Here is a 128,608-nt window from a genome sequence, read left to right as displayed (position 1 = left end):
CACATCTGACTCTGGATCGGTGGACGAAAATACTGGAGAGAAGCCTGAAGTCGAAGCCATCATGGCCGCCAGCTCCGACTCCCTCCCGTTGGGGGAGATTGAACGAGCTGTAACGGCAGGTGTGCGGGCTGAGGCTCCGCTTCAAACTGCCGTTCTGTCGTAAACACCATTAATGAGGAGTCAAGTAGGTTTAAAAAGAATATTTCTGTGGCGCCGGTGGAGAATTAGTTAGCTAACTATACTAGCTAGCCGAAGTTACTTTATGTAATGAAGACTTTTGAGTTCTGACTTTATGTGTAAAGAAACATTGACTTCTGACTTTATGTAATTAATAACTTTGAGTTCTGACTTTATGTAGTACAAAACTTTGAGTTCTGACTTTATATGTAAAAAAAACTTTGAGTTCCGTCTTTATGGGTAAAAAACTGAGTTCCAACTTTATGAGGTTAAAAGTTTGAGTTCTGACTTTATGTAATGAAGAACTTTGAGTGCTGAGAACTGTTCACCCCTAAGACTGCTGACCTTTTTTCGCCTTTCCAGCTTACTCAAAATAAGTCGATATAAGTCAATTTTGTCCAACTTTATGAGGTAAAAAACTAGTAAGAAACTGTAATGAAGACTTTTGAGTTCTGACTTTATGTAGTAAAAAAACTTTGAGTTCTGACTTTATGGGTAAAAAACTGAGTTCCAACTTTGAGGTAAAAAACTAGTAAAAAACTGTAATAAAGACTTTTGAGTTCTGACTTTATGTGTAAAAAACTTTGAGTTCTGACTTTATGTAATGAAGAACTTTGAACTGTTCAACCCTAAGACTGCTGACCTTTTTCTGGCCTTTCCAGCTTACTCAAAATAAGTCAGCAGGCCCAAACCACTTCCTGTTTCTGTGTCTGTGTGCAGGGTGCAGCTCCAGCAAAGTATAACATGTTCCTGTTTCTGACAGGATTAAAACATTGAACACATATATCCTTCATAATGACAATAAGTGACAAACGATAAATCAACCCTTGTAAGTGACGTAACATAGCAAAATTATAAATAGGTCAGTAAATTATATTTAATCTAATATTGAGTTCTGACTTTATGTGTAAAAAAACTTTGAGTTCTGACTTTATGTAGTAAAAAACTTTGAGTCTTGACTTTATGTAATGAAGAACTTTGAGTTCTGACTTTATGTAGTAAAAAACATTTGTTAATGTTTTGTTTTTTGTTGCTGTGATGTTTTTTACATGCAGATACACACAGAAAGACAACAGCAAAGCTTGAAAGAACAGTATTAACGTTCGGAACTGGTTGTTGTGAGTAGTTGTATAAGTAGTAGTAGTAGTAGAGTATTAGTAGGAAGTTTAGATGCTTAGACTTAGACATAACCTTTGACTAGAATTAATCCTCAAATTCAACGAGAAGATATAATTTGGCCTGTTCCCACAGTATTTCCTTTTAGCCATAAATATGTGAAATCTGTTTAAACAACATAATCTATAAAATATATCTGGCCATGAGTTTCAATGGTGAAGATAAACAACTGTGATAAATTAATGCTTAAATAATTATTTACTTTATAAATATACTACATATGTTGTGAAATAAGACCTTGATCAAGCCTGGGGCCCATTTCAAGAAGGAGGTTTAACAAACTCTGAGTTTAAACTGAACTCTGAGTTGACTTACACTGAGTTTGCAAACTTGGAGTTTTCGGTTTCAGAACAGCTGAAAAGAGTTGGTTTAATCAACTCCGAGTTGATTGACTCAGAGTTACGCGCGCGCACCATGACTATAAAAAGCCTTTATCAATGAAGTGAAGAAATAATGAGTCACCATGGAAACAGAACCAAGACAAAGGAGGTCTGCGTGTTTTTCCCCCACAGAACTTGATATGCTACTTCAAGCATATAGTGAGTACGAGCACATATTCCGTAAGAAAAGCAACATGGCTGCAGCAGCGAAGGAGCAAGAATTAGCTTGGGAGGAAATAGCTGCCCGAGTCAATGCGTAAGTTTACATTTTAATCATACAGTGTTCAGTGTAACTAATTACATTACTAAATAATGTAAGTATTGTTGTTATATTTCACTTGTAAAGTAGGGAATCATTCCTAATTTTTCACTCATTTAAGGAGTTACTTCAGTACATGCATAAAAGTTTGATATTTATACAAATTAAAAGTGTGTCTATTCTTATTTAAACTTCCTATTGTGGTTGATGGCGGATTTGTAGAGTATTGATAATCAAGTTATGCAATACGTTTTATGGAGAACAATTATTACATTAACCTAATTACGTTTTTAAACTTTACCGAACACTGATGTAATTATCTAAGAATTTAATTTCAATTTTCATGTAGGTGCAATGTATTTTTCACTTTTTTACCTTTGATTTATCCATTTGTTTGACTCTGGGTTAGATTCTTTGTTGGTCTTCCAACAAAGCCTCTTTGATCCTCCTGTCACCACAGAAGCCCAGGCTGTAAGTATTCTAGTAAATAAAGCTTAGATTATGATGAGTAGTATCATAAGGTGTACTCTAACCAAATGCTCATCTTCATAGGACTATGATGAAAATTACACCATGTCTGCCACAGAGAGGTCTACAGAGGTAATATTAATATAGTTTATACACATGACATGATTTCCGATGTTTGTGTTGTGTAGCCTAAATGATGTAACTTGATCTCTAAGTATACTGACATTATCTCCTCTCGGTCCCAGACCGTGGAAGAACAGCAGGAGGAGGGTCCATCACATTTTGCTGCACAGATGCACACAGTTCAGTGATGTTTAGTAAATGCCAGAGTTCAATTCTGTAAAAGGAATGAGTAACTATGTTGTGTAACTCTAAATCTTCTGTATGTTCAGTTACCAGTTAAGGAGTTGTATAAACTTCATCTCCTCAAGAAAATAGAAAAAGATAACAAGGAAATGTTATACTTGGACCGCCAGATTGAGAAAACTAATCTTGAATTAGAAATTCTCAAGCACAAGCTGGAGGTGAGTGTATAGTTGCAGGTAAATTTCATGAATTATTGGAAGAATCATACAATCTAACTCTTGCCTTTGTATATGTAGGAAATGAAGAAAACTAAATAAATTATAATTTGCATTGATTCAGTTCCTTTTATTTGTGGTGATGGTTGATTAATCCGAGAAGACATTACAGCATATGACATCTCTGACTGTCCTTCCATCCCGGTAATCTGCAGGGTGGATGAAGTCATCCTCAGGGTCTTGTATTTGTAGGGCAGGGTGTTGCTCCCCTCTAATAATTGCAATATTGTGGAGAACAACACATGCCACAATAATGTCACAGGCCCTCTCAGGTGTTACCCTGAGGTGACGTAGGCACTGAAAACGTCATATGGTCATTTCCACCCGGGCTCTTGTTCTGCAGGACCACATTAAAGCGCTGCTGGGGGCCTGCTTCAGGTTCTGGGTAAGGGGTCAGTAGTGTGGGCTGGCATGGGTAACCCCTATCTCCCAGCAGAAAGCCGTCAATCTCTCCTAGAAGAAAGTTCACATTACTTTAGTGCTGCATAGAGGTGCTCCTGTGAGTGTGTGCAGTGCATGCATTGAAATAAGTGTATAGGACATACATGTACTTACCACATTGCAGCCTGTTGCTTAGGGTTGACTCACGATATATTCATGAGTCATGAACAGAGCCGGGCCACTTGGCCTCAACGTTCGTGATAATATGTGCAGCATCACATACTGTATGATGCTGCACATGGTGGTGCAAAAAAAAGATACTTGTCAGTTTCAGTATGCTTATGTAGTCTTTGACCATTACAAAGAGTAATCAGTGTACCTGCACATTTATACTGTGGATGGACCTCCTGTTCACATAGTCCCCTTCATTTTCAGAAGGTGCATTGATGGGAATATGTGTGCCATCAATGCATCCAACCACATTTGTAAATCCTGAAGGGGATTCTAATTATTAGTTTATTTCCAGAGGTCACAGCAAGATGTTATTAACTGATCATCATTTTTCAGAATAGCATTACTGAAACGAATTAAATACCACATACCTGCAATTGTGTGAAACTCTTTAATTGCTCTGAGGGGTTTGTGGCCAGAAAACACAACAAAGATCCGCAGAAAGTGCTTGAGGGTGAGGCACACTTTTCTAACTACTATGCATACAGTGGCTTTATTAATGTGCTCAGCATCCTTGATGTTTTAAAGAAAACTACCGTTTGCAAAAAAACCTAATGCAACACAAAAAAATCCGCTCGGATGTAAGAGCACGGCCACAATGGGTGATGGGTCTGATGTATGGGTGGATAAGATTCTTGATATACCTTATGGAGAGAAAAACTGTACCACTCAAATAAAAATGCATGCGGATATGAAAGAAAATTAACTCGAGGCCTCAAAATCCTTGATCCTCTAGAAACGGACATGCAATTTTGGTCTTGAAGGAAACAGCTGCAATCTATGAATGTGCTGAAAGATTAAACGAGGTAGGCCTATTTAAACACTGTTCACTTTAAAAAAGGGCAGGGACCAAAAGAAACCCTGGGTCTCTCGAACAAAACCTGCTTGCTTGCCTGTATTGCATAAGGAACTAAAAGTAATGCAAGAGATGGGGGCAATTGAGCCATCGGACAGTGAGTGGAGCAGTAACCAAGAAGTATGGTATGTTAAGGTTCTGTTTGAACTTTAGAAAAGTCAATGGGATTAGATGATTTACTTGAGAGGCTTGGCTGTGCCACATACATCAGTACCCTGGACTTGTGCAAAGAATGGCACAGTCTGGCCAAGCTGGAGTCTAAATATCTTGGATTCGTGCTGGGTAAAGGGCAAAGCGGATACCATCATGCGGGCCGAGAGACCGAAAACCAACACACAAGTCTTTCTTGGTCCTTGTGGGATGGTACAGAAGGTTCATTCCTGGATTCTCCTGGAGGCTGACAGGAACTGGAACGGCCTCCGCCTGGAGGCCGACAGGAACTGGAGCGACCCCCTCTTGGAGGCCGACAGGAACTGCGGCAGGAACTGCAGCGGGGACGACCTCCTCCTGGAGGCCGACGGGAGCTGGAACGGCATCCTCACTGGAGCCGACAGGAACAGGAACGACCTCCGCCTGGAGGCCGACACGAATAGCGGCTGGAACGACCTCCGCCTGGAGGCCGACGTGAACTGCGGCTGGAACGACCTCCGCCTGGAGGGCAGGGACGGTCACTGCTACCAGGTCGGCAGGGCTGCTTACGGTCTCCTCTCTGGAGCCGGCAGGGCTGCTTGCTGTCTTCTCTCTGGAGCCGGCAAGGCTGCTTGCGGCCTCCTCTCTGGAGCCGGCAGGGCTGCTTGCGGACTCCTCTCTGGAGCCGGCAGGGCTGCTTGCGGCCTCCTCTCTGGAGCCGGCAGGGCTGCCTATGGCCTTTGAGCTTGATGGGACGGGCACCGACAACTTCTGCTAAAATTTACCACTAAAGCGTCACTAAAACAGGCAGAAGTAAAAGAGAAGACACTATGTTCAGCTAGTAATAGGAATTCTCTACATTAACCACCAACTAATGCTGAAGACACCATGTACTTAGGTTGTACACAGGTTCTATGCGCAACAGGAATTAATTTTAAGCCCGTTAAATTATTTACTGACCAAGAAGCCAGCTTCAAATCTGATACAATGAATGGATCATCGTTAAACCAGGCACCTCGCTACAAGGTTGCTGACTGTAGCTGCATTTGTGCATCAATTATTATTTGTACATTGATGAAAATGTGTTTTCTGTTGACTTACAGTATGTTTCATCCTGTGACGGTGCTTTCACAGCGATGTGTCCAGTCAATGAGTCCAATCACATCCCATCTGAGGAGCTGGCTCTGTCCCTGAATTAAGGGCGACTAGTGGTCGAGGGAAATCCTGGGGGCACTTCATCACACACTACCTCCCATGACACAAGTAATTTAGTGAAATGCAAGTTTACCACAGTAGTACTAATTTATGTTTTTTTCTGCCTTCTATCTCTGTCACTAGGATTTTTGAATCTGCTTAACAGTAGTATGTAGGCTTGTTTTATTTAACTGCATATGCTGCATAGGCTTCTACAATGTTGTAGTACTTTGACTTTATTTTACATTCATCTTATGGGTTGCATTGTCTTGCAGTTACTGACGGACAGATTGTGTTACTGGACCCTCCAGAAAGCATGCAGTTTGTGACATGTGTAAGTGATTTGTTGCCAGGTACTGCACCCTTTTAGTTATTTGTTTTATCGCCAGATAAAGTATACTTGCATATTTCCACTGTAGGATAAAGATGAAGAGACCACTTCTGCTTTACCAGAATTTGTCAGTGCCCCTACTGTAGATCCGCAGAGGTCTGATACTTACTATAGCATAACACATGATCCCTTTTAAAATTAGAGAGTAACAAATTGTCATTGTCATTTTACAGAACATTCCTGGGGATTTAAATGCATCTACCTCTTTACAAAATCTAAGCAGTGTAAGAATGTGTCTGCAGTTATATTTGCATCGCATAATGTTTAATATATAATTTTATAACATAAGAAATATTCCCTTTTAAATGCCTTCCTAGTTACCAGCAAAGGAGAAGAGAGAATAAATAACAAAATAGAGAGAGACTGGCCATCAAAAACGCTAAACTTGAAATCGAAATCCTGGAGCATCGCCTTAAGGTTTGGACTTTATCTGAACATTAATGTTGCAATTTGAAGTGTGGGTGCAGGTTCAGGTTCAGGTTCAGGGTAGGGTGTCATTAAAGAGGGCAGCCAAGGGAACCTTCTGTCCCCCAGCTAGAAGCCATTGTACTGTCCTGCAATGATTGAAATGTGTAAAACAATAAAACAATACAGTAAAAACAAGAACTTGTGTAAATTACAACATACCCTGTTGAAATGTGTGGCATAGTGATGACTCCCTGAAAACTCTGGAATCATGTACAGACCCTGTCCACTTTTGCTTCCACATTTGTGATGAGATGGGTTGCATCACATATTATCTAGTTAGTAGAAACAGTTTTGAGTGTAATGGTCTGTGCACCAAAAGATTCTGGACAGGAAATAATAGTCACCTGCACCTGCGGCCTGGTAGCTCAGTTGGTAGCGTGTTGACCTCGGAAGGCAAAAGGTCTGCGGTTCGATCCCCTGCCTCGGCATCAGGTGTGTCCCTAAGCAAGACACTTCACGCTAGCTCCCTGAGCGCCGCTCATGTGGTAGCTCACTGTTCCCCCAAGGGGGATGGGTCAAATGCAGAGAATGAATTTCCCCACTGTGGGACTATTAAGGGTAAATTATTATTATTATTATTATTATTTGATACTATGAAATGACTTCCTATTAACATAGTCTCCCTCATTGAGTGAAGGAGCTTTAATAGGAATCTGGGTGCCATCGATACACCCAATCACATTTGGAAACCCTGAAACGGAAAGTAAAAAAGTAATACGAAAAGTGTGTGTGTGCAGTACGTCCGAGCTGTACGTATTAAAATATGTGTAATAGATTATCATAGAAAGGACAAACCTGCCACTCTGTGGAATTCATCTTTAATGACACGCAGAGGTTCGTGGCGAGGAAACTGTACAAAAGTCTGCAGGAACTGTTTCAGTGCCAGACACACGGTACGAACGGCTCTAAACACCATTGCCTTTCCCACATGCTCTGCATCGCCCAAATTATACCAAAAATGTTCTGATGTAAAAAAACGAAGAGCTACGCACAGAATACTTTCTGTGGTAAGTATAGACTTACTTAGGTTTGTTATGTTCGAAATGAAAGGTTTCAAAAGGTTTGTTAAATAAATTAACGATTCTTTAGAGAAACGATAACACTTCTTCAAATAATCATCAGGATATGAAAAAACATCGATACGTGGCCTTATGACTTGCTCCGGAGCAGGTTATGTTCAGAGACTAAGTTGCTATGGTTACATACATACGCTGAAAATTACCTCTGTTTTTGGAGCCGAAAGCTGACCTTAATCACTAACATACCCTCAGACTTACCTGGGTATGTCACATAACCCGCTTTCACCCCAGGAGTTTGATCTGTTTATTAACAAGGCCGGATGCTTTGGATGCTTTCAGGTCGGATGCTTTGCAGCATTAACAGTGATAAAGATTCAGTTCTATTAGCCATGTTCTATAAATCATGGGCATGAAGACATCAAGGTCCAATATCCTTTAGCCTTAAAGAGATAATAGGGGATCTTTAACAAGGTTGGTTTGAGTGACCAAGACAATGGTCATCTGGATGCATCCTTGAAAGAATCACACAAGTAATGCAAGGTTTTTAATTGACAGACCATGAGGGGCTCTGTTGTTCCCGGCGGCCTTGGAGGAAGCTTCTGAACGTGGACTGGGCTAAACAGACATTAAAGCCTCCGGAATATGATCGCGTGTGAATGGGCTTCCTGCGTCACAGGGGCTGACTTTACGTTCTGCCCCGTTTTCTGCGCCATGGAGCCAGGAGAAGGTGATGACGCATCTGTTCAAAAAAATTATACGGCTTCTAGTTCTACAAAACAGGGTAACAGCTTCAGAATTGTGTCTGTGTCTGTTTTCTCTGACAGAGGTGTAATTTCATAATAAAAGACAGCTTTCATCAGACATAGAGTTTGTTTTTTATGTTGTGAGGTAAGTGGTAGATGTGGCCATTTGTTGAACTTTTACTGACACGCTGCCCCAGCTGTCTCAGCTGCTCACACTGTCTGTCGCTGTGAAAAATGATCATCAGTGTGTTCAGTAGGGATGAGAGAAAAAATATGGAGGAGGGAGGCTGGATGGGAATAGTTTAAGGTCTCACACTCCTGACTCAGGTCATGTCAAAGGAATCTCCCAGGAGACGCTTTCATATCAGGCAGGTCATCCCAAGTTGTTAATGTTAGGTTTGCCTAGGCCCTAAATTAATACTATTTCATATTTAAAGCTATACAAACAAACACCAGTCACTTGTCAGTCCCACCGGACTACTTACAGGCCTCTACTGCTAACAAGATGAGGACATCCCCTTTGCGACGGGCGATTTCTGACGAGGCTGGCGAGTTCCAAACCTCATGCTTTGGGTCACACTGGCTTCGCTGTCACTTCTAACGGTCTAATAAAACACAAACTGCAGCTGTTTTAGATGAGTCAAGTTATTTGAACGCAGCCTTTCTCAACAGCTTCCCTCACAGGAGACATTTCAACTGACCATGCATAGACCCACAATATACGGTTCTGTGCAGGGAATAAATTATAGTTGAACACAAAGGTCACTCTACACTCCTTACTTAGCTTAACTATTGATATGTTGGTTTTCATGACTTGACACAACAGGAAATTAATTACTAGACCTACTAATATTAGACACAATGTGACATCTCTTGGGAAAGAATGACTTCAGGTTATCTGTCTATGTGCTTTTCCATCTCATTATTGTGTTCATTTAAAGCTTTATAAGAAATCTGGCTTTAAGAAAATTCAACATTCAAGATTCAAAGACTTTATTAATCCCAGAGGGAAATTATTTTGCACACATTGATTGCTGTCACGGTTTGAGATATGGTAGGATGGTAGGGAGATTAAAAATAAAGATGCTAACACATCTTTACACACATCTAATTACTACAGTAGCTTAAGTTTTATTATGCATCTTATTGCACGGATGAATGAATGTATACATGTATAAAAAGTGCACTTTATGGTGACATCTACTTTACAACTGTTAGATCAAACTTCATCCCATAGAAAGAATCTTCCCTAACAAACATTCCACACACTTTATTAGTGCTTTAATCACCTCAGCAGGCTTTTAATGGCATTCCTTCAAGTTGATGCATAGGGCAGCGGGGGTGGGGGGTGCGGGTGTATTTACGCCTCCAAACTGTGAACTGCCGCGGGAGAAAGTGCAGGGGGTCGTGTTGGTGCCTGGTAAAACACTATGGTGTCTTGTTTCAATGTAACCAGGTTCCAAACAGGTCGAAGTTGTTGTTGGTGCAGCTGAGCTGGGGGCCAGGGGGCGCCAGCGGCCTCGGTTTGATGTGGTCACTCTCTTCCTTCAGCAGCAGCCGGTCCCTGCCTGCAACCCCCCTCCTCACCTTCCAGCAGCACCAGTAAATCTGGAAGCCATTTGCTTGGTTTCCACAGGGAAAGCTTGATCACCACCAGCATCTGCTGAGTGTTTATTTACCCACAACACTTAACCCATTAGACAAACTGACACAGGACAACTGTGGAGCCACTGACCACCAGTGTGGGGGTCACTGTTGTGTGTCCAAAGAATGGAAAAACACACTGTGCACTGCACCCACGTACAGAAAGGTACACAGTCACAAAGCAGAGTGATGTGTCTGTGGACGGTTGAACCAGTGGAAGGTGGGAGAGCGTTTAGGTCATTCACTTATGAACAGTGGCAAGAAGAAAGTGGACTGGTCTTATCTTACTGTAATGTGAAGCAGTGTTTACTATGTGAGTGTATCAGTGTTGCAGTGAGAGTGGTATTTTTAAAGGCAACAATAAACATTTGATCTTTGTGTTCTAGTCAGAGCCACGTGCCTGAGTAATGATGGCTGTTGCTCTCAGGACCCAAGCATTTGAAGCCCTGCATGCGCCCCACTCCTCCCACTACAGCTGAGGCTCCTGTAGCTGGTATAAGAGCCTTCCCTGGCGCGATCACCAACACACCGGCCCATCCTATGGGGAGGTGTCACAGCGAGCAGCGGACAGCTGGACTTTTACGCGCGGCTTCCTTCTGCATGTAGCTGCTCGCTGCTTGGTCGTAAGGGACTGGTCCTCCTCAGGATCACATCTGGCTCTAACGATGGCGTTCACCATGCTCAGGCCGGTGTCGGCGCATCCCTTCTCCTACCCTGCTGACCTGACTTTAACGTCCGACGACGAGGAGGGGAACCGCAGCGAGAGCGACAGCAGCACCGACCAGGGCTACGGCTGCTGCGGGACCTCCGGCCAGAGTTACCGACAGAAGACCGGAGGCGTCGTGGTGCGGCAGCGGAACGCGGCGAACGCCCGGGAGAGACACCGGACGCAAAACGTCAACACCGCCTTCACGGCGCTGCGGACACTTATCCCCACGGAACCCGTGGATAGAAAACTCTCCAAGATCGAGACGTTGCGCCTGGCGTCCAGCTACATCTCACACCTGGCCAACGTGCTGGTGGTGGGGGATGGCAGGGAGGACGGCCAGCCGTGCCTAGGTTCCGTCTACAAGGAGGTAAACGGCGGTGGAGACGGCAAACAGCCCCGAACCATCTGCACCTTCTGCCTGAGCAATCAGCGGAAAGGGGTAAAGCTGTTAACACGCAGCCTGACATGTGACCAAAACCTATATACAATTTATTGTATATTAACTTTTCTTAAATGTTCTAGTGACTGATTGTATGTAACTTTGTGAACAGAGTAGTTAAACTAGTGCAGGGCTCTGTGTCAGTGTGGCCTAACTCACTGCTGTTTCCAATATTTATTGAACATTCACCTCATTTATGGAGAACACATTTAAAATATCATAAAGATATTGTTTTCATAAAAGACATTTGATTTTCACAACTCTACTGGCTTTTCTTAAATGTTCTAGGGACTGATTGTATGTAACTTTGTGAACAGAGTAGTTAAACTAGTGCAGGGCTCTGTGTCAGTGTGGCCTAACTCACTGCTGTTTCCAATATTTATTGAACATTCACCTCATTTATGGAGAACACATTTAAAATATCATAAAGATATTGTTTTCATAAAGTCATGTGTTTGGTATTTACATTGCTGAATGTGCTCCAGCTTAGAGGGAGGACAATCTGCGTGCATCCCGGGGAAACTGACATGTCCATCTTGGCCTTTAAACCTCTGTTGGGATTTAGTGGTTTATTTACGTCACATCATTCTGTACAAGGAGATATCCTTTAAAGGAAACTTTCATTCATTCTACACACGTGCGCTTTTAGAATAACATCTTGTGTTTAGGTCCCAATGGTACTGACGGCAGTGGTGATGCCTAATGTGACTTTCCCTCTTTATCTGCAGGTGAAGGACCGACAAGCCTGTGCAAAGATGCACAGGATCATACAAATAAACCGGCGATGAAACTGTTTGACATGGAGAAGGACTGATTCCTCTTTAAAAAGAAGGCATTGGCAGAAAGATCCTAGAGTCTGTGCCACAACAGTGCTGCTCTGACTCTTGTTGACTCTTGGGTCACAGTACTCCAGAAGAGATGGGAAACACCAACCCGTCTGATTATGAAACAGTTTTCAGTATAGTTTATATTAGAAATGAGTGAAGTCAAACAAATGTCTTCTATCTGTGTACTACTCACATTTACACAATATAAAAAGGACTATTATATAAAATAATATAATGGAGATGTGATTAAGACTCAAATGTTTGCTGTCAGTGTGTTTTTTAAATCCACTGTGACTTCTTTATGCTGTGTTGGATCCAATATTGTTGAGATAAATTTCCATGAAAGTCTATCTTTGTTTTGCAAAATGCAGCTGTTCTGGGGTAAGTGTGGCTTACAATACACTCGTACAGAAGAGTCGTAGGAAATAATATAAGAGAGGATAAACCGTTCTATCTACCGAGCTCATGTTATAGGATGTGTGAACCTTTTTCATTGTAAGTTTCATTGTACTTGGAATACATTTATTTTTGGATAGAGGCAGCTCTCTCATTTTTGTCTGTGTTTGTTCATGACTTGACCCTTTAATGCAGTAGGCCACAACAGTCCCCCTCCACACTTCTGTTTTCCTGGTTTTCTTGCTAAAGGTTAATAACCACATGCAGGGTTCAGGTAAATTAGGCGCTGAAGAACAAACCAGTCTCCTTACTGGCATCTTCTGCTTGTAAGCGCACAAAAAAGGAAACCTTTATGGGGAATTCCAGTTAAGGTTTCTCTTCTGTGTCTGAGTACTGCCAAGGAATCTCTGTGGAGGAAGCAATCAATCTTTTCCTCAGTGGGTTCTCTCTGAAATCATTGTGTCCCAGCAGTGTCTGACCACAGAACGCCCTGTCAGGGTGGTAGGTGCTGGATACCGGCAAGAAAAACATGAATCAGAGGCAAGTGTGGGAAAAGGTAAAGGAAAAACAGGAAAGACAAACATTTGTGTTGTTTGGTCTATTGTAGGAACTGATGATTACTCATGGGGACCATCATGGGGTGTAGGACATTACTGGACCCACGCCAAAAAGATCACACAAAGAGGAAAAAGGCAGAGTCTTTGGTAATTTGGAGTTCTTTTAACTGTTTAAATGTCTACATATGCATGTTTGTAACAAAACTTACTTTTGATTTGCGAGGTTGGTTTTCTGAAATGCAACTTGAGAAACCTGAGACGCAAATTTTAGCTATTATGACTTTTTTTAGGTTTTGTACATGTGGATTAGTGTCCAGAGGAGACAGAGGAGGCTGCTGTGTAGTATGGCTCTACCCTGGCGGTGCTTTTCAATGTGGTGTTGATCAGTCACAGCTAATATGACCTAGCACTCTGTGTCCAGCCGAATACAGCTGCTGATGAATTAATTTCATGGATCACAGCAGGAGAGCAGGGGGCTGTGTGGAACTCTGTGGAGACATGTAGATTTACAGTTCAGGTCCGTAAAGCATGATCGCACCTCTCAAAGAGAACTTGCACCACGATAACAGCCAAAATATTTACTATGATGGGTTCATTCACAGAAGCTCAAACTCAACGCATTTTGATTTTCATAGAGAAATCAGATAAAAATGAAAAACAATATTAGTGAAGTAGACACGTTTATGCATATGTTCTAAGTTGTTGTTCTAAGTTTTCTTTCTAAGTCATCAATCTATTATTGTTATATAAAACCATCAATACCATAAGCACAGTTCATGGGAAAATAATAACTAATTCTATACATAATTATAGACAACCTTAAATATCCATTTTTTGGACAGTTTGTAGTAATTTCATTTCTTCTCTTCACAAACAGAGCCCTTCATTAGTAAATCTAAAGCAACTGTTGAAAACAAACTTTAATATGGCAATTTGTGTGAAGAAATATATTTATTTTTAACTTGTAGCTTCATTCATAATATAAATACATTGATTATTCATGGCTGGTTAGGTTGTGTTTATTTGTATTTGTTGTCTTTGTTGTACCTTAAAATCTGTTACAGTTTGTCCCTCCGACCTGCAGGGGGCCCTGGGTTCAATGCAATCTGGTCAGTTGTTGACATTTCCTGTTTGTCTTGATTGTAATTTGTTGTCACCTGTGTTATGTAGTATTTAAGGTCCTAGTTTGTGCATAGTCTTTGTTGGTTCATTGTTTGTGTTATCCTGTCAATTCTAGTTCCTGTTATACCTAGTCAAGGTCTGTTTGTTTTGTGTGTGTTACATGTTTACTTTTCAAGTTCCTTACCTTTTGGCCTGTGTAAGCAGTAATTTTTAGTTCCTGTTTCACATTTAGGTTCATGTATGCTTTTTTCCTGCTCAACAGTGTTTTTAGTTCTTTATTGTTTCCTTGTTGCCTCTGTTTCCCCTCATGTTTATATTTTGTGGAATTAAATCTTAATTATTGAAATCGTACTTGTGTTGGTTGGGTTTTGCATTTGGGTCCTCCTTCTAGTTATGTTTGTGGGCCTTGGCAGCCCTGTTCCCTCACTCATAGTGAGGGCAGCTCTAGCTCTTGTTTGCCCTACACGTAACAAAATGAGCCAAACTAATTAGCAGATAACTATATAACAACATATTAGAAGACTGTAGACTTATAGTGGGTTTTATGATCCCTGTGTTAGCTTCATATTACCATAGACCACATGTGTCAAGCTCCAGTCCTCGAGGGCCGGTGTCCCTGCTGGTTTTCCAGCTCTCTCTGCTGATTACCTTGATTGGGTGTGTCAGTTGGCTTTTCCAGCTTGTCATTGACTGAACACACCTGGTCAAGGTGATCAGTAGGAGCTGCGGCAGGGAGAGGTGGAAAACCAGCGGGGCAGCGGCCCTCATCGGCATCACTTTGACACCCCTGCCATAGACACATGAAAATCGTTAATCATCATATACAAAATGACCTGATGTGATCTAAACTACTTCAGGTGGATCTTTGTAAGACATGCTGCTGTTTAATTTAAAACTAAATGTTTTTACATGTGTTTATGTTGCGAACAGTGCACACACACCGATTTGTTCTATGTACAGTAAAAGCACTTGAAATTTGTTAAATATCACATGATGGAGTGCAACATGCAGGTCACACCACAGCTGTGACAAATGTCGAGTCCCTTAAATAACCTCTGAAATGATGTGGTGTAGCCCAATGAAGGGAAGTTATGCGCTTGCTGGACCTCAGAGGCAGCACAAATAACTGCATCCCAACCCTCTTGTTTCTCTCCACCTGTCAGCTCTAAAGCCTAATTAGAAGCTGCTGTGTGAGCTTATCCTCCAGTTCAGAGGGCCCAGTGCAACCCTGTCCAATGGCTCCCAGCAGTCCTCAAAGGCAGGAAGATGTCATAGAGGAACAGGAAGGAAAAGGCCAGAGTGTTAAACCCTGCCGAGGCCCTCCCTATGGGACATGGGGCCTGGGCGAGTGCCAGCGCAGACATCAGTTGGGGGCCCAGATGGCCCAATCCTGGGTGGGAAAACACGGCAAAACACATTTCTGAATATAAGTCACAGTTGTTTTACCAAGGAAACACTGAATGGGTTCAATGTTATAATAAAGGATGTTAGGACTGTAGCCCAATTTAATTAGAAGTTGGACAGTAGAGGTCACTGAAGTGAGCTTAAGTGAAAGTTAGTGTGCTGCCCCATCTGTTAAGCGTTATGGGAAAACACTTAGGGTCAAATGATGACTAGGACTAAGGCTGTGACACAGGCTCGCCTGGTGCTGGAGCTCAGCGTTGACCCTGGCCCCACACTACAGATCGGCCGGCCTAGAAGGACTGGTCGTAGCCAGTGGGTAGGCCCAGCAGGTTTCCACTATGGGACTTTATTTGTTATTGTGTATTGTTCTAGTACATTCTAGAACATGGAGCGGCTTCATCCACTGCAGCAGCCAAAACAAACATTACCTGAGGTTCAGCATCTGCGTTATGTGACGTCAGCTTGACACACTGCACAGATTGACCCATTGGAGTGGAGGAAGACTTTTTACTTAGTAACATATCTGAAGCTGTTTGTAGTGAAGCAACTTTCAGGTTTTATCTGAGCTGTGAATTTCTGGACATCTGCCAGTAATGATTCTACTTTTTTTTCAGAATCAACAATAAGACTATCTGTAGCTGAAGGCTACAACCAATGAACAGGACTAAATGATGAGCTCAGGGGATTCTGGGCCTTGTGTTACACAGCATGAGGCAGAGCTTCACTCAGTCTGTAAACCAAACAACCTACAGTATCTCACACCAACATTTAGCTCATGTACATGTATCTACCTAAAATTGTTGTTGTCCGTTAAACCTATTAAGACTGTGGTTGATTGGAGTTTGTGTATGGCCTGTTCAACAGAATCTTTGTGAAGGATGGGGCAGCATGCACTATAGGCTTGCCCATCAGAATCCTTGTGGAGGATGGGGCAGCATTCACTACAGGCTGCCACAGTGTCTGACAAAGTTAATTTTTAAAATTTAAACTATTAAAAATGTTTGGAGCTGTGCAGAGACAGTCAACGTGACATGACTTTTTCCAACCTTAAACCTAAACTAAAATCAGTCAAAGTTGCATCACATTGATGATGGTCACAATATTTAAAAGTATAGAACCACATCAGTAAGTTTTTAATGATGATCTAAACCAACAACTTAAGACTGGAAGTTCAAAATTAGCCTTAGGATGAGCAGTGTGCCAAAATGTCTACACTTTGGCCAAGTGAGACCTGAGCCAGTTGCCTCTGTGTTTTTGTTTGTGTGTTGTTTATTACTTAAAATCACACAGCATAATGTCACTACCAGGGGTGGTTCTAGGGGTGACCGTGGTCATGATATGGTTCAAATTAAGCTAATTTTGTCAGTGAGGACCAGCTGAAGGATCGTTCAACCGATTCCTTTGACTCCTACCAGGTTGTATTAAAATGCATCCCTACAATCTTTATATATGACGCAAGTGATGATCTGTTGTCCAACACCCACCTGTTGCCAGGGAAGCTAAGATTACTTATTACCAATAGAATGCTCCTAGTTCAGAGTCACCCCTTTAAAAGTTCCCCTTCAGTCATCATGATGACAAAAAAGCTTCACAAAATTACATAGACCATTGGTGCATGAAAAAACCCTGTCATAAATTAAACCAAAAGGTGTTGATGATAGTACTGTATTTTCTGTGGGTAGCATAAAGTGCTTTGCATAAATATTGAACAAAACTAACACACCTTACTTACAGAGCACATTGCCAACCACGTACCCAAGGTAAAGTGTTTGCTGAAGTGTGGGTAGAAAATCTAAAATTACTCACGTCATATAGGTAGGTTTGAGTGGTTCTGTATATAAGCAGATAGCAGATGAACATTTTATGTTCAATGGTAAATAGTCCACATTTATATAACGCATTTGTACACCCTTTGGTGTACAGGGTCGGTACAAAACGGCAGCAGTTACAGTACAGGCAGGGATTAGAGAGTCGATGGTCAGGAGGCAGGCTTAGGTCAGACTTACGACAAAGGTGAGGCAGGAGGCAAGGTCAGGGAGAGCAGGGTCATACACGGAACAAGATATGAAATATAATGCTGGAATGCTGGCTAGTACACACAGACAATCTGGCAGGGAACTATGGCAAGAGGTGGTGCTTAAGTACTGGGTGATTGATTACTGATGACATACAGGTGAAGATAACCTATAGCAACCTGCTCTGCTCAATATTTGTGTAAATCTGTGAACAATCATGTATATTGTTACCGGTACAAATCTTATACCCATTACTGTGCAATAACCCTACAATGACCTCATACTCACTCTAACTGTACTGTACTGCTTTGTACTGTGCCAACACAAACTGTTCTGTACCTGTATTCTTGCTCATTTGTACTGCTGTTGTGAGAGGTAATTTCCCCACTGCGGGACTATTAAAGGTTTTCTTATTCTTATTCTTATAACTAGGACAGGAAGTAAAGTAGCACTAACTGGGTAAGGAGCTAAACAGGAAGTGGTGACAAAATAAAACCGGAAATGAGTGAGTGCAGTGGCTAAATGACATGAGCTGTGACACTTTCTCATTGAACAAAGCTGCTACTTTAAACATCAATCATCCGATACTGGCTTTGTGATTGTAAACACAAGTAAAATGAATTGGTCAAGGCTGATAAGTTAACCTCTTTATGATAATTAAATTCTGCTTTGTTTCTAAACAGCACATTAATATGACTGACTTGATTTTATGTTTGAACGTTTGTGGACTGGTTGTTTAGACATTAACTGCAAAAGCATTGCGTGCATGAATTTAAAATGATAGAGCACCCCCTTTTGGTCAACGATTTCCAGAAGAATGTCTTCTTAGGTATTATTTTAAAATAATTCATTAAGGAAGTAAGTATGTATACCAAGTAAGTATACCATGTTTGAACATAATCAGACACTGTATTAGGATTCCTCAGTTTCACTGGCACTGAATGGTAAATATTTATAAGCTAATTACTGTACGTATATTTCATTTTGATTTAGTTTTTGCAATTTTAAGATGAAGACATTACAGACATATACATAGACAGAGAAACCAATCCTTTTTGTAATGCTGGAATAAAAAAACCCTGGCAGTACAAAGCTCAGTGTCTGCGATCGTCTGAATTGACCCATTCATTAAGTATAAACCACGAAAAGGCAGATGTGATGTGATGTGATTAGCAAGATAAACATAAAAAGTAATGCAGTCATATTCAAAAGAATTACAGTGGCAATTCTTCTGAATATCACTGCATTACTAATCTTTTTGCTGATTACCTTTTCCAGCTGCTCATTGACAGAACACAAGGTAATCTTGATGGCATCAGTTTGACACCCCTGCCTTACAGTAACAACACTGGTAGCTCAACTTGACCAACAAACACAAAGTCTGCTACTAACTGAAAGGTTGAAAACACAGATAGGGTTTAAGCAAAAAAATAAATGAAAAGAATGAAGCACTAGTAACTAATTTACGTGTTATTAAACAACTTCGCATCAGAAGTACTGTATTATACTAATTGCTTTGAGTTACCCATATCAATAAAGTTGCGAATTCAAGCCGCTTGTCCCCCTGCGGCCGCCGTTCTACTCTTTTTGGGCTGGAGCTGGTCTGCCATGTTGTCTCTGATACAGCAGAAATCACACTGTCTGTGACACACGGCTGACAGAGGGACAACGGTTTCCTCAACGGAATTCAGCGTATTCTGAAGCACTTTGGGTCGTCGACTTGGCGAAGGGGTAAAAGTATCACGTTTTTCCTGTTGACACAGCGAAGGAGTCTGCCCTATTGAAATTAGCGAGCGCGTACGATAACAGTGCTATAGGTAGGCTAGCAAGCAGGCCCCTGGAAATGGTAACCAACGCTGTATACTGTGCTTGTAGTCTGATGTCCAGGATCGGCCGCATAACGCCGAGCAATTATGGGAATCTCCGGTGGCCCCGCTACTAAACTCATTAGCGAATGTGAACTTTATACAGTTAGTCAGCGTTTCATCTCCTGTTTTATTGTCGAAGGAAGGGTAGCGTGGCTGTTGCATAATTTTTAATTCAACCATAGCGCAATAACATAATGTACAACTTAAAATAGCGGTACCTCTATGTATACATACATACATACGAGAACAGAGCCAGTGTATCTAGTTAAATTAACGGCCATGTGTGGCAAAATAAAACCAGCATGCTACTGGTTCTACTGGTCTTGGTGTATCACATGTGTAAATATAACAAAGCAGACCTCAGTGTATTAAGGCAGAATTAAGCTTCTGACCAAAAGCTTTGGCTCTAATAATCACGTTTTGGCAACATGAAAGCATCTTACTGGTTTAACTGGTCCCACACAGGAAGTTAAAAGTGTTGAAACAACTTGGTGGTCACTCGTGCAGTTTTAATCAGACACAAAATGTGAAGAACAAACATGTTGCAGCAATATTGGGTCGTAGATCTGAGTCCTAGCGTCATGTCATACATAGAGTTAAACGATCGATGATAGCTGTAAAGAGAATTACGATGATTATTGCCGTCGTTTACATAAATTCTAAAAGACGTGGCGTCACTACGTCCACTAGAAAACTTTTAGCGGATAATATTCGCAAGTTATGGCCGTTTGAAACCGAAATAAGCAGCTGTAGTCCACACAAACCGAGCTAAACGCCTTAAGAAGGCGGTGCGCACTCCCGCATGCAGGAATCAACTTCTGGCAGACAGTCACTTTTTGGCACGACACCTGGAACGGTCTTATAGTTAAACACCCTCTTTATTGATTTATATACAATATAATATTATAATGGCAATATTTATATACTGCTTTGATTACATCCAAAAGCTGCTTCAAAGTGCCTTCATTTCAATTATGTCTCTTTTTTTTATCAATTTTTTTTTTTAGCTATCCCACCGCCCCCCTGGTGGACGCTCCCTATTCTCTGCAACCCCCCTCCCCCAACCCCTTGCCCCATCATCTTTCCTCCTTCCCTCCCATCCTCTCTACACTGGGAGTGCTCATTGTTGCAGTGACCTCTTCTCGCCTTCTCTGCTAAGCTGTCGGATATGTCAGGACCCATACCAAGCCGGGCCCGAGTGTACACCGAGGTCAACACTCACCGACCTAGGGAGTACTGGGACTATGAGTCTCACGTAGTTGAATGGGGGTAAATGTTGACCCTAGCTCAGTTTTAGCAAGCATATTGCTTCACCACAGCACACCATTGCTAATAACTTTTTTCCTTCTCACAGAAACCAGGATGACTTTCAATTGGTGCGGAAACTAGGACGTGGCAAGTACAGTGAAGTGTTTGAAGCAATCAACATCACCAGTAATGAGAAAGTGGTGGTAAAAATACTTAAGGCAAGTTTACAGTGACAGAGGCCTTGGTCATGTGATCAACTAATTGAATAATAAGCCTCTAATTCAGTCCCATCTGACTTCTTAGCCTGTAAAGAAAAAGAAGATCAAGCGTGAGATTAAGATTTTAGAAAACCTGCGTGGAGGCCCCAACATCATCTCCCTAATTGATATAGTTAAAGACCCTGTGGTAAGTATAGTATTGATTGGTTGTGTTCTGGGATTACAGGTGGAGCAGTTAATCATTTAAATTACATTGTTTTTTTAATTAGATTTTATTAAAACAAACTGCATATTGGCATTACCTGTCATTGCTGTACCAATAGCATGCTGAGCCCACTGCTTGTGCAAGCTTGTCGATTTCACTTCGGCTGGGAAACTGTTTGTCTGTAAGTACATAGTCAGCTGTGGCTTAGTTGGCTAGCTGTATCTGAGAAGTAAAATTAGAACTTTGTGTTTTGGGACCGTTGGGCAAGTTAAATCAGACATATGCATATGAATCAAAAAACATCAGCCACATGAAAATTCAGTTTTCACCCAGGACACAAACATTTACTGTTTTAATATATTGATTTGAATAAAATGAAAATAAGCTTGCATTAGTTTTTTCTGTGCTCTGTGAAAGCTGGTGGTGCAACGGACACAACGCTGCTGCTTGTAGTGAGTGTTTTTGCAGATCAGTCAACAAGAGCCTATCTTATGTCAGAATGTTTTTAGGTAGACCGCTATATGATTTGGCAGCTGACAGCTGCTATATGGACTATTGTTTGTTTATAGACTTGCAGATTAAAACACTTGGAAAGCATTTGTTAATTCATCATGAAGCCAGACAAACTAAACCTTTTGCGGGATAAATAAATAAACATTTTTAAGGTGGTCTCATATTCTGATAAATTATAAAGGTGGTTTCATGGCTCCATAATGTCTTGTATGGATGTTGGACCCTCCTTACTGGACAGTGTTGTTGTTGTTGTTGTTGCGATGATTATTGTCATGTCATAATGATTAAGATTAGAAGGGCTGTGCAGAATGTGATAAAGCTTAACAAGAAGCGCATAGAGGTAAAGCATAGTGCTTACAATAAGGTGCTTGTATATGCTTAAAGTGTGTACATTGTACAGTGAATTTTAGTTTTTTATTAAGATATTTAAAAGGCCAGATTGTTGTTAGAGATAAAGTGGACTGAAGCTTTATAAGCCGCATACTACCTGGCGTGCGTCAGCTAGCCTCTTTAGGTGATTTACACTGAAACATATTAAATGTAACTTTTGTCTTTTTTCAGTCCCGTACGCCTGCGTTGGTCTTTGAACATGTCAACAATACTGACTTCAAGGTAGGAACTAAACATTTTGTAAGCAATTTGCCTGTCACTTTATTTTTCTTTACCTGTGTATGAAGCAGGTAAATCAAATTTTGGTGATGCGGCTTTGATGATAAAAATTATAGTGTCACATTTCTGTACCAAACACTGTCACAGTCAGACCATTGACAATAGAAACAGTGTGACTCTTCATTTTACTTTTAAGCAACTGTACCAAACCCTGACTGATTATGACATCCGGCTCTACATGTATGAGATCCTTAAGGTGAGTCTTCCACAGATGTTGCTTAAACTGTCACTCATTCAGTTTTGTAATTTTCATGCCCTTTGAGTTAGGAGTCATCTTGGTGCCCCTTAAAAGCAATAGGCCCCCGCTTATAGACTTAGGTGCTGTATTCTAGTAGTGGGTAATATTACTGGGAAGAAAACCATGTTGTGTAAAGTACCTTTGGTCTTTGTAGGCCCTGGACTACTGCCACAGCATGGGAATCATGCATCGAGATGTAAAGCCTCACAACGTAATGATCGATCATGAACACCACAAGGTGATAAGGCTTTTCTTTTATCAAAACAAAATAACTTTCTTGCTGTTATTGTTTGCGTTTATGTGATTTCCCATTTTCTATTGTTGTACTGCTTCACTTTGTAGTTGCGCCTTATTGACTGGGGTCTGGCTGAGTTTTACCACCCAGGACAGGAGTACAACGTCAGAGTCGCCTCCCGCTACTTCAAAGGGCCAGAGCTACTGGTGGACTACCAGGTTAGTATGCATGTTTTCTGTAAACACTGGACTCATGAGTCACAGCAGATCAGATTTAGTCCTATAGTTGGCCAAAAACGTTTTAAACAGCCCTTTAACTTTCACACACACTTGTCATACAAGCTCAGCTTTGCATAATTTGCAGGTAAATAGATAACGCTCTTGTGTCTTGGAGGACTTGGTCCAAACACGTTCTCCTGCTGCTTGTCGATCTGAGATATTGCAGTGATGCTCCACCATAATGAGCAGCCCATCTAATCTATAATGGCAGTTGTTCAGAGATTATTGTGGATAATATTGATTAGTTGTTGCAGGCTTACTTACTAAATGCGATCAGTTGTGGAGTACTCTAGTCTACACTAGGATTGCACAATATACCCGTACTAATTTGGTGCTGCAGTACTGAGACATTTAAAACGGTACTATACTGCATTTGGATGGGACCTGTACTTGCAGTGCCGCCAGCAGCACCCGCAACAGCATGGCAGTGCTTAAAAACAGATGAGCATAAAACTACTGCGCGTCAGTCAGGGAGCCTACCAGTACTAAAATGATGGTATTGTGACAACACTAGTCTACACAGCAGTAGATACTGGTTGTACTTCAGGCTCGGCAGGTTTGTAATATGGTAAACAATTTTTAACCTAAAAATATCTATATATTCATATGGACTAAATTGAATTAACTGATGTTTAACATGATGAGATTGCATATATCAATACAGTTAAGTATCTCTATTGATTCTCCAAAACACAGTATTGAGTTTTTTGGCACTCTAGGCTGTTAAATTATACTGGGTTTAAACCTCCAATCAGTCGACCTTCATTCCTGAGTCAAGAAGTCGGCGATCTTGGACTACAATGAAATGTACAGACAGTGGCGAATAGATCCATCTCAGTTCACTTACAGACAGGTTTGCTCACCAAACTTACTTTAATTATTTGAGTTGAAGTGAAAAGTAAGTCTGTCAGTAAGAAATTTCCCTCTAAATGTTGTCAAAAATGAAGGGATGTGTAATAAGTTGATAAGTTGTTGCACTTTTATACGTTTTTCTCAAGCTTTATTTTTATAAAATTAGTATATGCATTTCAAAATATTGCAATTTCAAGTCCTAACCTCTGTATCGTATGGTGTTTTTATAGATATCTGTTGTAGTGTCTTGACTCTGTACAATTCATGACTTGGCCTTATGATCTACTGTAATATGATTTCATAATGAAACCACCACATTTTTATTTTTAAGGCTATGGGTGGATTTCATTTTTTGCTGTCGTCTTTGTGGTTTTTAGATGTATGACTACAGTCTGGACATGTGGAGCCTAGGCTGTATGCTGGCGAGCATGATCTTCAGGAAGGAGCCCTTCTTCCATGGTCATGACAACTATGACCAGGTAAATATAAAGTTGCTTGACATCATAAGTACAGGGCTTTCTGGTCAGTGTGGTCAGCAGTGTCAGCACTTTGATTTGGAGCTGACTGACTGACTGTTTTGTTATGTGTGTGTGTGTGTGTTGTTTTTTTTTTTTTTGTTTTTTTTTTTTTTTGTATATTTTTTTGTTTTGTTTTTTTTTAGTTAGTAAGAATAGCCAAGGTTCTAGGAACTGAAGATCTTTATGACTACATTGACAAGTACAACATTGAATTGGAACCGCGCTTCAATGATATTCTGGGAAGGTGAGAGTGACTACAGTCAGATGATGATTATGTTTTAAAAGAACAACTTTAAAAAGAAAAGAACAGTGAAAGTCTAAATTGGGTCAACATTATTTTGTCATCAGCAGTGCATCAGAGCATTTTAAAGGACCAAATTTTTTTAGTAAGGCATGAATTCAGTTTTTTGAAAAAATTACATCAATTACCTGCAGGCATTCTCGTAAGCGGTGGGAGCGCTTTGTCCACAGCGAAAACCAGCATCTGGTCAGTCCCGAGGCCCTGGACTTCCTAGACAAGCTGTTGCGCTATGACCATCAGGTCCGTCTTACTGCTCGTGAGGCTATGGATCATCCTTACTTCTGTAAGCCCTCAAACCGCCAGTGTGTCTTCTTCACAGGTTTTCATGGTTAAAACTAATTCCGTTTTAATGTGTTCATCTACAGTCCCTATTGTGAAAGATCAGTCTCGTGTGGCTGGATCAGCCAACCTACCCAGTGGGAACACAGCTGTTGGCACAGCCAACATGATCACTGGTGAGAACCACTACACTGCCTCACTGCCCTAGTTACTTTAGACAACCTTTTAGCAGCTAAAGATTCAAAACGCAGTGGTTACCAATGGAAAAACATAATGAAATTCCTTCTAAAAACAACTGTATAAACTAGATAAATATGAAAATAAGCTGTGTTTATTTATGGACTATGTATAGGTAGGTGTGCAAAAATTGCCATATGTAACCAGACAAAGGTGTCAATTCAGAGATTGTAGCAGCACAGTATTGAGCACTATTAATGTGCTTTGTCTGCAAAGTAGGATGACTTAAGCTTGACAGTTTGACATTGAAACAGAGCAGCCACATAGTCATTTTAGATGACATCCAGGTTTAGCTGTATCATATAAAACACACTCATGCAAGTAACCTGTTGAGCTGAATTACAGATTAAAGCATATAAACAAGTGAAATGTTTGCAGGAGTTCATTTTAACTTCCTATTTTTTTGGTAGCCAAAAAAATTGCTGAAAGTAATAAGCTATAGCAGTGCTTTATATGAATTAGGGTTAGTTGTATAGTCAGTTAACCTTTTTTATAGAATGTGAAGCATTTATGCCTGTTATTGGTTGTTTGAGTACTGTGGTTATGTAGTCCGATTAACCTCATGGTGAGAACCAGTAATGGTCAGCTTTTCTGAAACCAGACCAGGGAGTCAGGTTGTTGGTTTTGCAGCAAAAAGGACAAGCTGAAGGGTTGTGTAAACTAGATTACCAGGACAGGAAGAGAGTCAATAATACAGGTCAATGCTGTTCTTGAGGTCTGTCAGTGCTCTTTATTTGGAGCCAAGGAGTAAATTACCTGCTTTACACACCTCCCGCAAGTACTGATTGGCTAGAGCCTGCCACTGCTCATGGTCAGTCACACAGATTCAGCCTGATCACCAGTTTGTAAGTGTGTAATGTTTCTAATGTTCTTTTTACCTCAGGTATTTCTGCCTTACCAGCCTCCACTGCCCTAGGCCCTCTTACCGGCTCACCAGTCCTGTCGGCTGCCACCAATGCCCTGAGCCCACCGATGCCCACTGCTGCTGGTGCCCCCCAGTGACATCCCATCAAAGTCCACACAGGTCTCTCCCAACTCCACCACCCAGCCTGTGGGAAATCAGAATGGTGCCAGTCCTCCCCACATCCAACCTAAGTCAGTGTTACTGCGCCTCTCAACCTCCTGGGCTGAGGACATTGCTGTTAAATAAAAGAATACCCCCTTGTCCTCCTGTAATGAATGTGGTAACCTGACATTTGAGAAGAATTTTGTGTAACTGAAATATACAGGTATTCCTTTCCTTTGGGGTGTGTTTGTGTGTACACAGCAGATTTGGGGGCCCCTCACACAATGTGCATATGTTTGTGTGGTCTTGAAGTCCAGAAGGTAAAAGCAAAAGAATGTTGGACACCAGGACCAAATGAGCTTGTCTCGCTTTTCTTGCCATATCAGACCACCTAACTCTGCCACGTCCTCTGCTCTAAATTTGTTTTGCGTCAAAATGCTCTAGACTACTGGGTAAAGTTTTAGTGGGAGGAGGTTCAGATCTCTGAAGCCAGGTGAGGTTTATTCAGGTTCTCAAGAAATTGTTTCTCAAACGTGCTGCTTTCAAGTTCCTTGAATTACTTCAAGTGTCTTTTTTCTTGTATTTCAAGATATAACCAAAGTCAATTCAGTTGGACTAAGAGACTGACCAGAGTTTTGTTTACTAGGAGTTGCTCATAGAGGTTCTGATTCGGCTCATTTTTTGTCAGCTGGAGGTAAAGTTAGTTTTGTTAAGTTTAGTTTAACAGATTTTACAAACATGCCGAGGGAAATATTGCATTGCACTTACACAGTAGTGTCTCTCCAGGTTTCTAGTCCCAGAGTTTGAAAGTGTCTTTTTTTAGACCCTGCTTTACCTGCGCGTCTTTTCTTTTCAAACCCTTTAAAATGCTAATAATTAACATACATTTGGCTGAGAAGGAAGCAGCGCAGGACTTCACATCACTGTATATATTTTTATGTCCTTTATGTAGAAGACTAGTATTTGAAAATATTTGTGTAAATAAACATGTTTTATTTATGAAGTACATGTGGCCCATTCATACTCATTGATCCTTTCTTCATACAGAATCATATGTCATGAAGGTTATGTAATGCAGTTTACTTATTGTCATAGCGTATTTTATGTCAATGCTTGTTGTGGTCAAGGCATTAATTAACCACTAACTCACAGTTAGTGAGCTTTGGAACTCTCCGTTCCAAAGCTTATCCTGCCTCTTTCATGTCAGTTTGGAGCAGGTGAAGTGGTTTTGTTATATTGAGTTCCATGTAATGTTTAAGGGGAACATGTTTCGCAACAAGGCAAAGCACCTCCCATTATGTTAAACCCTCCATGTGTTACTCAATCCAAGTGTAAGTACAAAAAACACTGAAACATCTTTAAGTATTTGACATGTCCAGTAGCAGAAGTTCAGCCCCGTTACTGAGTAGAAATCATGTTAGAAACTAAGTGACCACAGCGAAGTACAGAAACAATACAGTCTTTAAACAAAGAAGTCCAAAATTCTCCAGTGTTGGCCTTCTGTTTTTTATGAAATGAATCAAGTTGAAAATCCTGAATAAATAACTTCAAATGCAAATTCACCCACTGGACTTGTCTGGACTGTCTCTGTTGGTTTTCTAGGAAGTGCTGAACAAGCAATGTGAGTACCTGCTGCTGGAGGCTTTATGTTTACATATTACACAAATATGATTAGAGACAAGGTCTGTTGACATCTGCACCTGTTATCCAGCCTACAAACCTGGGAATTATCTGTTTGCATAAACCTTTATTCAATGTTTTAACTGGGCATCACATATGTGCTATCAAACAATTATCTGTCCAAGCAAAGTGTTATTGTTCCAGGAATAAATCAGGGAATTTGAGTCTTGCGTAACCTACTGTGGTAAAGTTATGAGCAGCTCTAATAACTTCAGGAAGTCAGTCGGCCTCCTAACATTTTGTAAATCTGGCGTTTGGAACTGATAATTGATATTTCACAAGTGTACAATCTAAATGGTGTTTTCAGTAGTTTTAAATAACTAAGTCAGTGCAGAGTGAACCAATTTTATAAATGTGCTTCACTTGAAACCTGGGTAGAACAAAACTGACTCAATTATTAGTTTTGTGAGCAGCAGTCTCTCCTTTCTACAATCGTATACTATCATGTGTCCATTCAGGACACGTGCTTCTGTCTTTGTTTTTTCTCCAATGTGGATTCTCTTATGTTTATTCTTTTGCCACACAGTGAACAAACAATATGAACTGTGTCCGACCAGTGAGCAAGTGAAGGGCTTCTCTGTGGTGAACTGTCATGTGTATCAGGCAACATTCCACTGGGTGAATCCTTTAGCAGAGACTCAGCAGGTGAAAAAGCTATTCTCTTGTGAGTTTCTTCTACTTCAAATGGTCTTTCACCTGTTCGGTGCCCAACCAGGACTCAAGCTCCACGTTTAAGATCAACTCAAACGTTTTTTGTTGCATAACCATTGTTTCTAAGTTGCTGTCCATGACAGTTTCCCTTTGGTAAAGATTTAGTTATGTTCACTGCTGAGAGGTGGAGTAAAGACAATTTAATATGAAGCAGTAAATCCTTTAATAATGATGATTCCACCAGTAAAACATGTCTCTAATGGAGAAAGATGACAATGCAGCAAAGTACTGAAAAAAGTGATAAATATGAAAACAGGGTTTCTTTAGTCAGTGTTTCAGTTTGGTAGTAGCTATGATGGTTATGATGTTAGACTCAGATACCACAGGAACAGGATAGAGTGATAAGATCACTCGGCGCTGACATGCCACTGCACTCTGTGGTACTGTGCTGAAGGCTTACTCAAGCTAAAGCAGCCACAGCACTGCCTCCTGTGAGAGAGACGAGGGTTAGAGTGGAGTCACATGTCTGGCAGTTAACAATGTGCCAGCCTTTACCTGTTCAGACGGAGCTCATCATCGATCTCCTGCAGGCTCTTTCCTTTGGTCTCGGGCAGCATGAAGTAGAAAAACAGAACAGCCACCACTGCAGTCATCCCATACAAGATAAACACCCCCGACAGCCCGATCCACTCTGGTGACACAAACATGGTTCATCGGTTACCATGCATTTATGAATTGATATAAGAGAGGGGTTGTAAAGGTGCTGTCAGTAACTGGGACCTAGAAGTCAGGTCCGTGTAGGTTTGATTTTTTCATGAAAGATGTTTCATGTTTTTATTGTCCACTAAATAAAAAGGCTGAATGCATCATCAGCCACACCCAATGTTTACTTTCTAACTGGGAGCTGGGAGATGTACTGATCATCTTGGGAAAACTGTTGTTCAATGTCAACAGGAGTCGCCTGGACTCTGCTCATCTGTCTCATCCTCCTCCGTTGTTTTTTTTCTTGCCTGGTGTTTTACCTTCATAAACATGATTAAAGCTCGATGACTATAGAATGCACACTGTAAGAAGCCACATTTACTGGAACTCACCTATCATGTTCAGAAAAGTGAACGTGACCAACAGGTTCGCAGTCCAGTTGAAGCAGCTGGTGAATGCGAAGGCTCTTCCTCTGACTGCTGCTGGAAATATCTCACTGAGGAGAAGCCAGGTCACTGGACGAAGACCAAAGAGAAGCTGCTTATTATTATAAATGCAGTTAAGCTTCAACATCTTTTCATTATTATGACAAAATTTATATTGAAGCTCTGAAAAGACTCATGTACGAACTTGGTCCGAGTCCAATGGCGTAGGCACTGACGACAGCCATCATACAGCCGAGAATGAGCCAGTTCACAGCTGATCCAGAAACAGTGGCAGAAGGGTCCATTGTTCTCTGTGTAACTAGGTCAAACATTATAATTCTATCATGTGTGTAAATTTTTTCAGTTGTTGTGTTGTCAAACGCCGACTGATTAGCAGCAGTCGAATGAGGCAGAGCTGTGGAAGAGATGTGAAAGTCCTCAGAACAGGGCTTCTTTTCATTCATCATTGAGTGTCCGCTGAGGAGTCCAGCTGTAATCAGGCACACGGCCATCACAGAGCAGCCAGTGATCAGCAGAGGCCTCCTGCCCAGCCTGTCTGAAAACACCATGGCGGTCAGAGTGGCAACCACTTTGACCAACCCCAAACCCACCGATGCCAGCACTGCCGACGTGCTGCTCTGAAACCCCACAGAGTGAAAGATAGTGGAGGCGTAAAAGAGAACGTTGGGCTGACCTGTGAACTGCTGAAAGAGCACCAGCCCAAGGCCGATGGTAGTTCGAGTCTTCATGTTGTGTTTACTCTGGAAAAGGTACGTGCTGTGGTACTTAACCTTCCATTCGTCCTTGAAGTCATCTGATTCCCGGATGTCAATGGAGCTCATAAGGTTTCGTTCCGCCTGACAGCAACCATTGTTTGAAGTCTTCTCAGTGTCAGATGGAAGAGACCAGATAGAGACCAGCTGAACCAAAGCTGGTACCACATTTAATCCAAACATCCATTTCCAGCCTCTGCTGTAGTTGAACAGGATGTAGTTAATGGCATAAGCTGCCAGGATACCCACAGTGATGCCGGCTTCATACAGTGTTACCAAGAAGCCCCTTCGATCAGGAGTAACCACCTCTGACACAAAGATGCAGCAGGACATGGAGGATATGCACATAGCAAAGCCGACGGTTGTCCTGCCAACCACCAGCGCAGGGTAGGAGCTGATGAGAAGAACCAGGCTGCCACTCAGGATCAGCATGTTGCTGAGGAGGATAGAGTTCCTGCGGCCGTGGCGGTCGATCAACCAGCCACCCACGATGGAGGCCAGCAAAGCACCAATCAACAAGGAGCTGACCAGAGCCTCCTGCTGGACACATGTAAGCCTGAATTCTGCCTTCAGCTGCAACAAGGCTCCAGAGATGATCCCCAGCTCATAGCCAAACACAACACCACCCAGGCCGGACACGACACTAGCCAACTGGAGGATTGAGCAGCCTACGGAACAAGAAAACATGCACATAGTTTGTGTCAGGGACAAGAGTGTGAGGTTGCTAGTCCATCTCAGAGTCAGATACATGCACAGGCCACCGTGTGTCTCAGTACGTCATACATATCTGGAAAGGAGATAATTCTTAGCTTTGGCCTCAAATATCAGAGCTGGCGACACAGCCTTAAGGAACCTTAACATAAATATACATCTGTGTGGCTTCTTCAGCAAGCTCTCACCTCACGATAACTGTTACGCACTGTGACATTTTGTCGTTCAAAGAAAGCAGCTAGAAGCAAAATGGGCGACATCAATCAGTCCTGGACACTTATTTTTGCTTCAGACTTCAGCCAAGAATATACTGGTGATGACAAGTAAACTTAACTCACTCCTGTACTGACATTTACACACAAGAAGATGAAAAAAGTGTCAACAAAGTGCAACATTGTCTTCTGTGAGATGTGGATCAGATTGCCCCATATAAATGTCTCTTCATGCTCCACAGTGATGTTTCTCTCTGTAATAAAACAATACCTGGAGAATTTATAGCGGCCTTTCTGTAGAACCACCCCATACTCATTTACAGTCATAAATATCTATCCATATCCATAAATATTGGGACAGCAACACAAGTCCAACATTTTTGGCTCTATACACCACACCACAAGATGTGCTTCAACTTATTTTCAGGGTATTTACATCCAAATCAGGTGTAAGAGTTACAACAGTTTGCATATGTGCCTCCCACTTGTTAAGGGACCAAAAGTAATGGGACAATTGGTTTCTCAGCTGTTTCATGGCCGGGTTTGTGTTATTCCCTCATTATTCCAATTACAATGAGCAGATAAAAGGTCCAGAGTTCAGAGTGTGCTGTATGCATTTAATATTTGCAAAAGTATAAGGCGTGGCCAAAACGACTGTTTGGAACATTCTTAAAAAGAAGGAACGCACGGGTGAGCTCAGCAATGCCAAACGACCTGGAAGACCACGGAAAACAACTGTGGTGGATGACCAAAGAATTCTGTCCCTGTTGAAGAAAACACCCTTCACAACAGTTGATCAGATCAAGAACACTCTCCAGGAGGTAGGTGTATGTGTGTCAAAGTCAACAACAAGAGAAGACTTCACCAGAGTCAATACAAAGGGTTCACCACAAGATGTAAATCATTAGTAAGCCTCAAAAACAGGAAGGCCAGATTAGAGTTAGCCAACTGATATCTAAAACAGTCTTCGCAGTTTTGGAACAACATCCTATGGACAGTTGAGACCAAGATCAACTTGTACCAGAGTGACAGAAAGAGAAGAGTATGAAGAAGGAAAGGAACTGCTCATGATCCTAAGCATACCACCTCATCAGTGAAGCATGGTGGTGGTAGTGTCATGGTGTGGGCATGTATGGCTGCTAATGGACTTGGTTCTCTTTATCTATTGATGTGACTGCTGACAAAAGCAGCAGGATTAAAAATGAAAGTTTGATTTATGATTTTTATTCTGTCCCAGTACTTTTGGTCACTTAACAAGTGGGAGGCACATATGCAAACTGTAATTCCTACACCGTTCACCTGATTTGGATGTAAATACCCTGAAATTAAAGCTGAAAGTCTGCAGTTGAAGCAGATCTTGTTTATTTCAAATCCATTGTGGCTGTGTATAGAGCCAAAAATGTTGAAATTGTGTTGCTGTCCCAATATTTATGGACCTGACTGTATATATTAATAAGATAAAGAGATGATCATTCACGAATTTAATACACAACAACATGAAGAGGTCTCTCTGATTTCACCCAAACACCTCTTAGCACCGCATGTGTCCAAATGTGGGACTTTGATGACTAGCATCAATCAACTGTAATGCTAATTGGACTGAAAATAACAAAACTGCTCAATATCAAAGCCTAATACAAATATATTTATACATTCATGTGCAGACATATAAGTTGGCTGTGTCTCGGAAAAAAAGATACGAGGAGCAACAGTAAAACAAAGCGTATTTATGGAATTTCACGGTTTTCTGCAATAATTTGCTAAATTTGATCTTTATCAAATATTCTGATGTTTCATACTATCATAGTCCTTGAGTCGTGGTTGAACCTTTGAATGAATGAATGTTGGACTTGTATCTGTGGATCAGACCTGGCTGTTGTTCTAGCCCATTGTTCTGGTTTCATACATACTGTAAAACCATGAAATTCCAAAAGGTTTAAAATGCTTTAACATTTACTTTGCACTTTTAAAAGGTCCTTAGAATAAAACACAATTCTACTTTATAAATAACTTACCCATTGCCTTTGTTGAATTGACTTTCAGGTAGCGCAGCTCTGGAACTGTATCTCTGACATTGTCTGTGTATATAAGCAAAACATGAAAATATATTTAGACCCATAATCTTTAGTCTTTGGGAAACTGACCTTGTCTAACCTCCTCAGCATCCTGCTCACAAAAAAGACAATGGAGCCCACAAACACCAGCCTGGTTAACATGACAAACCTGTAGCTGATTACCAGGATTTCATAAGAGTCCAAAGAGAAAGCTGAAGAAAGCTGGCAGCTCAAATAAGCAGTGCAGAACTTTTCAAAGCTGGAGCATGTTGTATAATATGTAATGTAGAATAGAATTTAAACCGAGATAAATTACAGTCTCTGTTCTTTTCTGAGCCCTGTAAGCAAAGTGCACATTTTAAACCTATGATGTTCCACATGGAGGGTGGATCTTGATCACAGCAAACAAATACTGTGTTCAAGACTAAACCTTTGTAAATTCAAGACTAAACCTTTGTAATTAGTATTTGAGAAAAGTCCAAACATCATAACGGAAAGGAGTCTCTATTTCGCAAAGGCTTAAAACGTGTCTGTACAGAACTATAGCGTCATGATTAGTTTAGATTTCATGTTTGGTTGAACAGGCTTGTGTTTTGGGTAAAAACGTTTTGTCTGCATCTGTAAACCGACAAAGCGACATGGAGGGCAATGAGTTCCAGCCTTAACTCCAGACGTCTCTCAAGTTTAAGGTCAACTCTTGTGGTTGTGGTTTTGTACCGAGCAGTTATATATGACGTTATTTATGTGCAGCAGGAACCGTAGTCTCGCTAGGCTGCACAGACGCACGCAACAGCAGCAGCGCCTGCGTCGGCGTCTGTGACCGTTGTTCTCAGCGCCGAACACACAGGAACGGGTTCTGATGTTAAGCAGACTCACCGTAAGCAGCAGAGGGGATCATAAAAAGAAACCAGCAGACACTTCAGGACGTAGGAGCTACGTGGCAGCAGCCGATCCAAACTTTCTGGAGGTGAATGAACGCCAGAGGTCGACAACTGTCCGACTTTCCAGAGAGGCTCCCAACTCCGCCCAGTGGGATGCGAAGCTGGCAGACTGGGAGCTTTCAGAGACGGGACATGTGGACATACGCTTAGAATCTAGTGTTCGCTTTAATGATATCTATTGAAGCGATGACTCCATAATAAAAGGCTGAACTGTGGATTCAAACAGCTTAAGATTACAGTCACAACCATGGAGAAGTTACCGCGCCTCACTCTTCCCACTCATCTATTCTTATAAATATGACTCAAATCTAAATTTAATTTTAAAATTATTCTGAAAAGGGGAATACTGTATGTGTAGTTATGTGCCAAATTCCAAGAGGAAATGCTAAACACATAAAATAAAATAGAGATGTGCCATAAAACAATGCAGGGTTCTTGTTGTTTTCCTTAATCATGTGTAAAAACAATGTCATTGCTGTGACCATACATAATTATTTTTTTCACATTCTTTTTTCTTTCTTTCTTTTGTGGCAAGTTAATTAAGAACCAATTCTCATTAACAATAACGGCCTGGCCACAAGGCAGCATGAAGGACAAATACAAAACAGTAATTTAAACTAATGGAAACATATAGACAAATCAGACAATGCAAAAAAAGCAACATATACACAGTAATATACAACCAAAAAGGGCAGTTAAAAAAGTGCAATCATCTTTGAGAATTGTTTGTAAAAGATTCTTAGAAGCAGAGAGTAGGATGAAAAAGATGAGCTTTGTACTTTTTTGCAATAAGTTCCAGCCTGTCACAATCCGTGGTTTTGTATGCTTGTATTTCCTGTTTTATTTTGTAGTTTCCGGTTTTTCGTTTCACCAGGCCCTGTTCGCACTTTACTTCCGTTCATTAGTCCCAGCTGTCGTTCATTTGCAATCATGTACCTCTGTATTTAACCACCAGAATGCATGATAGTCCTTTGCCAGATCGTGAGTTCTAATACCCGTGCCAGCGTTACTTTGTCCAGCTTACCTGTTTTGTAGTTTGGATTCCCCTTGTCTGAACCGTAGCCTTGCCTGTTTTCCTTATTACCTGACCGCCTGCTTACTGAGAATCCATTTTTCCTGCTCCTCTTGTACCGTTGCCATTTTGGTTTTGACCACTGCCTGTACGACGACGACTTTTTAGATATGCAGATGTAATAATTCGTATTATTATGAAAATAATCATTATGAAATACATTTTCATAATAATGAGCAGATTTTACAGCATAATGAAAGATATTTTATAATAATAAGCTTACTTTGGAACATGTTTGTGATTATTTCATATTTCATGGTCAGTTTACATATTTGTCTCTCATTTATTTATATAAGTATTTATTTCATAATGTCTTATTAATTAATTTAATATTGAACACTTTGGAGTTCCATACCGTACTGTACATGCCTCAGCAATGGGTCAGGCTGTGAGGGGGCAAAAGTACTACTACCTCTCTTCCGGCTTTTCCCATCGGGGTCGCCACAGCGAATCATCCTTTTCCACCTCATTCTATCCTGGGCATCTTCTACACCAGGGGTGGGCACTCCTAGTCCTCGAGGGCTGGTGTCCCTGCTGTTTTCCTAACTCTCCCCCACTTGGTCTTCTTTTCTGTCTTTCCTCTCTTCTTCTTCCTGACCATCAGAGTCAACTTACACACCACTCTGCTGTGCTGTCTGTCTGTCTGTCAGTTCCTGTTGGCACAGTACAATGCAGTACAGTACAACAAGGTCTGCGTCAGGTGTTGGGGAACCAGAGCACCTTGATGAGAAGTGGGCTACTGGAACAAGAAAGAAGACTGGCTGATGAGAGAGAGATGAAGATGCGAGAACAAGGCTCTGTTGGAATGCTACCACTCAAGTAACCCTAGTCAGAGGGGCTACATGCAAAGAATGTGCGGTGAATGGGAACAGAGAAACCCACATTCAAGGCTGACGGCGAAGCAACTAGTAGCTCAGTGTTCCAACATCCACAAACGGCAACTGCTATCACAACTTGAGATTGACGAGATACAACACAAATGCTACGGCAAGGGGGAGCCAGGACGCCAGGTCAGAGGGGAGGTTTCATCATCTCCCCATCCGGAAATTGGGTACGAAGCCCCAATAAGCACAGATACGCTGAGCGAGGCAGCGACTGACCTGAAAGATAAGATCATGGCGAGATTAAACAGGCAACCCCGAACCCCACTACAACGGCTAAGTGAAGTACCATCAGAAAGTCTCATGGAAGATGTGAATGCAGCATTGAGAGCGATCCCTACCACAACAATCACAGAAACCAATGAGCTGATATACGCTTCAGCATCAGTGATCCTAGAGGTGCTTGGCTATAAGAGCAACCATGGGAGCCATGAGAAACAATACCCACCATGGAAACGAAGGTTGGAGGCAAAAATCAAGGCAGCTCGGAGGGAAGTGAGCCAAATGACAGAGGCACAGAGAGGTGCAATGAAAAGACCAATGCCTAAGAGGTACAGCCAGATGACCATACCTGAAGCACTCGAAACTGCCAAGCAAAGGCTACAAGCCTTGGCCAGCCGCCTAAAGAGATACACCAGAGATAACGAAGCCAGACGAATAAACCGGCTGTTCGCAACACAACCTGCGAAAGTGTACTCTCAATGGCAGGGTAATAACAACAGAGCAGACCCACCGAGGCTGGAAACTGAACAGTACTGGAAGGGTATATGGGAAAGGGAGGCATCACACAACAGTGATGCACAGTGGCTGGTGGATCTGAGGGAAGACCACAGCAACCTCCCTGAACAGAATCCAGTGACTATCACAGTGGCAGACATCCAACATAGAGTCTCAGGTATGAAAAACTGGACAGCACCTGGCCCTGACATGATCCACGCCTACTGGCTAAAAAAGCTCACTGCAATCCATGAGCGCCTGGCAGCACAAATGAACCAGCTGCTAAGGGATGGGACTCACCCTGAATGGCTAACCGAAGGGCGAACGATCCTGATAATGAAGGATCCCTCAAAGGGTGCAGTCCCACCCAACTACCGGCCAATAACATGCCTCTCCACAACATGGAAGCTCATGTCAGGCATCATCGCAGCTAAGATAAGTGGGCACATGAGTCAATACATGAGCGAAGCACAGAAGGGCATTGGTAAGGATACCAGAGGAGCCAAACACCAACTCCTGGTAGACAGAACAGTCGCCCAAGACTGCAGAATGCGACACACCAACCTGTGCACAGCCTGGATTGACTACAAGAAAGCCTATGACTCAATGCCACACACATGGATCACTGAATGCTTGGAGCTATACAACATCAACAGAACTCTAAAGGCCTTCATTGCAAACTCGATGAGGTTGTGGAGAACCACCCTTGAAGCCAATGGGAAGCCACTTGCCCAAGTATCCATCAAATGTGGCATATACCAAGGAGATGCACTGTCCCCACTGCTGTTCTGCATAGGTCTGAACCCCCTCAGCCAAATAATAAACAAGACTGGCTATGGATACCGACTCCGGAACGGGGCCACCATAAGTCACCTCCTCTACATGGATGACATCAAGCTGTACGCCAAGAGTGAGCGAGACATCGACTCGCTGATCCACACCACCAGGATCTACAGCTCGGACATCGGGATGTTATCGGACTCGAGAAATGTGGGAGGATGGTGACAAAGAGAGGCAAGGTAATCCACACAGAAGGGGTCTCACTCCCAGAAGGAACAATAGCAGACATTGAGGACAATTACAAGTACCTTGGAATACCACAGGCAAACGGCAACCTTGAACAGGCAACAAGGAATGCGGCAACAGCCAAATACCTCCAACGAGTAAGGCAAGTCCTAAGAAGCCAGCTCAATGGCAAGAACAAATCCCAGGCAATAAACAGCTACGCCCTGCCAGTGATCAGATACCCTGCAGGAATAATAAGGTGGCCAAAGGAAGAGATACAGACCACAGATGTTAAGACACGAAAGCTCCTCACCATGCATGGAGGGTTCCACCCCAAATCCAGCACCCTGAGACTATACGCTAGCCGCAAGGAAGGAGGCCGAGGACTAGTGAGCGTGAGAGCCACTATCCGGGATGAAACATCCAAGATCCATAAGTACATCAAGGATAAGGCCCCGACAGATGACGTGCTGAGTGAATGTCTCAGGCAGTGGAGCACAGAGGATGAGATGCTGGAAGAGGGACCATCATGGGAGGACAAGCCCTTACACGGGATGTACCACCGAAACATAACTGAAGTGGCTGATCTCAACAAATCCTACCAATGGCTTGAAAGGGCCGGGCTGAAGGACAGCACAGAGGCACTCATCCTGGCTGCACAGGAGCAGGCCCTGAGCACCAGAGCCATAGAGGCCCAGATCTACCACACCAGACAAGACCCAAGGTGTAGACTGTGCAAAGAGGCCCCTGAGACGGTCCAGCACATAACTGCAGGGTGTAAGATGCTGGCAGGGAAAGCATACATGGAACGCCATAACCAAGTGGCTGGCATAGTATACAGGAACATCTGCGCGGAGTATGGACTGGAAACCCCAAGATCAAAGTGGGAAACACCTCCCAAGGTGGTAGAGAACGAGCGAGCCAAGATCCTGTGGGACTTCCAGATCCAGACTGACAGAATGGTAATGGCGAACCAACCAGACATTGCAGTGGTGGATAAAGAGCAGAGGAAAGCCGTAGTGGTGGATGTGGCAATACCAAGTGATGGCAACATCAGGAAAAAGGAACATGAAAAATTGGGAAATACCAAGGGCTCAGGGAAGAACTGGAGAAGGCTTGGAAGGTGAAGGCCACAGTGGTGCCTGTGGTGATCGGAGCACTAGGGGCTGTGACCCCCAAACTGGAGGAGTGGCTACAACAGATCCCTGGAAAAACATCCGAAATCTCAGTCCAGAAAAATGCAGTCCTAGGAACAGCAAGGATACTGCGCAGAACCCTCAAGCTCCCTGGCCTCTGGTAGAGGACCCGAGCTTGGAAAGTGGATGAGACCACCCGCGGAGGGTGAGAATAGAGTGTATATATATATATATATATATATAGTAATGCACAGAGTTTGCACAAATATTGTACAGATATTACTAGGTAACCACTGATGCAGTGGGTTAGACAGACAGACAGTGTCTTTGCTGACAGACAGACTCACAGACAGCGAGTCCTCCAGTGAGGGAAAGTCCTGGTCCATGATGGATGTCAGTTTAGCCAGGACCCTTCTCTCTCTCGTCCAGAGCTGCTGTCTGTCTGTCTGTCAGTTCGTGTTGGCACAGTACAATGCAGTACAGTACAACAAGGTCTGCGTCAGGTGTTGGGGAACCAGAGCACCTTGATGAGAAGTGGGCTACTGGAACAAGAAAGAAGACTGGCTGATGAGAGAGAGATGAAGATGCGAGAACAAGGCTCTGTTGGAATGCTACTACTCAAGTAACCCTAGTCAGAGGGGTTACATGCAAAGAATGTGCAGTGAATGGGAACGGAGAAACCCACATTCAAGGCTGACGGCAAAGCAACTAGTAGCTCAGTGTTCCAACATCATGAATGTGAATATAGTGAGCTATATATATAGCAGCAGACCACATCATTTCTTTTGTAATTTCAGACATTTGTGTTTAAGATGTGACTGTGTGTTTGAGAGATGGATTGAGTTGTGAGTTTGTGTGCATATGTGTGAGAGAGGATATGACATAGACCATAGATGAACACGGCTGTAATGGAAAGAAATTCTGCCTTTATGCTTCTTTTTATCCAACACAGTCATCATGTGCTGGTTAGGTGCAATACTGAACATTCTTACACAAACAACTAATCTTTTGTGCCTTGTCGTACATCACGTTTAAACATCTGATGTTCTGTTTGACTAAAAGTTTATGATATGTTTCTGTCTTTTACACCCTGGTCTCTGGCTCCATCCTATCTGATTCCTCACCAGACCCAAGGCTGTAAAACCGAATGCATCTTGTCTTTGAAGCCTGGAGTTCCTTTCTTCCTGATAACAAGACACTGATGATGCAGAAGTGAGAATGCAAACACACTCACGGCGAGATAAGGTGGCACAAACACTTTGATTGGTCCAGAGAAACATTCCACCGGGGCCAGAGAAAGGGTTAAAAGGCAGAGACAACTTGAGGATTGTGGACTCTGCATCACATCTTTGTGGTGTATGCACTGATCTCCTCAGCTGGTTTTTGGGTTGTTGATGTGCACGATCAACATCCATCTTTTTTATTTGCTTTCCCCATTATTTTTATTTTCATTTTTTTATAATAAATCACACAAAAGACAACTCTCTCATCTGCCTCTTTATGGGAAATTTCCACCACAGCGGCTTATTTTGATATTTATCTAGTTTATACACTTGTTTTTAGAAAGAATTACATTATATTTTTCCATTGATAACCACTGAGTTTTGAATCTTCACCAGCTGCTGAAAGGTTGTCTAAAGTAACTAGGATAGTGAGGCAGTGTAGTGGCTCTCACCAGTGATCATGTTGCTGTGTTCCCACTGGGTAGGTTGGGGTAGGCAGCCACACGAGACTGATCTTTCACAATAGGGACTGTAGATGAACACATTAGACTGCTCGAGCCTGTTGTGGGGGGGTCTGGTAGGCTACTCGGGCTGCGGTCTTAACTAGGCCCTGGGCGGAAGCTGGCCCTCAATGCACAGCCGCAGAGTATGTGTGTAGGTTTCAGTGGAGCACTGGAAAGTGGTTCCGTCCCTCCTAGGTGGGATGCTCTGCAGTTTTAATTCAGTAGTCATACACACTCAACCAGGACATTGGAGGCTGCCTCAGGTGGAGCCAGTGGGCAGAGCGTTGACCCTGGCGGTCTCTTAAAGTTCCTTATACCTAGTTACATACACATACATTCAGGGCTGGGGGGTGGGCTCTTTCACTGGGGCCTGGGGGTGAGGTCAGCTCACCACCCAGTTTCACTGTATTGTTTTTCTAATCTTTATAGTTTTTTATTCTGTACATTTTCAGCATCTAACTGTACAGCTAACTCCTATGCTAACCTATAATTTATTTATAGGTTTATTAAATATCAGCTCTCTCTCATCTAAATCCTTGTTAATAAATTACTTGATAAGTGACCATCACATAGATCTGTTCTGTCTCACTCAAACCTGGCTGCAGCAGGATGAATATGTTACTTTAAATTAGTCGACTCCAATGAGTCACATCAACCATCATGTTCCTAGAAGTACAGGTAGAGGTGGAGGAGTAGCAGCAATTTATAACTCAGATTTATTAATTACTGCTAAACCTAAACATAGTTATAGTTTATCGTCCTCCTGCTCCATATTCAAAGTTCTTACCTGAATTCTTATCTGACTTAGTTCTTAGCACAGATGAAATCATTGTAGTGGGAGACTTTAACATTCATGTACGTAGATGTTGACAGCAACTGTCTCAGCACTGCTTTTAACTCCTTAATAGACACTATTGGTTTTACTCAGCAGATAAATGAACCCACTCATCGTTTTAACCATACCCTTGATCTTTTCCTGACAGGAGGGGTTGAAATTGATAATTTAATAGTTCTTCCCCAAAACCCTCCGTTATCTGACCAATTCTAAATTAACTTTTGAATTTACCATAATTGACCTTACAGAAGCTGGAAAGAAATCTTACTATAGCAGATGTTTATCTGACAAAGCTGCTCCTCCAGATTTAAGCAGATGATTCCATCATCTTTTGCCTTATTGTCTTGTAGCTACACAGAGGAGAACAGTCACCTTAATCCTACTTAACAGGTTGACTGTCTTGTAGATGATGTTGCAGCTTCTCTACATACAATGTTAGACACAGTGGCTCCTCCTCTGAAGAAGGCAGTGAATCAGAAGAGGTACCTCCAAGGGGTGAAAATAAATGTAAATTGCATTGCAGACAGTCTAATAATATACAAAAAAACACTTCCTGCTGCTAGAAAAACATATTATTCCTCCTTAATTGAGGAAAACAAAAACAACCACAAGTTTCTTTTCAGCACTGTAGCCAGGCTGAATAAGAGTCATAGCTGTGTTGAGCCTACTATCTGTCAGCATTTCACAGATGATGGACCCACATGCACAGCTCCAGACAGGATTTGGTAGAAGGTTTGGAAAACAGGTTTATTCTTTCGTTCAGGCAAGGTCAGTTCAGGCGGGGTCACACACGGCAAGGCTCGATGTTGGTACAGACTAGGTGCAGGCAAGCTCAGGTCAAAGAACAAGCAGGAATGTTACCAGGCAGACACGGTGACAGGACAGGCGAGGATCAGGCAGGAATCAATAAACGGTGGTCAGGAACAGGATCGAGATCGGAGGTAAGCAAGGTAAGGTAACACTGGATAGTGGTGAGTACACGCAACAATCTTTCAACTGGTATAGGTGACTACTGCTGCTTAAATGCTGGTGAGTGATTACTGATATGAAACAGGTGTCAACACTGGGTAGAATGACCTCCTTCTTGGGGCCAACACTGGGCAGAACAACCTTCTCCTTGGGGCCAACACTGGGCAGAACAACCTCCTCTTTAGGGTCAACGCTGGGCAGAACGACCTCCACTTGGAGGCCGACAGGAACTGAGGCAGGAACGACCTCCCCCGGGAGGCCGACAGAAGCTAAGGCAGGAACGGCCACTTCAGGGCTGACAGGAACTGAGGCTGCGTGCGGCCGCCGAGCTCGACGGGACGGAAATCGAGCCCAACTGGGCTGGAGCTGGTCTTGATCAGCGTGTCGTGCAACCTGGCTGGGTCGAGGCTGGAGCTTGAGCATGACGTGGCTGAGCTGGAGCTTGAGCATGACGTAGCTGAGCTGGAGCTTGAGCGTGACGTGGCTGAGCTAGAGGGTGACGTGGTTGAGCAGGAGCATGACGTGGCTGCACTGAGGTCAAGACAGTGGTGGATGCAAATGGAGGCGCAGGAGCTGATGCAGGCTGAGATGCAGGAGCTGATGCAGGCTGAGACGCAGGAGCTGATGCAGACTGAGACGCAGGAGCTGATGCAGGCTAAGACGCAGGAGCTGATGCAGACTGAGACGCAGGAGCTGATGCAGGCTAAGACGCAGGAGCTGATGCAGGCTGAGATGCAGGAGCTGATGCAGGCTGAGACGCAGGAGCTGATGCAGGCTAAGACGCAGGAGCTGATGCAGGCTAAGATGCAGGAGCTGATGCCGACTGTGACGCAGGGGCTGATGCAGGCCGACATTCAGCAGCGACTTCCTCCAAATGACAGAAAGCACTGTCTAGATCCATTAACTTTTAAGTTACTAAGTCCTCTGTCTTACCTAGAGAGCTTCTTCTCCATAACTCATATGAAGATAACCTCAATAATCAACTCTTCAAAGTCATCCACTTGTCCTTTACATCCAATCCCAACCAGAATACTCAAAGACGTTCTACCTTTAATCAGCTCATCCATATTAAATCATATCAACCAATCTTTACATTTAGGCTATGCACCACAGGCTTTTAAGGTGGCTGTGGTCAAAGCTTTATTGAAAAAACCTACTCTGGACCATGGAGAACTAGCCAACTATAGGCTCATTTCAAATGTACCCTTTATTTCTAAGATTCTTGAAAAAATTGTGGCTAAACAATTATCTGGCCACCTGAGTGGGAATAACCTGTATGACGATTTTCAGTCAGGATTTAGAAAACATCATAGCACAGAAACAGCATTTAAAAAACAAAAGAAGTCACTCAGGTTGAAGAAGCGCCCACTTGCTGCTTCCCCGAACGTAAGTACATACTTGATTCTTATTTGATGTATGTACTCCAGAAGTTTCTCTGTTTATAATGTAGCTTCCCTCCTGTGTAAGGAATGCTAATTGCTAGAACCGTTGAATCTAACAGCTACAGCGACAGAGAGAGACAGTGTTGCAACACGTGATGACACGCAATTTAGATGAGTCCAAGCCTCTCCAGCATTTGTCCGGTTCGAATCGTGTGATAAATGGTACTGAGGTCATTCACTCAGCTCACATTATAGCTGCTAGCGCAATAGTAGCACAGTGTCTGTGATGGGCAGCTGCAGATCCAACCATCCTGCCTGTGCTCTGTTTTTGCGTGTTGTTGTTGCTGTGCTTTTCTCTCTCTCTATCCCCTCACCCCAACCGGTCGAGGCAGATGGACGCCCACATCCATCTTGGTTCTGCTGGAGGTTTCTTCCTCGTTAGAGAGGGAGTTTTTCCTCTCCACTTTTGCTGTCAAATTAAAGGCTTGTTGTATGTGGGATCTGTTGGGTTTAGTTGTGTATGGTCTTAAAAAACTTTGTAAAATGCCTTGAGATAACTTTGTTGTGATTTGGCGCTATATAAATAAAATTGAATTGAATTGAAATATCACTTTTCTGCATTTGACTAGTTAATGAAGTGTTTAGCAGTTATCTGCACACACTTCTCTCAAAGCTTCAATGTTTTTCAATTTAAACTCAACTACTTGTTCTGCAGCAAATTTCAGCTGTATTAAATATTTCCAAAACGTTGACCTACTCATTCAGCTCTTGAAATTAAAACAATTTAATTACAATATTTAGCCATTTTGATACATTTGGCTTTATTTCAACAAACCAAGCAAACCTTTACACACTTCCTAGATTTTCAGCAGTTCTTTAATTTTAGCAAATCTTTTATAAGTTCCAGAATTCCTCCCATAGAGTGTAATGCATTTGGCTGTGATACTTTTTCTGAATAAAAGCAGAAGTAAAACATTTTGAAATCACGACTGTGGCTACAATTTTCTTTAAACTTTCTTTAAACATAAAACTCACACTACAGTCGTTGCTTATTAAAGCCTTGGCAATCAAAAGGTTGAGTTATTTTTGTAATGGGTATTATGGTTTTGCTGCAAGAAGTCTGTTTAGCAGGGGTGAAACTCTGCTTTCACAGAGCAGAATGAGCCTGGTTTTTCTGTTTTTTGTTTTCAGCAATTAATCTAACACTTCCTCTGAATATGTTAAAAATAAAAGCACCATTCCAAATTGTTGTTGTTTAATAGTATAATTTCTGCTTTTGAATGGTTAATTGTGAGTAATTTTACAGTTTAGCTATAAAGCACACACATATCAACATCCTCCAAAATAAAGGCACTAAAAGTTTTAGCTTCATTAAAATTATTTTTGCTTTGAACGGTTAATTGTTAATCGGCAATGAGTCTATTTTACAATATAGTAATTACTAGTTTATTATGACTAGTCAATGAGACAATTTAACAATTACCCACACAAGCTTCCTGAAAATCCTTTCAAAATTAGAGCACTAATTCAATTTGTTAGCTTTATTAGTTATTTTTATACCTCTGACTGGTTAATGACTGCTAATTGATAAGACTGATAAGACAGTTTAGCAATTTAGGATGGGTTCTCCGGTCCGAAAACATGCATTAGGTTGATTGGTCACTCCAATCCAACCAGGCCTCTTGGAAGGGGCCTGGTTGGATTAGTTGTTGGATGGTGTAAGGAAGGGGAAGGTCGCAGAGACTGCAGGAAGATCCCGGATCCGACAAACGACCCTCCGTCTACACCGCCCAGAAAACAACCAGAAGTGGAGACATGAGAAGGACGACCCTCGCTGTGCTCACACGCGTACTGAGTTGAGGCTGCGTTGACCGTTCAGTTAAAGATGTGAACCAAGCGCCGCCTGAAGCTTGCCGGTGAATCACACTATCAGACCATACATCTACACACACACTCCTGAGAAAACACACACACAAGCAGCCTTGAGTTGCAGACGCTGGACGACGTGTAGACTCTTCACATCACGGGAGTGACAGTGACACAGGTGACATTGGGAGGAAACCTGGCGGTGATAACAAATCCCAAGTGTCTCTGTGATCAGCTGATCACAACCTGAAGGACTACAACGAACTGTCAATGCGTCAACACACAGGTTGGAAACAATCTAACGCTATTGTTTAACAGGACGAAGCAGATCATTACGAGACATCAATTGTAACCCTGTTGTGTTAGACTTCATTATGTTACTCTGATTATTACCTTAATTACTTGATTACACAGTACTTTTGAATGAGAACATTTCACAATGACACAGAGTTTAAATATCCTAAAGTTGATTTGGTAGTTGATTTGCTCACAATTACTTTATTTACTGCTACAATTAGCTTTTATCCTTCATCTACAGATGATAGAGTTTATAAGCAATACGCATCATCATTCTGGTAATTCCTGATTCTCCTATTCACTCCAGACCCAAGTGTACAATTAAAGATCCAAAAACATGAAAACTATCTTAAGATTATATGACGGAGAACCCCACTGGAAATTTATGGCTAACATACATTAATTGTCTTTATTACAATCGAATAGCCGTAAACATGTTGTTAGCAGGGAAAGTAGGCGTTTGTGTTATGTTCGGAGAGGCCTGTTGTCCTGAATAACAGCCTTCAGAGTCTCAGCTAACTCTGGTATAGATTCTTCCCCTTACAATTGTCTAGACAAAATGTCTGGAAAATGGAAATCTGTTCTCATGTCCACAGCTGTTTCCTTTATCATTATGATGGCTGTGATTCTCTTATTTGGTTTTTGCGTTATCCCAATGGTTAGAGGTCTCATCCTGCGTGTGACCTCAGCAACACTCTTGTATCAAATGACACAATGCACTACGTTCAGAAACCTCGACACTAATTCACTTAATGACTTTGACGATGATCTTAGTTTCTCAGATAAAGACGACGATGATGCTGAGACTACAATAGGTTGTTACTTATTGTGACTTATTTCTCATCTCTTACCCTTTTCTTTGTTGTTTGTTATCCAATCACGGAATATAATCTGATACAAATATGATATTGTCTTATTTTCTTCACATGCTTTTATAAAGTTTATTCTTGTATACAGTAACTACCCACCAAAACAGCTCCCAACCTTTTATCCCTAAGTTACCTGCATTTTATGTGAAGGTGTATTTTATAATCTTGATGAGTTAATACACTCATTGTTTTATTTGCAAGGGTCTTTTATTATTACAGAATGCGATGTTTGACAATTTTATTCTTAGTGTTTGATTAATGTGTAATTAAAAGGGGGGAGTGTTATGGGAAAAATTGTTTCTTCCTTATTCTATGCAGTTATTATATGATTTGTGACTTATGTTCTGCAATTAATATCTTATGTTTTGTCTTACTGTATGCATTTGACATTTCACCTAGATTGTTCAATGGTTGTCTCTGCCTCATAGACTCTGGACTCTAGCTCTTTGTGCTCATTTCTCTCTGATAGTTGGACGTCAGCAATGCAGGTGTGAGAATGTAAACATCCACACAACACACTGCGACAGTGATGGGATGGTGCATGCAGTTTGATTGGGCTACACAGACATTCCACCGTAGTCGGACAGAGCGGTTAAAAGGTAGAAGCAACTTGAGGATGGTGGGCTCTTTGCATTACACCTTCGTAGTGGAATATAACAAATAAACGTACATCACAGTACAGTAAGTATTGATGCAAATGTATTTAGAACAAAATTTACTAAGGTGGAGTGAGTATGATCCGAGAGTACTTGAATGAAAACTTTGCTAATAAGTATAGTGTACTTAACAAATTTGCCCTGTGATATTTATTTAGGAAGTTGTTACCAAGGTTTTTTTAACAGTAAACATCGATAGCAGCTAAATAAATTCCTTGATTATTTTTATTACAAAATTAAAATTGAATACATGCTTATTAAAAGCAAGTCTATTATCCATCCTCACCTGCTCGACTAACAAGGCCAGCCTGATATGTACATGCAGATTCATATACACAGTCATCATCATTCATTTTACAGTCTTGAACATCATTGTTGCATTTTTGCAAAACCTAGATATTTTGGTCTATAAATAAATATTTGGCAGGTTGATTAACATTCATATTGTAAAAATCTCACCAGGTTTAACAAAACCCATCTGTTCACAGTTACTCAGTATTTATACAGACAGTACGGCATTGAAAGGCATCCGGAATTTATATATATCCATAATGTATAAGGTAAGTGGCTGTAAGGCTGAGCACATTTATAACAAACAAAAGGTACTTGATTCAATCTGAGAAAGATTTGTTGTGGTATTTGTTGACTTACTTTCTTTATGAAATCGTAAAAGCCATGACACTGAATTGATTTTCAATGACTGACAATGCTATAAAGCTGCTACTGTTTTGAATGAAGTTTCTTTGGAAAAAACAGCTGTTATGGCATCTCTTGACCAGACCCAGTCAAAAACAATACAATGAAACTCCAGTTCAAAGTATAAAATTGACAGTAGTATAGAGGCAATGCAATTTTAAGGAGTTTATATTAAAGGAAAACTTCACTGATTTCACTGATCGGGTAATATTAAAGAATGAAGAGACACTCAGATTGCTACATAATTTATATGCTGAGAAATTATCAGGTTGCGCTGTGAAGTTTAAGTAAAGTTACGAGCTGCTGCTTGTGTGTTTTAGACTATCAGGAGTAACGTTATCTTGTGTATTAGTTCTAAGTGGCTGGCAGCAACTAATTCCATATTACTACTTCATTTTGTAGGCAATATCGGCTTCATCGCTGCCGATTAATCTTGGAAAAAGTTCTACTACTGACGGGGGAACGTGTGTTAGGGATTATTAGTTTTCTCTCCATGTCAAGCATGCAGCAAAAGCAAGGATCAGTCGAAACTAGCTTCAGAAGGTCTAGGACAAACCAGAAAAAACAGCCGGGACAGAATGGTTGAATGAGCACGGAGTAAGTAATAAGTTCGACTGTTTATTGATTTAGCTTGCACTGTGAAGTTTGAGCACAATTACAAGCTGCTGCTTCTAATGTTGTGGACTGTCGGCGATAGCGTTAGCTTAAATTGCTAACGTTAACCTGTGTATTAGCTTGGCTAGCAGCAATCCTAATACTAATAAAATAATTAATTTCATTTTGGCTCCCTGTCAGGTATCACGACACAAGGTTTTTCACAGGCATTTATTTCACCAGTTTCAGCATGCCGTGAGAACTCAATGGCCGCACTAACCTACAGGGAGTAGGTAAACACTTGGGATGAACCTTCCCGCCGTCAAACCTCCAAAAATCATCACACTGCAACGTCTCTCAACACCATCTTTCCCTCAAACAACTTTCCCGAGAATGGCTCACGCAGCAGATCATGCAAAAAAAAAACAGCACCCGGACGCCACCTTGACTGATGAAGATTGGTTCCATCTTAATAACTATTATACAGGTTCTGGGAGGACCTGTTCTTAACCATGCACATTTATCCAAATTTCCTTTACCTCAAACACACACTATCTAAAATATTAACTCAAACAATCACAATTCTTAAAACAGTATCAACAGCCTCTGACAGCAGTCACATTCATCCTTTTGTAGGTAATATCAGCCGGTCGCGTATCATCACAGAGACTCTTGTGATGGGACAACCATCTTGTTTTCCCAGCAAACTAACAGCAGATTAAAAAAAGAGGATTTTGGCTAAATGAACAATTTGTGGCTTTCTAACTACTGTCTGCTTTGATTCAAAATAAAAAACTGCTGAACATGAAGTAAATCTTTATTCAAACACACATATATATTATAACGGCCCTGCTAACCGTGTCAAGCCCGGGTAAGGAGCGAGAGCCAAGATAAGCTAACGTGGCTAGCTGCAGCTAATCCCTATGCCAAGCTATAGGTGAGAGTATCAACCGAGTATACACTACACGACCCCAGATATCTCACGGAAAAAGACAGGAAGCGATCGACTTATTTGTGGCTGCTCTCTTGACACACACCAACACACCGCTGTGCCCCGAGGTTCACTCACATGCAAACTCTCACAAAACAACAAAGAACACCCCCTAAACACACATGAACAGAAAGACCTAACCAACTAAACCAAACTTATATCATTACCCATTACCTAACTTCTAACGTTAACTATTGCACAATAAACACAAAAAACACTACTTTACAGATAATCCTTAGCAGCTCAGGGCGGTAATAACCCCCCCTCTTCCCTTGGCCGCTACACTACCCCATCTAAAGGGGTTAAGTGTCCCCTCAATGCTTACAGCAACAATGTCAGAACACAATTACTGACTAACAGTGATCAAACAAATACAGTCACTGAGTCTTGACATAGTCTTTGACCCGCGGTGGCAGCCTTCGTGCCCAGGTTGGCCTCCTGGTGCCTCACCCCTTGTGCTAGGCTCATTACTAAGTCCTCCATTGTCTCTGTGGTCGCCGGGGTTGGAAGAGGAACTGCCTCTTCCAGCCTGTGCAGCAGGGGCCAGAGGACAGCAAGGTGCCAGTCCGTCTATGTGGAGCACCAACCTCCGACCTCGATCCGACATGCTAACTCTGTACACCACCTCAGATATCTGCTCTACAATCTCTACAGGTCCATGCCAGTGGCTTATACACTTGGGTGACAGTCCTTGCTTCCTCACTGGGCAATACACCCACACTCTATCCCCCAGTGAAAAAATAGGTCTATGGGCTTGTGCATCATAAGCCCTCTTTTGTTTGACCCCTGTTTCCCTTTAGGCTTCAACTGCTAGACGATGCACTTTGCCTAGTCGGCCCTTCAGCCATTTCACATAGTCCAGCTCAGGCCCTCCTTTAATATCTAGGTCGGACGCAGCACCGAACACCAAGTCCACAGGTGTCTGGAGCTCCCGGCCAAACATCAATAGTTCAGGTGTGCACTGGCTGGACTCCTGCACTGCTGTACGGTATGCACACAAGACAAGGGGCAGGTGCTGGTCCCAGTCTCTCTGGTGCTGACTGGTCAGTGTGGCAAGCTGCGTGGCCTACGTCCAATTGAATTGCTCAACCAGCCCATCACTCTGGGGATGTGTAGTTCGGGTCTTGCACACTTTAGCGAACAAGCGGCTCGCAAAGTTCCTCCCCTGATCACTGTGAAGCTCACTGGGGACCCCTAACCAGACAAACATTAGCCGTTGTAGTGGCACTCTGGTCTGGCACTGCATATGCCTCGGGCCACTTAGTGAAGTAGTCAATGGCAACCACAACATACCGGTTACCGGATTCTGTGATGGGAAAAGGACCCAGTATGTCCACACCGACACTCTCCATAAGCGCCCCCACCAGGTACTGTTGCAGGGGGGTGCAGGACTACTGTGTGGGTCCTTTGTGTGCAGTGCAGGCATCGCAACAGTGCATGTGCAGCTCCGCATCCTGTCAGCAGCCTGGCCAGTAGAACTGCTTCCTCAGCCACCTCATTGTCTTTGCATAACCAAATTGGCCAGAACCAACTGCTCTATGGAGCGACTGGAGCACCTCTGACCGAAGAGAATGGGGCACCAGGAGCTGCAGCCGGTCTTGACCGTGCATCATAAGCTTAGAATCACTAGCGGAGATGACCGGCCAGTCAGGTCACTCCTCGGTCTCGACCCACCTCTGCGCATCTGCCAAAGCTGGGTCTGCCTCTTGTGCCTGCCGCAGCTGTTCTGTTGAGAATAGTTCGACTCTGTCATTCTGCTTGCCTGGAGATGGCACAGCTACTGCTGCTGCTGCTGCCAGCCCTATGACTAGGCTCTTCCTACTGTCTGTAGTATCGGCATTTCTCACAGGGACGTCTGGACGTCTGGTGAGAGCGTCAGCGTTAGCGTGCTGCGGTCCCGGTCGGTGCTGGATGGCGAAGTTGTACTCCTGGAGTACCTCAATACACCTGGCCACTTGACCCTCTGGCTGATGAAAGTTAAGCAGCCAGGTTAGAACCGGCGGTAGTAAGAGACCAGGCCCAGAAAACTCTGCTACTGCTACCATTTTCTCTGGGTCTGTACTCACCCCTTCACCGCTGACCACGTCCCAAAAATGTGTCTCTCTGAACATGAAACTGCACTTTGTGGGGTAGCAGATCCTCCAAATATCGGCATCAGCAGCGAAGGTCCCCAAGAGCTCTCCATCACCATGACGCTGATATTCCAGATGCTCCCGGTTTCTCTCTGCTGAGACCCACTCTTCAAAGCGCCGCTCCAATGCTGCTGTCATCGTAGACAGTTTCCGCTATTCCCAGGGGGAGAGATCTAGCAGCACCTGAAGGGCGGCACCCTCCAGCGCCAGGGCTAGGTGCCTAACAGTTTCTTCAAGGCTCTGCCCCCTGCAGCAGGCTGCCAGGTTGACCTGTGTTAGGTATGGGTCGAGTGGTGTCAAGCCATGGGGTGCGAGCTGTCATCACTAGTTGCTCTTCAGTTGCCTCGCTCTTGGTAGTCAGTGGTGTACTGGCCAAGCTTGCTAAAGCAGGGTGCGGGCGGCGTGGACAGGTTGATGGTTCGCCCTTGCTTCCTGCTTACTTTACTTGTCCTGGCTCTTCTCCATCTTAAGGTGACAAATCTGTCTCTCGATGTTAGCGATTTCTCGCTCCATGGTGTAGCAACAACGTCACCAAGATCCCACTTCTGGCACAAATGTAATGGCCCTGCGAGCGTGAGCTAAGATAAGCTAACGTGGCTAACTGCAGCTAATCCCTATGCTAATGCCAAGCTATAGGTGACAGTATCTGTGTCCCATACACCGCACGACCCCAGATATCTCTGTGCACGCGAAGAGACAGAAAGTGATCATTCATTCGTTCATTTGTCATGTGACCCCTACCAAGCTGCTGTAGCGCTGTTTAACAACAATGGCAGAAATGATGCAGGACATAATGTGTATTTGCTAGGTTTTCACATGGTTTGAATTGCTTGTGGCATTTTGTGAATATAATTTGTCTGCTGAAGCAAACCATGTTGTCTTCAGTTTATAGTGTTTGAGAACAGCAGCCATCTTTACAACGGCTACAGCGCTGCCTGCTATAAGTGAACGAAATAAACGAATGAGTCAAAATGATTCATTCACTTTACCATTCACCATTCAGAGTCAAAGATCCGAGTCAGTTATAAGAATCGAACTTCCCATCTCTACTAAGCAGTTTTGCTGGCTCCGCCGCCCTCTCATCATGGCCCCGCCCCCCCGCAGCCCGACCTTTGCTGGGGCAGATACAGAGGAAACCAGGAAGCACTAGATGTAGTCTGTGAGCCCATATATGTATATAAATAATCCACCAGTCTGTGTTGGAGGAGGAATGACTGATAACTTCTCTGCATATAAATTATAAGGAATCTGAGTTTCCCTTCATCCTTACAGTGCGTGTGAAAGTATTCGGCCTCCTTGAACCACATTTCAGGCTTCAAAGATAAAGATATAAAACTGTAATTTTTTGTGAAGAATCAACAACAATTGGGACACAATCATGAAGCGGAACGAAATTTATTGGTTATTTTAAACTTTTTTTAACAAATAAAAGACGGTAAATTGGGCAAGCAAAATTATTCATCCCCCTTAAGTTAATACTTTGTAGCGCCACCTTTTGCTGCGATTACAGCTGTAAGTTGCTTGGTGTATGTCTCTATCAGTTTTGCACTTCGAGGGACTGAAATTTTTGCCCATTGCTCCTTGCAAAACAGCTCAAGCTCTGTGGGGTTGGATGGAGAGCCTTTGTGAACAGCAGTATTCAGTTCTTTCCACAGATTTTCGATGTTGTTTTGGATCATTGTCTTGTTGGAAGACAAATCTTCATCCCAGTCTCAGGTCGTTTGCAGACTCCAAGTTTTCTTCCAGAATGGTCATGTATTTGGCTCCATCCATCTTCCCATCAATTTTAACCATCTTCCCTGTCCCTGCTGAAAAAAAGCAGGCCCAAACCATGATGCTGCCACCACCATGTTCGACAGTGGGGACTGTGTGTTCAGGGTGATGAGCTGTATTGCTTTTACGCCAAACATAACGTTTTGCATTGTTGCCAAAAAGTTCGATTTTGGTTACATCTGACCAGAGCACCTTTTTCCGCATGTTTGGTGTGTCTCCCATGTGGCTTGTGGCAAACTTTAAATGACACAATAGCTTTCTTGCCACTCTTCCATTAAAGCCAGATTTGTGCAGTATACAACTGATTGTTGTCCTTTGGACAAAGTCTCCCACCTCAACTGTAGATCTCTGCAGTTCATCCAGAGTGAATCTCTGATCAGTCTTCTCCGTGTACTGTATGAGCTGAAAGTTTAGTAGGACGGCCAGGTCTTGGTAGATTTGCAGTGGTCTGACACTCCTTCCATTTCAATATTATCGCTTACACAGTGCTCCTTGGAATGTTTAGAGCTTGGGAAATCTTTTTGTATCCCAATCCAGCTTTAAAATTCTCCACAACAGTCTCTCGGATCTGCCTGGTATGTTCCTTGTTCTTCATGGTGCTCTCTGCACTTTAAACGGACCTCTGAGACTATCACAGTGCAGGTGCTTTTATACGGAGACTTGATTACACACAGGTGGATTCCATTTATCATCAACAGTTTTATATCTTTATGTTTGAGGCCTAAAGTGTCAAGTCAAGGGGGACGAGTACTTTCACAAGGCACTGTAAATACTACCCAACATTGTTTTGGTCAACCCTCTTTGCAAATCTGTAAAGTTTTCCTTTAAAAAGACGTTGGTGTCGGATGAAATGGAGTCCGAGCTGTAGCTTAGCTGAAGTCACGGTTGGTGAAGATCATGGGGGCCACCAGGGTCCAGATGTACAGCACCAGACACACCCAGCTGGACGTGATTTTCACCCACACTGACGGCCATTTGCTGGTTATAGTGTAGTCTGCAGCAGGACTGTCAGAACAAAACAGAGGGTTCAGTCCAAATAACACATCTGCTTATAATTTATCTGAAAAGGCAACATGTGGTGACATAAGTAGTGAGAAATGTTTAAAAATGTTAATACTGTATAACAAAGTAGTAGTTAATAACTATAATCATGTCATTGTGTGATAGGGCTGAAGGTTATATAACCTCAATAATCAGGCACAAAACACTGCATGACAAGAAGTACAGCATCACTTAAAATCATTTAGCTCTAAAACACTAATAGTAGCATAAATGTCAAGTATAGATCAGGAAAGAAAATGGTGCAGATTTTAAATAAATAACAATAAAACTAATTTTAAAAAAGCTGTATTAGAGTAGCACAGCTGCCAGGGTGAGTTGCTGTCTGCCCTTGCAGTCCAGCATCCTCTGGGTACCGTGGGGCCTGTATGACAGCAACCATGGGGCATGGTGAGGTCGATGGGAGGGGCTGTCCAGGTTGCAGTCTTCATTGGGCCGTGAGCTGAGGTTGGTCCTCCCAGCACAACGCACAATATGTGTCTAGGTTTGTGTGGAGGTTCACATGACCATGCGTGAGTGAGAGAACGTGCAAGTGAGACAGAGGAGGGAGGGTGGTTCTGGCTGTGCTGCTTGTGATGCCCTGGGCAGGAACCGTGGTGCCAGCCCTGGCCAATTTAGTTTCACGATTTTGCACCCTCCACTAAACGTCTCCCACCCCCATACACAATAAACATTTCGGTGCATTAGGGGAGATCCTGATTTTGCGCCCTTATCTACCCTCTGTCCCCCTTTTTTTCCTGAAGGCTTGGGGCAGTGCCCGCCCCCTCTCTAGCAGGCTGAGAAGTAGTCTCACCCACCGTCCTTCCAAAAGTTGAATGCTCCTCAGTTTTAACTGCATCAATATACACTCTAAATGGACCTGGGGGATCAGTGGATAGAGCCCCTGCTTTGATGGCTCTGTCTGCTGGACCTGGAACTGGCAGTCTTCCAAAGGTTCCTTATACCTAGCCACATACACATACACTTTTGGCCGGGGGGTGGGATCTTTTACTGGGGCCTGGAGGTGAGGCCAGCTGTGGCCTCACTCACTGGCCCTGGTGGAGAGAATCCCCAGCCAGTTTTAAATACACAATAGACATCTAGGGCTGGGGGACACTGTTCAGGAGACACATCATCAGCCAGTGGTTGTGCTACTGGTACGCTCCCCCTTTAAATGCACTCTAGTTCCGCACACTCACATTTGCTGGGTGCCTTTACCGCTCATCATGGTCCTCAGCTGCTGCTGGGATGAGCCTAGCTTTGTTCTTGTGGGGGTGCGGAAGTGGGAGCAGGGTCATCTCTCTCTGGGTGCAGTGTGTAACAGCTCCCTGCGGGCCGTAGGTCTTTGGGCTCCAATCTCAGGGCTGACCCTCCCACTGGGGAGGGTGTTCGCCTCTGGTTCTCCTGGGGTGAAGGGGCGTTGACCTGTGGCTGCTGCGGTTCTGCCTAGGGGGTTTCTCTGTGGGTGGCTTGGGTGCCTGCCCTCCCAAAACTAGTATGTATGCTCCCTGGGTACTAGGTTTATTCCTTCCGCTTGCTTGAATGGGTGTGGCGGCTGGGCTCCTTTCATCCCCCTGGCTTCCACAAATGGCATTGTTCACGCCCCAACGTCTGTCTCACCTTTTTGGTGAACAGTCTTATTTTACAGCTTTACTAACCTTGTAGTGGGTAAGATAAGACAAGATAAGATAACCTTTAATAGTCCCACAGTGGGGAAATTGCTTCACAGCAGCAAAGTACGGAGCAAAGAATACGACAGAATAAAAGAAAATTAAGACAGTTAATGTTAGCACAGTACAATGCAGTACAGGCTTCTCCAGGTGAGAAAGAGCTCAATGTAGGAGTAATATGACGACATCCTCCACTCTTATGCCAGGTCGGCACGCGAACTGCAGCGGGTCCTGGTAGGTTCCACCACAGATCTGAGGTGACCCAGGACCAGTCTCTCCAGTGTCTTCATGGGACGTGAAAGACACTGCTCCATAAATCCACACAGTTCACCTGCGTAGGACTTTACGAGTCTGGAACTGAAGCCATCTGGTCCGGCTGCTTTACTGGCCTTGATCTTACATACAGGTAGGTGTATGTACATGAATGTACATTGCCTGGGCGGGCAGTGTATTAATGTATTTATGTATGCTTACGCCTTATCATTATTAGTAGTATTTAACACAGTCAATAACAACAATATTTCAGTTATTTACTTACTAATGTGTTAACTGTAAATAAAAAAGAGAAGCACAGCCAGCGCAGGGAGCTAAACAGAACACAATAACACAGTCTGTGTTTCATTTCACACATCCCAACCCATGTGTGCTGGGGGTGGCTTTACTGACCTGTACCAGTTGGTGAGGGTCATCATGATGTAGAGTGAAGCCAGGAGGAGCATGAGGTGAAAGAAGGAGTAGCTGTACTGCACCATGTCCCGCTCGTTGTCCTGTACTCTAGGTCCGGTAGACTCGTTTGATGTGTCCGGGCTGCTGCTGCCCTCTTCCAGGATGACTGTGTCTCTGGTGGCCATGGTCAGCTTGTTCATTTGGCTGGTGCTCGATGAACGAATGCTGTGAGCAAGAGGCAAGAGAGCAAGAGGCAGCAGCTGACGCACTGTGTAGAACAGGGGTGTCCAAACTTTTTGCACAGGGGGCCGGATTTGATGTTGTAAAATGTGGGGGGGGGGGGCGACCTCGGCTGACTTTCATTACATAAAGCAACAATATATTTAAACAGAGTTTAGTAAGCCATTCTGTGTTTCACATTTTCTTTATTTTCATTTTAACAATCAAACATGTATTTTGGTTCATTTGAACATGAATTATATTATCATGGGAGTTCAATGTTCACAGAATTTTTGAATAACAGAAACGATTATCTACAAGTGCAGGACTAATTTGATATATGACATCATCAGAATAAACCGTTCAATCAACATTTATGTTTGGAGTGAAAACTAACAACTTGTCTGAATTTGTGACTGAACAAAACAAAATTAAGTCAGAGTTATTTAAATGACAAATGACTTGCCTGCATTAATGTGACGGGTGATACTGAGATCTGGACTGCAGCACAACGTCCAGGTCTGGCTCAAAGGCAGAGGTATTGATGCGCAAGATGTCTCGCAAGTGAGAGTCTGTGAGCCGTGTCCTCACACGACTCTTATTCAAGTTCATAACCGAGAATGTCTTCTCACACAAATACGTTGACCCAAACAAGCTCAGCATTTTCTTAGCAAACTCTCAAATTTCTTGAAACCTGCCTTTATCCAGCTGTCTGTAAAATTTGGCGAGAGAAAGTTGCTGGTAACAGCCTTGACGTGTCAATTTTTTACCCCGGGTTCGAATCCCGGTGAAAGCAGGAGTTGTAATTACTGAACATTTTTATATTTTCGCATACAAGATAGGCTGCCTGTATTATTTAGCAGAGCTACAGCCATGTTCCCATAAGGTTCACCAGCCGCTTTCGGCAGTGAGTCATAGACGGACGTTGTTCTGCCCGCTTTCATGTAGACACGGAACTCTTCACAGTTTTTTTAAACGTAGATTTTGTTAATTTCGTTATTCATTTACAACAACATGCAAATGCTAAAAACACAAAGTCATTGCAGAGCTACAGCTGTGTTCCTACAAAGTTAACCAGCTGTTTATTTCGTATTCCCTCTTTCATGTCCGTCTGGTGAATGAAAGTGGGCGGGGCCATACACATCCCAGAGCAGGGACACTGGGGGAAGGGGAAACACGCATCAACACGCAGGACAAAGATCTGCGTTTCTCTGTTGCTACAGCCTCGGCTGCGTTGGGTTGTTAGTGTCCCTTTCACCTGGACCATATGAAATGTGTTCCTACGAAGTTGATCAGCCGCTTTCAGAATTAGAATCGTTTTTATTCCCCAGGTTTGAACAGGGCAAACATTTTTATTTGTTTAAAAAAATCCCATACGGTTTGCACTGTAACGTCACCAAAAATTACGAAAAAACGACAGTACAGTTTTAATAAATGTGCATTAAAAATATAAACAAAAAATGCTTGAAAGCGTTTCCGTTTTATATTCCGTTTCTTTTGTTATTTTCCCTTTCACCTAAAGTCATTGCAGAGCTACAGCCATGTTCCCAAGAGGTTCACCAGCCACTTTCAGCGTGACACACGCATTGACGTTGTTCTGCCCGCTTTCATGTAGACACAAAACTCATCAAAGTAAAAGAGAGCTCAGTGCAGCATTTGCAATTACAACAGCCTGAAAGAGGAGGCTGTAGCAGAGGAACACAGGTCTTTGTCCTGTATGTTGATGCGCCCAGCCCCCACAGTCAGCGCTTACCTTTGCTACGAGACTGATAGCCCCGCCCACTCTTATTTATCAGACCGATATGAAAGTGGGAATAACGAAATAAATGGAATGTAAAGTAAAATGCTTTCAAGAGTTTTGTCTAAATCAAAGCGGGCAAATCACATGTGAACGTTTTAATTTTTTTTGTAAATAAAAATAATGTTTGCCCTGTTCAAACCTGGGGAATAAAAATGATTCTGAAAGTGGCTGATCAACTTCATAGGAACACATTTCATATGGTACAGGTGAAAGGGACACTAACAACCCAACGCAGCCGAGGCTGTAGCAGGCAGAGAAACAATTTATTTATTTTTATTATATGATATTCTCTACAAGTTAGCAGTGGTAGTCTGCCAGACTTGTGTGAAATACCATAAGAAGAGCATTTAAAAAAAGTCAAGTGAAAGGTTTTGGCGTCTCACAGCTACGTAGGTGCATCTGATCACACGCTCGATCTCCCATGGAGTTTTTCTTTGTCTCGGAGCTAAAGTATTTTACACCTATTGACTGAGTGGAGACAAAATGTTAATGTCTCTGTGCCAATACGTAGTAGGGGATGGGGTTTGAAGTTTGCTTTGCAACTGAATCAACATCAGACGCCGTAACTTGCGCGGAGCGAGTTTCAAATCCACTGTGTTGCCTGTGTAATTAAACATTGTTTTTCTGCAGATATTGTGGTAAATGTCATTACGGTAAAGTATAATAATGTAGCTTCCATTTAAAGGGCACATTGCCTATGTCTTAGTGTTTTAACTGTTTAATTGCACCAAATTGTTGAAACCAAATGAGAAAACGGAAAGCGGCTTTAAATATTTTCAGCTCGTTTTTTCGTTTTTAACACGCTGCTTTGAATAAATGCTGTTTGTTTTTTTAATCAAGAAACGGAAAACGGTCCGTGTATGTTCCAACTGTTTGATTTGTCCCCCAGAATAAAATATTTTTTTCCACAAAACGAGAAAACGGAAAACGGCATCTAATTCCAGGTCTAGTTTTGAAAACACTGTTTTCAGCTTGTTTATTTGGTTTTAACACGGTGCTGTGATTAAATTCCGTTTTTCGCTTATATCAAGAGAAATAAGGAAGCGGATGTTCTTTGTATTTTATTTTCTGGACAATATACCTAGAAAATGGCTTGATTTATTCTAGAGGGGGAAATCAAACGTAGGACGTACACAGACCCGACACAGTACTAATACACGAGGACATACTGTATAAAGGCAGCAGCGAGATCAGCATTTGACAACACTAGCGCGCATTGACAACCTGATCCAAGTCATCTGCCTATGAATAAGTGGCTCCTCAGCACCATCGTTGGAATGTCACACCACTGTCTGCTTCAGACGGTGACGCCACTTCCCCGATTCTCTCGTTGCCTGCATTTGACAAGCATACATTTCCGGTTAAGCTTTACCTGGACACATCATCTGTCATTCGGGCTTTTCATTCAGAGTCAGAGCAGCTATAGGTCATTGCGGTCGGAGTAAATTTTAAGAGTTTGGTTAAACTTAAATGCTGCTATAACGAGAGAACGACTTAGTTTCTCGTTCTCTAATTTTTTTCTCAAAACGAAAAATCAGCTTTAAATCCAACTTTGTGCCTTGTGTCGAAAAAACAACAACACTTGAATTCCGTTTGTCGCTCATATAAAGAGAGGACGAAACGAAACGAATCCAGTTTGTTTTGTATTTTTTCCTCATGATCAACAAACCAGAAGACGAGTACAAATATGCATATAAAATACATTTATAACACAGATTGATGAATAAATATAGATTCCTATTTTATGTTATTATACTTATATTATTCTATTGGATTGGCTGGAGGAGGGACTGTGTCTCTCGGCTGGCCTGGAAACTGTAAAAACATCAGCAGCTTCGGCAATTGACAACAAACACTAGCGCACTAGCGAGCAAAGACGCATAATAATCTATACTATTTATAATAATAAATTTATAAAAAAATGTAAATATAAAATGAACTACTCTACATTTAATGATAGAATACCATGACATCGTTTTTTGTGCTTAATGTGCAGGATAGAAATGAACAGTCGGACCTCACATCTTTGCGCCACCTGGTGGTTAAAACGAGACTAGCACCCTGATTTATTTCAGCTTGCTATAATCTTTTCAGCTCGTTTTTTCGTTTTTAACACGCTGCTTTGAATAAATGCCGTTTGTTTCTTTTTAAGCGAGAAACGGAAAACGGTCCGTGTATGTTCCAACTGTTTGATTTGTCCCCCAGAATAAAATCTTTTTTTCCACAAAACGAGAAAACGGAAAACGCCTTTAAATCTAATTCCAGGTCTAGTTTTGAAAACACTGTTTTCAGCTCGTTTAACACGGTGCTGTGATTAAATTCCGTTTTTGGCTTATATTAAGAGAAATAAGGAAGCGGATGTTCTTTGTATTTTATTTTCTGGACAATTTACCTAGAAAACGGCTTGATTTATTCTAGAGGGGGAAATCAAACGGAGGACGTACACAGACCCACAGACCTGCAGGATTAAAAATCCTTAGTCAGGGACGCACCCATGGCGCGCTGGCGCATGTACTGCGGTAAAAAAGGTGGTCACTTTGAAGTGCTACGACTGTATTGAATATATGTGCAGGGTGCAGAGTGCTCCTGCCCTCTAGTGGGTAAATTAAAAACAGCACTTACTAAGATATGTGCGGGCCAGAAGTTATTAATTTTCTTACAGAGGCTGCGGGCCAGATTAAGTTTGACCACGGGCCGCATTTGGCCCCCGGGCCGGACATGTCTGGTGTAGAAGTACACAGTAATAAACAGAAGCAGTTCCAGTGATCCTACCTTGAGTAGAGGATACACAGAATGAATATGGCCAGGCCTACAAATGTCTGAGCGTCCCACCATTGCAGGTAAGGGGACGTCAGGACAGGCTCCTCTGTGCCGATAATCACCACAGCCGTCACGTTCTCAGACTCTAGAGGAGCCAGTGTGGGCACTGTGATCTGCTTGAAGATACTCAGCAAGCTGGGGTTACATTGTTGGTCTGAAAAGAAAAACGAAAATTTCATATTTCTGTACTGGTTGTATTGGTAATACAAGTGTGCAGCGTTATGAGCTGACTTACCAGGCTCATTGGTCATGGCAGACCAGGTCAGAAACATAGTGTATAGGGTGATTACTGAGGACTGAAGAAGACCTGAGTGTGGCTGGGTTTCCTGAGAACCCAAGAAAAGATGCATAAAAAACATTTTTTATCACAAATGATGCTCATGATGAGCAAATAAAAACACACCCCTACTTTCAGGTAAAATGTATTTGTTTTCCTTTTTTCTTTCACAGACATTTAAGAACGAGTTTGTAAATGGTGTTAAGGATAGTAATGCAATTTAATGTATTCCTGTCACGGACGTGGTTCTGGGCTGGCTGACCCAAACGCACAGCACCAGAGGAAGACAGGTAAGTATAAGTGATTAATACAAACTCAGAGTCGTGGTACAGGCGGAGGTCGATACACGAAGGCTGACTGGCAACATCTCAATAGAAGTAGGCAATGGCAAAGTCAGACAGTCAGGCAACAGAGCAGACAGGTAAGGCTACGGTACCGACAGGGGAGATCCAAACTACGGTTTCGGAACCGGGGGATAACAGACAAGGTAGCACTGGCACGAGGTATGAGAACATGACGAACTGGCAGGGAACTAAGGTAAATACTGGTGGCTAAATACAGATCTGTGATTGATTGACAAACAGCTACTAATCACGTGACCGGAAGTAAAGTGAGAAAGAAACATGGTGAAACAGAAGCCGGAAATTACTACAAAATAAAACATGAAATAACCATACAGAACTCGGTTGTGACAGTACCCCCCCACCCACAGAGCAAATTCCCAGATGCCCAAAACCACAACAACAAAACCCAAGCAGGGAGGGCGGAGGGAGAAACGGTGGAGGGCCAGAGTCAAAACATGACGCAAACATAACCAGGATGGGCGCAGGGAGGACCGGTGGAGGGTCACAACAAAACACAAAACAAACCCCTAAGAGAACCAGGCAGGAACCAGACAAAACCAAGTCCATAGCACAAAAGAGTCAAAAACAAAGTCCAATTGAGCACCTTCAGGACAGAAAGATGGTGAGGATAGTCTCGGACGCAGGAGAGTCAAAACAGCCGGCGACGCAGCAGGGTGCGCCCAGCAGCCTAAAAGGACCGGTAGCGCCCTCAAAGCGGACGCCAATCCAGGACGCCAAAGAGACAAGGAGGTCACCGACGATGGAGGCAGCACCACCCTTGGGGCAGGAGGAGCCCAGGGCCACCAGTCAGGCAGACAAGACGAGCGTAGGGCTGCACCAGGCCGACGAGACGACCGAACCGGAGCCAGAGATAAGAGCCAGAGCTAGAGACGAGTGCAGCCGAGGAGCTGGAACCAGACGAGAAACCAGAAGCAGAGATGAGAGACGAGGAGCCGGAGCTGGAGCCGGAGCCAGAGACAAGAGACGAGCAATGAACTAGAGATGGGGACAGACGAGGATCCAGACCCAGACCCAGAACCAGAGACAAACCCAGACGTGAAGCCGTAACACGAGACAAAACCAGATGTGGAGCCGGAACCAGAGACAAAATAAGACGTGGAGCCGGAACCAGAGACGAACCCAGATGTGGAACCAGAACCAGAGATGAACCCAGACATAGAGCCGGGGTGGAGGTGGTCGGCACCAGCCCACCAGTAGCCGAGGCAGACGTGAGTGGTGCCGGACCACCAGAAGCTGAGGCAGACGTGGTTGTGCCGGACCGCCAGGAGCTGAAGCAGACGTGACCGGCGCCGGACCACCAGAAACCAAGGCTGACATGGTCGGTGCTGGATCACCAGGGGCCAAAGCAGGTGTGGACGTTGACAGTTCGCTGGGAACCCCAGGAACAACACCTGCACACAGTGAAGCAGAGGACACTGGAAACCGGAACGGTGCGGTCATCTTTTGACCACCAGAGACTGGACCGCCAGGGGCCGAGCACCACAAGGCACTCTTGGGAAGACACCTGTACACAGGATAGCAGAAAACATGGGATCCCAGACCGGCGTGAACCAGTCCAGACTGTTCATGGCGACTGAGGCAAGAACGGGCTCTTGACGGCCGACGGGTCCTGGGACAGCAACGGCCTCTTCATGGCCGACAGGAACTGGGACTGGAATGGCTTTTTCATGGTCGACGGTGACAGGAACAGCCTCTTCGAGGCGACGGGGACTGAGGCAGGAATGGCCTCCTCTGGGCCAACACAGGCAGGAATTGAGACCTGACTTGGCTGGGCAGCAGCGGAGCTTGACCGGGCAGAAGCTGCAGGGGGCTGGAGCTGGGCTCGGCAGGACAGCAACCAGAGCAGGTGCCAGATGTGTTGTGTGAACAGATCGGGATTTGAACAGGAGTCTCACCAGACTGGGCTGGAGCTTGAGCAAAAGGAGATGGGCCAGTAGGAACACAACAGGAGATGAGCATTGGAGGTGGAGCTGGCTCACACTCTGCGCTTTCAGCGCCCCTCGCCCGGGTAAATGGGCACAGACAAAATCTATGACGTTGCCAACTCTCCTCTCTGAGAAAACTGAGTTGAACACACCCCGGGGCTGACTGGTTCCAAGTCTGGCCAGTCACGGATGTGGTTCTAGGCTGACTGACCCAAATGAGAACACGACGAACTGGCAGGGAACTAAGGGAAGTACTGGTGGTAAAATACAGATCTGTGATTGACAAATTGACAACAGCAACAGTAAAGTGAGAAAGAAACGTGGTGAAACAGAAACTGGAAATAACTACAAAAAAAAAAAAAAAAAAAAAAAAAAAAAAAAAAAAATAGCCATACAGAACCCGGATCGTGACAATTCCAAGTTACATGTTTGTGATTAACATACACTTCAGCACTTTAGCGTGAATGTTCCTCATCTAAATGTGAAAGCTAAGCTTCCCTGTACTAGTGCTAGGATGAAATGACGCTGATGTCTGAGTCTTACGATAACATGACCGGATGGCTACAAATCAGTAAATCATTGTTGGGGAAGTGTGAGGGTTGTGGTAGTGCCAAATGAATTAACAACACCACCTAGTCTCAGAAAGGGCTGAGTTTGATTAACCTCAAACAGGTTTGCACCAATTATGTTGGGGATATGCGAGGAGCACGATTTATAATAATTGGATTTATAGCTCCTGAGTGGACATACCAATTATGTTTATAATTTCGATTCACAAATTTGGTTATTAGCTTAAACATATATAACTATGACAAAAGGTCCATAGTTAGTTAAGTGAAACACTTAATTATTGATTAATAATTATTAACTGAATTAATAATTCCTTATTTACGGGGCACCACCCTGTTGCCAGAGACCAATAACCAATTTGGAATAGCCAATACAGTCTCAATTGTATTTACGTTAATTGAAGGGTGAACTCAGTATCATAGCCAACTCAATTCATCAGTGCTGCAAAACCATATACAAATAATCACAGACAAAGACCAAATAAATTTTTAACGCTTTATTAAACAATTAACATTAACTCCTGTGTCAACACTATCTTGGATAACTCAGCAAGTCACAACGTAATCTTATGGTGTGTTCGTCTGGACGTACTGTATGTGTATGCGTGTTACCTGAGATAAGGGGTGTGTGTGTGTGTGTAAGAGAGAGGTAAGGAGAAAGGAGGAGGGGGAGCGCACCCCCCTTTTAGAGGCGTGGTGAGGTGGCACAGCTGCGCGCGTGTGCCGGTGAGCCCTTTGAATGGAGCGTGTGTGTCTGGCGCTCACAGCGAAAGAAGCGTGTAAAGGAGTGTGAAGTGGGACTAGCGTGGATAAGGCTTGCGGTCACACAAACAAGTGGAGCTATATTCGGCAATACAGTCACGTGATCGCGGAAGCGCGCAGAGGTTGAAACGTGCGCTTGGCGTGGTCACAGCAGAAACAGCGCACCGCACAGTACCACAATAAAGCACTTAAACTAGCAAAATCACAGATTACAGCACTTCAATGTGCACCTCTTAGATTCACGCAGATTTATAACAGCATTACAGTCACGTCACGAAAATGCACAGTGATCAGTTTGCGTGTTCAGGGAACGAGAACACCACAATAAAACAATTACTGATCCCCTAAGAGTTCTACTCTGCTCAGACTTAAAGAATGCTTCTGCCTTACTGCTCAATCCTGGTGGGAAGATCCAGCATTGCGTGCGTGTGTGCTTGCTTGCGCTGTTGCGGTGCGGTCCGGTCCAGGTGTGCGTCGCAGTGATCGCGTCATGATCAGCGGAGGCGGCAGCGGGGAGGCGTTTAAGCTGGCGGTTTCCTGCCAGGTGGCTGGAAGTAGATGGGTGATCAGGCCTGTTCTCTGTGACGATGTCCACGTTGGTTCAGCTGCTGGCTGCGGTAGAGGCTTTAGGCGTTCCGGGGGCGGAGGGAAGCTCTAAGTGGACGGAGGCGACGGAGAGGACGAGGAGAGCAAGGGTTGCTCAATCCTGGTAAGAAGGTCCATCGCGGAGAGAACAAGGGGACGGTACAAAGGACAAAGAGCGAGTCTTTGGTCACGGCAGCTTTTTATAACCGTGTTTTTGGTCGCGCCCGTCCTATTGTTTGGTCCAATCAGGATGGCCGACGTCCAAGTTCCTCCTCCCTTTGTCGCTTGTATCAACGGGAGATCGGACGTCTCCGCGGGGGAGCCAGGTATGGTTCCCCAGCCTGGTGCCTGGTTTTGGTGCTCAGATCTGAAATCTTTGTTCTCACTCATTACTATCAGGATGAAGACATTACATACAGACCGCAGTACCTCCTTTATCTGAGCATGTGGGGGATAATAATTTTGTTAATAACAGATTATACAGATGAGGTCCCCTAACATCATCCATAATTTTGTTTAAGTTTAACTTTGAAATAATTAAGGCTGTGAAGCATTTACCTGTTGACCCCCTTGTCTAAAGGTCCCTGCACATGCAAAATCCACTTTTTGGACATTTTGGCACATTTATATGACTCCCTGGTTTATGTTAACACACTTCTGGAGTGTTAAAATTACACTCCCTACTTATTTCACATTTTGCTACTTCATCCAATCCTGTCAAAGAACGATCAGTTGCAAATATACCCAATAGTGGACAGCTTTAGACCACTCAGAACCAGCTCTGAACTGACTATTAGGGTTCAGAAGGTGCTCCGTTGTTGGTTGTTCCAGCCAGCATTGCAGCCTTTTCATTTTACCAGTGGAGCAAGAAAGGAGAACTTTATGGATAAATTTTAGTGTTAATGGGCCAATGCTGGCACCGCTACCTTAATGCTTCTTCCTGTGTGGACACCATTTCACTTCCAGCTGCTTCGAAAACGAGGGTATATTTAAATGGTGGTTTTAAGGTTGAAGTAGGGCTCTGTTCCTACAAGATGTGATCCACTTGCCAAGATCCTGTGGAACTTCCAGATACAGACGAACAGAATGGTATTAGCGAACCAACCAGACATTGTTGTGGTGGATAAAGAGCAGAGGAAAGCCATGGTGGCAATACCAAGCAATGGCAACATCAGGAGAAAGGAGCATGAGAAACTAGAGAAATACCAAGGGCTCAGAGAAGAACTGGAGAAGGCTTGGAAGGTGAAGGCCACAGTGGTGCCTGTGGTGATCGGAGCACTGGGGGAAGTGACCACCAAACCTAATGATGGATTTTTTGGTTAAAGCTCCACTTGACAGCTCTAACAAGGTCAGTTATTATGTAGGTTATGGACATCGTAGAGCTACAGTATTTTGTGCATCATTACATAGTTAACTGTGTTAATCGATTCTGATCTATGTTATTGTCTTTGTATTTACTCAGTATGCAGTTGGTCAACTTATTTTGATATTTTTGTCTGTTTATGGCCAATTTGCAATTCTCGTGTTATGGTACAGATTATATAGAAGGTCGCCCAGGTCGTCATATGAAGGACCTTGTAAACATCCCTGTCCCAAAGGCCCTATGAGCCGAATTTAAGCAGCCTGAAAGAAAGGCTGTCATTAATGACATGCCAAGATTTAACAAACCAGCACTATTAAAGCAAAGTTGAAAAATGTGTTCCAAACATTATAACTGATCTAACTACCTAACTAACATTTATGAAGGTTGTGACCTATATAGGAAATACTGGACATTTCATTAACTTACTATTCTCTATACCTTCTAGAGTGGTGTCAAGGAAAACAGCTGCATCCTCCACCTGTACAACTACTGCACTGCTTCCGATCAAAAGGTTTTTCAAAACATGGTGAGCACAACAAAGATCCTCACATCTCCCCAGCCACCTGCCAATGACTGTACCTGTTCTGCTCCAGAAGCTATGCCTTCAACAATTATGAATCCTACCCATTCACCCCATGATCTGTTTACCCTACTTCCTTTCATTATTCCATCAGGCTACTCCACCTGCACAGCATTTATAGTGCTGGTGCATTGGTTGACAATAAAGTTGGCTTTGACTATTGCTGTTTCACTGAACTTTGTCTTTTTGCCCTCATGAAAAAAAAGTTTCATAAAATATTTCAACTTTCATTCAGGTATTCCAATGAAAACAGTAGTTATTTCACAGATGGTCTAAGACCAACATAGGTGCCTTGTCCCTCAGGAAACACTGCCCTGAACCATAAGACCAGGGAAGATGGGATGACAACTTTGACTCTTCGCCCTAGAAGTCCCCAGCACCAGCTGACAAAACTTCTCTAGGCTAGATACCTGCAACGACTTGAGATCCACACAGACATCCACCCATCCATTTCCTACCGCTCAGTCCAATGCAGGGTGGTGCTGGAGCCTACAGTGGTACCAGTTCAAAGTGACTAGCGTGTTCACTGCAGTACCGTTGCGTTGCCACAATGCAACAGGTGCGGCACTGACTAAAGATTTTTAATCCTGCAGCGAGCTGAAAAAATGCACAACAAGATTGAGGTCCGACTGTTCATTTCTACCTGTAACACAGGTATTACACCAAACCTATTTTACTATTAAGTATCTGTTGTGTGCTCAAATGAGAGGAGTATGAAGCGCAACAACTCACTTTAAAATAAAGATTGTCAAAGTGAGACATCCAGATATCAATGACTAGTCATTCTACAGGGTAATTCCTATGTCCTCTGGTGGTTAAGCTGAGTGACTTGTCTTGGCTGAGTTTGTGTGAGTTTGATCCTTTGGTGTTGCTCTTACTATGCAATATTTTTCTGAACAACATAGTTGATGGTTATTTTCTGTTCACTGCAAAGTTATAATTGTTCTGTCTAGTTTAAGACAGACCTGCGCAACAGCAGCAAAACATTCTTGTTGAGATTCTCCTCAGCTTTTTCGTGTCTTTAAATAGCAGGCATTTCTTAAGAATATATACACACCCACCGATCTAACATCTGATACAATATATTGGCTTCATAACATAATGACATAATTACAACAAATTTGAATCAAAGCATCGCCTTACAAACCAGTAAACCGAGCAAAAGATATATTTAACAAAAGCACACGGAATTGGATTTAAAAAAGTATTTATCGTAGCTTTCTAGTCTAATTTATTTGTATGCAGAGCATTTTAAATTGAAATGATTATTAATATTAATTACTTTTATTGTAAACACAGTATTATTTGCACAATTTGGACTAGCGGTGATTTGCGCTTCTTCCGTAATAATCATGGCTAATCAGGAAAGAAACTGCAGTTCTGATGTTGTTCTAGATGTTATTTAAGGACGGTTTGGTAAAGATTCAGTGTGTTTTTCAACTAAAACTAAATTATTTGAAATCCTTGCTTTCATGTATATAATACTTAAAATAATCATTTTTTTAGTGTACCTGTACTTTGGGAAGCACAGAAATGACAGATGCCACAATGCAGAGCAGCAGGTTAAAGCTGATGAAGAACTTGTTGATGAAACATCCATCAGGCTTGGTGTAGAAGATGCAGAACAGCATGACAGCAGTCAGCGACAGGACATAGTTAAGGGCCGTTACTGCCAACAAAGCTGTAAACAGAAATCAAAAATAGTCACTAAGATAGGAAAAATGTTTTTCAAAAATCAGATTCAAAAGTCTGACGAGCCTTTATATTCAACCCCCTTAAATCATATACACGTCTAATTGATTAGTCAAAAGAATCTGCTTGTATAAACACCGGTTCTTCATTTAAACAAGCATCATGAAGTCTAGGGATCAGAGCAGACGACACTGTGTAGAGGCAGTTCTTCAACATATTTGCACAACTGCCAAACTAACAGGAATAAAAATGAACACCACACTTTCAGATATTTACTTGTAAAAACCTCCCTAAAATGACCAATGATGAGCCTCTTTTTATTAGTATCTCACATTAAATCAAAATAATATGCTGTAAAAATCTTTTAAAGTATGACATTAACGTTATTGAACCCAACCTGGAGTCACTGACCTGCGTACCAGCCCCTGGAGTTGCCATTCTCCATCTTGTCCACCCAGGACTCATTCCAGGTGTGGGCAAAATCCACCAGCAGAACCAGCTGGATCAGAATGAAACTAAAAGCTCCAGTAGAACCTATCCAGAACCACGCTGCACCAACACAGGTATGTAGTCAACATAGGATGACATGATCTGAGGTAGAAATAGAGGAATAGACTCTATAGACTGCTCATACTGGAGTTAAAAGGCCCATCTGGAATGTAGAAGGCAGCAACTGTGAGAGCCACCAAGACAGCAATCTTAAAGAACCAAAACCTGAAACATGAAAAGCACAGAAGGGACAAGAACACAGCTCTACAACAAATCTGTTACTGTCTAGCAGTGCTTTTCCTGTTCAACCTGTTCTGCGCGTTCACCTGCTATTTTGTCTATTTTATCTCTTTTAAAAGGCATGTGCTGAACAACATGCTGCAAAACTGAACACTTCTAACCTAGTGTCACAGTTCAATGGAAGTCTACATGTTGCTGTGGCCCTTACCCGTTATGCACAGCAGCACGGGGATCTCTACTGTTCTTGACATTTATCATCAGTAGGAAGAAGACCAGAAACCACATACTCATGCCAAAGCAGACACGATAGACGGCTTTGTAGCCCACAAACATGTTACAGTTGGCATCAGCCTGGAGGTTGGGGAAGGAAGAGTCTGCCCCATCTTCACAGAAGCCTGGAATCTAGACAAGCAGCAATAAATATCTCAAACAAATTATAGTCAGGATTTTTTTTTTCCTAATGGTCAAACACAAAAAGCTAACATCTACCCACTAGCCACCAAACCTAAGGCCTAGATTTGCTTCATACAAGGATCACAAGAATCTTTTTGATTAACAAATGACTTAAAAAGCTATTTCTAGCTTTGTTTGCTTTAGTCAAAGTACCATTCTTACCCGTTTGAGCTGCTCATCCACACCTGGTGACAGCATTATACATGCAACAATGGTCCACAGCAGTAGGATGAAGGCGTAGATGATCCTGGTCACAATGGAGCTTCTGCTGCGAGGGCAAGAGCTGCACATAACACATGTTGCGCCACTGCACAGACACGGCACCTAGGTACAACAAACAGAAGGACATTCAAAGAAACACCATGTAATGTAAACACAACGCGTTTAGAAAAGACTTCTCCAAGCAGATACTTAGTGCCTGTGACGAGTAGTGACATTTTGCTCTGGTTATTTTTTTTATTTGAAATCAGATCAGAGATTGATGACTCTTAGAAATATTAAATGGGCTTAAAAAGGTGCATTTATGACATTTATTTATCAATTTCCGTAAATAGGAAGTCTTTTGGTTTTAAATTGATGGATTAGAACCTGCAATGTGAGGATGTCACCTGTTGTCTTGGAGAATTAAAATGGTCACCTTCTGTCAGGATCTGCTAGATGCTGGACCCACATGCACGGCTCAGACACACTAAGCGAAGGTAAATGAGGTTTTATTTCCGGAGATGACGTTCAGATCATGCAGAGGAATACACAGATTGTTCATACGGCGCAATGCAAAAGATCAGGCAGGCTTGGTGTCGGGGACAGGCAAGGTTCATAAACAAAAGCTCAGGATTACAGTACCGTTCTGGCAGAGGCAGTGTCGTCGTCGAATTCGTAAGAAAGGTCGTTATCAGACAGGATCAACAGCCAAGGCGTACAAAACAGACATGGGCTAGACAGGATCAGCGTCGGTGATCAAAACCAAGGTTCACGATAAGAAAGCTGGATTAGGATACAGAACGCTGGAATGTGGTGAATGTCACGCAACAATCTGGCAAGGTAATGGGGTGAGAGCTGGTGCTTAAATGCTAGGCGACTGATTACTGATGTGTAAGTGCAGGTGTGGATAATGACGGTAGAAGCAGGGAACAGCTGTGACAAGACATGAACAGGAAGTCCTTTCAAAATAAAACCCAGAGATCAGAACCAAAACATGACAGACAGGAAGGACTTCAAAATAAAATCAGGGACTAGAAAAGACGAGACAGACAGGACGTGCTTCAAAATAAAAACCAGAACATGACCAGAAGCCTAGACCGAGACTGTGACACCTTCACCAATATTTTCTCACACGGATAGAATAATATGCATATTACAGTTTTTATTCCACGCTTTCAAGCAGCCGTCCAATGAAACAACTCATTTTCAGTTCACACACTGGTCTAAACAGTGGCTCCAGTGTCATAATGACATGTTTTGTTTGCAAAAGGCTCCAACCATGTCAAAACACTGGAAATATGGAGCAAAAGCTCATTTTGCCTTCAAACAGTACAATTTGCAACCGAGGATATGAACTCATTCAATCAGTCTTAACACAGTGGACAGCAAAATACATAACACTGATCTCAGTGTGAATCAGTGCCTCATTAATTGTCATTGTAGCCTGTTTTTTATTTGTTGTCTTTGTAGTTTATGTCAAATTTACCTTTTATGTAAAGAATTAGATGCAGATGAAGAAATGATTGAATTAAATTGAAGAAATGATTGAATTAAATTTAAGAGGTACAAATGACTGGAGCTGAAGTTGTTAAGTACTTCAGTTAAAACAATTAATAAAAATTACAGTTATTGGATAAAAATCTGAATGAATGCATAAACAGTTAAAATCAAATACACATACATTAACTACTGAAATCTCAGATAAAGTTCTGATGATGTCGCAATGGTTGAAATGTTACCACATGATAAATTGTTTCATCACTAATAAACAAACAAGTAACAATAATAGGAAATTAGGAATGGCTTAATCTGGACATTACTAATGTGTAATGTTGAGGTACCTGAAATCATACCATAATTACCATGTCTACGGATCTTTACCTGAAAACATAAGTATATATGCATGGCATACGGAATTAACCAAAAAAACACAACAACTTTATGGTGTGTCAAATTCAGAACTTTCAGTCTGAATGAAAGTTTTTCCCTTTTTATTAGTCCACATCTCAGGTTTTACGACTGTTACCTGTTAGTACTTGGTGCTTGGTGGAGCCTGAGGAGGGGGTTTTGTTAAGAATTATGGAGTCGTTGGGTCTGGTTACTGATAGATTTAAATAAATGTATCCATGGTCTTTTGATGTGGCTTTGTGTAGTGCATACACAACGAAGGTGTGATGCAAAGAGCCCCCCAGCTGGTTTCTGGTTTGTTGACGTGCACGATCAACATCCATGTTTTTGGTTTGCTTTGAATTATTTGCACTCTGCCACACACACACACACACACACACACACACACACACACACACACACACACACACACACACACACACACACACACACACACACACACACACACACACAATGAAGAAACACGCTTACAGCTGATACACGTTCAATTGATCCAAATCTTTGCTTAGTTGATCCAATTTCATGCTTATCTGCTTGCAATGAAGAATCACACAAAGTCAAAACATCCCACAAAGTGTTTTAAAATGATGAAAAATAGCTAAATGACAACTGTTGCATGACTTTGCAGTCTGATGGGTTTAAACTATTTCAACTTGCAACAAATTCAGTAATAAAATACTCCATGTTTCTAAAAATATTTGTGCACAAATAGGCTATAGAAGACTATAGAAAAACAAAACAGCCTATAGAAGAAAAAAACTAAAACAGACTATAGAAGAATAAAACAGACTATAGGAAGACTGAAACAGACAGTTAATGACTATTAAAGGGGAGACGACTATTAGAGAAAAGTAATAATAATTACTTTACATACCAGACTATTAAAGAAAAACTTACTGTTTCTCTGTCTTGTGCAACCTCTGACAGCAAGACACCTTAACATTCATTTTTGCTTTCAAAATTATGCCCAGTTAAATTATTAGGAAGAGATCTCATGTGTAGTTTAGGTATTTGATTTATTTCCACTCCAAAGGGTAGGTTACATCTAGAAAAATTCTAAATAATCCCTTTTTTGTTGGTGTTAACTTCAGCTCAGCTGTACTCTTATCATTGGCTGCTGAGAGGGGGGGCTGTAACTGAGGACCTCATGCAGGCTGCATAACAGCTTGTTTCCCCATTAGAGATGAATAGAATACAGAATACAGAAGCAATTCAAACCAAAAAATGTAAAAGCCTAATCACATTAATGTGACTTATGTCCGGCATCTGCCCTGCCTTTGTTGTTTAACACAGACGCTTGGTAGTGATCACGTAGTAAAAGAACAAACGAACAAGTAATTTGTAAAGATCCGTAGGAATGAATCAGGAACGAACTGGAGCACTTGCTGCTCACTACAGAGCCTGCGCAGCTCTGCTGTCACGTGACAAGTGAAAGATGAACGATCCATAAGAACGAGTCCCAAAAGAACTGGAGCCCTTTTCAAGAAGGAGGTTTAACCTGAACTCTGAGTTGACTTACACTGAGTTGGAAAACCTGGAGTTTTTGGTTTCAGAACAGCTGAGAAGATTTGGTTTAAGCAACTTGACTCAGAGTTAAGCGTGTGCAACGCAACTATAAAAAGCCCTGATCAATGGAGTGAAGATATTACTTTTTTTTACTTTACTATTGTTATTTTTCACTTGTAAAGTAATTTTCACTCATCTAAGGAGTTACTTCAGTAATTGCATAAAATACCAATTTTTGTATGAATTAAAGGTGCAGTGTTATGTCTATCCATTTTTAAAACTCCTGTTGTGGTTGATGTGGGATTGGTAAAGTAATGATAATTCAATGATTCAATATGTCCTTTGGAGAGCAATTATTACAGTAATCTAAATAGGTTTTTAAAAGTTACCCAAAACTCATGTAATAATATAAGAATTTAATTTCAATTTTTATGTAGGTGCAATCCTGCAGGGATAAAAAGCATGTATTCATTTGCATGTATTCAGTTTCTTTTATTGTGGTGATGGTTGATTAAGACATTACAGCAAATCACATCTCTGACTGTCCTTCCATCCCGGTAATCTGCAGGGTGGATGGAGTCTTCCTCAGGGTCTTGTATTTGTAGGGCAGGGTGTTGCTCCCCTCTAATAACTGTAATATTGTGGAGAACAACACATGCCACAATAATGTCACAGGCCCTCTCAGGTGTTACCCTGAGGTGACATAGGTCATTTCCACCTGTGCTCTTGTTCTGCACTGTGCCACATTAAAGCGCTGCTGGGGGCCTGCTTCAGGTTCTGGGTAAGGGGTCAGCAGTGTGGGCTGGCATGGCTAACCCCTATCTCCCAGCAGAAAGCTGTCAATCTCTCCTATAAGAAAGTTCACATTTCTTTACAGGAGTCCCAGCATTTTTCTTACCTCGAAGCACTTCCCAAAGGTAGGTCAAGAGACTGACACACTTCAGCCAACACCTGAAATGAGCTGTGAACGGCTTGGACACCTGCCCCTGCAGGGCCAGGTGTGGGAGGTTGTTGCCAAAAAAATGATTTTGTGCCTCTTTGTCAATTTGATAATCCAGGGACTTTTGCTTTTATGTCACTGTTATGGGAAAAATTGTGTCTTCCTTATTTCTATGCAGTTATTATACGATTTAGGACTTATGTTCTGCAATTAATATCTTATGTTTTGTCTTACTGTATGCATTTGACATTTCACCTACATTGTTCAATGGTTGTCTCTGCCTGATAGACTCTCAACTCTAGCTCCCAAACCCAAGGTCGGGGAGTTGTGTCTCTGTCTGTTGAGACTTGGTGCTCCTTTCTCACAGATAGTTGGACGTCAGCGATGCAGGTGTGAGAATGTAAATATCTTCACACACACTGCGACAGGGAGGAGATGGTGCATGTAATTTGATTGGGTTAGAAAGACATTCCACCCTAGTCGGACAGAGAAGCTAAAAGGCAGAAGCAACTTTAGGATCGTGGGTTCTTTGCATCACACCTTCGTGGTGTGTGCACTGATCTCCCCAGCTGGTTTTTGGTTTGTTGATGTGCACGATCAACATCCATGCTTTTATTTACTTTCCCCATTATTTTTATTTTCTTTATTATTTCAATAAATCGCACAGAAGGACAACTCTCTCATCTGCTTCTTTATGGAAAATTTTCACCACAGTCACTTTTTTTCCACAATGAAACAATAAATTTAAAGATAAAACCAATACTCAAGTGGCTACCAACTGAGCTACCAGGCTAACCAGATTCAAGCCCACCATAGCACCAAGTGTGTCCTGCAGTGTTACCCATCCTCTGACGGGTTCATGGAGACATGAAACCTTAACTGTGGCCCATTCCACCACTTAAGAGCAGCAGCTTCCCCCGCTCTGGAGCTGATCACATTCATTTACATGCATTAAATACAGGCAGGCATGCCCTCTATTTAGTCAGAGAGACACACAGAAACACACAAGATTCTATGTTTTGACAGACCTGGGTTTTTTTTCCATAGTGAAACATACAAGACAGACAGAGTCAGAACTCCAGTGTGGCCCATTCCACCGCTTGAGAAAAGCAGCTTCACTCACTCTGTGGCTGAGCAGATTCATTTACATGGAGACATGGCTGGAACACATGTGGAACACATAGCCACTTTTCTAGACGTGGCTACAGTGGTGGGACAATGGGCCACACTTGAGTACTGACTTTAGCTGTAAAAATATTTTACGTTTCACTGTGGAAAAAAAGTGACATAAAAGTAAAAACAGTCCCTGGTTTATCAGATTGACATGTAGCACAAAATCAATTTTCTGGCAACAACCTCGCACACCCTGGCCCTGCATAAAAACTGAGACAGGGGTTTGAATCACAGATCTTTGTTTCCCGAGATCGTCACTCTACCAACTGAGCTAACTGAACTTCCAAAATGACTTGAGTTCATTTCACCACCCCTGACACCTTCCTCGTCGTACCACCTCTGGCCAAAGCAGGCAACTGCGCCTGTCTGATCCTGATACAGTAAGATTGTACAGTACAGTAAGAAATGTTGGTACTGTGGTTTTCATGTGTCATTGAGAGGCAGTTTGGATGACTACAACCAGCCTGTGACAGAAAAGACAGGATTTGTTGAAGTGGCTCAGCATGAACACCCCCTTGCCATGGGAGTAACGGCCCCGTTAATGGAACAATAGAAGCTGTTCACAGGATGTTAGTTGAAGTATGTTAGTCTCTTGAGTTTTCTGTGGGACGTCCTAAAATAAAAGTCACTTGACACCTCTTTGGGTTGAGTAGTGTTCACATGCTGAACACTACAGCCGTCCTGAAGCTTGGCATTTTGCTAGGACACTACTCTGTTCAGGCTGCAGAGTTGATCACATTGACTGAAGCTGTAAACTAGCAGAAGGGAAGTCTGTTACCCTCTACACAGACTCCACAGATGCTTCTCACACTTTGGTGCTCCGTGGACGCATAGGAAGCTTTTGAAGTCTGATTGCAAACCTATCTTACATCATGATAAGGTTACTGCTTTGCTGGACGCTGTTCTGCTACCTGCAGCTGATGCTGTTTGTAACTGATGACTTTGTTTCCAACATGCAAACCATGCCGCCCAAACACTTTTTCCTCAAAATTTCGATTTCCCAACAGATGAAAACAGGCGACAGGAACACTACCCTATCCAACCGACGTGAGAAGGACGACCCCCCGCTGTGCGGTTATGAGACAACACAAGCAGCAATACACATCATCATTCTGGTTAATCCCTGATTCTCCATCACTCTAGACCCAAATGTACAATTAAAGATCCAAAAGCATGAAAACTATCTTAAGATTATATTAAACAGAACCCCACCGGAAACCTAGGGCTAACATACATACATTGTCTTCAATGGTGTCTTAAAAATGTTACAAATGAAGACCACAACAAAAACAGCCCCCAACTTTTTTATGTAAAGGTGTATTTTGAATCTTTATGAGTTTATACGCTCATTGTTTCATTTGCAAGGGCCGTTATTATTACAAAATGCAATGTTTGACAATTTTCATTCTTTTAGTGTTTGATTAATGTGTAATCAAAAGGGGGGAATGTAATGGGAAAAATTGTACCTTTGTGCTTTTTCTTATCCAACACAGTCGTCATGTGCTGGTTAGGTGCAATACTGAACGTTCTTACACAAACAACTAATCTATTGTGCCCCGTCATACATCAAGTTTTAACATCTGGTGTTCCATTTGAATTACTAATAGTTTATGATGTGTGTCTGTCTTTTACACCCAGTCTCTGGCTCCATCCTATCTGATTCCGCACCAGATCCAAGGCCATAAAACCAAATGCATCTTGTCTTCGAAGCTTGGTGTTCCTTCCTTTTGATAATAAGACACGATGATGCAGAAGTGAGAATGTAAACACTATCACTCACGGCGAGATAAGGTGGCACGAGCAATTCTATTGGTGCAGAGAGACATTCCACCAGAGCCAGAGAAAGGGGTTTAAAGGCAGAAGCTACTTGATTTTGGGCTCTTTGCATCACACCTATGTGGTGTATGCACTGATCTCCCCAGCTGGTTTCTGGTTTGTTGATGTGCACAATCAGCATCCTTGTTTTTGATCTGCTTTCCCCATTATTTTTCTTTTTCTTTTTTTTATAATAAATCACACAAAAGACAACTCTCTCGTCTGTCTCTTTATAGGAAATTTCCACCACAGGAACTTAGAATCCGAAGACCATATGTCCATAAGTGTGTTGTTGTTTTAAGCAACAGTCCCTGTTGTGTTGGGGAAGGTGAGAGCAGAGGGTCTCACCAGAAAAAACTAAATTTTAATACAAGAGTTAAAATCACCTCCTGTCCAATATGTAAAATGTGGATTTGTGGACTTGTGGACGCTACAAGTAAAACACAGAATATTCAATAAACGTGTAAGTCTGAAACATAGTGAGCCACAGATAGTGTGTCCTTGAGTTTGAAGACAGCAGACAACCAAACTCTTCCTATGGTGTCTGGGATCCACCCATTGTTCATTTCCAGGACACAGAATATCCACATTTTTGCAATTCTGCAATGATTTTTGTGAGGCTAACTGAAAATAAACGTGTCCAACATAAATGTATCAATGGTATCTATAACAAGATAAATTAAATTACTTTACATGGGCCACACAGTAACTAGGGATTAAGAAAAGGGCCAAGCTAAGGTTTCTTTGTGTGCAATGATGATGGTGAATAGATTATATTCACGCCATCAGATGAAACCAGACACTACATGTTATGATCCTGAACAGATACCTAACAACAGACAACATGAATTGTAACAGAAACTGTCTGTAAGTGCTTCATAAAAGCCTACTACTACTCTCATTGAAAACAAGCAGAAATTACAGAACCACTTCTAGCAGTATTTACAGTTGATATAATAAACTCTGTGACATGCTGTATCTCCGAGTGGAGTAAAGAGATAAGAGGCCCAGAAGATTGTCAACAAGTTAATTCCACTGCCAGTCAGCCATGGTCAGCTTAATACAGCTACAGACAAATTAGGGCAGGCTTCAGTCTGAGCCAGAAGATTCCAGGTTGCGTTTGCTGGGTTTATCAAATAAACAATGAATCAATGGGCGCTCAAATCAAGTGACTCATTGATGTGGCTATATTTTGAGCAAACTATTAATTGTTTACTATATAATAATATAATAATATTTTCTCATTACTGTTTTATAATTGGACAACTGTATTTTGTAACACTGATCTTTGTGTATAAATAATGTGATGAATTCATAGAATAGACCAAATAACTCTAAGGAAACATTCCAAACCTTTAGGCCTTTCATGCTTTTATTAAACACAGTTGTGTTTATGTTTCCTTATTCTGACCCTGTGTCCCATTTGAATTCTTTCCCTACTGTACATATAAGGAGTTACACACTCCTTGACTTCCGTTGCTGTGTTGGATTAAACACGCACTGATATTATCCTATTTATCCACAATAATTCTGGATATGGTCACATACACCAGGCAAAACAACGATTTAATCCAATTAATCACGTGGACGCAGATGACCTTAGGGTTGTGGTGATTAACCCTTCCTTGTGGGTTATGTATTAAGTTTTTTACATTTCTAACATGTGTCCAACTGGTGACCTGCAGCCAGGGAACAGGCCTGACAGGCGCCAAGTTTCACTCCAAGGCAGCGCAAACAAAACCCTGTTTAAATTTAGCCAAGACTCAAAATACAAATCGTCAGCCTTCAGATGAAACGAGATGGACGTTGACCGGAAACCTATAGTGCGCAATGGCCGAATACGTTCAAATATCGCCACAAAACGGCTGCTAAGTTAGTGACCTGCCACATTAACCAGTATGTGCTTGTTGTTATTAGTTCAGTAAAACGTTATCTTACGTTTGATCAGTAAGGCAAAACGACAAAAGCAAAATCGAAACGGTGGGTTCGCCTTTTTATTTTGCCTTAAACATACGAGTTGATGTGATCGAATAAAGACTCAGCCGACTCAGTAACTGGGAATTGTCGGAGCAAGTGCTGCTTCGAGTCTGTTGAACGAAGGGCTGAGAATTAAGATGACGCTTAGTTTGGTGTCAGCGCAGCGAGAGGCGCGGCAAATTACTTTGAAACGTTATTTCACGTTGCTTTTTACTCTTCGCACGTCTTTCATTTCTCAGTAAATTAAAACCATTTACACTGACAAATGTTCAGACTTACCCATCCTGCGAGGGAGAAGGCCCCCAGAACAGCTCCCATCGTTGTCCCGGTTCAATCCAAGCGGTCGCGCGGTGTATCTGTGCTCCGTCCCTCGTTCTGATACTTTTACGACGTCTCTCTGGGTTGGATGTAAACGCGAACCAGGATGAACGTGGTTTCAATCGAAGAGGCAGCTCCACGCGTCCAACATCTACCCGTTAAGCGCTTCATTGTGGTTTTACGAGGTACAGATACTGTATGATAGTGCGTCAAGGTGGATTACTGTACGTCATTACGACCGTCTGTCAGAGCCACACAACCATGTTTGACACACGCACAGGACGCAGTGTAGCAGAAATTATAAGATTCACTGTAAACACCATATTATTAGACCTCGTCTAATATTAACTAATAATAAACCTTTCCAGGACTGTTAAAAGAAAAGAAAACATTGACGGTAATATTAGTATGTATTGAAAAGGCTATATAGACATTTACTGACTGGTTGTAATTGTCTTAGGTGCCTGGACAGACTGTATGGAGCCAAATGAGAAAATGGAAAACAACATCCTGACTCAGAAAACAAAACTGTGACTTTGTGCTAAATAAACCACCCTGTGCCATAAAATGAAAATTTAGATCAATGATATAATTTATTATATGGATCAATAAAAACTTTAATAATGTTGCAGTTTTTATCGTCGCTTTGACACAGCCATCCAATGAAACAACACATTTTCTTAACAGTTCACACACAGGTTTAAACAGCTGCTCCAATGCCAAAATGACATGCTTTGTTTGCTAAATGCCCTAATCATATTAAAACACTTGAAATATGCAGCAAAAACTAATTTCTAACAGAACAACTTGCAACCAATTATATCAGTCATAACATAACAAAACACTGATTTCAGTGTGAATCAGTGCATCACTGACTGTCACTAGAGCCTGTTGCTATTTGTTGTCTTCATAGGTTATGTCAAATGTAACTTTTAAGCACTAATTTGATCCAGAAGAAAAAGTTATTTGATTTACAATCAAAAATTGAAGACTTTTGTGAAGGAGTGTCAAACAGGTGCTATCATGAGTTGTAATGGAAAAAATTGTAACTTTGTGCTTCTTTTGTTCTTTTCTCATTCTGCATAGTAATCATGTGCTCTGTAACTGATTAGGCAAACAAACGTTTGTCTATTAAAAACAATCTCTCTCACTCTCAATTGCCCTGTTGTACATCAAGTGCTGACATCTGATGCTCTGTCTGACTGACTTATTGTTTATGATGTGTGTCTGTCCTTTACACCCCGGCCTCTGGCTCCCTTCTATCTGATTCCTCACCAGACCCAAGGCCGTAAAGCCTAGTGCATCTTGTCTTTGAAGCTTGGTGTTCCTTCCTTCCTGATAACAAGACGCGTGAGTGAGAATATAAACATTCTCACTCACAGTGAGATAAGGAGACGCAAGCAATTTGATTGATCAAGAAAGAGAGCTTCTACCAGGGCCAAGGAAAAGGGTTTAAAGGCAGAGACAACCTGAGATCGGGGTGATCTCAGCATTATACCTCTGCGATGTATGTTCTCATCTCCCCAGCTGGCTTTTTGATTAGCTTTCCTCATTATTTTTATTTTCTTTATTATTTCAATAAATCGCACAAGAGGACACCTCACTCATCTGCCTTTATTACATAATTTCCACCACAGAGTTCATACTGGTCTTACTGGGTCCTAATAGTTAGGAACAGATGGTTTCTCGTTGGTCACCAAAGCTAAAACAATGGAATTTGGACTATTTGAATGACATCAGTGTTAACTGTTTTGCAAAAGGGAGGGGAAAATGTGTCAATCCAATGAGAACAGGTTCATACATTTGCTACATGTGTTTCATGCTCTGCTGTAATAGTAATGATGAAAATAAGTGATGATGCAATAGTTCATCATCACCAACAAAGATTGCAATGCCTTTTTTTTATAAAGTTTTGAAGCAGCCAGTCACAAAGCTTCAAATCTTGTCTCCATGGTTATACAAAAATGTTGTAATTCAATTTAGCCACAAAACGGCTCTTTTTCGAAATTTCTCTTCCACGGACGTCTCCGTAGAAAGGGAACCGCTCAGATCAGTGACAGAGTTCTCGGAAGTGCTCCCTCACCGTCAGGCCCCTCTAAGACCCGGGTCCCTCGTATCTCAAAACCACTTCCCCCTGCAAACGCGCTCCGTATTTCAGAAGCCGTCTTTTATTTCTTGTCCACTCCCTTTGGACTGCGCTCAGATCTGCACACTGGTCTGTATCCTCAGTACAGACAAAAACAAGCTTGGTTCCACGAGCCAACCCTTAGCAACCACCGTCTCGGCCACCAGGGCAGACTTTGACCTAATTGATTTTTCTACCCGAATTAAATATTAAATTTAAAATAAAAAAAAATGTTTGGTCCTAATTATTATATTTTAGATGTTTTCAGCCACATAGTCGTTTTAGAAATATCTCACCGGGCCAAGTAGAGGTTGAATTTTGTGCTCATTGGATCTCGTCAGAGGCAATCCAGACGGGTGAGCAGTCCTCCCACTCAGAACTGCTGTAGAGGTTTGGAGGCTGAGCGAACCTAGTCCTCAGGACTATCGTCCCTGGTCACACTGTCCAGACGACCTGCAGCGGATCCTGTTCGTGACGTTGTCCTTTTGTGCAATTTATTGAAATAATAAAGAAAATAAAAATAATGGGGAAAGCAAATAAAAAGCATGGATGTTGATTGTGCACATCAACAAACCAAAAACCAGCTGGGGAGATCAGTGCACACACCACGAAGGTGTGATGCAAAGAGCCCACGATCCTCAAATTGCTTCTGCCTTTTAGCTTCTCTGTCCGACTAGGGTGGAATGTCTTTCTAACCCAATCAAATTACATGCACCATCTCCTCCCTGTCGCAGTGTGTGTGAGAAAGGAGCACCAAGTCTCAACAGACAGAGACACAACTCCCCGACCTTGGGTTTGGGAGCTAGAGTGGAGAGTCTATCAGGCAGAGACAACCATTGAACAATCTAGGTGAAATGTCAAATGCATATAGTAAGACAAAACATAAGATATTAATTGCAGAACATAAGTCATAAACCGTATAATAACTGCATAGAAATAAGGAAGAGACATAGAAATAAGGAAGAGACAATTTTTCCCATAACAGTGATACATAGCTTTCACGTCTGCCATTATTGCAACGTAATCCTGTCTGAACCTTTTTAATACTCCAACGAGAGTGTTCTTAAGATCTGGGCCTTGAATCAGCTCTTGATTCAGCAATGTTCCTTGGTACCTGGCTGCACAGTCAAACACCACTCAGAGTTTTTTCTTTTGTGGATGGTATACTCCATGGTGTGGGATATACCACACTCTGCCATCCTGCCGATCCAACTGCTCCTGTGGTACTTTGATGGCATATCCCTGGCTTAACAGCTCATCGATACAGTCTTTATATTCTTGCTGGAAACCCGAATCTTTGCTGAGTCTTTTCTTGAGAGTTATTGCATGCTGTTTTGCAACATCTTTGTTGTTAGGCATATTGATCAGTTGTCCTTTTGTTAGAAGGTTAATGTAATAGTGCCCATTTTCATGCCGAACAGAATTAGATACCAAGCTGATGAAACGCTTGTCTTCTTGTGACATTTCTAACTTGTCATTGCAGTGATGTTCAGGGAAGTCGGCTCTGTACTGCTGCATGAGCAGTTTTTCCACTGTTTCCACTGAAATACGGTTCACAGAAACCTCATGTTGCTGCTCACTGCATTCTCTAAGTGGTCCATTTACAGTTCATCCAAGCTTTGTCTTCACAGCATATGGACCATTACACTGGCTATGAATAACTTTCCACGGCTCAAATGCATCATGCACATCACTACCAATAAGGAGACCTATCTCTGCATCTATTTGTGAAATCTTCACCTCTTGGAGATACGGCCATTTTTTGATGTCTCTTTAAAGAGGAATGTTCTCCTTTGCCACCGGGATGCTCCTTTGTGTGAAAACCTTTGGCAAGTCGATAAAGTTGTCTTCCTTTAGGCCACAAACTTGTAGGTCTCTAATGAGGGAACTTCCCATCTGTTTGGTTGAACATATGGTAGTCAATAAAAGTTTGGTTCCTTTTCCCTGAGGATTTAGCTTGCTTGCTAAAGCCTCTGTACAGAAAGTTGCAGAACTGCCAGGATCCACAAAAGCATAGGTTTCCAGACTTTGGTGCCACTCCTTGCTTTCACGTAAACTGGCGGAACGGCAAGGACACATTGGCCTCCAGCCCCATTACCAGTAGTTTCTTTCTTATCCAAATTAACGAGTGCACTTGAGACAACTGATTGCTCTGAGTTGACTTCATCCAGGCCTTTTACACTTGCTTGTCCGAAAAATCTTGCATTATGTAACATGCTTGGGTGCTTTTCTAAGCATACTTGACATGTCATTCTCCTTTTGCAGTCCTTACTCATATGCCCCCTCCTTAGGCATCCAAAGCAAAGACCAGACTTGCGAATGAAGTCCAGCTTATCTTTATGGGAGCATTCTGCAACATGACACTCCACTAGTGCATGATTTCCTTTGCAGAACAGGCATGGTTGAACCTGGGCAACGTTGCTTTGTATTCTATCTGCCCTTTCTTTTGATTTCTTATTTTCTTCCTCTTTTGGCACAACATTTGCTGCGAAGCTGCTTCCCTTTATTTTTTCCCTCCTTGCTGCTTTGTCACCTACGTGCATCCTCCTTTCTTTCCTTTCAATTTCCAGTGTCTTACGATTTCGTTCCTGTATCTCAAAAGCCACTGCTCTCCACTTTTCCCTGATCTTGTACTGTAGGGCAACTTCGAGATGATGGCTCTAATGTTGGTTGGGTTATCTAACTCTTTCATATAATCCACATCTTCCAGTGCGTTACGACAACTTAAGAGGAACAGTGAAAAACTGTTGAGTGCAGAAGCATCCTCTGGTTTTATTTGTGGCCATTTAAACAACCTTTCCATCAACGCTGCTGCGATTTTCAATGCATTGCCATAGCGGTCTTCAAACAAACGCATAGCGGCATGGTAGCCACGGTCTGGAGACATATGCTGACATCCTTTCACAAGATCCTGAGGCTCACCTCTTGTGTACTGTCCAAGAAATACAGCTTATCCACGCTGCTGTTAGTTCTCAATCCCACTGCATGGTCAAATGCCTTAAGAAACGATCTGAAGTCCAGTGGATCGCCACAAAAAACAGGAACATCAAGCTGCGGCAGCTGAGCAACCTGATGGTGTCTTACCAGCATTTCCGTGATGTCTGTCTGCTGCTTCATAACTCCGTAGATGTCATTTGTGGTGCTACTTTGCAATTGCAGGCGCCCCCCATCTGCTACGCTCGAGTCCATTGACCTCTCAACTTTTGGTCTTACTGACGCAGCTGTATGCATCTTTTCCATCTCTGTTGTAGGTTTCAGCGAAAGTTTACCTTCTGTCTTTTCTTCTACTGGATCCTTTCAGGTTCACAAGGGTATGTCACATTTGCAGCCTTTGCATATTCTCTTGTGTCCTTATCGTGAGTGTCATAATCTTCATACACCTTTATCATAGCATTGGTAACTGCCAAAGCTGTTTTGATTTCCAACTCCTCCTTCTCTGCTTGTAGCTGTGCTTCCTTTACGACTAAAGCTGTTCTCTGTGTAAGCGCGGCTGCTTTGGCTTCCAGTTCTGCACGTTTAGCTTCTGCTCTCAAGCGTGCTGAAGATGCTGAAGATGCAGAAGATGCGCTAGATCCCTTGCTGCTGAATTTTCTACTCTAGTGACTAGACGGTAGTCTAGTCACCGCAGATACACTGTCCATGGGAGTCACTTCTTCATCACATGCATTCATACTTTCCCTTTTCGACTCTGCATGTTCGATCTACTCATCAGCTGTTTGCATAAAGTACTGATACTTGTCCCTTTTTGGAATTAGGAATAATATTCTTGATCATCTCTCCTTTCATCTTCATGGAGATAGAGTAGAACATTTTCATTGCTTTCTTTGAAATCCTTTAACAGTGTCTTAAATGTCTTCATCTTTGACTTTATTTCCTCTAAGTCTCCATTAGCTGCTCAACTTCGTTTGATTTAGCAGTTAATTGCTTTAATTTACCTCGCCGCTGGTTAATATAATGACTCAGCCTGGCTTCCACAGACTTTTCCGTGTACTTGACTGTCCTCTTGTGGACATCATTCATAACTGCGTCCCCATCGATGTTATCCTCCATCACGGTTATAACGCCACAACGAACGACAAAATTCTAATACCAGAAGGGAAGTCCAAACCTTATATTCCGGGTGGAAAGCACGAAGCAAAATCCAACCTTAATGATCCAATTTGAATGGTTCGATCGCGGTTTCCACACGATCACATGCTTGACGTCAAACAAGCTCAGGAATTAGCTCAGACCGTCGGCACGCACATCCAACTTTCTCGATCTTATGTTTGAAGTTTTTGACTTGAATATAGTGTAGTGTAATGTAGTTCACCACATCCACAACTCTGAAGGCCACTTAGCTCGCTAGGTGTCGGGTTCTGACGCGCCGTTCATTCTTCTTGATCCTATTTATGCAGATCCACCTGATAAGAAGGTCCACGCACTGCCTTTATGGTCAAAAGATCGTTTATTGATTTTAACACAACTCGGTCCAATACCGAATGATGCCTGATATCCTGACAAAGCCTTCCGTTATCAGGGGCTGCTTGTTCCAAGACTTTAATAAAAAAAATTCTGTTCATCTGAGTACGATCAAAAACTTATTTCGAACCACCCTAGCCAGCGCCGCTTTTTCGCTTCTTATTACTTGCGCATGCTTTCCTCCACTTACCATAGCGCTGCCTGCTGCTTGGAGGTAAGCACTACGCCTTACCGATAACATGGAGAACAAGCATCTTAGCACTATATAAAACTAATCGTACAATGAATGAAACCACAATGAGGCCATGCATTAACACTAAACCAAAATAACCAAATTACACACATGCTACTCAGTGGCTCTCACAGTCAGAACTGCCCATATGTTTTTTAACCAATGTTTATTTACCAAGTTTGCATTTGCCAACTCACAAAATCTTCAACATCTTCAAGGCTGAACTTTATAGAACATGTAAAGTGTAATATTATCTATCAGCATAGAAACATATAAAACAATGGCTTATTTATTTGAAAACAAGTTGCTAAAAGAGCTACAGACTGTTTTCCTCAGATCAGGATGACAGATGAATCAGAAACAACAGTGCATCCTGGAACACTGTGGGTTCACCTCTTGTAATGCAGTCCTATGACCTATATGAGGCAGAGAGACAGTCATCATTGACATGAATGTCCTCTTTTGGCCAAAATCCCTTCCACACCCCAGAAGAACAACAGCATGCAGACCTATGATTTGGGACTGCATTACAAGAGGTGAACCCACAGTGTTCCTGGATGCACTGTTGTTTCTGATTCATCCGTCATCTGCACGTAAGATGTTCAATGCAAGGTATGATGACTACTAAACCAATACCGAAGGTAGGTGGTGGAAAATAAAAAGATCCTGTGCAGGCACTCATCTGCTCTGTACATACAGTAACACCTTGATGTTACGTGACGGATCATCTGATCACACACTTTGCCACAGAATCTGCCTCACAAAGATGATGCGAAGCACATTAGGGCAGTCATGGCTCACAATGAGTTCAGTTATTGTGAAGGCAGGTTCAGTGGCTGTTATTCTCCCGCAGGTAAAGCAGGCTCTGAGACAGGAGGTCCAATGATGGAGCATGTCTAAACAGCCACAATAAATTGTTTAGAATACTTGCAAAGTCCAGCACAATATTAGAGCGTATTCCTGGGCATAAGAGCATCAACCGGCCAAGCAGGGGGACGCGATTTCATTCTCACCGTAAACTGAAAATCACCAGAACACCGCAGATGTACTAAATTCTTCCTCATCAGGTGTCGACAAGGTCGTGATATCGCTGCAGTCTAATGAAGCAGGATGCACAGAAAACTTAGCTTTGTTGGCAGGTGATTCTGTAAGTGACCCGACGGTGGCGTGCTGACTGACCTGTCATTCCTTTAGCAAACGCAATGTGTCGTAACGTAATCGACAGTTGTCAGTACTGAGACGGGCTAAATAAATAATTGTTACGTTGATTCATTTTAACAATGTGGGTCTTATTGTGTGTCAAAACACGACCGCAATCCTTCAAGAGCTACAAATATTTGTCGATGTTGCGCTTCAAATGCTCTTGGGCGTTTTATTGTGAAAGTCCGGCGACTGGCCTCGCCCCCGGTTTCCCTTTTTCTTATTTCGTTTTGAAAGTGGAGAAAAGGAGATTGAGTAAATCAGTATATCGCAAATGTGTTTTATTGACTTACGTAAACGAAACACAGCATAAAAAGTCGTTATTCAAATTTCATTTTACACATGAATAATGAATTGCACTTCATGCACGGACCTGTTTGTTACTATTTGTAGTTGAATATATTTGTCGACCAAACTAAGGACTTTTTAGGATTTTCGGGTTCCTAAATGTGAGATTGCGTTATGTAAGATTGGGTTATGTCCTCATGTCATTGAACATCCTAAGGATAAAAGCAAAAATGTTTGTGTGTTCTTCATTTTCCTGGTGGCACCTTTTTGAATGTGTAAGTCAGTCTGTACAAACAATATTCTTCAAAAAAAAAAAACATGCCTACGTAAATGCTGCAGGCAGCGTGCTCCGACACGTGCTCCTAACAGGTAACGTGAAGTAGTAGTGTGTTGGTCGTAGACGTGACCACTGCGCGGAACAAACCGACAGTGGGAACCACTGGGGCGAGGGATTTATAGTTTCGCGTGTCTTGTGGAGACATTTTTTATAGTAGTATAGTAGTATAGAACTTCTCTATTACAAAAATCCGCAGGTGTTATATAAAGATGTATTTTAGTACGCCGTGTTCTTAGCCAATTTTATATTTGAACTTTGTAATCCTGCTGCCAAGGTGCCACGTTCCTAAAATAGGCCGGAAATAATTAAAGGTTTGCTTTTCAAAATAAAAGGGTAAAATTATCCCTAAGTAATACAAACTGACATGATAATACTTTAAACATAACTGTGAAAATAATTACGTAGTTTTCACGTTTTAATGTTGTGTTTCAAAGACAGTTTATCGTCTTTTAACAGATTCTGAATTTAAGGAGTTGGTTTAAGTTTGAAGGTCTTCGCCGGAAATACCTTTACGTGCTCTAATGCTCTAAAAGAACTTTATCTTCCTTCCCTGGAACCTACTCTAACGATTTAAGTTTGTTTCTTGTTTTTATTTAAGTGGTCCATGGAAGTAAAAAGTGGCATGGACGCAACAGTTGGTGACAACATGCGGACACTCTTGGTTAATGTGTGAATCGTAAAGAATCTTTCTTATGGATACCGCTGGTAGTGATAACTGGCGGAGGCGCACGAGAAGCGCGCGACTCAGCTGCCGACAACAATCCGGAGCACGAGCTAAGGAATCCAGTGTGCTGCGGTGTCTGAGCGTGGGAAACACGGAAGAAGACCATGCTATGGAGGAGGACAGCGGCCCCTTTAAGCAGGACAATTTGGAGCGGAGGGTCATGGCGCCCCGCTATAACTTGCTACGAGAGGTAGGAAGGGGCACATACGGCGTCGTGTACGAAGCGGTGGCCCGGAGGTCCGGCGCTAAAGTTGCCGTAAAGAAGCTGCGATGCGACGCTCCGGAGAACGTGGAGCTTGCCCTGCAGGAGTTCTGGGCGCTGGCAAGTCTAGAAAAACGGCATAAAAACGTGGTTCACCTGGAGGAATGTGTGCTGCAGCGGAATGGCATGGCCCAGAAAATGAGTCATGGAAACAAACTGTCCAAACAGTACCTGCGTCTGGTGGAGACTTCACTGAAAGGCAAGTGTCTTACCCAGTGTTAGCTCTCAGTCTCAGTTTGAGCTGAGTCGCTTCTCAAAGCTGTGCTGATTTGATTTTTCATTAATGCCGAATTAGAAGGAATCACATTTTAGGAATTGTTTTGGTGCAGAAACTAGTTTTGGTTTATATGCGACATATGCAGAGAACCATTTAATTGCCACCATGTCTAATGTAGTACCGACTTCCTGTCTAATAAGATGTGTAATTCGTTCGGTTTAGACGTTGAGTTTCTGTTTGCGGCTAGAATGATTTTTAAAAACTTAAAGTGTGGGTTGTCAGTTGACAGTTTAGTCTTTAACCCATATTACACCGGACGTTTTAAAAACTTACGCTAGTTGATGTTTAACCAGAACCAGAAAACGATGCGTTTTGTTTTGGGGTTCGCCATTTGTTGTGGCAACATGTAGCTACGTTTATGACGCTTAGAAGATACGGGTAAAGCTATATGAGGGTGATGGGCTTTTTATTTTATTTGTAACTTAATTAGAACGGCTGTTGTCGCCATGACACGGACTCACTGGGGGATGGGCAGGTTTTGTGAAATAGCTCTGCAGGCTCGCTCACTAAAATAAAATGGAGTCTGTTGAGGTGTTACAGGTTCCCCTGACAGTGACGGCAGTTGGACCCATCTCAGCACCTTCACAAAGTTTTCTAAAGCTTGGTGTTGTGTGCTGTGCTGGTTCTTTTGTACTGTCACAGGTTTGGTGTACTTTTATAATGTTGTGGCCAATTTAGTGAAGCACAGCTATCACTTAAAGCTGAGAAAGAGAAAGTTTGTCACTGCCTGTGGCCAATTGTGTGAAGTTGTTTGACATTGTGTATGTGAATGAAAGAGCAGTTCTAACATTCTAACATTAGCATTTGTCTAACTGCTTGGACATTGTATGTGTTTATTCCAGGCGAGAGAGTGTTCAATCCTCCAGATGAGCCCTGTTACCTCTGGTTTGTCATGGAGTTCTGCGAAGGTGGTGACCTCAACCGTTTCATCCTGTCTCGACGACCTGATCCACAAACCAATAACAGCTTTATGCTCCAGCTGACCAGCGCTGTTGCTTTTCTTCACGAGAATAACATTGTCCACAGAGACCTCAAACCTGACAACATCCTTATCTCAGAGAAGTCGGGGACTCCAGTCCTCAAGGTGGCTGACTTTGGCCTGAGTAAAGTCTGTGCTGGTTTAAGCAACACTGGAGAGAGCAAAGAGAGCGACGATAAGACCAAAAACATTAATGTCAACAAGTTTTGGCTGTCGTCAGCATGTGGCTCAGACTTCTATATGGCTCCTGAGGTATGGGAGGGTCACTACACGGCCAAGGCTGATATATTTGCCTTGGGGATCATAATATGGGCCATGTTAGAAAGAATTACTTTCATTGACGCGGAATCTAAGCGGGAGCTGCTGGGAACATATGTGAGACAAGGAGCAGACATTGTGCCAGTAGGTGAGGCACTGCTAGAAAATCCAAAGATGGTACTGAACATCCCACAGAAACGCAGGTCATGCATGCCAGACAGTGTGAGGAAGCTTCTTCAGGACATGCTCGCTGTCAACCCTCAGGACCGTCCTGATGCCTTTGAGCTGCAGAATAGAGTGGATCAGGTTATGTGTGCTGCATGATCTTCGGAAAGATTGTATACAGGTAATTATACATTACATACTGGCTTATTTGATTTGATTTTAGCAGCAAATGATATGACATATTGCCCACAGTTCCAGTCACAAGGTGAAAACTTAGCATCAACCAGTTCAGGGAGAATCAGTTCCCAACAAGTGTGTGCATGTGTGCGTATGTGCAATGACAGCGTGGCCGGATCCTTCCTTAAGTCTGTCACTGTCTTGGTTGGACACAGGTGTAGTGTAGTTCTATAAAGAGATATATGTTTAGCTATGCAGTCCGGCTGGAAGGTGATATCTTTTGCAGACGCTTAAGATCTTTAAAATCTTTATTGTCCCACAGTGGGGAAATTTTAATGAAAAAATTTAAAAAAAGATATAACAGGTTCCAGCTTGGAGGAGTTCAAGTGTCTTGGGGTCTTGTTTACGAGTGAGGGAGGGAAAGAGCATGAGATTGACTGATTGGTGCGGCGGCTGCAGTAATGCGGTTGGTGTACCGATCCATCGTGGTAAAGAGGGAGCTGAACCTAAAAGGCGAATCTCTGAATTTACCAGTCAATACGTTCCTACCCTCACCTATGGCCATGAGCTTTGGGTCATGACTAAAAGGACAGCATCGCGCATACAAAAAAATGAAATGAGTTTTCTCCGCAGGGAGGTGCAGAGTCAGAGGAGTGGAGTTGCTGCTCCTCCACATTGAGAGGAGCCAGCCGAGGTGGCTCAGCCAGCCCAGCTAGCCCAGAACACCTCCCTAGGGAGGTGTACTGGACATATTAGAGGGACTGTGCCTTTTGGCTGGCCTGGGAACGCCTTGGGGTCCCACTTGCAAAGCCGGAGTAAGTCAGCACCTCTCTGCTTAAGACTGCTGCCCCCGCAACCCGGCCCCGCATAACTGATCGAAAATGGGTGGATAAAGTATTTATGAAGTATTTTTTCAAATCCTTATTACAATTTTGAACAGTTTGGCAGGATTACATTAGCCTTCCCAAACTCTGGGCTAAAGCACAATTGGCCAGTGAATAGCATCAGCTGTCTCAGGGGTCCTACCAGCCATCCTTGCTTGATTGGACTCCTCCTTCATCTTGAACACATCTAATACTTTCTGTGTCTACCACTGTTTAGAGATAGGGCAACTGGTGTTAGAGACCCTGTAGCTAAGGCGCCAAATTACTGCATCATCAGTTTGGTGAGGAATATGGTTCACTTAGATTCAAAGTGGGGGATCTTGTTAAAGATCTCCTGGACGTGGAATCCTGATGTTCCCACCAAATCCTCACAGTACATCCAAGCCTGACAACTGTCCAGCTTCTCTTGTGTGGCATGGATTATCTGATCATCTGACGACGGCTCAGCACTCAAGTGTCTGATGAAGCTAAAGGTCAGAAGACATTTCAAAGTTGATCATCCGGTTGCCACACTCGCTGATGGACACCCTTAAACTTAAACATAGTGTTTGTTTTCATGGACTAACATAAAAGTCTAATAAAAGACCAATTTTCTTACAACTCTGGGCATCACTGGGGCATTTAGTTGCCGACCAAAGCTCCTAAGGGCATTTTGGCACACAAACTCTCCCACTGGTGGCTTTTCATAGAGGAGGTGAATATTAAAATTGTTTTTTTAAAGACAGTTTATTGTGAAACAATAATTTATCAAGTTTCATGATTTGTTTAACAAGTGTTTTTTTTTTAGTATAATCTACTACAGAAAGGTAAAATAAACAATAACAGAGGGAGAAGTAACCAGACAAAAAGCACAAGACAGCTCATTTAAGCTTTTCTGGCGGCTGATGGGACAACAATACAGGTCACCTTCTAATTTCCCAGCTGTATAGCAGCCTTATTCAAGAATAAGAAATGCCTTCAACAAGCAGTCTTGGTTCAAACTAAGGGCCTTGTCATTTTCAGTGGCTGAATTTGAGGTCCTTGGATCATTACTCTTCTCTCATGGCGGTTTTTCATGTACTATAAACAACATTTGTAGTATGAGCTGTTGGGGCATGTTTCAGCTCTATGAAGATTATTGGTATTCTAAAGCTCAAGGAAGGTGTCGCTTGGACATGTTTCATATTTGGTAACTAGTGAATGTTGTGTCTGTTTGCTTGCCTGGATGTCCGCTACATATCTTACGCGATCAAAGCTGCAGCTAGTGTGAGCCCTCGGGCTAGAGAACCCTCTGTGTGCAGATGTTTGGGTTTAAAGAAAATGAGCCTGAATCGTTCCTCCTCTTGTTGCACATATGTGAGCGTTGGATCGTTCAGTTGACTAGTACGCTTGAAATGTAAAAGGCCATTTTTGGCGTGTTTTTATCTTTGCTTGCTCCTGTGCCCATGGGATTGTGAACGGTTGCTAATACGATATCATACAATATGGCTTTATTAGTGCCACAATGGGGAAATTATTTTGTTTCAGCAGCGGTCAAAACTGTGTGAACTTAAAAAAAGTAAAAAAGTTGTTTCTTTATTCAGACAGTTTGCACTGTCTGAATAGGTGTGTTAGGTATAAATAGGTGTGACTGGTATGTCTGTTTTTTTTCTAGTGTAAGTGTGTAGTCAGGGCCAGTGTTGTCTCTGCAGGATGAATCCCTGCCTGTTATATAACTGATTGCATGGGGAAAACTGCATAAATGAAATAAAGTTGCAACAGTTTGTCCATCTCGAAACACCCCAGTCCTTTTGCCTGGTGCTGTAGGCTGCTTAAGAAAGGACTATTTGTGTTACAGGACTCACCAGAGGCTCCAGCTCCACATTCACAATAATTCCTCAGCACGGTGGCTCGACGTTTACGCGTGTGTGTGCGTGTGCGCGTGTGCTTGTGTGTGTGTGTGCGTGTGCGTGCGTGCATGTGCGCGCTACTAAATGTCACTAAGTACTATAATATTGTGGCTTTTTTACCTTTTAACTGCAAAGGATGAGTCGCCAACTTGTTTGGTTGTTAAATAATGTCTAGATGTAGAATAAGCAGGATCTCTAGTAGTAGCAGCAGCAGCATTATAGAGTACAACTGGATAAGTAAGTTATTTTATTTTCTCTGTCTTTGCAGACATGTGTTGCCAACCTGTGCTGCTACACCTGTAAGGGGTCTCCATGTAAGTCTGAAGACTGTGAAGCTAAAGGAGAAGCAAAGAAATGCAGCCATTCCTGCAGTTTAAATGCTGAAATACCTTTTTTTTTCTTTGCAATGCGTGAGAACCTTGTATTTTTTTGTATGGAGTTTGGTTTAACTTTCAACAATAAAAGTCTGGAAAGTTTTCCCTAAGAGGACATGAGGCAGGGTCAATGCAGCAGTCCTCTCTATATTGAACCTAAGATGCAGCATCAGTGCAAGGAATACATGTGTCTGACTCTGGAAACCATGGACGTGCTCCAGCAAATATCTACGCACCACATGTGAGAAAATAGTGTCACTGCTTTTTTTTTCCATTGTTGGGGCTCTCCAGGCTTCAGCTGGTTTACGTGTAGGTAAGCTACACTGAAGCTGTGGTTGATTTTAACGAGTGGGTAATTTGACATGCTTGGAGCCTGAGACTTGGTTTACTCATTTTACTGAGCAGCGTAGGAGGAGGAACTGAAAGTCGCTCCACTTACAACCGTTTGTGTTTTTGTGACGTGAATGTAAGACATTTTGCAGAACTAAAGCGTGTTAAAAGAACTTGAAAATAATGCTGAGTGTTTATTTTAATCCACTTTGACTTGAGCTAGAAACCATGAGATTTTGTCGTGTAAGCCGCACCTCATGGACACACTGCACCTTTTAATTTTAACTGGAATTAATTTCATTTAAGCCTTGGTGCCTTGAAGTTGTAAGTCAGGTAAATTTAAGCTCCGTACTAGCTGCTTTACAGTTATTTTGATATCCAGATACATTATTTAGGCCTCATGATGTTTTATTTAAAGTGTTTTTGTGAAGGAGCGTCTGTAGTTCTATAAGGCTCCCCAAAATATGCTTTACTAAAATCTCTGAAGTTGGAATGAGACTATTAAAAAAAAGAAAACCCTAAATAATTTGTAGTGTAATAGTGTAGCGCACCCCCCCCCCCCCCCCGCCTATGATCAAAAGTGTAATGTGCGAAATGGAGACTTGAAAGGGAGTTTTAGATGTTTGCTCATTTTCAAATTTTCTTGTGAAACAGAGTCTGAGTGACAGATGTGACCTGTTAACCCCAGATGTGAGGCTGTTAACGTGTTCATCTAAGCTGGGACCCTGTAATATATTTTTTGTAATTAACTACCTCATGTTGCTGCACATCTGACCTTGTTTCATTGTCCCTATTCACACATTCCTCAGCTAGATGGCACGCATGGTGGATGTGTGTGGGTTTCTGATTAGCATAGGATTGTAACTGGACAGAGCATCATTAGCATCTTTTACTGATATATTGCGTAATACAGATGTTTACACCGGCTAATGACTAATATACATTTTTCGGATATGTGAAAGTATAGTTGCTCATGTGTATTTCACGAATGAGCTGTTGCTAACACACTTCATTTAGTTTAGTTTTCTTGCGCTTCCTTCATACACGCTCACTCCAACTTGTCCTTCATTCACTTTTGATGCAAGAACATGGTCATTGACTGAACTCTAATGATGAACACGTTACTTGTCACATTCTAATGCTCTCTGTTATGAAAACATGGCGTATGAAAATGTGTCTCCCTTGATGAATACCTTTGTCCTGTGCTTCTACTGTGGGCAGAAACTGTACTTGCCCCTTTATTTTGACAAACCTTTCAGTCTTAGTACCTATTGACTAAAGGTATTTGCCTGAATAGAAACATTGTTTCATGTTTGTTTGTTTTTGTGTTGACTGTACATCAGAGATCTGTTTCAATAAAGGTTGGGGATTCCTCTAATGTGTAAATTCTTCAGACGTGTCAGTGTGACAAAATAACATCTGGTCTATAAAGCTCATCTAAACACAATCACAACACTTGTGATTAGTTCTTAACAATAATTTTGGTTTTCCTCCTAATCTGTAAACCATTGGAGACATCAGTAGGATCTCTTTAAGTCACTATTTTAGTGCCTTTGTGACTCTAGATTTACCATCTATGTTCTGCTTTTTGTTACTATGTACTCTACCGCTATCTAGTTCTGGGGTGGCCAACCCTGGCCCTCGAGAGCCACTGTGTTGCTTGTTTTTCAAATTTCTCTGCTGATTATCTTGATCTGGTGTGTCAGTTAGCTGCTGATTGACTGAACACACCTGGTCAAGTTAATCAGCATTTGCTGGGGCAGGGAGAGTTGGAAAACCAACAGGAAAGTAGCTCTCAAGGACCAGGGTTGGCCACCCCTGGTTTAGTTGGTCAACACAGGTCAGGAAGAGCTCTGTGTGTTCTGCCACCTGATGATATTCACCAGGACATGTAATTACAACCCATTCACCCATTGACATGCTAACATATTCACAAGGAAAGTGTGCAGCAGGTGGCAGTATCACTTCTGTCACAACTTTTCTATATTTACAAAATACAGCTACTTTGTTTAGTAAATGTTAACTACTACATGATCTTTCACTTCTCACCTGTTAAAGTAACATGAAACACATTTTTTTGTGTAAAACCAGTCAGATGATCTACTCAGAGATTCCAGTCTAAAGTTGACATGCTGTGATCTGTCTAATTTGGCCAACAACAGCTCATTAATTTCCTCCTTAACCAGGAAGAATGTGGCAAGTTTGCTTTCGGTTTCCTAAAGCATGATTTCTTTTCCTGGAGGTGTCAGCGAACACAATCATCTGCATTTGACCCACAGCCAGGATGCGACCTGTTGTAGTTCCAAAGCGTTCTACAGTGGATCACGCATCCAAAGTTTCATAATGCAGCAACATCCATCTGTATCATCGGATGTAATGTACCTTATGGCAAACCGATGTAACACTTATATTGAAGCTGTTATTTCAATGTAAACTAAGAATTCATATATTAAAATGCACTTAATGAAGATGTAACAACTTGAAGATATACAGCTGGTGCTTAATGAAATACATAATACTTGTTTAAAGTTTAAAGGGACTGGCCAACCTCAGGTTTGACTTTTGTTTGACTCAGACTTTCCTTGTTGTGAACTCAGCATAAAGCAACACATATTTATTATTATCATGCATCAGTTTCAGATAAACACACACCCTGAAAACATTTGTTCATTTCAGGTCAAAAAATATTCAACACTGCCACCAAGTATTGCAACTGAATCAATGAAATGAATTGAAACAATTAATTAAAATGAACTTCTCAGAATTTTAATGAACATGTTCACATTACATGTACGTGTTGAGTGTACAGTATACTTTTACTCTATTTCTACTATACAAATCAATGTATGCTACTTTTTTATGTGCAGGAATCTGAATAAATGGGCTAAACATGCTATGAGTAAGGAGTTACAGTAGTCCAGCCTAGAGGTAACAAATGCATGGATCAGTTTTTCTGCATCGCTCTGAGAGAGGATGCTTCTGATTTTAGCTATATTTCTAAGGTGAAAGTAGGCGGTTCTGGACATTAGTTTAATGTATAATGTATAAAGAGACATCCTGGTCAAAGATGACACCAAGGTTCCTTACAGTAAAATCTCAAGCTAATGTATGCCATCCAGGGGGGCTATCTAACTCAATAGTGTCTCTCTCTGATTTTTAGGCCCAACGATAAAAATTTCAGTTTCATCTGAATTGAGTTGAAGGACGTTTTGGGACATCCAGGATCACCAAGAGGAGACATGTATAGGCTGAACAGAATTGGACCAAGCACAGAACCCTGTGGTACTACATAGCTAAGCCTTGTGCATGTGGAGAATTTGTCATTAACATGAACAAACTGGTATCTGTTCAACAAATAGGATTTAAACCATTCTGTGCTGTTCCTTTAATCCTTTAAAAAATCTTTGTACTGGTTATTCCCACTGATGTGGTCAGATAAATTTTTTTGCCACGATTTTTTCAAGAATCTTAGAAAATAAAAGGTAAATTTGAAATGGGCCTTTAGTTGGCTAGTTCTTCAGGGTCCAAAGTAGTTTTTTTCAATTAAGGTGGCAGCGACCTACAGCCTGTGGTACATAGCCTAAATGTAAAGAAATGTAAAGTTGATTGATCTAGACAGTGATTTCTGTCATTTGGAGGTGCTTTCTGCTGAATGTCTTCTCTAATGCTGCTGAGATTTAAGGGGATAGTAGGCTCAACACAGCTATGACTCTTAAGCCTGGCTACAGTGCTGAAGAGAAACCTGGGGTTGTTTTTGTTTTCCTCAATTAAGGAGGAATAATATGTTTTACTAGCACCAACCATAACCCCAAGTGCTTTCTTATATATTATTAGACTGTCCATCCATGCTATGCAGTTTACATTTATTTTGTTGGAACACCACTGCCTTTCTAGTTGTCTGGTCCTGTGCTGTGGATCTCTGAGTTATACCATGGAGCTAACCTCTGATTCACTGCCTTCTTCTTCAGAGGAGCCACTGTGTCTAACATTGTGTGTAGAGAAGCTGCAGCATTATCTACAAGACAGTCAACCTGTTCAAAAGGATTAAGGTGACTGTTCTCCTCTCTGTAGCTACATGACAATGAGGCAAAAGATGATGGAATCATCTGCTTGAATCTGCCAACAGTTTTGTCAGATAAACATCTGCTATTAAAATTTTTTTCCAGCTGCTGTAAGGTCAATTATGGTAAATTCAAAAGTTAATAAGAAATGGTAAGATAACAGAGCCATTTGGGAAAACTATTAATATATCAATTTCAACTCCATATGTCAGGACAAGATCGAGGGTGTGGTTAAAGCGATGAGTGGGTTCATTTACCTGCTGAGTAAAAGCAATAGTGTCAATTAATGAGTTAAAAGCAGTGATTAGACAGTTAGTGTCAACGGTCTCCCACTACAATGACTTTAACTGTGCTAAGAACTAAGTCAGATATAAATTCAGAGAATTCAGTTAACAACTTTGAATATGGAGTTAGTTAGGTTAGGTTTAGGAGTAATTAATAAATCTGAGTTATAAATTTCTGCTACTCTTCCACCTCTACCTGTACTTCTGGGAACATGATAGTTGATTTGACTCATTAGAGTCAACTCATTTAAACTAAAATATTCATCCTGCTGCAGCCAGGTTTCAGTGAGACAGAACAGATCTATGTGATGGTCACTTATCAAGTAATTTATTAACAAGGATTTAGATGAGAGAAATGTGATATTTAATAAACCACACTTTATTAGCTTACTATTACTTTGTTTTGTAAGAGGAATTGTTTTAATAATTATTACATTCTGGTACGTCACTCCACTTTGATTTGTGTGTGACTTGTATAGGGAGCAGACACAGTCTCTATGCAATAACTAAGACTAAGAGTGGGTGGCGGCTGTAGAGAACATGCAGAGAGGCGTGTAAGACTGCAACTCTGCCTCCTAGGCTCCACTCTGAGTTGTCCTGGAGTAGGGAGACAAAGCAACATGGCCATGTTACTAGAGAGCAGAGAGGCTCCGTTCATCGTGGGATGGGATGGGATCCTGTCTCTTCTAATCAGCCCAGGTTTTCCCCAAAAAGTGCTCAAATAAGCCACAAAGCCCACACTGTTTTCAGGGCACCACCTACACAACCCGCGGTGGAGCAATGACAGCCAGCTATACATGTCATCGCTGGTAATATTGGGGAGGGGTCCAGAGAAAACTATGGAGTCCGACATTGTTTTGGCAAATGAACACACCGACCACCAATGTTAGTTTAGTTACTTCTGGTTGGCGTAATCGGGCGTCATTAGTTCCTCCGTGTATTATGATCTTAGCGTATTTATGCTTATCCTTAGACAGCAGCTTAAGATAAAACTCAATGTCGCCCGCTCTGGCCCCAGGCAAACACTTACCTATGACCGCTGAATTCTCTAACTTCACGTTTTGGACTATGGAGTCACCAATGATCAGAGTGGGTTTCTTAGCAGGTGTGTCGTTAAGTGGGGAAAATCTGTTAAGCGGTTAGTGGTAAACCGTGGGCACCTGCCTAAAGCTACACTTTTTACGAGCCGTAACCTACTCATGACCCAGAGAGACTGGGAGCAGTTAAGCTACAGTAGAAGGCTCTGCACCGGCTAAAGGGGCCTGGCTAGCTGGCCTGTTTTGTAAGGTGCAAAGCCAAGACTCTAAGTCTAACAACCTCCCCTCCAAACCTGCAACTAGCGTATATTTACAGTATTACAAATACCATTATCATCACTAAAGGAGACAGAGAATAAGCTAAGCATAAGACACAACCGAGCACCGAACAGAGCGAGAGGGCGAGGAACGGGAGTAGCCATGGCAGAAAAGTAAGCAAGGTGCTACGCTAGCAGAGAAAACACTACATTACAGTGACGTTTAATGAAAAGAAAGGATGCTTGAGTATTACAAGCTTATTTTGCAACTCTTAGCAGTCGCTACCAGATATAAGGCAATAATATTTAGAAAAGGGTTTGAAGGTTTGACTTCTTCTATCCAGTGTAACAAAAATAAAATTGCCATTATCTCTCCTGTGTAAACTGATGGAATAGAAAAAGCAAAACCTACTCCACCATTTATTACTGTTGACACATCTTTATATAAGCACTTTTATCAAATCATTATACTTTAAACTAAATTGATTTACTATTTCTTCAACCCCGAAATAACCCTCTGCACTTTTTTTCCAACAGGCTCAGATCCACCTATGGCAGCTGGCTATTACTTGTTGTTTAAATATGGAGCTTCCGCCTCTGAAATCGGGGATGGGGGGAATGGGGAATCAGCCTCTGCCTCCCACTCTACCAATCAGCAGAACAGCTCACCTGCAAAACACATCTACACAGCACACATATGTGGCCTGGGTCATAACAACACAATTCTGATTTGCTATAATTTAATTCCCCGTGTAATGAGACACACTGGCATGTTTTTAAATTAATCACCAGGTGGCGACGTGGGCCAATCATCTGCACTGGTCAGATATACTGTAGAGGTTTGGTTTTTAGTTTTGTTGCAAGACTAGACATTGAGTGAGTATGGAGTAGTTCTCCCACATGTTAATATCCTGCCATGAATCTTTTGTTTATTTGTCCATTTCAGGTTTTGTTTTGGTACATCCTGTTTAGTTTCCATTCTGTCGTAGTTTATTCCAGCTTTACCTCACATGATTCACCAGCTGCAATCAAACAGTTATTTACCCAGCCAAATTGCCAGATTGTCTGCTCATCGGTGACAGCCTTGAGTAAACACAGTTGTTCACATATGATGTTACCGTGTTGTCCAGCTTTCCAGCATTTTGAGTAAGTCCTTTGGTATTGGTTTCTGTGCACGTTGTTTTACATTGACCTTCAGTTAATGCCTTGACTCCTGCTCCACGGCCGTCTCTTCATGTCTTGACTTTGGCCTAAGTCCCTGTTTTGGCCCCTTCACAAGAATGCAGGATGTGGAAGGAGCTGAAGTCCCCAAGTTTCTCCTATGTGGTGCATCAAACATTTGTGCTGTGCTCTGCAGCAAGTTTTCGGACTGTTTCATGTCTGCAGTTCCTGACAATTTGCCAAGACACACCAAGGCCACAGTTACCCTGTTTTCACAGCCTGCTTAGCCTCGTCCTCACAGCCTGCCCCAGCCTCAGCCTCCGCTGCTCCTGTTGCCAAGCCTCCTCTGGCTCAAGCTCCAGTTCAGCATTTGCATCTAGTTCATGCTCCATTTCAGCATTCACGCCTAGTTCAAGCCCCTATTCAGCACTCACTTCCAGCTGCTGTCCCAGTCCGGCACTCATGTCTGGCACCTGCTCCAGTTCAGCATCTACGTCTGGCCCCAGCTCTTGCACCAACTCAATGTCAGCTCCAGCACCTGCTCTATATCTACGTCCAGCACCAGCTCATGCCCCAGCTCCGCATCCCAGTCCAGCTTGTGCTCTATCTCCCATTCGGCTCATGCTTTAGCTTAGCAGGGTTCTGATGATGCCTGTGCTAGTTTCTGCCCTACGTCTGGTCCCACGTCTAGCAGTTGTCATCCAGCCTGCTGCTTCAGCTGCAGTCTCCTCTGCTCTTGTGTCCACAGGTGTTCTTCCTGCGTTTCTTGAGCGCAGCACTGAAGCTGGCCAGAACACTACCCTGCCACTGCTCCACTCAGCTCCCAGGTTCCTGTGCTCAGAATAACATCTGTGTCCAGCTGCAACTTCTCAGTACCTGGCCCAGTGGCTTTTGGGCAGAGACTTCCCTGCTACCTCCCTCCATGAAGGGGGTGTAGAGACTTTGCATGCTCTTGTCATTAATGGACTTAATTCATGGACTCATCCAATTTATGTTCTGATCATGTTCCTTTATGGTTCTATCTTGTGCTGTTTTGGCAGTCCTCCCTCCAGGAGGGATGGGAGTTCTTTCATGAATCGTGTCTTATTTGTTCATTTCCGTTTTCGTTTTATTTTGGTACTTACTGTTTCCTGTTCTGTTGAAGTTTGTTCTAGCTTTACCTTCAGTAACACAATTTACCAGCTGCAACCAATCAGTCATTTACCCAGTACTTAAGCACCAGCATTCACCCGGTCAAACTGCCAGATTGTCTGCTTACCTATTGTCCAGTTTTCCATCATTTCTTGTAAGTCCTGTGGTTTTGGTTTCTGTCCTAGTTTTTTGATCTTGATCTTGCCTAGCCCTTGTCTGTACTTTTGCACAATCTGGTTCACTGTTTTGGCCACTGCCTGCCCCACTACCCTGCTGTCTGCTGATTATGTGGACAATAAAGTCTCGTTTATCAAACCACTATCTAAGAGCTGCGAATTGCGGCTGCATTTTCCTGACACATTTGAGTGGACTTTGGAATTCGAGGACACTTAGAGTGTACACATGAAAAGTTACATTACTTAATGTATGTGATTTTTGGCAGAAATAAGTGCTCAGCTCGGTTTTCCAGGCATTGCTCATGCGTCAGAGCAGCTTTCAGCAGGGGCAGTGGAAAAGACTTGCTGTAGGAATACAGAAATAGACCTGCAAGCTTTGATTCCACTAATGTAACTTTTTACCTTTATAATATATAATATATTTATAATACATATAATTTGGTTCTTCAGCTCTTAGAAAGGCACTAGAAATTTGTTATCGTCCTCATTATTTAGCTGATGAATCTTGAATGTTATTATTTATTTTGGGAGTCTACAAATCTGGGAACCAGCATGACTGGTGATCCAGTCATGAGGCCTTTTGTGGAAAATGTCAGTTTATTTTTATTTGACAGAAGATGTTAAGCGCTTGCAGAGACAGACATGACAGTTATTGTCCTAGGGAGTTTTTGTTTTTGCACCATTTTCCTGTAAAACATTTGATTTACAGAATAACTGGATAGATCATAGTATATGTAGTATAGTGTATATATATATATACTGTTCTTAATAACTTTTTCAAACTTAAACTCTTTGAGCAAAGCCTTAAAGCGTTGCAGTTCTATCTAGTTCTGCAAAGAAAACCTCTGAGACAGAAGAAATGAAACCGCAGCTGCTCAAAAGTGAAAACGCCCTCTGCTGTTTTGTCACATCTATCTGGTAAAATCTGACGAACAGGAAGTGCATTGTTGGGTAATTTGACTTTGATGAAATAAATGTTTTAGACTATGATTTCACATTTTGGTTACATGGTGCTGTCCACTGAAAACATTCTAGTGAACACTGATAGTACAAGTGGGAGTCAAGACATTTGGTCACTACAATCGAAAGCCCCTTTTATTAGTGGCGATGACAGCCTTGAGTAAACACAGTTGTTCAGTTGTGCTGTTTCACAACTTCACAACTTCTTTTTAAACTAGCTGTTCAACAGTCACATATATGACCTGTGTAGCACTGCACAGGAATGCAGATACCCCACAGTGAATCCTTAAGTGGCTTGCTCTGATCTGTGATACATGGAAACACCATGTTATCACCAGACATCACTGTAGCTGAGGTGCTGTTGTTTTGCAGATGTGGAGCCAGCTGTGCAAGGAGCCATGTCAGTGTATATTCAGCCTTCCTGCGTTCAGCTGTGCCGCTGCCTTGGAGGAAGTAGAGATCACACGTCACTGAACAGGCTGCTACCTTTTACCTGTTGCTTCATGTTGCAGAGGTCTGAGTTGTGTGACAGTAGCTACAGCTCTTCCGTCTCCATTCAACTGGAACACCAAGGCTGCTGGAGCACCTAGGCCTACCGTCCCAAGTTCTGTGCTGTGACCTGTGAGAACACTTGCTGCTGCAGTCCCTCTCACACCAGGACTGTGCGGATGTGCTTCGGCTGCCCCCAGGGCAGGCTGACCCAGCAGCAGGTGATGATGATCCAGTCCTGCTCCTGCAGCATCTCCAACTGTAACCAGCCTCCAGCCGCGACTGGACGCAGTGTCCTGCGTCGGCTGTAAGGTGGAGGACAGGCAGTTCCTGTCTCTGCACAGTTAAACATGTTATATATATATACATACGTATATGTTTAGTAATAGAGCTGGAAATGTGGAACTTCTGTAATTGGGATGTAATAACCAGATGTAGATATCCAGATGCCATCACCATTTGAATACATTAACTGCATAATAAATATGGATGCAGTAATCTGTATTCACTGTACTCTGTGTTCCTAACATTTCCTGGTACTCAGGTCTTCACTGGCTTCAACATCCACTGAACACAGAAGTGTAGCAGATGACTTCCATCACAGCGCAGCAGGATTGCTTGTCAGGTCTTTTCCACCACTAGCAGCTCAATACTGGGAATCTAAGCCCAGTTCACATTTTACTCTTTGTACATGTCATACAATAATGTTTACATAATTACATTATTATTTACAATAATGCGCTACTGTACATCAGCTGGCTTTAAGAGTTAATTTGATTTTAAATAAAAACAATCTGGCTGGTATGTACCACTATGATTACTACTACTTATCATCTGTATCTTCCAAAAGCTAACCTTCAAACCCGCCACCTTACTGGTCTGCTACTTCACAACGTCAAAATAACAATCACTAACGCTATTTATACTTAAGCCACTCTTCCATCATCTGAACCACTTCTCCCCTCAAAGGTCAGGCTATAGGTTGGGTCTCCAGTCCATCCCATGGCCACACATACAGGCTGTCAGGAACGGCAGAGAGAGGACCCACATGCACGGTGCGAGGACACGATGGTAGGGAGTAAGACACAAGGTTTATTCCAATACTCGTTAGCGAAGACAGTCCAGGTCATACATAGCAAGGCTCAGGTTTTAAGGTACAAAAACTGCAGGCGTAATCAGGTCCATAGACGGGCAAGGTTCGACAACAGATAAAACATGGCTACAGTACCAGTCAGGGGTAATCAGGTGTCGGCGGTCAGGAGTACGTAACGGAATCAAAGCGAAGTATGTTGAACTGGGACAAAACGGCTGGAAGGTGATGACGTGTATTCATAACGATCTGGCAAAGACTATGGTGACTGGTGGTGGTTTAAATACACAGGTGATTATTTAATGACAGACAGGTGTTTGTAATGAGACCGGGAGGTGAAACGGGAGCTAACCAGAAGTATTACCAAAACAAAACAGGAAACCATTGCTGCTCCAATAGGATAGGATACAACTTGATTGATCCCACAATGAACCACACAGAAAGGCTTCTGGAGAAAGGCTTCTACTTACTTTCTAGATGCCAGATGTGTTGTTGTCTACTTTTAAATTATACTGATATGACTGCGACTGATGTCATTTACATCAGTTTATAGCAAAATAAGAGAGTTTTTTCAGGACACAATCTAAGCAGAATGATATCAGAATAAATGCCACATACATAATACGTATTTGTGTAGAGGGCATGTGGGAGTTTCAATATGCAACACTGGAATGTTTTATTATTATTATTATTACGGTTATTATTATTATCACTGTTGTTGTTGTATTTATTATTATTACAATTGTAGTTAACGCTGCTGCTGCCGCTAACTTTATACTGTACATCTACATGTAAATGATCCCACAGGAATAAATGCCGTGCAGCGCTGCCGTGTGTTGCGTGTTACAGGATGTCCGCCCGCTTCCTCCTAAAGCAGAACTGCCTCATCGCTCGGAAGTGGGTGGTGTCTGATCTAGATTTCACACACTCTTCAGTTTGCGCGAGGTACGGGACGATGTTTCATCCGAACGAGGCCGAGACTGCCAGGTCTTTTAATCTGGACGAGGAACTTTAACCCTGAGGAAAAGACATGTCTGGAAATCTGACGCAGATACCCTGCGAGAACATCAATCTGAACTTTACGCACAGCTTTCTGCCACCTGTGTTCATCACGGTGTTTATTGTCGGGTCTCTGTCCAACATCTGGGGCCTGAGGAGTGTGTGCAAAAGCTGGAAAAACATTGGAAACATCAACATCTTCATGCTGAACCTCGGGGTGGCGGACCTGCTGTATCTGTTCACCCTGCCCTTCCTCGTGCACTATTACGCGAGCAACAGCCAGTGGACCTTTGGCCAGACCTTCTGCAAAGTGACCCGGTTCTGTTTCAATGTCAACCTGTACGGCAGCATCGGTTTCCTCACCTGCATCAGCGTATACAGGTACCTGGGCATTGTGCACCCCATGAAAGTGATGGGAAAAATCACCAGCCGACACTCGCTAAGCATAACCGCGCTGGTCTGGCTCCTGGTCATTGTTCAGATCCTCCCTGACATGTTCTTTGACAAGAACGATGAGAAGTCACCTAACTCGTGTTTTGACACCACTTCGAACGACATGATCAAGACCTACCTGCCCTACAGCGTTAGCTGGGCTATCACAGGGTTCGCATTGCCGCTGGTTATCATTTTGGTGTGTTATGGACATATTGTTGTGGTTCTTGCCAAGAAAGCCACCGTAAACCCTCTGCTGAAGCAGCGTTGCCTGAAGCTGGTCGTGATTCTGGTCATCCTGTTCTCCATCTGTTTCATCCCCTACCACGTGTTTCGAAATATCAACCTGAAAACCAGGATTTTAAAACAGAACGGGATCTGCTACGCCAGTTTCCGCAACGTATACATCATGCATCAGGTTGGCAGATGCCTGGCGTGTCTGAACAGCGCCATTAACCCGCTGATTTATATCGTTGGCAATGACGACTTTCTGGTGAAGCTGCAGAACTTCGGTATGAGGTCCCGGCGGTCTCTGGCCAACCTGAAAGGGGCAGTGATTTACCGCAAACCGATGGAGGAGGCGCTGGACTCGCTATCGGAAACTCCTGTCAGACCGGACTAGTAGATGAAACGGTAAATAAGTTCATACCCGATACGTTCACGGCTTATCAGGCACCAACACGACTTCCACTTTTCCGGGAACGAAGTATGTTAACTGACCTTAGAACGGTGAGACTGAGATGTAGATTTATATGCTATAACTCAAACACAGACTAAGTCAATATCCTGCCAGTATTTTCTCAGATCCTGTTCACATTATGAACTGTCACAGTGATTCACTGCCTTATGTTCAGTGTTCATGTTGTATTGGCACTGACATGTTTTGTACATTTGAAGTGTTCCATGTACCTGTCGATGATTTCTATTGTTTAATTTTTTATAGTAGTAGTAAGGTTTAAACAATCACTTATTTCCCCATCCCACATGTTGGTTTGGAGGATATGATGATACAGTAGGTGACGTCACCAGTTTGGGACAAAAACACAGTTAAAGTACAAAAGTACTTTTAAAAATTTAAATTTAAAAGAGCAAAGTCCTTGAACCATTACTACAGGACAAAAGTATTACTAACAAAATATCTTCACATGTTGCAAAAGTATTACTCATTGTATGGAAAAACATTTTGTTTGCTACCTATATATGTTTGCTCAAAGTTTTTATGTGATAAACAGATGTTGATACAGATCTGGATCTATTGTAGATCTGCATCTATCCTAGACTTGCATATCCTGTCCTCAGTTCAGTTCAGTTCAGTTGACCTGCGTGACATATTTATGCCTGTTCTGTAGTTTAGCTTTGAATTGTGGAATTGTCTTCAGTTACGGTGAAGTACATTCTGAGTAAAGATGCATGCGAGTTTGACAGGCGGCATTATACAACCACACACAAGGTATTTGTCTGTCCTGTGCTATTTTCAAAGGGCTGAATACAAAGACAAAATCACAGCTGTGCAGTTGATCTCTGCATTCTGGCAACTAGTTTCATTTTCAGGTCTGTTTTTGGTTTCCAACCTTACTGTACTTTGTACAGTATCTTGAGATGATTGATGTTGTGAGCGGACTCAGTATAAACAAACTGAATTGTTTTCATTTTGATGACGTCCGCTGCTTGGGATCATTTGGAAGTGCACTGCTCACAAAGCAAAGCATCCTGTCCTCAGTTCCAATGAAGCCACACAATGAAGAAGGAAACCATGATGGGACTGTATTGGAGCAAATAACCTATTAAATAGGAGTCTGGTTTGAGTCTTGTTCGATAAATCTCACCAGGTCCCTGCTATAAACAGGAACCTATTATACAATGAGGATAAAACCTTCCGGACCACACATACACAGAGTGATTGGACGGAAGGCTGAAATAATAATTCATGAACTTCTTGATGTCTCAGATATTTAACATTTTCCCAGCAAACTATTGTAAATTAGTGTAAATTAGATTTGCTATACTGCAAAATACAGGAACTTGGGCAAAATTTTAGCAAGACTACGAGTCTTCTTCCCTTAAAATTGCGAAAACGCTTTCCTGTTGATTTACACTGTAATGCATAATTAAAAACTGTTAAAATATCCCTGAATTGTCTCATAGGGTCAAAGACAGAGTGTGCTGCTCCTTTGTGGAGTCTGTGCAGGATCCCATCAAAAAGATACATTGTCTCCTCAGATAAATATTAACATCTTAGAGATTTTCCCTACCACGTATTCTCAGACTGTGTAAACACAGTCTTTTAAAGACAACACAAACTGACTTGATGATTGCACATAAGTTCTTAAAATCAAAACCTGGATCAGATTGAGCCAGAGTTTTGCCAGTTTGGGCAGATCGAAGTTGTCACACAGCCAATGTATTCATTACATTCTTTACAGCTGTTTCATAAGGAAAACTGACCAGAGGTTGTATAAGGTTTTGAGCAGCATGGGACAAAACCAATGCTCTTACTGTTTTTATTTTACTTTCATTGTAATAAAGTTTGTTATAATGATTGACTGTATTTACATGTCTTATGTCAAGGCAACTGATTGCATTAAATATTGTTGTAATTTGGAAAAGTAATAAGTTTATAGGTAGGATTCCTCACAGATTTGTTTTCTGACTTTTGTGGAGAAGTCTATTTGCTATATTCATGTCAAAATTGAACAACTGAGGTCTATTGAGGACTAAGGACTAAGGAACAATCCCACCTTTCCCAAGATCTATTTAAATTTATTAAAACTACGTCACAGGTCCTACATAAAGGACAGACTTAACAGCCCAGGAATGATATGACTCCTTTGCCTATAAAACAATAGCTAAGTACATGAGAACTGTTCATGAAGGACGTTAACTTAGCCAACATCTTGCTCTCACTTATGTCCTCTAGATTCCAGTGTTCAGACCCGGGCAGAGCTGGTCTTCCTATCCACCTTGTTCAGTCTTTTTTTGTCTCCTCCCCAGTAGCGTAGTGGACAACAGAGTTTACCATAGAGTCATAAATGTCCTTAGCATGGGCCTGCACACTTTGAAGTACCTGGGTCTTCTCCAAACTAAAGAAGAAGTCTAGTTGACCTAACCTGGAAGACAGAGAATCTTTACCATCGTAGATGGAAATTATTTAGCACACTTTGAGATGGTAGGGAGATTAAAAATAAGAATGCTAACACATCTACACACACCCACATCTAATTACCACAGTAGGTAAAGTTTTATTATACATGTGATTGCTCGGATGAAGATCAGCCCTTACAGAGGGAGGAGGAATTGTACAGGCTGATGGCCACCGTTAGGAAGGTTCTCCGGTAGCGTTCTGTGGAGCACACTTACACTTCCAGGTATTTGTACTCGGTCACGACCTCCACCTTTTTGCTAAAGTGTATCACCAGCTCCTTAGTTTTTGTTAATGTTCAGTTGGAGGTGGTTCTGTCCACACCAGCCAGCTTACAATAGCTGATTCATCAGAGAACCTCTGGAGATGATAGGACTCTGAATTGTACCTGAAGTCAGAGGTATACAAGGTGAAGAGGAAGGGAAACAGGACTTTCCCCTGTGGAGCACCTGTGCTGCAGACCACGGTTTCAGACACACAGTTCTGCAGGTGGATGTACTGGGGGCGGTTGGTGAGGTAGTCCATGATCCATGAGACCAGGGGGGCTCTGCATGTCCTTCTATTTCTCTCCCAGCAGCACAGAGGAGAAAATAGCCGTGTGTGGGCAGACAGTTTCTGGAACCCAGGAGATGGAGGAAAACTGCCAAGGCTGTAGAGCTGCAGAGGAAGGAGAGTCAGGGACAGCAGCAAAGGGAAGTCCAATTACTGATAGATAGATTAGTTAATTAATATATATTGTAATTATTTAACATAGTCGTTGTGGGTCCTGTTTTGTCTTAGTTTGTTTCTCTGATAAAAAAAAACGATGAAGATATTCTTTAATGGTAATAATTTGTTTTGTAAAGAAAGTTATTGCTGCTGAAATTTAAGGGGATACTAGGCTAAGCACAACTACTGTATGACTCTAGTTTCCTGGCTACAGAGCTTAAAAAGAACTTGGGCTTGTTTTTATTTTCCCCTGTTAATTATGAATAATATGTAATTCTGGCAGCACAAAGTACTCTTTATATAGTATTAAACTGCCCTTCCATGCTATGCAGAATACATGTCATTTACTAGTTGTGGGGTCCTTTCCTGGAATGTCTTTCCACCTGCTGCAAGTACTCATGATGGTTAAGTAGTAGAAATAATCAGAAAACAGAAGGTTTGGGGGGAGAAGCCCAATGTGTCAGAAGATTGAGGGTCTGATTAAAACAATGAGTAGATTAATTTCCAAAAAATAAAAGTGTTGAGGCAGTTAAAAAAACTAACATTAAGTTGGTGTGTTCGTTTGCCAAAACAATGTTGGACTTCATAGTTTTCTCTGGACCCGTCCCCAATGTGACCAGCATTGACATGTATATACATGTGTAGCTGGCTGTTATCACTCAATCGCTGGTTGTCTAGGTGGTGCCCTGCAAACGATGTGGGCTTTGTGGCTAATTGGAGCACTTTTTGGGGAAACCTGGGCTGATGCTAGTAACATGGCTATGTTGCTTAGTCTCCCTACGCTGTGACAACACAGAGTGGAGCCCAGGACGCAGAGTGGCAGTCTTACACGCCTCTCTGCATGTTCTCTACAGCCGCCACCCACTCTTAGTCTTAGTTATTGCACACAGACTGTGTCTGCTCCCCGACCACCTAAAATATTCAAGTCACAAAAAAATCAAAGAAAAGTGACTTACCAGAATTTAATAAACATCAAAGCGGTTCCTCTTACAGAACAAAGTAACAGTTCTGAACAATGTTAAGAAAGTGTGGTTTATTAAATATCAGATCTCTCTTATCTAAATCCTTGTTATTAAATTACTTGATAACTGACCATCACATAGATCTGTTCTGTCTCACTGAAACCTGGCTGCAGCGGGAATATGTTAGCCACCTCAACTGGCTCCTTTCGATGGGGAGGAGCAGCAACTCTATTCCGAGCTCCTCCAGGGTGATAGAGCTCCTCACCTTATCTCTAAGGGAGCGCCCAGCCACCCTACGGAGGAAGCTCATTTCGGCCACTTGTATCCATGACCTTGCCCTTTCGGTCATGACCCAAAGCTCATGACCATAGGTGAGGGTAGGAACGTAGATTGGCCGGTAAATTGAGTGCTTTGCCTTTCGGCTCAGCTCTCTCTTCACCTCGATGGACCGATACACCGCCTGCATTACTGCAGCCACCGCACCGAACCTGTCAATCTCACAAGACCTCAAGATACGTCCTGCACCTAGGGCAGGAACTCTCCTCCAACCTGGAGAGAGCAAACCACCTTTTTCCAGTTGAGAACCATGGCCTCAGATTTGGAGGAACTGATTCTCATCCCAGCTGCAAACCACAACAGCGCACGCTGAAGGTCCTGGCCCGATGAAGGACATCATCTGCAAAAAGCAGAGATGCTATCCTGTGGTCCCCAAACCAGACCCCCTCCGGCCCCTTGCTGCACCTAGAAATTCTGTCCATAAAAATAATGAACAAAACCGGTGACAAAGGGCAGCCCTGCTGAAGTCCAACATGCACCGGGAACAGGTGAACCCTAAGTCCACCTCTGAGTCCCCTGCCTCTGCTTCCTCAGCAGAATTCGTGCCTGTCGTGGGATTACCACCACGACAGGCACCGGAGTCCCTGCGTCCACAGCTCCGAACGGCTGCATTGACAATGGAGGCGGAGAACACGGTACACTCGGACTTTATGTCTCCAACCTCCCTCAGAATCTGGTCGAAGCTCTCCCGAAGGTGTGAGTTAAAAGTTTGTCTGACAGAGAGTTCAGCCAGACGTTCCCAACAGACCCTCACAATACGTTTGGGCCTGCCAAGTCGTTCCAGCCTCCTGCAGGGAAGCGACCCTCTCAACCACCGGGTAAAACTCCGACACAGGGTGGCAAAGGTGGAAAGCTATAAGCAAGACCACACCAGCCTACCGCCTCTCGCCGCAGGCAACTCCAGAGTAGAAGAGGGTCCAGCCCCTCTCAAGGAGTTGGGTTCCAGAGCCCAGGCTGTGTGGAGGTGAGCACGACTATTTCTAGCCGGTACCGCTCGACCTCCTGCACAAGCTCAGACCCCCCCCTTCCAGTGATGTGACATTCCATGACCCAATAACCAGACTGGTTATCCAGGTATTGGGTCACCTAAGCTCCCGCCTTTGACTGCTGCCCAATCCACTATGCACCGGCCCCCTACGGTTCCTCCTGCGGATGGTGGGTCCACCTGAGGACGGTCCCACATCCCTCCTTCGGGCTGTGCCCGGCTGAGGCCCGTGGGAATAGACCCGGCCACCAGGCGCATACGAGCCCCAACCCCGCGCCTGGCTCCTGGGTAAGGCCCCGGCTGCGCCATACCGGGTGAGGTCTCGGTCCTTGTCCGTCTTCCTTTTATTTATTTATTTATTTATTTATTTATTTATTTATTTATTTATTTATTTATTTATTTATTTATTTATTTATTTATTTATTTATTTATTTATTTATTTATTTATTTATTTGTTTGTTTGTTTGTTTGTTTGTTTATTTATTTATTTATTTATTTATTTATTTATTTATTTATTTATTTATTTATTTATTTATTTATTTATTTATTTATTTATTTATTTATTTATTTATTTATATTCTGTCGAGCAGTTTAACAAGCAGCATATCTTACGCTGAATGCCATATTGTGATGGACAGCTTTGCTTTAACAAGAGGGGTATATATAAAATATATATACACTTCTTCATTTACGGTAATCCCAAATATGTGTGATGTTGCTGTGTTTGTGGACAGGTTAAGTTTCTGCTTTAGGGTGTGTGTGCGGGAGGAGGGGTGGGGGCGTAGGGGTGCAACCAGCTGCTGAAACCGAGCAAATCTGTTAAGTAAACAATCGTTGCAAAATAAATAAGCAGGGATGTACCTTAGGCTAACACATTAATAAATAAACAATTTTTGTACTGTGGCTTACCTTGGAGATTAATACTAATACCAATAATAGTGTTAAGGTATGTGCACATACTCATACAAACATATACATACACATATGCATTGTTATACATATCACATACTACTTAATAAAAGTCATGACATACAACACCACAATTTCCATATTCACACATTATTGTTATTGGTAGTGATACGTATCAGTAATACTTACAGTTAGATTTGGAAAGCCTGTTTATCAGCTCAGGTGTTGAGTGTCCCTCTACAAGGTTAGTAAAGCTGTAGCTTAACATTGTTCACCCGAAGGGTGAGGCAGACGTTGGTGCATGAACAATGCCACTTGTGTTCCAGGAGGGTAGGTGTTGCGACCCAAGCTGCCCACACAGAGCCCCCCAGGCAGAGCTGCAGCAGCAACAGAGACAGCACCCGAGGTCTGAGTGGGCCACCGTTGGTCAACGCTGTACGCCCCATTAGAACCAGGGGCAAACACTCCCCCCGGTGGAAGGGTCAGCCTGAAAGAGTGGAGCCCGAGGACCCACGGTCCTTAGGGAGCCCGCTAGGAGATGCCCCCGAGCCCAGATTGGGGCCCACCCCCAGTCCACCACCCCTACACAAGCGGAGGGGGGTCTACCCTACCCCGACCTCATCCCCTGGCACCACATCGGCCCTGCAGCACAAGGCCAGCAATCTGTGGGGGTCAGCAGGAAAGAGACCACCCAGGCATACAAACTCACACAAACACAGACGCATACACCCACCCACACGTACAACACACATCATCACATCAATCGTCTTCCTTTTATAGGGGGTTTGTGAACTGCTCTTAGTCTGGCCGATGGCCCAGGACCTGTTTGCCTTGGGAGACCCTACCAGGGGCATTTATCCCCCGACAACATAGCTCCCGGGGTCATTCGGGCACACAAACTCCTCCACCACGATAAAGGTTCAAGGAGGTGACTTATTAACTACTCCTAAACCTAAACATAGTTATAACTCATCTGAGAGCCTCACTCTAAGCCTTTTTCACCCAGACTCTAAAACCCAGAAGCCAGTTGTGTTTTATATTATTTACCGTCCTCGTGTTCCATATTCAAAGTTCTTATCTGAATTCTCTGAATTCTTATCTGACTTAGTTCTAGAAGTAGTAGACTTAGAGTCTTTAAATGTAGGGAGGCAAAGCTTTTAGCTACCAAGCTCCTCTCCTGTGGAACCAGATCCCTCTTCAGGTTTGAGAAGGTGAGACACGCCCCACCTTTAAGATCAGGCTTAAAACATTCCTTTTTGACAAAGCTTATAGTTAGAGATGGTTCAGGTCACTGGCAATGATTGTTAGTCACAGGAACCCTCTCTTAGTTAGGCTGCAATAGACATAGACTGCTGGAGGACTTAATTTATACACTGAGCTCCTCTCTTTCCTTCTATTTCTTCTATCCAATAACCTCCAATCATGTTTGTTATGTGAGTTGTTATGAGTGTTATGTGTAGTGTGATGTAAATACTCATTGTTTAACAAAAAACAATAAAAAAAACATTTAAGCATCTGGGTTTATTGAATACCCATGTATCACTTTCTATATTATTTTAAAAGTTTACCCAAAGTTACAATCCCATTATCAGTGTCTGATGTCCAGCTCGTAACTATCAACCTGAGAACCTGTGAACATATTTTTCAACCACTCAATGAACCAAACACCCTCATCAAACATTGGTTCATTCATGCAGTCTTCTAGTCTGTTTGTTCCTACAGTATGTCATTCTGATCACCTTGACATTTGGAAGTCTGTTATCTGTTTAGTTGTTACCCAGCTACTAAACAGTGAATGCTTCTAGCAGTTGTTATAATCTGTATTATCAAATCTTTCAGCATTCACTGTATTGTTTATCTAATCTTTATTTTTCTATTATTATTATATGCTTACAACAACGGCGCAGTTGCAGTAAATCAGTGATTGAGCTACAGTTTGACTGACAGGTGACTGTCACTGTTGATTCCTGATTAGAGCAGGTGTACCCAATCAGCTTTTTTATACTACCTGATCTTTCTTTTATATGTGTATTAAGCTATACTTGTATTTGTCAGGCTTCGGCAGATGTCGGACCCACATGCACAGTACACTCAAGGGCTTGATGAGTAAAGTGTTTATTGTAACGGCGTAGTCAGGCAGTCCAGGTCATACACAGAGTCTTAATTCTTCAAGTACAAAAGGCGCAGGCAAGATCAGATCCGGTAAACAGGCAGAGGTTCGATTCACAGGTTAACTCGGCAGAGGTACAGGCTAGGGCTAGGCAAAACTCAATAGTCAGACGGTCAGGAAATTTACCACAATATCCAAGGCGAAGGTACAGACGGGGGTCAGGCATGAATCAGAGGTCAATGACGGACGTGATCAGAAAACTAGATGGCTATACAAGAACGCTGGAATGTGGTACTAGGACTCGACAATCTGGCAGCTAGAATGTGTTAGAGGTGGAGACTCTATACTGGTGTCGATTACTAATTACAGACAGGTGTGGATAATGGGAACCTGTAATAACAGAAACACCTGAGATTAGGTGTGAACAGGAAGTCCTTTCAACGTAAAACAGGAACTAGCACTGATCGTGACAGTACCCCTCCCCCTAGAGCGTCTTCCACGGCGCCCACGGAGTCGGCTGATGTGAAACGTGGGATGAATCCTCATGGTCCTGGGCAGTGAGAGTCTCACAGAGACGGGATTATTGACACGGGATATGGTTTAAGGTCCAATGAATTTAGGTGTCAACTTACGTGACTGTGACTGCAGCCTAAGGTCCCTAGTTGACAGCCAGACCTGGTCCCCAACCTGGTACTCTGGGCCTGGGGTCCGCTTGCGGTCTGCTGCCTTCTTATACCAGTCCTGAGACTGCAGCATCGTCCTCCGAGCCTGCACCCAAGTCTGACGGCAGCGCCGGACCAACGCATGTGCTGAAGGGACGTGGACCTCCTCCTCCAGGGCTGGAAACAGGGGTGGCTGGAACCCATAGGCGCACTGGAAGGGGGTCAAACCGGTTGAGGCGCAGGGCAGGGTGTTATGGGCAAAATTAACCCATAACAGTTTACTAGACCAGGATCCTGGGTTCATGGAGGCAAGGAGCCGTAGTCCCACCTCCAGTTGTTGGTTGGCTCGTTCTGTTTGGCCATTGGATTCGGGGTGGTACCCCGACGACAAACTGACCTCAGCCCCTATGAGGCTGCAGAACACCCGCCGGAAGCGGGAGACAAACTGGGGTCCGCGATCGGACACTATGTCCTGCGGAAACCCATGGATTCTAAAAACATGCTCCATCATTGCCTGAGCCGTCTGCTTGGCTGATGGCAGCTTGGGTAGCGGGATGAAGTGGGCTAATTTTGAAAACCGGTCTACCACCGTCATGACCACTGAGTTTCCCTGGGAGGGTGGTAGACCGGTCACGAAGTCCAAAGCCACGTGTGACCATGGGCGGTGCGGCACCGGCAAGGGTTGGAGCAGGCCCGCCGGTCGCTGATGGGAAGCCTTGCCCATGCGTGGGACAGGCAGCGACGTACTCCTGTACATCTTTCCTCATTGTTGGCCACCAGAACCGTTCACCTACCCTGAATGTGGTGCGAGGAGCCCCTGGGTGTCCACTTACTGCTGACGTGTGGGCCCAGTGGATCACCTCTCCACGGAGGTCTGGTGACACAAACAGTCGGTTGGGAGGAACGCCGCGTGGAACTGGAAGGTCTCGTGTAGCCTCCTGAACATGACGTTCCACCGGCCAGGATACTGCATCCACCAGGCATCCAGCTGGTAGGATGGACTCAGGCTCCGCCGGGTCCTGCTGTGAGTCGTGCAGACGAGATAGCACATCAGGTTTAGTGTTTTTCGACCCGGGGCAATATGAGAGGTGGAAATTGAATCGACTAAAGAACAGGGTCCACCGGGCCTGAGAGTTCAGCCGCTTGGCGGCCTTTAGGTACTCTAGATTCTTATGGTCCGTATAAACCAAGAAAGGCTGGTCTGCTCCCTCCAGCCAGTGCCTCCATTCCTCCAGGGCTACCTTCACGGCTAGCAACTCTCTATCGCCGATGTCATAGTTGCGTTTCGCCGCTGATAATTTTCGAGACATGAAGGCGCATGGATGGAGCCTACCTTCTGCCGGGTCCTTCTGGGATAAGACAGCCCCCACTCCTGTGTTGGAGGCATCTACCTCCACATCGAAGTGCCTAGTAGGATCTGGCATCCACAGCACTGGTGCTGACGTGAAGCTGCCTTTTAGGCGCTGGAACGCCTCCTCTGCCTCTGCCGTCCACTGAAAAGTTTAGGGTCTTGGCCGGATCCATCTCGATCTTGCCCTGAGACACAATAAAACCCAAGAACGAGACTCTGTCGGCATGGAACTCACACTTTTCTGCTTTTACGAACAGGCGATGTTCCAGCAGCTTCTTCAGTACGAGACGAACGTGCATAATGTGCTCCTCCTTGGAACGAGAAAAAACAAGAATATCATCAAGGTAGACAAAAACAAAATCATTGATCATGGGCCCCAACACCTCGTTCACAAACTCCTGGAAGACGGCAGGTGAGGCCAAACGGCATGTCCAGATACTCATAGTGTCCATTTGGATTGTTGAAAGTCATCTTCCACTCGTCTCCCTCCCGAATGCGCACCAGGTGGTACGCCTTGCGAGGATCCAGCTTGGTAAAATGGGTGGCTCCTGACAACAGCTCAAATGCAGAAGACAACAAGGGTAAAGGGTACGAATCCCTGATAGTTATATCGTTGAGACCACGGTAGTCGATGCAAGGCCTCAATGAACCATCCTTCTTCCCTACAAAGAAAAACCCTGCTCCGGCAGGTGATGATGAGGGGCGGATTATCCCGGATGAGAGAGCCGTGTCCAGGTACTCCCTCATGGCCCGGTTCTCCTTGTGAGAGAGCTGGTACAGTCGCCCCCGGCCGCAGGTTTATAGCACAGTCGTGCTTTCTGTGAGGTGGCAGTGAAGTCGCCCTAGACTTACAAAACACTGGACTGAGGTCATGGTAGCATTTCGGGACTCCTGTCAGATCCGCCTTCTCAGTCTCCCCCTCTGTGGTGCTGCGGACGCAGACCCCTCTGGATTAGTCGAAGCCTGGAAGCATATGTTCTGACAGTCCGTGTCCCACCGGTTCACCTCCCCACTCCTCTAGTCTAACGTCGGGTTATGTAATCTTAACCATGTGTGTCTTAACGCTACAGGATGGTAACAAGACTACACCACGAGGAATGTGATCCTTTCTGTATATGCATCGGCGAAGGTCATGGTTACCGGTTCAGTATGGTGCGTGACCCTCCAGAGTCGCCGTCCATCCAGTGCCGCCGTCTCCACTGGTGATGCCAACGGCAGAGTAGCGATGCCCATACGTTCCACCAGCCCTGCGTCCATCAGACTGGCATCGGCGCCGGAGTCAATCAGCACCGCCTGCTGGACGGAACGGGTTCTGGAGACTAAGGTTACTGTGGGTAAAGAACGAGCGGAGGCACTGCCAAGCACCGTTCGGCTCACCGCTACCCTCCGCGCTAGCGATGAGCCTGCTCTTTTAGTGGACAACTCACTGCGAAGTGCCCTGCCTGTTCACAGTACATGCAGAGCCGATGGGAGTGCCGTCCCTCCCTCAAAATCTTTTCACAATAAAAGCTATTCAATTGCTTATTAGCATGTTTTCTGCTTTTGACTGTTTAGTTACTGACACTGTTTTAAGTTTACCAGTTAAGCATACACATCCCCCAAATCTTTTCAGAATTAAAGCATAAGTCAAAATCTTTCAACTGCTTAAGCTCTTTCTATATCCACCACTCATATCATGTGGCTCAATGGTATAAGTCCTTGACTCGGGAGTAGGAGTTCTAGTTTTGATTCCCATTGGATGCATGTTTATGCATTCAGTTACCTTCACATAAATTGAGTTATATATTTAATATATCAACTTTATTATTAAAGGATCATCTGTGAGTAGTCATTCACATTGTTTCACGCTTTAGCAATTAACCACACACACTTTTCAAAATTAAAGCACCAATTCAGATCTTCAGCTTTATATAGCAATATTTCTGCTTTCAACTGGTTTATTATGACTTTATTATATGACTATTTTACAGTTTAGTAATTAGGTACACACTTCCTTCATATCCTTTCAAAAAAAACACCAATCCAAATCTTTAGACTAAATAGCACATTTTCTGCTTTTGACTGGTTAATTATGATTAATGAGACTATATTACTGTTTAGCAATTACCTGCACATGCTTATTCTGTTGCTGAACCTTGCCTGTCTCTGGACCTGAGTATGCCTGCTCCTTTTGTACTGAAACCTGAGCCTTATTGTGTATGACCTGGACCGTCTGTGATAACGATTGCTGGATTAAACCCTGACTTCTACCACCTATCTTGCATCTCTGCACTGTGCATGTGCATCTCTACACTGTGCCCAAGCCTGACAAGCTGAAAGAATAGTTGAATTTTGTGGAAACATTTAAAACAGCTGACAGAAGCTGCAGAGGATGTAGCTGAATTTTAATTTAGGAAACGTTGGAGCATTTGATGACACATGTGCAGGGAATTATTAAACAGTAATATAGTCTCATTAACTAATCATAATTAACCAGTCAAAAGCAGAAAATGTGCTATTTTGTCTAAAAATTTGCATTGGTGGTGGATTGGAATGTATGCCTAATTATTAAACTATAAAATAGTCATATAATAAAGTCAAGCAGTTGAAAGCAGAAATATTGCTATATAAAGCTGAAGATCTGAATTGTGCTTTATTTTGAAAAGTGTGTGTGGTTAATTGCTAAAGTGTAAAACAGTGTGAATGACTACTCACAGATGACCCTTTTATAATATAACTGAAAGTTGCTGACATATTAAGTATATAACTCAGTCTATCTGAAGGAAATCAGTGTAGTTATATTAAGAACTGAATGCCTAAACATGCCTTATTACACTGTAAAATATCCTAATTAACTATTTGTAATTAATAAATTAAAACATTACTGAAACTACCTGATGAGGTGAATGTATAGCTGATCAGATCTGCAAAAGAGAAGTTGCACAGCTGAAAGTGCACAAATAAAACAAAATCAGTTTGATTTCAATAAAGAATTGCACACATGATTGTATATCCTTCTTCTCAATTTTATTGAAAGACTTGTTCCAGTCAGGTTTCGAATGAGGAATTCCTGCATCAAAGTCATGCTCTTTTGCCATTCGACCACACTAGCTGCTTGAATCACTCAGACGAGCTGTATACATCCTACTCGGAAAACTAAAACTTTCTTAAAGTTTTTCATCTATGATATAGGATACTAACATAGTGATACATTAAGCATATAACTCAATTTATCTGAGATATACAAATATTTATATTATAATGTGATTGCATAAACATGACTCAGATGGGAATCAAACACAGATCTCACACTCCAGAGTCAAGAACTTTAACCGTTGAGCTGCAGGATATAACAGCTGAAAGATGAACCATGGATCAAGTAATTGCAATGGTCACTCCTTCTCACGCCAGCTTCTGTTATGGTGCCAGAAATACTCACTATTTATACTACAATACAAGTATGGCTAAATATACCTATATTAGAAAGATCAGGTAGTTTAAAAAAGCTGAATGTGTGTGCTCTGATCAGGAATAGACAGTGTAGACACTGTGGACACAGCAGTAGAGAGTTTGAGCAGCAGAGTTTAACCTGTCAATCAAAGTATGACTGAGCTCAATCTCTGATCTACTGCAGCTGCGCCATTGTCATGGAGACAGTTCTCCAAAGGCAGGAAACTCCACAGAGCTGTAGTGAAGCTGATTTCCACCCCTGCTTAACAGGCTTGTTGCAGAAAAAACACAAGGGTTATCACAATAATAACTTCACTTTATAAATCCCAAGGCTTCAATGAGCAACTGGTGTGAGTTTTATGTTTGTGGAGTGAAACTTGTGGCCACAGTTACAATTTAAATATTCTAATCCTCCATTTTTCCACAGAAGTCTTACATGTAAATGTATTAGAGTCTATGGGAGGATTTCTGGAACTCTCTGTGCTTTGAGGCAGATACAAACTAAAGTATAGGTCTGATTAAGCTTAACCAGGCACATTATTAGAAAGAAGACAAATATGACTACGACTAAGTGAAAGAAATATGTTCATAAAGTGAAAACGGTGGCTGCAATGATGAGTTAAAGAGTAAAGTTCTGTCTTAAAAAAACATGTCTCTAGCTGTAAAATGACACACTCTAGCTCACGCAATACACACTAATGGAAAGATGAGAATTCAGAAAAAAATACCTTTTATTTAAACTGCTATAACTCAGAAAGTGTTCAAGATATTAAAAAGCTGAACTGCTAAAGCTGAGTATTTTGTAGTTCAAATGGTGTCTGTAGCTTGAAGTGTGTGGAAGTAGTTAAAGCTGAAAGAAGACAAAGCTGAAGAGGATTTGAAATGAAAGTTGTTTCCATTCATTTCAATGAGAACAAATGAGTAAAAAGCTTAATAACTTGAAAAATAGGAAACATATGAATGAGAGAAAAAGTAATAGCACATGTCGTCTTAAAAAGCTGCACGTTTTGATATTTGAATGGTTTCTGTAGCCTAAAGGGTACGGGACTAGTTAGATGCAGACGGAAGAACTATAATAAAGTCTAGAAAAAGCAATTGCTCGAGAAATTACGTAGGAGAGCTGATTAAGCTGCTGACTTCACAAAGTTGACTACGACAAAACGATGAAAACGACAAAACGTTGACAAAGATTAAAACGATGACAGCGATTAAAAAGATAACGATTATAAAGGTGACCAAGGTGAAATGATGAGAAGATTAAAAAGATGACAATGATTTAAAAGTTGACCAAGGTGAAAAGATGTCAAAGATTAAAAAGTTGACCAAGGTGCATTGTTGACAATCGTGAAAAAGCTGACTAGCTTTTTATTTGAAAGGATTTGAGGAAGTGTTTGTAGTTAATTGCTTAACAGTGTAATAGTTTAATAGGTAGTCATAAATAATCTCAGAATCAAAAATCTTGCCATTTAAGGTAATAAATTATATTGTGCTTTTATTTTTGAAAGGATTTAGAGGTCATGTGTAAGTGATTACTAAACTACCAAATAGTCATTGTCATTAGTTTTTTCGAAAATCTTGCCCTTAAAGGTAATAAATTGTATTGGTGCTTTTTTATTTTGAAAGGAATTAGAGGAAATGTGTGGGGGTAATAGCGTAACTGTCAATTAGTCTTCAAATAATCATAATTAACCATTCAAAGGCAAAAACAGTGCAGTTAAAGCTAATAATTGGCATTGGTGCTTTCATTTTGAAAGGATGCAGAGGAAGCATGTGTGGGTAATTACTAAACTGTTAATCTATCTTTAAATAGTCATAATTACTCATCTAAAAGTAGAAATGTTGGTATTAAAGCTAATTATTTGGCTTGGTGCTTTTATGCTTTTTATTATAAAATTTATTTAGGATTTAGAGCAAGTGTGTGCTGAGTAATCAGAAATAAGCATGGAACTGCTGTGTACACTGAGAGTCAGGAGTTTGACCTGTCAGTCAAATTTGCAGCTGCGTCGTCGCCATGGAGACAAAAGACGGGAAAATCAGGTTCACTCTGCTGTGTGAAAGCAGATTTTCACCCTTGATAAATAGGCTTATTCCAGCAAAACCATAATAGTTATTACAAAAATATTTTCACTTTACGAATCCCAAGGTTTGCCTGAACAACTGGAGTTAATTTTATGTTTGAGGACGAAAGCTCGTAGCCACAGTCGCAATTTCAAATTATGTCTCCTCCTGTTTTTTTTCCCCAGACGTCTGCCGAAAATGATCATTAGAGTCTATGGGAGGAATTCAGCATCTGTCTGTGCTTTGAGGTCAATAGTGGCTAAAATATAGGTCCGAGGGTATAGCCAGACACATCATTAGAAAAAAGACAAGTATGACTACAGTTTATTGAAAAGAGTACTGTACATTGATAGAGTGAAAATTGTGGCTGTAGGGATGAGTTAAAGACAGAGGTTCTGTCTTAAAAAACGAGCCCTCGCACTCTAGCTGTGACATCACGCACTCTAGCTCAGGCAATACACACTAATAGAAAAGCTGAATATTTAACAATAAAAACCCTGATATTTAAACGCTCACAAGTCGAAAACTGTAGCAGATACAAGGATGCTGATTTACATAGAGAAAGTTAAAAGATGATAGACGCTTTTGAAGTTGAAATGACGTTTCTACGACAAAGTATGACGATGATAGACGCTGATCAAAAGAGGGAAGCTGACAAAAAGTTAAACGATAATTCCCATAGACAATCATTATAAAAAAACGATGAAAAAAGTCAAATAACGTTAAAAGTTTAATAGGTAAAAAACAAAGTAATAGCCCACATCTTCTAAAGATGACACACGTTTAGAAAGTTGAACGACGATTCTACGATGTAGTGTTAAAAAGTAGGTAGCGATCGAAAAAAAGGGAAGAATAGGAGGAAACGGAATAATAAAGACCGAAGATAACAATAGTGGGAGAGCTGGCAACAGCTCTCCCACTAATTAGAAAAACAATACAGTGAAAGCCCACAATTCTCAAGTTGCTTCTGCCTTTTAACCCCTCTGTCTGACTACAGTGGAATGTCTGTCTAGCCCAATTAAATTGCATGCACCATCTCATCCCTGTCACCGTGTGTGTGGAGATGTTTACATTCTCCAAGAGTCTACACATCGTCCAGTGTTGGCAACTCAAGCCTGCTCGTGTGTGTGTTTTCTCAGGAATGTGTGTGTAGATGTATGGTCTGACAGTGTGATCCCCCAGCGCAGCTTCAGGCGGCACTTGGCTCGCACCTTTAGCTAAACGGTCAATACAGCCTCGCCTCAGTGCATGTGTGCACAGCAAGGGTCGTCCATCTCACGTCTCCTCACTTCTGGTGGGTTTTCCGTGCGTAGATGGAGGGTCATCTGTCGGATCTGGGACCCTCATGCAGTGGCTGGAGTGGATCCAAGTCGCTCTCTCTACGACCTTTACAGCCATGTGGGTGGTCGTCAGAAGGACCTGGAAGGGACCTTGCCACCGTTTGGAGGTCCAGTGCTTTCTGCTGAACTTTTTGATGATCACCCAGTCCCCTGATTGGATGGTGAAACAAAGTTGTCACTGACGGTGTGAGTCGGACACTTACAAACAGCATTAGCTGTAGGTAGAAGAACAACGTCCAGCAAAGCAGCAACCTTAATATGATATAAGATAGGTTTGCAATCAGACTTCAAAAACTTCCTATGCTTCCACAGAGCACCAAAGTGTAACACCAAAAGCATCTCTCCCAAAAGAGGGAAGTTGAGGTAAGTTTGTCAGTGTGTGTGTGTGATAATAACTCTTGAAACTTGTCATCAGAACCAGAAGACACATGTGCTGTACAAGAAAGATCAGATGCATCTCTGGAGGTCATATCACATGGGGAACCAAGCTGTCATGCAGCTTGCATGAGGTGCTTGTTTTCCTTAGTCTGGCCAGACAAACCTATAGTGTGCACAAATCTTTTTAGAAACATGGAGGATTTTATAGGATTTTATTACTGAATTTGTTGCAAATTGAAATTGTTTAAACCCATCAGATGAAGCCTCTCCTGTTGTTGTTTCAACCAGTGTCTGTGGCAGAACACGTCCCCAAGGACGGCAGATGTAGCTCACTCTGGTTCTCTTTCCTTTACTGATTGTCATAAGCAGGTGTCTGTGGCACACACGCTTGTATGATAGTTTCACGCCCTCTGAAGCTTTAGAGAGCAGTCCTTTCATGCTGGTGTAGGGCTTGTAGTGGCTGGTGAGTCTGCCCAGAACGTGATGGCTGCAGACGTTGTGAGAGTTGGTGAGGCCAGACTCAGAAAACCGGCTGTCAGCATCATTGCTGACCCCACACACTCTGCACACAAACTGTTTAAACTTCTCCCTCTGGCAGGCGTCACAGAGCCATAGCCACCAGGAACCACCAGACACAGAGTCAGCTTCTTCCCTCAGGTTGTGTCTGTGCTGAACTCTACCAGATACATACAGCAATTTAACAGTATACAGTATGTGCAATAACCACTTTCAACCACGTTAAATGTCACGTAGCGAGCCTGTGGTGGAAATTTTCCATAAAGAAGTAGATGAGAGAGAGTTGTCCTTTTGTGCGATTTATTGAAATAATAAAGAAAATAAAAATAATGGGGAAAGCAAATAAAATGCATGGATGTTGATCGTGCACATCAACAAACCAAAAACCAGCTGGGGAGATCAGTGCACACACCACGAAGGTGTGATGCAAAGAGCCCACGATCCTCAAGTTGCTTCTGCCTTTTAGCTTCTCTGTCCGACTAGGGTGGAATGTCTTTCCAACCCAATCAAATTAAATGCACCATCTCCTCCCTGTCGCAGTGTGTGTGAAGATTTTTACTTTCTCACACCTGCATCGCTGACGTCCAACTATCTGTGAGAAAGGAGCACCAAGTCTCAACAGACAGAGACACAACTCCCCGACCTTGGGTTTGGGAGCTAGAGTTGAGAGTCTATCAGGCAGAGACAACCATTGAACAATGTAGGTGAAATGTCAAATGCATACAGTAAGACAAAACATAAGATATTAATTGCAGAACATAAGTCATAACTCGTATAATAACTGCATAGAAATAAGGAAGAGACATAGAAATAAGGAAGAGACAATTTTTGCCATAACACTCCCCCCTTTTGATTACACATTAATCAACCACTAAGAAGAAAAATTGTCAACATCACATTCTGTAATAATAAAAGATCCTTGCAAATGAAACAATAAGGGTATTAACTCATCAAGATTCAAAATACACCTTCACATAAAATGGAAGTAACTAAGGGACAAAAGGTTGGGAGCTGTTTTTGGGTAGTTATACAAGAATAACCTCTGTATTGGCATGTGAAGAAAATAAGCTCATAATCATATTTGTATCAGATTATATTTTGTGATCAGATAGCCTAAGATCATCGTCAAAGTCATTAAGTACATTAGAGTTGGGGTTTTTGAACATAGTGCATTGTGTCATCTCATACGAGAGTGTTGCTGAGGTCGCACGCATGATGAGACCTCTAACCAGTGGGATAACGCAAAAACCAAACAAGAGAATCACAGCCATCTCAATTATAAAGGAAACAGCTGTGGACATGAGAACAGATTTCCATTTTCCAGACATTTCGTCTAGCCAATTTCCAAGGGAAAGAACCTATACCAGAGTTAGCTGAG

General features: G+C 42.5%; 6 protein-coding genes and 1 long non-coding RNA gene across 12 annotated transcripts in view; 4 read left to right on the top strand and 3 right to left on the bottom strand.

The window, feature by feature from the left end:
- The first annotated feature begins 10,544 nt into the window (after positions 1-10,544).
- Positions 10,545-14,498, top strand: LOC114856304 (transcription factor 15-like). The gene is made up of 2 exons (XM_029152169.3): positions 10,545-11,245; positions 11,974-14,498. The coding sequence occupies exons 1-2, from the start codon at positions 10,763-10,765 to the stop codon at positions 12,031-12,033; spliced, it is 543 nt and encodes a 180-aa protein (XP_029008002.1). The 5' UTR covers positions 10,545-10,762; the 3' UTR covers positions 12,034-14,498.
- Positions 14,499-19,137: 4,639 nt separating this feature from the next.
- On the top strand, positions 19,138-27,237 carry csnk2a4 (casein kinase 2, alpha 4 polypeptide). The gene is made up of 13 exons (XM_029150073.3): positions 19,138-19,297; positions 20,442-20,703; positions 20,789-20,900; positions 20,986-21,087; positions 22,180-22,230; positions 22,424-22,483; positions 22,680-22,763; positions 22,868-22,978; positions 24,268-24,369; positions 24,552-24,652; positions 24,844-24,992; positions 25,075-25,164; positions 26,109-27,237. Exons 2-13 carry the CDS (start codon positions 20,603-20,605, stop codon positions 26,225-26,227), a joined length of 1,182 nt encoding a protein of 393 aa, XP_029005906.1. The 5' UTR covers positions 19,138-19,297; positions 20,442-20,602; the 3' UTR covers positions 26,228-27,237.
- slc2a10 (solute carrier family 2 member 10) lies at positions 24,490-36,261 on the bottom strand. Of its 2 annotated transcripts, XM_029150068.3 has the most exons (7): positions 34,316-36,261; positions 33,401-33,463; positions 30,384-31,130; positions 29,895-30,245; positions 29,657-29,779; positions 29,118-29,253; positions 24,490-29,051 (listed from the first exon to the last, which is right to left on the bottom strand). In XM_029150068.3, exons 1-7 carry the CDS (start codon positions 34,335-34,337, stop codon positions 28,970-28,972), a joined length of 1,524 nt encoding a protein of 507 aa, XP_029005901.1. In that variant the 5' UTR covers positions 34,338-36,261; the 3' UTR covers positions 24,490-28,969. The 2 variants fall into 2 exon arrangements, with proteins under 2 accessions (XP_029005901.1, XP_029005900.1); XM_029150067.3 differs by having other exon boundaries at positions 29,895-31,130.
- Positions 36,262-42,473: 6,212 nt separating this feature from the next.
- Positions 42,474-88,660, bottom strand: si:ch73-267c23.10 (serine incorporator 3). 4 transcript variants are annotated; one of them, XM_029150072.3, is made up of 11 exons: positions 72,335-73,213; positions 72,129-72,179; positions 71,654-71,815; positions 71,247-71,440; positions 70,944-71,023; positions 70,721-70,858; positions 70,129-70,298; positions 62,427-62,517; positions 62,144-62,345; positions 57,352-57,576; positions 42,474-54,982 (listed from the first exon to the last, which is right to left on the bottom strand). In XM_029150072.3, the coding sequence occupies exons 3-11, from the start codon at positions 71,780-71,782 to the stop codon at positions 54,847-54,849; spliced, it is 1,365 nt and encodes a 454-aa protein (XP_029005905.1). In that variant the 5' UTR covers positions 71,783-71,815; positions 72,129-72,179; positions 72,335-73,213; the 3' UTR covers positions 42,474-54,846. The 4 variants fall into 4 exon arrangements, with proteins under 4 accessions (XP_029005905.1, XP_029005903.1, XP_029005904.1 ...); XM_029150070.3 differs by lacking the exons at positions 72,129-72,179; positions 72,335-73,213 and adding an exon at positions 81,291-88,660; XM_029150071.3 differs by lacking the exon at positions 72,129-72,179.
- Positions 88,661-90,366: 1,706 nt separating this feature from the next.
- LOC114855910 (serine/threonine-protein kinase 35-like) lies at positions 90,367-97,648 on the top strand. Its single transcript, XM_029151439.3, has 3 exons — positions 90,367-91,157; positions 92,078-92,818; positions 95,835-97,648. The coding sequence occupies exons 1-2, from the start codon at positions 90,665-90,667 to the stop codon at positions 92,794-92,796; spliced, it is 1,212 nt and encodes a 403-aa protein (XP_029007272.2). The 5' UTR covers positions 90,367-90,664; the 3' UTR covers positions 92,797-92,818; positions 95,835-97,648.
- Positions 97,649-107,335: 9,687 nt separating this feature from the next.
- On the top strand, positions 107,336-109,511 carry LOC114856319 (P2Y purinoceptor 1-like). Its single transcript, XM_029152189.3, has one exon. It carries the CDS (start codon positions 107,947-107,949, stop codon positions 108,967-108,969), a length of 1,023 nt encoding a protein of 340 aa, XP_029008022.2. The 5' UTR covers positions 107,336-107,946; the 3' UTR covers positions 108,970-109,511.
- An 18,002-nt stretch (positions 109,512-127,513) lies between these two features.
- LOC129604167 (uncharacterized) overlaps positions 127,514-128,608 on the bottom strand; it is an 8,074-nt gene continuing 6,979 nt past the window's right edge. For both annotated transcript variants that reach the window (XR_008694839.1, XR_008694840.1), the window contains exon 2: positions 127,514-128,608. This exon is cut by the window's right edge and continues 3,938 nt beyond it. This is a non-coding gene — a long non-coding RNA (uncharacterized LOC129604167).

The sequence above is a fragment of the Betta splendens genome, chromosome 5 (genome assembly GCF_900634795.4).
Source record: "Betta splendens chromosome 5, fBetSpl5.4, whole genome shotgun sequence".
NCBI classification, from domain to species: Eukaryota; Metazoa; Chordata; class Actinopteri; order Anabantiformes; family Osphronemidae; genus Betta; species Betta splendens.
This window is presented reverse-complemented; position numbering and strand designations above follow the sequence as displayed.

What these genes read in the sequence shown, in the direction of transcription:
- LOC114856304 (XM_029152169.3), top strand. Translation starts at nt 10,763, where the DNA reads ATGGCGTTCACCATGCTCAGGCCGGTGTCGGCGCATCCCTTCTCCTAC. An exon ending in TGAGCAATCAGCGGAAAGGG is followed by an intron (nt 11,246 to 11,973) that starts GTAAAGCTGTTA and finishes CTTTATCTGCAG; the next exon opens with GTGAAGGACCGACAAGCCTG.
- LOC114855910 (XM_029151439.3), top strand. Translation starts at nt 90,665, where the DNA reads ATGGATACCGCTGGTAGTGATAACTGGCGGAGGCGCACGAGAAGCGCG. An exon ending in GGTGGAGACTTCACTGAAAG is followed by an intron (nt 91,158 to 92,077) that starts GCAAGTGTCTTA and finishes TGTTTATTCCAG; the next exon opens with GCGAGAGAGTGTTCAATCCT.
- csnk2a4 (XM_029150073.3), top strand. Translation starts at nt 20,603, where the DNA reads ATGTCAGGACCCATACCAAGCCGGGCCCGAGTGTACACCGAGGTCAAC. An exon ending in TTCAATGATATTCTGGGAAG is followed by an intron (nt 24,653 to 24,843) that starts GTGAGAGTGACT and finishes AATTACCTGCAG; the next exon opens with GCATTCTCGTAAGCGGTGGG. An exon ending in CACAGCCAACATGATCACTG is followed by an intron (nt 25,165 to 26,108) that starts GTGAGAACCACT and finishes TTTTTACCTCAG; the next exon opens with GTATTTCTGCCTTACCAGCC.
- slc2a10 (XM_029150067.3), bottom strand. Translation starts at nt 34,337, where the DNA reads ATGATCCCCTCTGCTGCTTACG. An exon ending in CGCCATTGGACTCGGACCAA is followed by an intron (nt 29,780 to 29,894) that starts GTTCGTACATGA and finishes GTCTTCGTCCAG; the next exon opens with TGACCTGGCTTCTCCTCAGT. An exon ending in GATGAGCTCCGTCTGAACAG is followed by an intron (nt 29,052 to 29,117) that starts GTAAAGGCTGGC and finishes TCTCTCTCACAG; the next exon opens with GAGGCAGTGCTGTGGCTGCT.
- si:ch73-267c23.10 (XM_029150070.3), bottom strand. Translation starts at nt 81,329, where the DNA reads ATGGGAGCTGTTCTGGGGGCCTTCTCCCTCGCAGGATGG. An exon ending in AGATGGGCCTTTTAACTCCA is followed by an intron (nt 70,859 to 70,943) that starts GTATGAGCAGTC and finishes GTGTTGGTGCAG; the next exon opens with CGTGGTTCTGGATAGGTTCT. An exon ending in ACCCTCACCAACTGGTACAG is followed by an intron (nt 54,983 to 57,351) that starts GTCAGTAAAGCC and finishes TTGTTCTGACAG; the next exon opens with TCCTGCTGCAGACTACACTA.
- LOC114856319 (XM_029152189.3), top strand. Translation starts at nt 107,947, where the DNA reads ATGTCTGGAAATCTGACGCAGATACCCTGCGAGAACATCAATCTGAAC.